This window comes from Cydia strobilella, chromosome 3 (genome assembly GCF_947568885.1).
Source record: "Cydia strobilella chromosome 3, ilCydStro3.1, whole genome shotgun sequence".
Taxonomy (NCBI): domain Eukaryota; kingdom Metazoa; phylum Arthropoda; class Insecta; order Lepidoptera; family Tortricidae; genus Cydia; species Cydia strobilella.
Window position 1 is genome coordinate 2468589 of NC_086043.1, and position 121896 is coordinate 2590484.

The 121896-nt window shown below is 38.8% G+C and overlaps 1 protein-coding gene and 1 long non-coding RNA gene across 2 annotated transcripts; both read left to right on the forward strand.

The window, feature by feature from the left end:
- The first annotated feature begins 10703 nt into the window (after positions 1-10703).
- LOC134756190 (kinesin-like protein KIF21A) lies at positions 10704-113792 on the forward strand. The gene is made up of 29 exons (XM_063693016.1): positions 10704-11034; positions 14104-14157; positions 39419-39647; positions 70822-71064; positions 73185-73497; positions 74172-74330; positions 75648-75850; positions 77140-77376; positions 78006-78167; positions 78919-79159; positions 80013-80207; positions 83384-83583; positions 84466-84537; positions 86158-86238; positions 86846-86933; positions 87715-87932; positions 88331-88495; positions 89583-89734; positions 90974-91081; positions 92489-92638; positions 93408-93512; positions 101999-102131; positions 103232-103346; positions 104133-104349; positions 105630-105767; positions 107500-107651; positions 108115-108263; positions 113302-113516; positions 113615-113792. Exons 2-29 carry the CDS (start codon positions 14120-14122, stop codon positions 113790-113792), a joined length of 4656 nt encoding a protein of 1551 aa, XP_063549086.1. The 5' UTR covers positions 10704-11034; positions 14104-14119.
- Positions 113793-113947: 155 nt separating this feature from the next.
- LOC134755705 (uncharacterized) lies at positions 113948-121372 on the forward strand. Its single transcript, XR_010129075.1, has 3 exons — positions 113948-114060; positions 115150-115205; positions 119768-121372. It is a non-coding gene; the product is annotated as an uncharacterized LOC134755705 (long non-coding RNA).
- The last annotated feature ends 524 nt before the right edge of the window (positions 121373-121896 follow it).

A 121896-nucleotide genomic window follows, 5' to 3' on the forward strand; every position in this document is an offset into this window, starting at 1 on the left:
TGTCCTACCCAGTGTGATTTTTAAAGGACATATTCCATTTTTAGTAAGAATAGCAAGTTATGAATAAAAAGCCTGGATAGGTTGACACTGAAAAATTCATTTTTTTTACTTAAAACGTGAACCAAAGGAAAATCAACTCTTTTTTCCAAATAATTTGGTTTAAATTTCAATTACCTAAACTGAGTATGGTTTGTACTCGCTGAATCAGTCAATGTTTTCTATAGAACAGCTGATTTTTTTTCGCGATTTCGGGGTTGGCCCCATAGTAAACTTTGTTCAGTACCGTATGACCTAAACAGCGTCCGAAGGGCCTTAAGGACTGGTTTACCACCCGCCTTCAGGAGTTCGGCCGTAATTCCGTCATCACCTGGGGCTTTGAAATTCTTAAGCTGTTTGAGAGCCATACTAATCTCGTACAGGCTGACGTGAAGAGAGAGTAGAGAGAGCTATGCTCGGGGTTCCTCTGCGTGATAGAATCAGAAATGATGATATCCGCAGTAGAACTAGGGTCACCGACATATCTCGCAGAATTGCAAACCTTAAGTGGCAGTGGGCAGGGCACATTGCTCGCAGAACTGATGGCCGGTGGGGCCGGAAGGTTCTGGAGTGGCGTCCGCGTACCGGAAGACGAACTGACGGTAGGCCTCCAACGAGGTGGAGCGACGACCTGGTGAAGGTCGCGGGAATTCGGTGGATGCGAGCGGCACAGGATCGGTCGGAGTGGCGAGCCTTGGGGGAGGCCTATGTCCAGCAGTGGACGTCTATCGGCTGACATGATGATGATGATGATGATGTATGACCTAATATTCACCCCTCAGAGTATAATCAGTGATAACAAAAGCATCCTGTATATTTGGTTGCATAATTGCACCTACACCCGCAAAGATCCTAAAACAATGCTTCTGCAAATTTTCTGTACAGAGCTTAATACTGTACAGCGTTCTTACCAGAATTGCCTATAAATGGGGAGTATTTTATATGTTTTATGTATTTTAATTTACTTGTACGACGCTGTGGTAGAGATTTAATAGAATTTTGTGGTGAACGACGTCTCGGACAAAAGCTCAGTTATAAACAGTATTTTAACAAATTTTTAATCCATCTTAATATTATAAATGCGAAAGTGTGTCTGTCTGTTACCTCTTTACGCTCAAACCGCTGAACCGATTCAGTTGAAATTTGCTATACAGATAGTTTGAGTCCCGGGGAAGGACATAGAATACTTTTTATCCCAGAACTCGCCCCTCAAAGGAGTGAAAAGGGGGGTGGAAATTTGCATGGGGAATCAATAACCGCTGAACCGATTTAGATGAAACTTGGTATGGGGATAGTTTAAGCTGTGGTGAAGGATATAGAATAATTTTTATCCCCGAAATCATCCCTTAAGGGTGTAAAAATGGGGTGGAAATTTATAGTGGACCAATTTGGGGGTGAAAAAGGATGGATTTAAAAGCAGATTTGTTTAAAAATTAAAGTATCCAAATTACTAATTCCACGCAGACGAAGTCGCGGGCAAAAGCTAGTTATAACCTCGTAAGGCCCACCATATAAAGTTTCCCTATTTTTAATTTGAACCTTGTTATATAGATTAGGGTGACTTTCGTTTGTTTTAGAAAACAATGAAACAAAAGAAATGCTACTTAATTCAGTTAGTGTAAGGTTCAAATTAGATTGAAACAGAGTGTACATTGTAATGTACATTGGGCCTTACGAGGATAAAATAAAACTATTCTTACAGTTAGTTTCGATTTCTATGACACTTGTTTGAACTTGAAATAGACGCCAATGAGACGTAAATATTAAATGAAACAGTTATCAACATTGAGTTATATTCCCTAATCTAAACGGGAACTTTCTAAGTGGAAACTTGCATCAGAATTTTCTCATGAAAGTTTCCAAAAATTATGATAAAGTTCTTTAAGTTCCGCCACTTGCTCATAGCTATGCCGACCACAAAGTTTATATCCTCCTCCTCGCGTCGTGTTACTCATTGCCTAAGGGTCGTGAAATCCCCGTGGAATCAGCTTCTCTTTGACGGTGTCGCCATCTGTGCCTGTTTTTGGCATCGTGAAGCGCGTTGCAGTTGGGTGTCCAGGGTAGAACGGACTTGATCTGCCCACCTTGTTAATATGCAAAGTTAATATGCTGGCTAATTTATATTGTGGCCGAGTTCGATAAAATGCCTGCGAACTATTTTATTGCCTTGACTCGCAGTTCAATAGTGCTTACTTCAGCTGCCTTTTATTAGAAGCAAGCCTGCACATGGCAGCCACACAAATGTGTCATACATTGGAAAGGTTTTATCTTTATCCAAAGCTAATTTACCTGTTTTGTGCTAAATATGGTAAATTAATTTGAAACAGCAGTTTAAGTACAACTTATCAAACAGGCAAACTCATTATAAAAACATGTGGGGATATATTTTAGTTTCCATGTCTAGCAATAAAACAGTCCATATAATAACTTTGATTTCAAATTGCTGATAGAGCCTCGGTAGAGTACCATTTTGTACCATTTGGAATTAAAACTCTAGGTAGGAATTGCCGCCAGCATGCTTGGTACAATGCTTCAAGGGAGTCAAGGGCCTATTTTAGATATAAGCTAGCTATATGCACACCTCGCTTTAAATGGATCGTTTTATTCCCTAGTCATACAATCTACTATTATACTATCGACTTGTAGGTCAATTAGAATCTGTAGATTAAAGGGTTGAAGTAAGGCCTACTGTCCACGGAAGCGTAGCTGCATAGACGCGTACTCGTCATTGTACGCTTGCTGTACGCTTGCTTGCAGCCTACATACAAAACCGCACAACTCTGTCGACGGAGCGGCAACGTCGCGTCAGCGAAGCTGCATGCAAGCTTCACGCCGCTGGGCGTACTGCATGTCATACGCCGGGCTACATCGCAAGGAATAGCATGTTGAGTTTTTGTAAATAACGTCTTCATCGTTGGACAACATTCTCACGAAAGAAAGGAAATGTAGGCTACGATACGCTTACGCTACGCTTCGTGGACAACGTCTGTACGCCGGGCTACATGGCAGCTGCACTGCGCATTCATGCAGTGTCTATGCAGCTACGCGTCGTGGACAGTAGGCCTAATTTATAATTTAAATTACATTGGTCCTGATCCCCACCCATACCGTTTTGTGGACTTCACGTAAACTACCAATTATAAATATGAATAACAATCACATTTGTATAAACTAGCGTCGTTAGGCCCGGGTCACACCGAGGGCGTTCGCCCCGACACGCGACGCCGCGCCGCGTGTGAACCGCCTTTATTTAAATGTGATGTGTTGAGTCGATTTTGAGGTTGCGGTTGGGTGACAACATTCTGATATGCGGTGATATACGTCGTGGCGATATCGCTTTTTGACGTTTGGCTTGAAATTTTCGCAAGGGTTAAAGTGATCATATATTTCTAATGGTGACTGTATTAATACAAATTATATGCACGTGCACGCATCAGACACTTAGTTAATAATTAAATACTAATAATATTTGAAAATAATTGTGGTGTATAACTAGCCTTATGAACCGATTTTGCATGTACAACCAGCCTTAAAGTTTATAGTCTATGATTGTTCATTATTTTTAGTATGTGGGTATTTTTGCACTTTGTAATTTTTCCTCAGTCACCCGTTGACCACGAACGCTGTAAAGGGTTCGAAACGTCGGGATGTATTATAAATTCAATATACGCGATATAATCCGTTTTCATAGTTTTATTTCATGAGTAACTATCGCGGTAACCGAAGACAATTAAATACTTTTCAAATTGAGTAGGTAATAAGGTACAGATGTAGTGCATAATTATTTTCCATCGTATTTTCACGGAAACGCACGAACGTGTCTCATAATTTCAGTCAGTCTCAGTACAAAAAGTACTGAGGTTGATTGAAGTAGCATGACAAATACGAACGTTTCCGAAGAAATACGAGTGAAAACAATTATGCACTACATCAGTAGGTAAATGAGTATGTATTAACTTTGAAAGTAAACATACATACACCGCCAATAAGTTGAATAAGTAGTATAATTCACAAACATAAAACTAAAGCAAAAATAATTGTATAAATCTAGAAATTACAACAAAAAGTGGGTAAAATATGTATTTTTTCGCAAGCCTTCTGTCTTCCTCAAAGCCCCTAGCTTAGATACCATTATTCTTGAGTTTAAATTAACGTTAAACCACGCTAAAGGTAATATTTTAGTACGATTTTTGAGAAAAACGTAAGTATGGAAAAAGGGGTCCCTTTGTTTCGCATAAAGTTTTAATTCATAATGTTACGATTGTCATTTGTTTTATGGCGCCGGCGGGCGGGGTCTCGGAGGTCTGCAAAGTTGTTCCAGTAACCCCGCCCAAAAGCGAGAAAAAAAAGGTTGTTTTATGGCAATCCTGAAAAGTTACGCGTATCTGAGAAAAATTAAATTATGACTAAAAAGGGGTCCACTGACTATCAGTCCGCCGAACGATATCGGCCTGTCAGTTGTTCGGAACTGTCAAATTTTTGTTTTAACTGACAGGCCGATATCGTCCGGCGAACTGATACATGGTATAGTATCTCTGAAGAGGAGTAATGTAATGCTGATAATAATGCCATCTCTGGGTTATGCTGGACATATATTCCTCAGCCGTGGTGCCCTGCTGAGCTAAAAAGCGGTATCTCAATTGAAGATTGCATGCAAATAAGTACCTTAAATTTGAATCATAACGTTCCATTTCCAGTTCATTCGTTTTTGAGATACCGCCTTTAGCATAAGGAGGGCTGAGTGTGGCTAGATATCATTCTTGTGTGTAGATAGTAGAAAACAAAATATACCAAAACAAATATTTAAGCAGGTAACTTAATCGTATTTAATTAAATCTAGAAGAATATATTTTAATAAAAAATGTTTTGATAGTGTTACTAACCTTACGTTGCAAATGAACTAGGAAACAAAATAAATTTGAAACGTAAAAGTAGTTTTTTTAATATGTAGTGCAAACACCGTACAATGACAGACTGACGTATTTAGACGAATAAAAAAACCAAATGACGTTTGGTTTGACGGGAAATTTTGAAATTATATCTAAGTTGTTTTTTAATATAAATTCCGTTTAAACATATTTTTGGTCAGATTTATGTTAAGATATTAACAAACAGCGTTTCTTTATATCACAACCAACCTTGTAAGTTGTGTTGAGTTGTGCTCTTACTCATTCAACCAAACCAACGCAGGCAAGATGAAAAGCAATGCCGGCCGGGCCGCGCCGAATCTGTGTACCTTCTTGTATGTACATCGGTATAAGGGCAAGGTAAGTAAATTTTCGAGTTTATAATATATATATACCTCCTGAACATTTATTTATTATTTCATCTTTATCAAAAGCTTTGATAGAGGCTTCGGGTAAAGCATATTTATGAAATGTTGGCGATGGAACATTGTAACATTTCAAATAACAGCCGTTGAACTAGCACCATTCTTAGTGCCCGTAAGGCCCGTCATACACGTTGCTCTGATTATCATAAGATTTTCCGTGCCTAGGTCTTAATCTGATAAATCAACTACAACCTGCCAAAATTAGAAAGACATACATCTAATGATAAAATCCAACCACAATACGTTACCTTTGTCGACATTTTACATGAATAATATCCCGATTCACTGATTTCTTGTTACCTAACATTAAATGTGACAATAGCACACCCTTAAAATGCATGCTCAACACTTGTCCTGTTTCGCTGTAAAATAACCTTTTTATACTTTTGATAACATCTTAACTGTTAATATATTTTCAGGTATTAAAAAGCTTTCAGAATAAAGTTGCGACACGGCAGGTATCGTGCTTTTCTTCGATAAGTTTTTCGATGTTGTCAATGGCAATTTCAGTGAACCTAAAAAAGGAAAATCTACCTATGCGCTGTAACACCCAGATCACCGCACCACAAATTGTGGATAAAAAGCTTGAATGTTCTCAAAACTATGAAATATGCGACAAAAATGGATCTAAATTAAATCAAAAAAAGTTGGATCAAACTATTGAAGCTTTCCAAGTTATTTTGGGATCAAGAAGAAGAAATGAATTAGGTTGCCTCTAATTATTGTTTAAAACATAGTCAGGAAATAAATTGTTACATACTTGCTGTTAAGTTATTTTCACGGAAGTGCGCTTAAAGCGTCGCTGTATTTGCATGTGTCTTAGTTACTTGGAATGGAACGTATGTAAATAAGTAGGTACTTATAAATAATATATTGTACTTGATTCAACATAAGTTTTCATTTATTTATTCTGAAAAACTGATTTATGTAGTTTTCTAAGCAAATGGAAATTGGTACGACAAAGATTACTACATAAATCAGTTTCCAATATTAAAGTTGTTACATGTAGGTAAAGAACCCATAAGTACGTGTGTGTGTGTGTGTGTGTACATGTGTGCGTGTTTACTGCATATACAGTCTCATTAGTTGAGAGCAGGACCGCTAGGGGCAGCACTAGTAGAGACGTGAACGTGAAATGTCCGAGAGTTTCTTATCTATTACAGTAATAACATATACTAATCTATGCTGATAGTCAGTGGACCCCTTAACGAAAATGTGGACAAACAATATATTATGACTTAAAACTTTATGGGAACCAATAGAGACCCATAAAAATAATATTAATGCGCATGAAAAATTCAATCTTCATAAAAATGCACTGACGATTGAGAATCGCCATATAAAAAGGCCATTGTATCACCCTGTTTTTCAAGGCGATTCCACCGCAGAAAAGAATGAATCTAAGCGTGAGTCAGAAAGGGTTTAGGCAAGCATTAAAACAAAAAACCGGCCAAGTGCGAGTCGGACTCGCGCACCAAGGGTTCCGTACCATTACGGAAAAAAACAGCAAAAAATCACGTTTGTTGTATGGGAGCCCCATTTAAATATTTATATTATTCTGTTTTTAGTATTTGTTGTTATAGCGGCAACAGAAATACATCATCTATGAAAATTGCAACTGTCTAGCTATCACGGTTCATGAGATACAGCCTGGTGACAGACAGACAGACGGACAGACGGACAGACGGACAGCGGAGTCTTAGTAATAGGGTCCCGTTTTTACCCTCTGGGTACGGAACCTTAAAAATTTACTGCCGGTTACAACAGATTCTCAGTTTTAAAAACATTCAGTGTGTAGAGAATGTATATCTACCTATTTAGTTCTAAAAATATTATAAAATGAAACGAGAAAACCTGAGAGAAATTGCGTCGTTTGTTTATTAGGACATCTGGGCTGGCGCAATGAGGGCTATCGTTTTTTTGCTCACCAGTTGGCGCCTCTGTTGATGGTGGTCCAAAAGACTACGGAATGCAAAAGACTAAAGAACAGCTGTCAGTTATTGAAGTGACAAGTGACATTTGACATTTCGAACTATGGAAAAGACCACCATCTACACTAGCGCTAGCGGCGAATTCATACGCGTTAGCCCTCATTGCTTTTCTATACCGTCGTGCTAAATTATGAAACCGATCTAAGCTGTTACTCACTTTCTAAATCGAACGTCTACATAGAGATTCTAATTCTATAGAACCCAGTATATGATATATTATAGTTGGAAAACGTTCTTTTTAGGGTTCGTGTCTTACAGGGACCTAAAGAACCTGGCCGAGGACCGAGAAAACTGGCGCATACTCCACCGACAAGAGCCATGCTCTTAAATTATGAAAAAAAAAGGGTTCCGTACCCAAAGGGTAAAACTGGACACTATTACTAGGACTCCGCTATCTGTCTGTCTGTCTGTCCCCGTATCTCATGAACCGTGATAGTTAGACAGTTGAAATTTTCACAGATGATATATGTCTGTGTCTCACGGAAGTTTTGTTATTAAAAGATGTATTCCTGTTGTCGCTATAACAACAAATACTAAAAAACGGAATAAAATAAATATTTAAGGGGGCTACCATACAACAAACGTGATTTTTTTGCCGTTTTTTATAGATAATGGTACGGAACCCTTCGTGCGCGAGTCCGACTCGTACTTGGCCGGTTTTTCTACACGCGAGGAAGGTTACCGGCTTTCCGCCCGCCACTGACACCAGCGATATAGCAGCTGACGTTCACGAGGCTTCATGATGAGGCTGAGTCATTTTGTTAGTCATGTTTTAATCGTGTATCGATAGATACCAGTGAATTTACTGTGGCTACAAAATTTACTATGACAATACCGCTCTATCCTATTATATCCTCTTTGGTTATCGTATTAGGAGGGCTTATTCATCTGTAGGCTCTGTAGCTGACTAGTATGCTGTGCGCCACTATCTCCCTGCAGTTTTGGAGACCCAGTTTTTTTATGATATAGGAGGCAAACGAGCAGACGGATCACCTGATGGTAAGCGATTACCGCCACCCATGGACACCCGCAACACCATAGGGGTTGTGAGTGCGATGACGGCCTTTAAGATGGGAGTACGCTCTTATCTTGAAGGTTTGAAGGTCGTATCGGTCCGGAAATACCGCAGGCCACAGTTTAGCTGTGCGAGGCAAGAAGTTTCTGGAGAAACTCACAGTTTTATTAATTATAAATTTATTTTTTTATTAGTAATGTTTATTTTACGATAATTTGGCTTTTGTTTACTTATTAACTTTATATTTTGAATGTCATTATTAGGTACATGTTCAATAAGACAAATTTTACCCAAAAAAATACTAGGGTACTATAATACTGAGTATGTAACCTAATGCCAAATATAAAGTATACTAGAGTTAAACCGAGAAAAGTCTGCAACAATTTTGATAGCATACGCAGAAGGTACAAGTGTTATTTATACGTCATAATTTCATAAAAGTTTGACGTTTAAAATAACACTTGCACTGCGTGTGCTATCAAAATCGGTGCAGACTTTTCTCGGTTTAACTCAACCGTTCACAACATGGTCGCCATTCATTAAACGCAAAGTCAAAGACCTCAGTTTTATCATCTTATAAATAAATTATAATTTCGGAGAATAGGAGACAGACTTTAAAAAAGTATGCAAAAAATCTTATACTTAATATTTTTTGTCGAAGTGTAAGTGGATAATAATTTAACAGACATATAGGAGCTGTACGCCGATCAACGAAGTTGTTAACCATGATAATAAATGCGCCGATTGAAAATATACAGCAAGAGAGAAATAAAGCTGTGTTGTCTAGCTGGCATGTCTGGCCTACGACTTGTGACAGCTGTAACCAGGGCCGAATCTAGGGTAGAGCGAGTGGAGCGGCCGCTCTAGGCGCCGGATGGCAAGGGGGGCGCCAAAATGGCAAATGAGAAAAAAAATATAAGTTTTAAAAGACGCGAGTGTGGCGCGGGCCCAAAATACGGTTCGTTTTGCTTTTGGGTAAAAAGCTTCAACGAAGGGCGCCAAAACCCGATTTCGCTCTACCCTGATCAAAGACTCGGGTCGGCACTGGCTGTAACTGTTTGGTCGATGGCCTAGTCTTGGGTTTAAATCCCGGTAGGTAATGAATTTGTACGATTAGCACAAATATCTGTTGGAGAGTCAAGGATGTTTTCTATGTATTACAATAGTCAGTGGCGACCTAAGAATTCTTATAAATTAATTGGTTGGCTCCACTTATCTTTTCCAGGCCTGTATCTTTTATGCTAAAAAAAAATTATATCTGCTCTGGCGGCCTAGCCAAGGTGACAATCGCTATCGCTTCGCCATCGAATCGCTTTGTGTCTCTATCGCTCTTCCATATTAGTGTGACAGTGACAGTTGCGTTTCGTTCGCTACGGAGCGTTAGCGATTGGCATGTTGTCTACGGGACCTGGTTGTTAACGTTCAACCCTTCGCTATCTCATGGTAGAATTATTTAAATCAAAATGGCTCACTTACTTGTCCTCATTTTATGTCTGTTCCGTTGTTTGAGAGATAGAAAGTCTATGAGCAGATAAAGGCAAGCTGCGGCAAAGGAAAACAATCGATATTTGGTTAGTAATTCGTGTTTCGCTAAACTAGCAATATCAAAAACAACAATAATTGTCGAGGTTCCCATGCGAAAAGCCTCTCATTGATCGGAGTATACTTCGCCTATCATCACACAGTGACTCACTTTAAGAGCCTACATAAAAAAGAACCCTCTCTGAACGCGAATTCTTACGATTTAGGGGTCAAAATAAATTGGTGGGAGAAACTAGACGTTTTAAAATCTGGTTTCGAACTGGGCCACAATTCTAAGTATTAAGAGGCTCGTAGATGCTGGAGCTTAATACAACATAACATTTTTTTTACACTGTTATAACTGAAAATTGCGCCATCTAAGAACAAAGATTTGTACGACATTCAGTCTTGATTTTAGCGCCATCTATTTGTTGCGTGCGACACTTTTGTGTCTTGTACTGCACTAATAACAATGCGTTCGTATCCAAATTTTATAATATTTAAAATACGCAATTATTATTTATTTAAACTGTTAAAAATAAATAAACGATATGAGAAATACGAGATTAAATTAAAATTTATTTGATTAGAAAAACAATTACGACATATGATGTGAAATTGTACGCCTCTCTGAGGCAGAACATGAAGACCGTTTTACATTAGAATAACATCTCTGTAACTCATGACCGACAATAAATATTTTGATTGATTGATTGAATAAATAATATTTTTTTGAACGCAGCTCAAGAATCGAATACAAAGAAACATGGCAACTCTGATTTTGACAGTTCACCGATGGCCGTCTGCTATTGCTGTCACTGTCAGTTAGTCAATTCGAGCGAGCGATGGTGGAGAGCGGCGATGTGCTTTCTAATCGCCATCTAATTTTAATGTTATTACACGCGTCTATAACAAAATAACGTACGCCTGGAATACCGCGTCCGTGGAAAATGAAAGTTTGTGTTAAAACTGGATAATTGTCTCTACACGAGGCGAAACGCTCAATTATAAAATTATTTTACAGTTTATTTCATAAAAGATGGACAAAAATCGCGATCGTTGTCTGTTATTTGTGTCTTAACGCAGTGTTCCGTGAAATGTGATGTATTGTGGCTGATTTAAGGATTATTTAGCCATTTGTAAGTATTTTCGTGTGTGCATTCGATTAAAAATAAGTATTTTGAAGCATCCGTTGTGTCCCCTCTGGTTCAAGTACCTCGGTATTGTGTTGTACGCTCGGTATTATGACATCAATTTCTCAACAATGATGGGTGTCAATAGTTTATCAATGCTTTCTTATGATATTTTCTGTTATGTTTTACGCGGTGAATAAACTTATATACCTTATTTATTACTTAAAATTATACATTACTAGCCACTGGCGTCCACAAGGTGTGTTTTGGTTCGACTTTGTTTTGATACGTAAACTGACTTTTAAATGAGATAATCCCTGATAAAAGTAAACAGATAAGGCCCTTCACCTTGAAAGCATTGTACACCAATATTTTGACATAGTATTTCTTTATGTTAACTTATGAAATGATGATTTTATTATTATTTTTACTGACACTGTTCGCATAATCGTATTAATGAAGATTGTATAGATAAATTAATGCCTTCATTACATTTAGTAATATGGTGGTTAAAAAATAGCTGCATTCCCATTGCCAGGGAGGTTTTGGGATTATATTGAGCAATTTTTACTATGAGACCAACCCCAAAATCGCGAAAAAATTTGGCTGTTTGATACATTTTGGCTGGTCCATTTTCTATGGGAAGGTAAATTTTTTTTTCGCGATTTCGTGGTTGGTCCCATGGTAAAAGTTGCTCAGTATAATCCCAAAACCTCCCTGGCAACGGGAATGCACTTAATTTTTGGCCAACCTGTATATAGTCCTATTCATAATCATAATAATTTATTTGCACATAAAAAGATGCAGTTGTATTGTAATGGAGTTTTTTAAGGTGATGTTAAAATGACAAATAAAATTTGATTCAGGCTCCCTCTGGCATCCCACCATTCTAATATTATTCAAATTTACCTCCAATGAATCATTTTTAATTGGAAAAGAGTTGGTTTGTTTTGATCCATTAAATTTAAAAAGAAATTGAATTTTACTTTATTTTCTTATACCATTGATTCAAATTTGACTGCAATTTTTACAGTGTCATTACCCCTATAACAGAAAATATTAAAAATTAAATCAATAAAAAAAAGAATTTCCTGCTCAAATTGGACCACAAGTCTCCGAACAATCAGTGTACAGCTGCAGAAAGTCAAAGTCGGCAGCAGAAGTTGCTAAGCGGGCCAAGTGTTCAAAATAATCTTGACGCAGCTTTATTGTTAAGAGAATAAGAGTGTGTCAAGGTAATTTTGAACACTTTGCCTGCTTAGCAACTTCTGCTGGTGACTGTACATGTACGTACATTTCAAAAATGTCACAGGGGCAAGCTATGATGGCGCCATCTATGAAAACCTTTGACATTTCTGTACATAGTGTTTTTTTTTATATACTACGTCGGTGGCAAACAAGCATACAGCCCGCCTGATGTTAAGCAGTCTCCGTAGCCTATGTATGCCTGCAACTCCAGAGGAGTTACATGCGCGCTGCCGACCCTAACACTCCTCTCCCTCGAGCTCTGGCAACCTTACTCACCGGCAGGAATACAACACTATTAGTAGGGTCTAGTGTTATTTGGCTGCGGTTTTCTGTAAGGTGGAGGTACCTCCCCAGTTGGGCTCTGCTCTAGATCTGGAATGACATCCGCTGTCCTGTGCCCTACCACACAAAGCGAGATGTCATTCACAGTGCCCATACCTCTTTTTTGGACGTAGTGTTTGTTTGTCTGTCATTTTTAATTGTCTACTGTCAGTTGCTCAAAGGTTAACTGGAAGAGGCCTTTGTACATTGTATACTTTCTGTTTAATTGTATATCTTAACCTGTCTTATGTACAATAAAGTGTTTACATACATACATTGCCCCATTGATGTTGATTAAAAAAAATGTTACATATCTAACAAGGACATCATTAAGTACTTAATAGTGTTAAGTTTAGAATGTGTAAAATGTACTATGTTTGTATTTAACAATAAAGTCTGTATTTCAGTATTGCAATTAACTTTTCTCAAAAATGGACGGCAAAGTCGACGTTGCCGGTTAAAAAGTAGGTCTCGAAGTGCGTAGTTTATGGTCAGTCAAAAAATTAAAAAGTTAAAAACATTGCAGTCTCGATTTCGGGACTGCAATGTTGCATACAAATTCCATTATTTGTCGAGTTCCAAACTTTTTAAAGTGGCCATATCAAATGAAGGCATAGGTCCATTAAACAGCCAAACAGATGATCAGCTCTTATTATTATAATGTTGGTACCGCGACTATTTAGGTGTCTCAAATAGGTTGGCGTATTATAAAAAAATAAAACGCCAGCAAAGCAAATCTTTTTACTTTTTTCTGTGAAAATATATACATAAGAACGTTGCTTCTGTAAAATATTTCTATTATATTTGCATTTATTGCGCCATTTTTGAGAAAAGCACTAATATATGACTCGGCTGGAAGGCTACTTGCTGGCTTCGGATTCAATTAAACGGATTCCCAAGGTCGTCCGTTTAAAACGAATCCTCAGCCAGCAAGTAGCTACTTCCGAGCCTCGACAATAATGTACTATTAACTAGACTTATATTGACCGGGATATAGACCGTGATTACCTTTTGTATTAATAATATAATAATAATAATATGTTTATTGCTTTCACATTGGTAAAATTACAGATGTTCTTAATCGATAATGTATCACAACATGACACCCTGTAAGGGTATTGCAATTTTATCTATCTACTCTAAACTAATACATATGTAAATTAAACACAGAGATAACATTACACAAAAGTTATACCTATCTAAGCTATGTATTACTTATATGTCTATTTATGGTATTTATTACAATCAAAATATTCTTGTATAGAATAAAAACAATTACTCGTTAAATAATTTTTCAAGCAGTTAACAAATTTATCATATTTTTCATATTATTAATGAGCTCTTGATATTTCGACGCAGTTACATGCATCATGTTCACGGGGGTCAATCTAAGTCTAGTGAAACTAACCGTGAATCATTCAAAACTCTAATGAACTTTTAACTGACAATTTTCAGTTCTTTCCTGTAATGTACGAGTAAATTTGTATAGTTTTCATTATCTTACAGGTAGACCGATGCAGCCATGTCCAGCGACGAGTCAAGCGTGCGTGTTGCAGTCAGGTAATTGTTAATTTGGTGATTTCGCTCCTCCACTTTTGTCTCCGGTCCTCCACTTTCGTCTTAACGAGATCGTCGTCGTCTTCTCTAGACTGTTTTTATAAGATCGTCGGACCATCTCGGAAACAGTCTAGTAAAGAGGAGATAGAGATCTTTTACACATTACTTTTACATTTTACACCTGGTGGGTGCTGTCTACATTTTACTACAGCATCCGTTTGGTGTATTTCCATTGTTTCTACATATTGTTTAAAGGGCTTCTTCAAAATCCATACTAATATTATAAATGCGAAAGTCTGTCTGTCTGTCTGTCTGTGTGTTACATCTTCGCGCTTAAACCGCTGAACGGGTTTGGTTGAAATTTGGCGTAGAGATAGTTTGAGTCCCGGGGAAGGACATGACAGTTTTTATCCCGAAAATCATCCCTTAAGAGGGTGAAAAGCGGGTTGGAATCATGGTGTAATTGAGATAATAAATGAGTTGCCTAATATTTGTGTGCGTATTATGCTCAAATTGAATGATTGCTATAAGACTTTATCCAGGCGCTATTCTTACTAAGTCCACGCAGACGAAGTCGCGGGCAAAAGCTAGTGTAATTAATAATAATAACTACTCTATAAAATCGCCATACAAATAAATAATATATAAAGTAACTCAAGAACTGCCAGGACAAAAGCCTTGACACAAAGACCTGACACTAATGACAATGGTTGACAGTCTTTCGATGACAAATAACATTTCCACCGTATTTACCACACCAATTTTCATAGTTACGGCCACAATGGAAAGAATAGTGGGGGTACAGTGGGCAATAATAGATGTGTGTTCTTTTATTGATGTCTTATTCCTTGCCCTGTCATTTTACCTATGAATTGTGGTTTAATGTAATAGTGTATTTATCATTAAGGTATAGTAGATTGTTAACCAAGGGATGAAATGATGCCTTTCACCCGAGTTAAACACTCTACCTTTCATTTAGAATACGAGGAAAGTAAAATGCATGTGTTTTTTTTAAAACATGACTAAGTATACATTTTTATAGTATTATAAAAATTTTTTTATAGTATTTCTTAAGGGTACTTTCAGTTAACAATTTAGGCAAAAGTATCGTTATTTATGGAATGGAGTCAAATATCAGAATGGAAATTGTATAACAAATCCATTTAAACTCAAATTTCAATTGCTTATCGTAAAAAAAATAAAAAAAATCGTACTTCGAACGTAAAATGCTCTAGTGCAGACACGTATCATTTTCTGCACACCTTTTAGAACAACAATGACCCTCTTTCAGAGCATGAGAAATGAAAAGTAATTATCGTACCTACTTTGTATTTGATTTTCTATAGAGTAGATTTATAAATTAAGTAGGTACCACAAATTGCCCTACGCTTACCTCGTTTTAAGAAAAGATTTGAATCGTTTGCAAAATAGACATCTTAGTATACCTACTTACCTACTTCTGACTAGTTTTTGGGGACTTGGCTTTTAAATGAAACCAACATTTTCTCATATTTCACAAGCATGTTTCGAACCTATCTGTTATATTTTGACTTTGACTTCACTATCACTACATAGTATAAAACGAAGTCGCTTCCTGCTGCCTGTCTGTCCCTATGTATGCTTAGGTCTTTAAAACTACGCAACGGATTTTGATGCGGTTTTTTAAATAGATAGTGAGTCAAGAGGAAGGTTTATATGTATAATACATCAGCATTGCACCCGTGCGAGGCCGGGGCGGGTCGCTAGTAGATTAATAATTGCCAACTTAAGTACAGTCACCTGCAATAATATGTTACACAACGAAGACCGCAAAAATGTGATATTTTCTATAAAAAGGGACCTTATTGTCGATGGCGCTTACGCCATCATAAACGATGCTCCGATATAAATACATTGCCGCGCGACGCTGTGCGTCGTACGCGCCATCGACAATAAGGTCCCTTTTCATAGAAAATGCCCCAAATATCTGACACGATCTTATTGTAAAGCCACAGAGCGTGTCACATATTTTTGCGGCCTTCGAAGAGTAACATATTATTGCAGAACTGTACAACATGAAAAATAACAAAATGTGCGTAGATTACATCAAGCCATGTTATGAATATTTTTAACACTTTGCTAACCCTATACTTGTTAACAAACACTTCACTATCAATTATTATGTAAATTACAAAATATGTATGCATGTATGTAAATGTGTCATACCTGTATACCTTTGTTTTATTTATACTGTGACATGTGACTAATATGTTCTCGTATTAACAATAGTCCGTGGACGTAATATTTCGTCTGACCATCGCATGTTAATTTCACTTTCAATATTTATGACGGCAATAATTATGACACCTCTATTAGATTATTGTGTGGGTGTAGTAATAAATTGGCGACATAAAATGGAAATAGAGTCTTTATATGTCTTAAAGATATGCTCAAGATCCTGCAACTACGGAAGCTGAATAAATATTTGCAGTGAATGCACACAGCTTGACGTTGTACGTGGATCGATAATTTATGTTTTATGTGTAATATATTTTCGTGAGGAATGAAATGTGATCGCACTTAAACTATCGTGAGACATATTTCAAAATATTTATCAGTACGGTTTTTACTCACTATTATTTTAGTCGCTTTTGGCGACATGTTTCGGATTCTTTGGGAATCCTTCCTCAGGCACGAGTGTCCGCGGCGGTTGTACGTCGTGCACTGCCCGCGCCGCCCGCCTCGACGCAGCACAGCAGCGGCAGACTAAAATAATAGTGAGTAAAAACCGTACTGATAAATATTTTGAATGAAATGTGTTCTCAAAATACATAGTGTCTTTAAAACTACTAATACTCGTGAGACAAAAATAAGAAAGCCTTAGTTTATAATTATTAATGTCGGCATCGGCAAAACATATAAGGAGGCAAGAAGCTAGAAGAGGAAAAGGAAAGCCAAGGGCTAGCTATATGTAACAACTAAAGACCTGAAGAACTTGGCCGTGGACCGCGAAAAGTGCCGTCTAACTCCATCGACAAGAGCAAGGCTCTTAAATTATGGATTATGGACGAATGATGGCTCCGGCAAGTGGATACCAATAGACCTTGAATTGAAATCCGCAAGAGGTTTTTCTCTCGTCTCTTTTAGCCTTTCATGTGTGTGGTGGTTAATGGGTTAAAACTACTAATACTCGTAAGACAAAAAATAAGAAAGCCTTAGTTTTTAATTATCAATGTTGGCATCGGCAAAACATATAAGGAGGCAAGAAGCTAGAAGATGAAAAGGAAAACCAAGGGCTAGCTATATGTAACAACTAAAGACCTGAAGAACTTGGCCGTGGACCGCGAAAAGTGCCGTCTAACTCCATCGACAAGAGCCAGGCTCTTAAATTATGGATTATGGACGAATGATGGCTCCGGCAAGTGGATACCAATAGACCTTGAATTGAAATCCGCAAGAGGTTTTTCTCTCGTCTCTTTTAGCCTTTCATGTGTGTGGTGGTTAATGGGTTAAAACTACTAATACTCGTGAGACAAAAAATAAGAAAGCCTTAGTTTTTAATTATCAATGTTGGCATCGGCAAAATTTATTAGGAGGCAATAAGCTAGAAGAGGAAAAGGAAAACCAAGGGCTAGCTATATGCAACAACTAAAGACCTGAAGAACTTGGCCGTGGACCGCAAAAAGTGCCTAACTCCATCGACAGGAGCCAGGCTCTTAAATTATGGATTATGGAGAAATGATGGCTCCGGCAAGTGGATACCAATAGACCTTGAATTGAAATCCGCAAGAGGTTTTTCTCTCGTCTCTTTTAGCCTTTCATGTGTGTGGTGGTTAATGGGTTAAAACTACTAATACTCGTGAGACAAAAAATAAGAAAGCCTTAGTTTTTAATTATCAATGTTGGCATCGGCAAAATTTATTAGGAGGCAAGAAGCTAGAAGAGGAAAAGGAAAAACCAAGAGCTATATGCAACAACTAAAAACCTGAAGAACTTGGTCGTGGCCAGCGAAAAGTGCCGTCTAACTCCACCGACAAGAGCCAGGCTCTTAAATTATGGACGAATAATGGCTTCGGCAAGTGGATACCAACGACGTGACGTGACGTGTGACGTGACGATAGTATCGTCTGTTTATTCAAAACTGAAACATGAAATAAAATACTATTACTATTTATAACTATCAGATATATCCTGAAGTTTATGTAGGTACATATTTATAACGAGAACTGTTCTACGTCTGTGTGGGGCTGTGGGCCTACACAAACCAATTGCACTTAAACTGCAATCCAATTGGAAAATTGCGTTCGAGCTGGTGTTTTATAAATAAGTACATATTAAATAGTTCAATGGCAGTTCGTTGGCCTTTTGTGTAACTATGCAACAAGTTATGTTGTAAGAGTTATACAAAAACACAAATACTCTTTATTGCATACCTTAATGTCCTCAATTGAAGAAAATTATACAGAAGGATCATATCATATATTTGAGATACAAACTAAGAAAAACGAGTTATACGAGTATTTCTACTAGAGTCGTTAGTTTTGTTGTATCGACCCAGAAAGAAAACAGCCACACAACAGGCGGTCTTAACGCTAAAAAGCGATCTCTTCCAGACAACATTTATTAGCGAAAATTAATGAATACACACAAATTCAATATCAATCTATTCTTCATGTTCAGGTAGAGTACTCGTACATGTAAGCGACTTTTAAACTTGAGGTCGTATTAAAATGTGTTCAAACCGAAGTCTCTCATTTTAGTGATTTTCACGTATGAAAGTATATACACCTGGTTTTATACGTTTCCAACAGTTCATTTACAAACATTGATTTCTATTGTTAGTCAAAAGTATAGTTGTGTCGTTCCCGGTAACATTCCCCATTTTGTATGGAGAAATTTCTCACTCGGTAACATTCCCCATACAAAATGGGGAATGTTACCTTTGCATATCAAACAGTAATCTAGTAAACACTGCATCAGTACCTATAGTTAAAATTCAATAATATCTCATTATGCTCCCATGGCGATTTACCCTTGACTGCATCTAATTTCTTAAGAGTACCTCTCTACCAGTAGGCATGGTAAACCTATAATTACTACTCAAATGATGTAGTATTAACCACCGCCGACGCCCTGTCATCTTCTGTTTGCCGTGAACTCTATGTCATACACAGTCACACACATACACAATTACATATGTATGACTAATGGCCAAAGGCCCCATATGAAAACAACACAAATTTTGTATTATACTCGTCTCTAACCAAATCTAACATAAAACTGATAGAATCAACCTTTTGGCTTCCTTTTTAGAATCCATATTTGCTTCATCATCATCATCATCATGTCAGCCGATAGACGTCCACTGCTGGACATAGGCCTCCCCCAAGGCTCGCCACTCCGACCGATCCTGTGCCGCTCGCAACCACCGAATTCCCGCGACCTTCACCAGGTCGTCGCTCCATCTTGTTGGAGGCCTACCGGCAGTTCGTCATCCGGTACGCGGACGCCACTCCAGAACCTTCCGGCCCCACCGGCCATCAGTTCTGCGAGCAATGTGCCCCGCCCACTGCCACTTAAGGTTTGCAATTCTGCGAGCTATGTCGGTGACCCTAGTTCTACTGCGGATATCATCATTTCTGACTCTATCACGCAGAGAAACCCCGAGCATAGCTCTCTCCATTGCCCTATTAATATATATTCCATATTTGCTTAAATTTAATAAATGTAAATGTGGATGGGTTGGCTACCGTACCGATTGGTATATTGAAATAGAAAGTAACGTAAATTTGTACAATCAAGTCAAACAACTTGATTTGTAAGCCAACCAAATATCTTCTCTATGCGACATTGATTTACTTATCATGTATAAACTTTGTGTAGTAGTGACTGTATTATGTTAGGTTCCGATATCGCGTCCGTAGTTATAATTTTATGTGTTATCTTTATATCAAATTGTATGTAAATGTGAACGCGCCTTATTAGTGGGAGACCTTAAAAAAAAAACTTAAGCGCGATGCGCGGGAAATGTGACAGATGTCAGAAGTGAAGAGGTCATTAAAAAAATCAGAATCAGAATCAGAATGCTTTATTTGTAAAACATAGGTATACATGGGTCTTAGGTGTAGGTATACATTGAGCACTATGTTTTGCCGGTTGGCATACAAATGTCAAAGAGAGCAAGAATCTAATTAATATTGAAATGCGCAAAATGTTATCTTATAAAATAAATAAATTACAATTAAAATTAGCATTAAATTACATTTAAAATTAAAATACAATTTTATTAATATACAGTTCGAACACAATTAAAATTAGCATTAAATTACATTTAAAATTAAAATACAATTTTATTAATATACAGTTCGAACACAATTAAAATATATCATTAGTCGTGGTTATAAATGTTATAATTAATGTTTATGTCATATGTCGTAGTCAAAATGGAGGACAACTAAGTAGACGACGCTGTGATACTTACCTAATTAAAAAGAGATTTGTGATTTATCTTATGCCGGCATTAGCTGTAAAATAGATGGATGGATATTGTGTGAAGCGGAATTGATAATGTAAAACCAATAAAACAAGGATCCTAAAGAGGGTATATAATTTGAACCCGAGTTTTCCCAATAATAAGTACGTATAGTATTATATTTAACGTGGTCTTAATAATTTAATTACCCACAGTAAAAATATATATATATATATATATATATAAGACAGCCCTAAATTAAACGCTATGAAAGAAGTTTGTATATGTTGAATCGCGTAATATAACATTATGCCTTAGACCGCCTTAGAGCATACAACAACTGCATGGAGTAGCCTTTTATGTCGTATTTGCGTACGTAAAAATGTCTTCTGAATTTTGCGGGAATGTGAAGAAGTAAACATGCAAAAGATTACTCACACATGCAAAAAAGATCTGTGTCGAGACACGAAGATGCACATTATTTTAATCAACACATTCTCATTTTAACGCACACAAACATATCACACACGGACATGTCTTTATACGATTTTTTGCATATTGTGCAAGGTTTTGGCAGAGGGGTAAGTTACTTTAGGCTACTCAATTGCTCTAAGCTTTACGCACAAAAAATACTTACAAGTGAATTTACCTACTCATTTAGGAGATGGGCTGATAAATTTAGCATATTAGTTATTAAGTCATTATAATTTATATGCCAAACTTCTGTAAGGTGTAGGTATTTTGTAAGGATAAATGTATCCATGTTTACATGTAACAAGGAAAGCGAATGACCTTTAATGAAAGTCTAGCCAAATTCCTGCAATTAAGACTGCAATTTGTACCTATTACTGTCTCAAGTTTCTCTAATTGTTATAAATGGCTTTTGTCCTGAATGTTAAGGATTGCTTTAATGTACTGAAATTACCTACAATGTTAGTCAAAATAAGGTACTAACTAGTTCTAACCGTATCAAGACAAAACTGTTTTTATTATTATTCTATATTAATGGATTTTTAACACCTGCTTTTAATTTATATTTTGACGAAATGTCGGTCTAACAAGAAATTTTTCCTACGGCTATTTGTATCCCAGATACCAAATGACAGTCTGTTTTCCCTAATATTCATGCGGGTTTATCATTGTAACACACAATTGGTCCAAAAGCAAGATCATTGGGTAACAAATTAGCCAATCAAACTCTCATAAAACCTGAACGGTAATGTATTATATAAGAAAGTTTAATTCTAAGTACCACAGTATATGAAGGGTACAAGGAAAGAACATGTCTAGGCACTTTAGTAACATTTTGAGTAATCGCTGTTTTAAAATTTGGATCTATGTCAAAATGTATGGTAATTCCGTGACCAGGTCTTTTTTAACTAAAAAAAAGTTGTGTTACATACATTATACAGTGGTAGAAAAAGATATAACTAATAGTTCATCAAGAGCTCTACATTTTGAAATGAAAATCTTATTTTCCGAAAAAAGTGACTAGACATGTTCTTTCCGTGTACCCTTCATATATGTTTGATCCTGTTGCATTTCATCACATCAGCTATATGTCGCTTACGTCGAAAATCGCCAAACGCTATTAGTACCTAAACGACTATACAGACACTTTATAAAACAAAGTCCCCCACCGCGTCTGTCTGTATGTTCGCGATAAACTCAAAAACTACTGAACGGATTTTCATGCGGTTTTCACATATCAATAGAGTGATTATTGATAAAGGCTTAGGTTTATAATTTGTTAAGGTTTTGTGTAACCCGTGCGAAGGGCGGGTCGTAAATAGATAATTGAAAGCAGCATTCTCAATGCTAGATCACGTCACTATTTAACGCCGGACGTTTATAGCCGTATAACTGCCATTAACGTAACTAACTGATGCAATAAAGACAATCTTAGAGGACAGTGTAAATTACGTTAAGCTCGTTCAGTTCGTTTGTTTCTATTTAATAATACTCATACGCTTCGGCCGACAAAACGCACTCTCCATACATATAGGTGATAAGGATGCCAGTCACTCAAAGAACTTCGGCGGCTTTGCCGTGAGGTCCCATTTAAAAGGCCCTAATTCACTAGCTTTCCTGGGTGTCATGCTTCAAAACTGGTATCACCGAATTAGGCGTGTCACCAAATAATGCGAGTTTACCCTATTGCACTAACAAGAGATTTCTTCTTAACTTCGAGCAACACCGGCTTCCGACACGTCGGAAGGGAGGAGCCCAAGCGATATCTTACCGTAAAAATCGTTCTGCCATTTTTTGCGAGGGGAAACGTGCACACAGTCGCACTTCTCACTCACTACATACAAAATCCAATCTGTAATGACGACACAAATACATAGAAAATGACACACGTTAAAGACAAATCTTGCACACCTCGATCTTTTTTTTAAATGTACGGATGAGTCATAGTCATAACACGCACCGCGCTAGTTGGGGGCATGGGGGGTTAACCGGTTAAACCGTTGACACAATGCCAAATTGTACTGGTAACCACGGTAACCCCAGGTTTAACCGGTTAACCCCGGGTTAGTGGGATTGTGCAAGTGCCGCTTAGTTATATAGATAACTGATATTAACTTCCGCATGTAATTCTCGTCTCGTTATGTATGGCTAATTATAAAATAGTGTTCATTCCTTTTGCGATTTCTTAGAGCGCGCCCGGCGGCCGTTCAAGCGAGAACAAATGCAGTAGGAACATTCCTGAAGTTTGCTAATATCACAGAATAGAGAATAGAGCCAAGTCTCAAATCTCTCGCTGAACTCTCGTGACCCAAAATGGTCCCGCCGGAAGATCAGCGCTGACCTTCGGGTCAGCATTATGCTGAGGCGAGACCATTTCGTGGTAAACTTCAACTCCTACCTATTTTATAAGTTCCTATAGCTTTAGTTATACTTTTGTATGTAATTTTAGTTTTAAGTTTATCACGTATAAAACATTTGATTGATTGATTGATTGAAATCCGGTACAGAACAGTGTTACCTACTCGAATCAACAAGGTACGGAAATTAAGTAATTTAGTTAAAATTTAACCTACTCAAATATGACTTTCCATCAGCAAAGCCCTCCTCTGATGGCAACCCACAAATTTTCTCTTGACAACTTTTTTCTATACCTACATTTAGCACCCAAAAATATCCGTTCACATTTTGGCAACTTTTTGCCTCCGGTCAGCAACCTTTTAAATTCCGAGTTTCAACTGTTCGGCACTCACATCTCCGGTTGACTGTACCCAGGAATTAGACACATCAGCTCACAGTTTAATATTAACGCAATTAATAAATCAAATGCACCAGACATATCCCAACACTGTATTATTCTCTACGCTTCGTTACTGCCTACTGAAGATTCTCACCGTACAACAAAATAGCCAGCTCAACATCAAAGCACACGTTAGGTCCGCTTTGACGGTTCGCGAATTTCCGCAATTAGTGTGTTTCAGCACATTCGTCTTTGTTCAGATCGTAAATCTTAGAGCAGAGCTTTTCAAACAGCTTTAAATTAACTTAACTACGCTTATAGTTTTCTTCTACCTAGTCGGCTCATAAGTTCTGTCACTGGCCTTTAAAATTTAAATTTGGAACTCCTAAAACAAAAACCGTTCTGCATTTGAATTTCGAATCTTTATTAAATATTTGAGTAGTATAATTTTGCAATTTTCTGTTTTCTTCAACATGGAGTGGACGCTTAAAGATAGCCGTACCGCAATAATTGCACTATATCGTTGTGGTCACTCGCCGACTAAAAATTTTTAAGCTACTTGAAAATTTAAAATTCTCTCTAAGATTTGTGTATCGTACCATAGAAAGATACAGTGAGGTCTCTAGTTTAAATGACAAGAAAAGAAGCGGTCGTCCGCGTACAGCTAGAACTCCAGCGGTTGTACAAGCAATTAGGGCACGCATTGCCAGAAATCCCGCTAGGAAACAAAAAGTTATGGCCCTCCAGATGGGTTTGAGCAAAAACACGGTGAAAAGAGTGCTTAATCAAGACCTGAGACTTCGTGCTTATAAACGAAAAACTGGCCATCTTCTCAATGGTCGGCTTAAAGCTTTAAGGCTTAAAAGATCTAAAGCTTTATTGAAGAAGTACGCTAAAAATAAGCACCGTTGTATACTGTTTTCGGACGAGAAAATTTTTGACATAGAAGAAAACTGTAATAAACAAAATGATAGAGTGTACGCTCGCAATAGTAAAGAAGCGTCTAATAGCATTCCCCGTATTCAAAGAGGTCATCACCCTTCATCTGTGATGGTTTGGCTGGGAGTTTCTTATGCCGGCGTCACTAGTATGCATTTTTGTGAGAAAGGAGTAAAAACTAGTGCCAAAGTGTACCAAGACACGGTGTTGACTAATATTGTGAAACCACTATCCCATACGATGTTTCTAAACCAGCATTGGGTTTTCCAGCAGGACTCTGCTCCAGCCCATAAGGCAAAGTCTACACAAGCCTGGCTCGCCTCCAATAAAATCGACTTTATACGGCATGAAGATTGGCCCTCCTCTAGCCCAGATCTTAATCCTTTAGACTATAAAATATGGCAGTATTTAGAGGAAAAGGTGTGCTCAAAACCTCATGCAAATCTAGACTCGCTGAAAAAATCTCTTGCTACGGCAGTGGCCAATATCGACATGAAAGTGGTGCGTGAATCCATTGACGACTGGCCACGAAGACTTCAAGCCTGTGTAGATAATTATGGCGGTCATTTTGAATAAATGTTATACATTTAGATTCTCTAGTTTATAAGCTTTCAAACGCTGTACAAATTATACGGAATAAACTTAAACTTTTGATTTTATTTGATACTATGTATATGACAGAACTTATGAGCCGACTAGGTATAAAACGTGCTGTTCAAATTTCCTACATAATTGTGTCTGTTCTTTTCTATTAGACCGCGAGCCAGGCGCAAGTTTTGTCAGTCATCGCCTCCCGGGCGAAAACTCGTATAGCGGTTAACGGCTATGTATAATGAACCCTCGTGAACGTCAGCTGCCGCTCCGTTGGTGGGTTGAGGAATGGCAGCCACCGAAACGCGTAACACGGTCTTTCCACCGCAATACAACCAGCTGACGATTTGTTTTATTAACAATAGCATCTAAACTATCATTTGACAAATGCTATTACCTTCACGGAAGACACAGCGTAATAACATACTATCATCTCTTTAATATAATTTTAGTGTAGAAAGAAACACCCCGAGTTCGGCATAGTAGAAACAGATCACTATCTCTAAAGCTCACCGTTTATACAAAATGCCTAAAGCGCTAAAATGTTTGTTTACTCAGATACTATCTGTGTATTATATTCAGATAGGTTAGTTTCAGATGTTTCGACCGCATTTCCTCTTCAGAAATCACTGCGTTCAATTGTTATGGCGATAGGATTACCTGAATGGAGCGGCTCGATGGTTATGCAAATGGAATTGGACCTTTGAAAGGAAATACGTTGTTATGAGGCGCTTGGCATTCTGATCGCGTATTGTTGGTGCCTTCTCGTCTGACTGCGAGTTTTAACAGAGATATGAGAATATAAGAGATATGTGAATTAGAAACTGTATCTTGTCTTTCCAAATGGGTACTGCTTTATTGATGTTTTCATTCCTAATGCTGTAGGGTGCATTTTTATCGAGTTTTAAAAGGTGATATAGGTTATTCAACAAATTTTAAAAAGAGAAAAATAAACAAACACAGTAAAACCTACTAAGTACAAAAACTTATAGATGAAGAAATTGACCCAGATCGCCTTCAACGGGCAAGGTGCCCAGAAGGCTGGCCGTATTTCCTCGCTGAATGGCGAGAGATAGAGATATTTATTTTCCATCACCTTGCCCGGTCAATTTAGGTCCATCGCATCTTGATGATGTATATATACCTACTGCACCAGTAATCTTGCCGCCATAACTGTCAGATCGGCACCTTACTTGGTGTGACAATGCAGCCGTTGAGCCGGTAACGGCATATGCCTGTAGGTATGTGGTGCATATGGTGCGTTTAGATTAGAGGTGGATTGACGTCTTATGGAATTAATGATATACTGTCAATCGCTCGCGCGAAAACATTAATATTCCGGCTAATAACAGTTTTTTGGACTTGAGCAACGCATGTATGCCGTTTTGAGGGCCTATAGTTAGATATAATTATTAGATAAGCATTTCATACTGATTACAATGGTCCCTTACACCATACAATTTAAATGAATATTTCAGGAGTAATCGTAAATTAAAGTTCCATTTCGAGCCATATAACTTGTATCAAAGATAGATATAACTCCGTAATAGATGGATACAGTCTAAGGAAAAAACGTGCCTCGAAAATCACGAAAATTTGATTCTCGATCAGAGGGCGCCACTAGTTTTGGCCTACACTCGTATAGAGGGCGTTGACGGTTTCGTTCGTTATTTATAATTTTAACGCATATCAGTGAAAGAACATGGGTCAAAATCATAAAAATAATTAATGCAAATAAAAAAAATCATTTATCCATATTTAAATACATTTTATCGTATTTTTATAAATATTTATTTTTAGTTTTAAAGTGTGTCGACAGATGGCAGTGAATTTACTGGTGTTACAAAATTTACTATGACAGTACCGCTCTAGTATAAGTTACTCTATGCTTGTATGAAATGTTAAAGACGCTAACATCCGTTAGTTGCCTATTTTTACCACCTTTTTACCATTTATATGCGTTTCTATTTAACACTATCATAAGCTAATGTTAGACCCGCTTGCACGTTTAACACGAAAAATTATATCTAAGTATTAGAACCTGCTCACACAATTTTACGAGAATCTGTTGAGAAATGGGACCTGCAGGGAACATCCGGACATACGAAAGTACTTTTTCCTAAGCTGAAACGGAGACTTTCGCTTTGCTAACGCTCGGTCAATAATAATGTGTAAAAATCGTGAAAGTTTAAACAAAAGCCTTCATAGAACCTACGATCGTTCGATCAAGCAACCTTGTATATCTTCCGAGAATTTGTTGTCATTAGTCAGCTATTTAGGCTGCCATGTGGACAAAAGTAGCGACAAACCTTCCTTCCCACACACGTTTTCTTTGACGCATTCCTCGATGACTTTTGCCTGTATCTAATGCTCCAAACCTTTACTTTATACCTACCGTACTGAGTAATGTCGCATACCTGGGTCGCCCAGCAGGAAGACGTCCTATCGGACGCCTCAGGTATCGCTGGTGCGACATGTTGGATTGTTGGAGGCGGATCTGCGCGAACTTCGAGTCAACAATTGGCGCGAGGTCGCACAGGACCGAGAAAAGTGGCGCTGTCTTGTGTCGGAGGCCTAGTCTCATTTTGGGACGCTGAGCGAGCTAACAGAATAGAATAGAATAGTTTATTTGTGTAAAAAAGGGTTTAAGTACGCTGCTGCTGTAACTGCCGTAATAAGTCTGCCGTCTGTCTGTTATCTTTTCACTCTTTAACCGTCAGCGATGACAATTGGTAAAGTGGAGGACATAGGATAGTTACGAAGTCATCATTCCTCGCTGACGAATTTCCTTGCAGAAGCTATAGTGACCTCATAAAAGTACAAGTTCCAATAAGCTATGTGTAGGTAAATTTTATAATTACACCTGTTTATAACTCCCACAAGCGTTATTAGACCCATAATACCTATATCAACAACACAGTTAACTGACCAAACATACCTTACTGCAACGACATAAAGTTGAATATCTACTTACCTAAGTACACGACCTTTCGGATTTGATCCAGCGTTAGACCTACCTTTTTAATATTACATTAGACACGTGGGAAGCTATCGATTCTGTCTGTCATCCTCGTCGTCCTATTTCGTCAACACCTAGAATTATTAATGGTTTTTACTAGTTTCCCAACCGCATAACCTAGATGTCTGTCCTTGGACTGGTAGATTCTCTATGTGTAGAAAATTTTGTTGGATGAGGAATTGCTTCCATTTTCTTTTGACCCTTTCGCCTATAGACTGATGCGTAGGGACTTCTATTTGAGCGTTGTACTAAATCATTTGCATGAGTCTACATTTGCCGTCAAAAAATCGTGTAAAAATCGATCGATCGAACTTAAAAATGGCTAATTGATAGAACTTTTTATACTGTAATGCAATTATTCGACATTGACAAATGCAATAACTGATTAATTATTCCCAAACTATAACTACCTATGTACTAATTACTAACATGACATGATATTTTAATCTTGACATTATTATTTCTAATGTAATTTTAATTTAATGAACATAATGATTTATTGTAACTTTAATTCTAGACATAATTTATTTTCATTATACTCAATTATGTGATGATAATAATTTATTTTCTGATGTTGACATGTAATATTTTAAGAATATTATGAATAAATGACTATGAGAATAAGTAAATAACCGATTTAAGCTGTTACTTGAGTTAAACCAAGAAAAGTCTGCAGAGATTTTGATAGCACACGCAGTGCAAGTGTAATAATTTCATAGAAGTTTGACGTTTAAAATAACACCAGCACTGCGTGTGCTGTCAAAATCTCTGCAGACTTCTCTTGGTTTAACTTTAAAATGATATTATGATACTATGCAATTGATTGGATTCATTTAAAAGTTAACATTTAAATTTACTTGTAGTATTGATACCTTTTTTGTTGTCCAATTCAACCCCTATTATCTTATGAAATAAAACTATGAAAACGGATTATATCGCGTATATTGAATTTATAACACATCCCGACGTTTCGAACTCTTTACAGCGTTCGTGGTCAACGGGTGACTGCGTGGGTGGGTGACCACGAACGCTGTAAAGAGTTCGAAACGTCGGGATGTATTATAAATTCAATATACGCGATATAATCCGTTTTCATAGTTTTATTTCATGAGTAACTATCGCGGTAACCGAAGACAATATTATCCCTATTATCTTAGTTCAGCCAGCCTTATCAAAACCACGAATTAATAAACTATCATATTACAAGAATCCAATCTGACGATGCGACTCATTGACAGTCTTACATAACAGTGACATCCGGTACAGTGTACGTGACAGGACTTGTCAAAATGTAAACCTCTCACGCATGTGTATGTATCCTTCCATAATGTCAAGTGTATACAGGGAGGGCCCGAGTAAGCCGACAAATTTTAACATTTCCACACGAATTCCTGATGCGTAGTGTTAGCGAGGTTCGGAACGTGCCCTAACTGACAGCACGGCTGTCATCGAAGCTAGCTGTCAAGATGGCTTCCCGCCTTATCCACGGAAGCGTCGGTCTGAAGCATTGTTGTGTATCCAGTTCAAAATAAATCGTTTACTCAAGACCTAGTGCGTTTTGCTGTTATTAGTAGTGTATAAACGCTCGACATGTTTCGATCCTTAAAAATTAGATCGAAAACTGTCCGAGCGTATAATCGATTTAATAATACTTGAGTAACACGTTTAAAATAATTTAAATATGTTCAAGGCTCACGGGAGTTTTATAGTTAGAATTTTTCACACTTTTTGGTAACTTACCGCGAAAGATAAAATGATTATGATTCAGCAACACTTAGTTTTTTAAGTGTTTCGGGTTATTGTGGCTCTCCCTGTATATGCCGCTCAACAATTATTCAACGCATCACCTCTTTAACAATAAACTTGACATGTTTATTGTTTAGCCGCCTGCATTGCCAAGTCAATCAACAAACTAATTAACACCTTGTGTTTCATTAAATAGGGTTCATTGTCGGTAAATAGGGTGGGCGGTAAAAGTTAAAGCTTGTCTGTCGGTAACATTGTATTTTGAATCGAATTAAATATAGGCATGCCATTGCCCACGGCTCCGCCTGTATTAGGTACATACACCACTGTCTTTAGCGGCGTGAATTTTGCGTGCCGAAAATGAGTGCCTGCCGCGAAATCCAAAGTTTACAAATTTTGCGGGCATCTTTCTCTTTTACTCCAATTCAGGTGTAATTAGAGTGACAGAGAAAGATGCCCGCAATTTGCGAACTTCGTTGTTCGCGGTAGATTCTTCTGTATTTGGAAGTGTCCAACCGAAGTAGGTCTTGGTAGGTTTCGGCATTCATGCCGGCTGTACACACTCATCGAGAGCCTCTCGCCGAGGGACTCGGCACAGAATAAGTAATAGTATTATCATACAGAACGGCCACGCACCGCCCCGCCCCGACTCGAATTACCTCGCCCCGCGAAAGCAGATTGACGGCCGTTTGCCTGCCGCGCAGTACTATTTTTAAGCAACTTACACTATGACGCATGGCGCGTGTACAGACGTGCCGTTCATACATAGAAACGCAAATGATTTTTGATGTATAGCGTGTCCGCCCTGTGGTCTCGGCACTAGTCTGAAGGAAGCAGTATGTACACACTCGTTCTCGGTCTGTCTCAGGGTCTCTCGACGATTGGTTTTAGACAGTGGAAGAGGGGTTTTGGCTAAGTTTTTTTGCTGTGCTGACCTAACGTATCATATGTTAGAATTACACTGGTGCACCTACAATGTAGCGTGAAATTGTATAGTGATTTGGCATGAGAATGTGTCCTCGGCGATTGAATTGTCTATTCGATTGTGCAACAACTAGCACAGCAAAGCTCAAGCGATAAACTGATATCTGTTTCTACCTTTAAGAAATGACCATGGGAAGGGTTATTTATGATTTTAGTATTCTATTCATGTGTTCCACTGTAAAGTTACCGTTTGGATTTTGACTACAGCAGCATTACTGCTGCAGCTATGCAGTCGGCAGTAATGACGCGCTTCGTATCGATTCGTTTTTGTCACGCGCGTGACACAAACTATACATATTTCACCGAATTTAAAAAAGGTTTTTTCCGAAAAAACGTAGAATTTCAAACGTGCTGCATGTAATCCAAATGTTGTACTTAATTATTTATTTCATTAAAGTAAAGCTTAATCCTCCAATGCCTGAAAATCATTGCAAATTTAACGGAAATAGAAACAAACCGAAAGCTTTTAAAAAGCGATTCCAAATCGAAGTTCGAATGCTAACTGAAGTCATGAAAGTTACGTAGATTTTTCAACATAATTAAGTCATTAAACGAATTGCCTTAGCTCGTAACGCCAAATTGTCCTGTGGCACGGATTGGCACAAATTGGCACAATGGCGCGTGGCCATTGTCACTTTGTGCCATCGTTGTAACCGGATATTATGCGGAATTGGCTCGATCGTTTATTAAACGGCTATTGTGGTTTAAATTGAAAGATTACGAGCTATTTTGTTAAGGAAAGGCTTTTCACCGCTGTTGTGTTTTTTTTTACATCTAGCGACCCGCCCCGGCTTCGCAACAAATTATACACCTGAACCTTCCTTAAGAATCACTTTATTGATTTGCAGGTTGCAGTCCGACTGTATCAGCCCTAAAGAAGTCAATTGAATATAGAAAGAAGCTATGATCTAGAATCAACCACCAACGCTCTAGAATCAGACCAAGATAAATCTGCAACGATCTTGTTAGCACACGCAGTGAAAGTGTAATTTTAAACGTCAAACTTCTATGAAATTATGGGGATACCGCCGTTTAGCCAAAATATTTTTCGCCAAATTTCACTTCCTAACAAACTTATGGCATCAGTTTCATTTCCCAAATGAAACTTTAGCAAGTTTTTTACTTCGCAACCATTTCATTTCCCAACCCCATACTTGCGAAATGAAAATGACGTACTAGGTTGGGTTATGTTAGGTTGGATTATGAAAATTTGCGAAATGAAATTTTGCCAAATGATAATTTGCGTAAAATAGTTTGGGAAAGTAATACTTTGGGAAACGATTTTTGGATTAGTAAACCGAAATTATGACGTATTAATAACACTTGCACTGCGTGTAGGTACTCAAAATCGTTGCAGACTTGTCTTGGTCTAACTCTAACTATTTGACTGAATTTTTTAGGTTTGGTACACTCAGCGTCAAACTATTTGGCCACTTTGACTGATACTGAGTATTTGAACGTGTACAATGTAATGTACAGTCGCCATCAGATATATCGGAGCGGCCGAGGTGCTCACAAATATCTGAACACACCTCTATTGTCAAGGCGTTAGAGTGCGTGTTCAGATATTTTTGAGCACATCGGCCGCTCCGATATATGTGATGGCGACTGTACACTGTACATTACCCCACGCTCGCGCTCGGTACAATGTTACCAAAGCATATAACCCAAATCGATCTAATAAAACGCAATAACGTGCAAAAACCTTAATCATAACACTAGTAACAAAACACTTCAAAAATCAGTATGTTTATACTAGTCTTATATTAAAATGCGCCTTTTGGTATCATAGTGTAACCGGCTTAACCAGAGATTAGTGAAAATGAAGACTGTCAAAGTTTTTGCGAAATCGGGTTGCCATAGTTATTGGAAATGGCGTCAAATAACACTTAGACTTCCGCATTCCACCATTTGTTTTTCTCTCTGTTCAAGTAGCATAATGAGATATAGAGCTTTTAGCGACGCATGGTATGTGAAACTATAACAATCAAATCAAATATCATAAATTTTCTGGCAGCTAAGGCCCATAGATTCATACATACCTTACAAACTAACTAAATTTATTTTTGCGACGTTGTTTTCTGTTGCGTCACCTGATCTGGTGTAGGATTCGGAAGATTCCCACCGAACCGCCGAAATACCACACCCTTCGGCCGGAAGTCCGCGCTCGCGATGGTTTCCAGTAGCGACCAAATGACCAACATTTTGAATGAATAAGCACTAAGCAGTCTTCTTTTTCATTTGTCTCTGTCAACACTCATAACGCAACTCAATAAGGTTATGTGGAACACGGGTGGGCGAACTCCCGCGCAGTGTGGGCTGTTCTGATACTTCTGATTCACAACCTTACACCAGCCAGCTTATGCCCTCACTTCCGTCTCTTTATAATTGTTATTATTGTGGAGATCCCGTTATACTAGTCTTCAAACTGTTTTCGAATCAGACAGGACAGAAATGCCTTTTCGCTCAAACCCTGACTTTTGTGCTGATTTGAATATTATCTCCGCTGGTTTTCCTTGTCCGTTAAGACAAGATAATTTCCATTGAGGATTTGCTATATTGCCAATTTCAACACTTTACTAAAGGTCACTTTATTATTCCTTTTGCGATTGTTTTTGCCCATCTTTCATCTTTTTTGATGTTAATAAAACCTAGAAAATTTAGTTTTCTTTATTACACGTGCCGTTATCCGCGAAAAAGACAATAATATTACATTATGATACAAGTGTGCTAAGTTGGTCATTACACACGAGGCGATATTGTGCGCGCGAGCTGTAAGCGAGCGCGCAATAAGAAAGCCGATGTGTGTAATGACCAATGCACACGCGTTTCATACGACGTTTTTCAACACACTTGCGAGAAAAAAAAAGACTCATATTAATCAAATTTTAATAGTTAAAACAGTTAGTATTGTGTGTTGCATCTGTCATACTGCCGGCCGCCCCTCGCCCCGGCCGCGGGCGGCGCGGCGGGCGGGCCGGCCGGGCCGCGCGGGCGGTCGGGCGCGCCGGTGCCCGCCAGTCCGACCAATTATAAAGAAGGCTCCCTTTCCATGCATATTATTAGCAATCAGTTACCTTCTTAACTCAGTCGAATAATATAATGAAAAAGCACGAGTGGAATAATACACTGAAAGAGCACGCGTGTTTAATACCTATCTAGGATTATGAGCCAAAAATCGGTGGAATAAAAACGTCGTTTTGAGCAAGTGTGTTGAAAAGATTCAAATATCGATTACAGGACTTCGAGGAACCGCCGCCATCTTGGAAAATGATCTTCAGTCTGGAGAAACTTTCTACTCGAAATCGCAGTTAGAATAAGAATTAAGCCATTTTAAACCTTATAGTTTGATACTTAAGATACAAATCACTATAAATTAGGGATGTACCGACTAGTCGCCGACTAGTCGGGAAAGCCGACTAATCGGCCACATTTGTAATCGGCGATTAGTCGGCGACTAGTCGGCCAAAATGGCCGATTAGTCGGCCTATTCTTAATTACAGAAAAAACAGGACATAAACGATATAAACAGAGAATATCAAATGATAAATATCTATTTGGGTTGCGTACGAAATGTTTTGTACATACACAATTATTATTATCGCAATGTCGTCGCAGACCGTATCATATTTTGCATTTGGTTGCATTTACGAAAGTAGGTAATATGAATTTTAGGTAATTTTATTTCTATTACTTGAGGTGTCTTTAATTAAGCTGCTAGGTAGGACCTACCAACCTACCTTACAAAACGCGGGTCTCATAAGGGAATTCTATATCACTCAAGCCGCAGAGGAATTATTACTGTTATGAGTAATGGCGGAGCACAATGCTTCTACAGCCTTTGGTCACTGGGGATGGTAATAAATAGTTGAATTGTTATTCCACACGACCAGTCGTTAAGTCTTTACATCGGCAGGAAACATCTTTCAATTAGTAATTTGATAAATATCGCGACACAAATGGTTTTTGCTGTGTTGGACCAGCTAGAAAATAGTGAATTTTTATCGCGGTAGACCCGTTAATATCATTAAATATGTGTACAAAACGCGAGAGTTTAGTGTTACATAATAAGACAAAGTTATTGCAGTGAAAATCCCTATGTAAACTTTATAGAGAAAGTAATGATTACGGATTCGGCCGACTAGCCGACTAGTCGGCCGACTAATCGGCCACCTGAGCGCCGATTAGTCGGCCAGTCGGCTAGTCGGCCAAATCACTAGTCGGTACATCACTACTATAAATACTATAAAACAAATACCAGCCCCATTGTTATAGTCACATGCAGTACTCACAGTTTCTCGTTCAAACTGCGTCAGAAATATGTACACGTTTTGGAACTCTATGTCAATGGGATAACGTGAATATGTTTACACATATTTATGACAATGGATTTACACGGTGTTCTGGTAATTATATAGAGTGTCTAACAAGTTGATCGCTTAATTAAGATTAGTACTTGGAGTCTGAGAAATATTAGTATCATCAAGAAATGTGGATTAGCAAGAACTGAAGTAGAGAGTTTTCATGGAAACGACGATATTTTCGCTTGGTAATAATGTAGTTTTTCTCATTCTGCTATTTTGACGGTGAAATATTGCGTTTATGTATATAATCACTTTAAAATATTTTTTTCACTAAAATGTAAGTACCGTAGTATTCTCGGCGTGAAGTTGACCGATCGCATCAAAAACACTGTACTGCGCTCCAAAACTCAAATAGCTGACGTAGCTGAAACAGCCGCCAAGCTGAAGTGGGACTGGGACACGTTTGCCGTATGCCGGATGATTTGTGGGCTAAAATAACAACCAATTGGCTCCCACATCAAACCCGGGGTCGCGGCAAACCTCGACGGGGTTGGCGAGATGACCTTGACGTCTTTGACAGAAACTGGTGGGAGACGGGTCAAGACCGGGATACGTGGAAAGGGGGGAGGGAGGCCTTTGCCCAGCAGTGGGACACTAGGCTCATATAAATTAAAAATAAAATGTTAGGACTCCAATGGTACCATTTTTTTCATTTTGAAAGTTTAAAAAACAACCTAAACTTTGTATTTTTTTAATTATTTCCAAATAAACGTTTGGTATCCAATTTATTGTGCCATTATCTCAATATTAGCTTTTCTATGACCGTATTCGCTTGACAATGTCATGAGCACGGGTTCCCCTGCAGGAACTAAGCATCAGTAGAAAGCGTCCACGATTGAATTATGTACAGCCGACGTAGCACATGATTGGCGCGAGAGTATCTCGCAGCAATATAGACTACCCGTCCCCCTTTACTTCATACAGTTAGTAAAAGACGGGTAGTCTATCTCGCGGCGAGATACTGTCGCGTCAATCATGTGCTCGGCCTACAGGAAGGACAAATAATGCATCTCGCCAGCAGGCTGTGACCCTTCGAGGGACGCGTTAGCTATTAAAAGGCATCCCATTCCACATTCTATGCAATCTTATGACTGATGCACGTGTTGTTTTGTGCATGCATAAAAAAAATGCGACTTTTTAGTCTTCCTATTCCTACAACCAACCAAACATCAACAGGCCAATTCGAACGTGACGTGAAATAAAAATACAATTTAGCGAACATTTTATTGGCGATAAACGGTATGCCACCTTGCACCATCCCACTAGCCCGAGGTTAACCGGTTAAACCGTTAATCCAGTGTCAAATTGTACTGGTAACCATGGTAACTCCAGGTTTAACCGGTTAACCCGGGTTAGTGGGATGGTGCAAGTGGCGCTAAGTGAAAACGCGGCTTTACTAACGCTACACCGTTTCCACGAAAACAAAAGAATCCGGTGGCTCTTCGCGTCAATAACCATCGTCCACTATTAATGACAATTATTAAACTTTATTACAAAGACATAAAGTCGATGGTCAGTTAAAATTGTTGCCGTTAGCATATTGCTGTTTGCTAAACAACTTACTTCAAATGACACCCTACATGCAAGCTGCAGTTTTATTCCTAGAACCGAAAAACCATACGCCTTCAATATCCACATATACATACAGCTTTTTCATTTGGCACCGTATTAAGACTAAAAGGTAGTAAGTGAAGACCAAAATATATGGTATTGCGACTTTCTGGATTGGTGTGGTAATAGCCAGTGCGAGTGTCGAACAATGAGACATGTCTCTTATTGTGTATTTGCGTCAGCGAACCAGTGTTTAGAGTAAAGGTCTGAGTCCTCATCTTTAGGACTCCACTGTGTTTCAGTTCTATTAAGTACAACTTAAATTTTGTTACAATTAGACATTAACTCATAAACCTTCTTTTCTTGAGAAGGCTTCTCGTCTAAAATTCGCAGTGTATGAAATTTTCGTCTGAAAAAAAAAACGAATTACTTCGTGGTTTGTTATCGCGTTGTATGGCTGCGTCACAGATGATTTGTTATACGAATATTAGGGCAAATATGGCTCAGCAATCCATATGGCGCTTGGTAAGATTTTAGAACAGTCACCCAGAAAGTAAAGAAAGCCAGCGAACAGGGAGTTTGTAGGCTTTTTCAAGAAATTCTCCTTGAAGAAGCTCTATTGTTCTAATCTTAACACTGGACCTTAATCTGGATGTTTAACATGGTATTGTATAATGGTTAATGTATCGGGGTTATAGCGTGTTGCATTATAATGCGAGTAATAAATTATACGATTCACATGCTATTGATCCAAACCAACACAATAGAGTTGAAAGCGAGAAGTAGCAGACGTTGAAATCTCTCCTGACAACTTCATGCTGTCAAAAGATTTTAACTTCTTATTTAGGAACAGTCACCGGAAATATCTTTCGCAAAATTTATGGCACGCCCTCATTTTCGCTGCAAATACGGTTATTGATGATATTTTTGCGTCTGTCGTTGTGAAAAATATTATCGCTGGTGATTGCACAAGTAACCAATCCGCATGTGACACCTTTGAAGTGCGCCCGCCCTGCACAGACGAGAGTGCCTAGCCAAGACGCCAAATCGTTTGCGCCGTAGCGAAAGAAACGGTAATCTCTCTCTATCACTCTTCCATACTAGTGCGGCAGAGACATTAGCGTAGTGCATTTTTCTGTAAAGTGATACACTCGATTTTTTTTTATTTCTACTCCGAATCATGAGCTGATCCAAACTCCTAGGAAAAAAAATGTCACAAAATTGTCATACATTTTACGTACTCTCCATTCCGTTAGCGCCGTACAGTGTTTGAAAAATGGTAAAGGAATTGAAAAATAAAACTTGGGACGCTTTTTTTCTCCTAGTAGGATCGAAAGAGCTCGTCATTCTCAGTAGGAAAAACATTAAATTTACCTATCTTAGAAAAAAAGGCGAGTGTATCACTACAAAAAAAAACCCAAACGATTGGCATCTTGACTGCCTAGTCTGGTAACCCAGGTCTGATAACTGAAAATACCGACCGTAGAATAGGAAATTACTTTCATTTGAAATTGTAGATTTGTATATTTAAGGCCACCTCAGATTGAGCCAAAAATACTTCCACACATCAAATACATCCATTCATGTATGCGATGTGTCTTGCATGCTTCATTAGCGGACCACACATGCAATTACCCGTACGTAGCTGGCTTGGTTGGCTACTAAACGGCGTAAGTGCATATGCATATGCATGTAGAGGCAGTAGGGTTAGCATAGGAGCGCCGCGACTGTATCTCGCGCGCAAGATATGTCCTTTTTCTAACTGTATTAAATTAAAATGGGTTAAAATGGTTAAATGCACTGTATTCAACTCCAAACTAAAGTGTTGTGTAACTTTAGTATAAAATCAGGTGAAGACTGTAGGCTACGCTGAGATATTATTCTAACAACATTAGCGAAACCACCATAAGTATTCTCAGTTTGCCATACTTGTTACGAATTTCTAGGTCCTACTTAGATTGGTTGGACTTAATGCCTCGGTAAATGGAAATCACAGGGCTGACGTCGCGTGTTGGTGTTGCACATTGTAGCCATTACCTAGGCTAACAATGGAAACTGTGTCAGATTCGAAGAGAGTTTAGTTGCGTGCCTCTATGTACTACCTAGGTGTATAAATAGACTAAAGCTTACGGTCAATGAAGCCAATTTAATACTTTCCGACATTGCGATCGACACTTTCAGAGCCACTACACCATTAACTGTATAAGTGCAGAGCCAAGTATGTCACTAAAGGTTTCTGATTGCAAAAGGATTAGTATGTTTTTAGTGATGTGAGTGACGGGGATGATTGGCTAGGCTATGTAGCATTTTTGTATATATACACTCTAAGGACATTTGAAGATCCAGTCGAATAGATTAATAAGAATATACTCCTCGTACAAAACACCAACTAACTCCACCTCTCGTTTCAGGATACGGCCGCAAACGCCAGCAGAGGTCGTGGAAGGCTGCGCCATATGCGCGCGCGCGGGCGGCGCCGCCGGCGAGGGCGGTGTAGCCCTCGGTGCCGAACGAGCCTTCACCTTCGACTTCGCTTTCGAACCTAGCGTCGACCAACAGGAGGTTTACGAAACATGCGTGCGGAAGCTGGTGGAAGCGGCCCTCGATGGCTACAACGCCACCGTTTTGGCTTATGGACAGGTTAGTACTCAAATACCAAGAGAAGTAGAGTAGAGGTCGTGGAAGGCTGCGCGATATGCGCTCGCGCGGCCGGCGCGGCGGTGTAGCCCTCGTCGTTGAACGAGCCTTTACCTTCGACTTCGCTTTCGAACCTAGCGTCGACCAGCAAGCGGCGTATGAAGCGTGTGCGGAAGCTGGTAGAGGCGGCCCTGGATGGCTACAATGCCACCGTTTTGTCTTATGGACAGGTTAGTACTCTCTTACAACAAAAGCTTCAATAGAGGACTTGCAGCTAAAAGGCATGGCCCTTGGAAAGCAAACACTCGATCTACATCCGAACCGGTTAATAGATACGAATAGATGTCTTGCAGTAAGGTGATAGAGACGTAGGATTTGTAGGAAAATATTATCAAAGCGGAGGTGCTGCATCGCGAGGGAATTTGCCGGATTAGTAACCTAGCCCATTTTAAGGTTTCAAAGCAGTAGGAACAAAAGAATCGTGCAAGCGCGCACCTTATAGACAGAAGGTTCTTAATACCTAAAGGGGCCCACTGACTATCAGTCCGCTGGACGATATCGGCCTGCCAGTTGTTCGGAACTGTCAAATTTTTGTTCTAACTGACAGGCCGATGTCGTCCGGCGGACTGATAGTCAGTGGGCCCCTTAACTGTCTCGGCAACGCCTTCTGTATTTCGAACAAATACATAAAACATTAACAAAGTTTGCAGCATGTATCGGTAGTTTAAAAGTTGAATAAGCAGATATCGTGTTTATTTTATTTCCAGTCTCTATAATTGGCTAATTAACTGTCATATTGGTACTCGCCGTGTCAGTGCACTCACTCTAATTGCGGCATCTGTCAAAACGGCTTAATAGGACGAGCGCGATAAAGCAATGAAGAATTACAACAACGTTTCCGTGATGATTTGCGGCAAAAACGCTCATTGTGAAGTAATACCGTACTATAACAGAATCCACATGCGGGCGGTGGACGGTATCTTTTATAAATTAGAACATTCCACAGGCTTTTAGACCTGAACCAAGCTAACTATGCATAGCATTTCCAATGAAAAAATGTCATCATTGTCAAATTTCTATGAAAATGTTAGCTTAGACTAACTCTACTTCTATTCATGCGACGGACATATTTTGGAGCACAATTTTGCGTTTCACGGAATGTTACAAATTTAAAAAAGTCAAAATAATAGGTAGGTACCCACTTAGGCACCTAAGGACGACCGGACATCAAATAAATTTATATGATGTAAAATAGAGTGAGTCATAAACCAATAAAAGTTAAAAATATAAACCAATCAATAACCTGTTGGTGTATTAATGTCTAAACAAGCCGTGGAAAGGATATAAGTATGTTAAATATACTGTAGTCTAACCTAGCCTCTCTAGTCAACATGGGAGCGGCGACCGCCAGTCTAGCAGGTGTTACAATTGGCTCGAAGCGAACATTTGCCCGTTTTGATATATTTTAGCTCACTTATCGAATATCCTGTCTGTTATTAGTGTTATTACACTAATTGCACTCCAGGCCAGATGCAAATTGCGTGTCATTTGCTCAGTGATTAAGGGTGATGTATCATAAAAGGTGCATCCAAGCCGCATTAGCCGCATTTACCTTTTGTGGAGCAACACGGTGACACCTATGCCACAGGTGCTCCACAAAGGTTTACTGCGGTGTGGATGCACCTAAAGTGTCGTGAACGTCAGCTGCCGCTTCGTTTGTGGTTTGAAGTAGATGGACAGTAGGCTACCCGTATCCTAAATACGCAGCTGATGTTCACTTCACAAGCCTTCGTGACATATATATCTGGCCTTACGAAAACTTTATCATACAAATCTGTTGCTGGCTCACATTCAGCTATTGATTAATTTTGTATTTATTTATTGCGTATGGTAATTCAGGTTACAATAGCAGGTACAATATTGCATATTACAACATAGTTTCACTGAACACTACCTTTACACGTGTACACGCTTGTATATACTTATTACTCTATTAATAAAAACTAATTATAAAATGTCAAAATAAATTTATATTAAGAATACCGCTAAATAATGAAAAAATATAATAATTATGTGGGTTCAATGTCCATGTATTCTCTTAAACTATAAAAACATTTGTTTATAAGCCAATCCTGAACTGAACTTTTAAATTGTTTTATGTCTAATATCTTAAATTATTATTATTACGAGCCTATTGTGTCCCACTGCTGGGCAAAGGCCTCCCCCCTCTTCTTCCACTCCTCCCGGTTTTGAGCTACATCTGGCCAGTCGCTCAAAAAGGAGTCCAAGTTATCCCGCCATCGCCGACGAGGTCTGCCGGATCCCCGGTTTGACTCATGGGGCAGCCACTCTGTGGTTATTTTGGCCCACAAGTCATTCGGCATGCGGCAGACATGACCAGCCCAGTCCCACTTTAACTTGTCCGCTTTCCGAGCTACATCTATTATTTGGGTTTTAGAGCGCAGCGTGGTGTTCCGGATGCGATCCCCGAGTTTCACACCTAATATGCTGCGCTCCATACCTCTCTGACAAACCCCGAGTTTGGACTTCTGAGCTTCCGTCAAAGACCAAGTCTGAGCACCGTAGGTGAGGACTGGAAGTATGCACATGTCCATGAGCCTACGTTTGAGTGATAGAGGTAGGTCTCCCTTCATGAGGTGTTTCATGGACCAATAGCTCTTCCAGGCGTTCTCGGTCCGTCTGTCGACCTCTTTTTCTTGTCGCGCCTGGAAAGAGACTATTTGGCCCAAATAAAGGTATTCATGGACATATGCAATGTGTTCTCCGTTTACCTCAATCCTACGTTTTGTGCTGTTAGTCATGACTTTGGTCTTTGACATATTCATCTTCAGTCCAACCTCGAGGCTTGCGTAGCTAAGGTCTTCTAGCATATGATGTAGCTCGGATGCCGTTGAGGAAAAAAGGACAATGTCATCGGCGAAGCGAAGGTTGGTTAACCTTTTCTCTCCGACAACCAACCCCTTGTCTCCCCAACGCGGCGCAAGCTTCTGGAAGACATGTTCTAATGTGCTGGTGAAAAGTTTCGGCGATAGCGGATCTCCTTGTTTTACTCCCCTTTGCACTTCGAAGGACGGGCCAGAAGATTGTAGTTTTATGGCGGCTGTACTATGTTTGTATACGGTGCTTAGAAGTTTGATGTAACTAGGGGATATTTCTTGGTGACTTAGAGCTGTGAAGATGGCATGGTGTGATATGCTGTCAAACGCTTTTGAATAGTCTACGAAGGCTAAGTAGAGGGGGAGATTATGTTCGTGGCATTTTTCGATAACTTGGTTTAACGTGTGTAGGTGGTCGGTGGTAGACAGGCCGGGGCGGAATCCCGCTTGTTCGGGTGGTTGGTGCAGATCAAGTTGACCCGAAATGCGGTTTTCTATTATTTTTATAAATATTTTATAAAGATGGGATACAAGGCTAATAGGGCGATAGTTGCCTATATCAGCCTTGTCGCCCTTCTTATGCAACAGGATTATGTTCGAATGGCACATATTTTTAGGAAAAGATTGAGTTGCTATAATTTTATTAAATAATTTACAAATGTGAGGAATTAATGATGGCTCCCCAACTCGCAACGCTTCAGTTGTGACGCCATCCTCACCCGCGCTTCTGCTGTACTTCATTTTCCGAAGCGCTAAGTATACCTCATGCTCTGTGATTGGTGGGATGGCGCTGAAACTATCGTATTCGATTGGTAAATCTTGAGTTCGGAGGGGGTCCGAGTAGAGAGCCTTATAATATTCTGTAGCTATATTCAAAATTGTATTCCTGTCTCCCTGTTTTGTTCCTCTGCTGTCCCTTAAGCTAGTTCTTAAAATTATAATTAAAATTATAATATCTTAAAATTATATTAAATTATAATTAAATTCCTATTATTAACTTACATATTTTTATTATACATATATTGTTTAAGCCGTCCACTTAGTTTTCAACATTCACGGCATGACAGTCAAAGAAAACAAACTTATCCTCACTGTGTACAAAGCGTGTACAAAGCGTGTACAAAGCGAACTTTTAGCAAACATTTTCTCAAGTCGCATGCATAGTTGTTCTAACCAACGCCTGTACTCACTTCCAAAAAGACGTAACGTCACAGAAGTTTCAACAGTTTCGGCCCTTGTGTACACTAGAAAGGGTCCTTGACCCGTTGCATAATGAAGCCAACTGCAAGTATTGTTCAGGGATAGTATTCTGTGCACCTACGGCCGTCGCTAAACCAGTATTAGAACTGCCTAGAAGCGTAAAAGTTTTGCGGGAACATAGTTCATACTTGAAATGGTTTTCCATATTTTGTTGGTTTCGTATTGAGAATAATAAATAGCAGGTGTAATTTTAGCATTCGAGTCAACCTTCCGTTCACAATTTGGAGAATTCTAAAACATTGCAAAAACACTAGATTTTCTTGTGTTGGTAATTGCACTGATAAGTGTTTGATTCGAACAATAGTCGCGATTTGAGTTGGAACAGCTATAAATTAAGCTGCGAGGTTTTTGGTTCTATTCATGGAGCAATTCCGACATTAATGGTTATTGAGTTTAGTAAATAGGGTTCAAAGTAGGTTTTTTTAGGGTTCAAAATACGAAGCTGCAGGTAATGTAAGCTGCTTTAAGCTACGCTATTTTCAAAGGAATACAATATAACTTCCTGTAATGACTCATTTTGAGAGTCGCTCTGCACAAAATGACTTCGAGCGTTTTCACATTGTCCGATCCCATATCGGATGTCGGAAGGGAGTAAAATGTAAGATATAGGTATGTGTTTCTCTATATATGTGGTACTCAAATAACGCGGACTTAATGCGAATGGCACTCTCCTGCAGCTGTTTTTGTCATAGGCGGTTTCCGACAACCGATATCGGAAAGGCGCTTCCGATAAATTCAGCCATGTCGGTGTTTTTTTTTCTTCCGATTTTGATCAAATTGTGGGTGGATAGATAGAGTTCCCTCTTTTAAGAGAGAATAAGAGCAATTTCACCATATGTCGTGAATAATCTTTCCCTGCGTTACGAAAACGAAAGGTATTTTCTCAATTATTTTGACAAATTTGGATTCAGTAGTTATTCTGCCCAGAATGAGAAGCTTTTCAAAAGTACCAAATTTTATCCAAATCTAACGTAAAAGAAAAATCGCCAGCAAATTAAAAAATCGGCCCACTTACGCCTTTTTAAAACTAAAATATCAGATGTGCCGAAAGACACAGACTCATTTGCCCAATTAAACGTAAGTTCACTGGCCAGCTAACATTAAAAATTTTAAAGATGAATGCTGAAACCTTATACTACTTTACATAATACATTGACCAATCGTAATTCTTATTGCAACTGCATAAAGTCCATTAATACACATTAAGCGTGCTTCTGTTCCATACGCTTACGACCATTCGCTTCTAAGCTATCCGATAACTGGCTTAAGGGGGCCTACCGCGCACACCCAAGTTGGCAAATTGCGGGCATCTTTCTCTGTCACGCTAATTACACCTTAATTGGAGTAAAATTGAAAGATGCCCGCAATTTGCGAACTCCAGTATGCGCGGTAGGCCCTAAGCTCTCAAAGGAAAATAGGATTAAGTGTATGAATTACGCTGATACTTGAGACTAATGTCGTTTGCGCTTATTGGAATTACTTGGATCCGAGACCGCCTGTCTACTCTGCGATCTGGTGACATCATATACATATATATTTTTTCATAAAGACCGGCCATACGAGCACTACGAATGGGGCCGATACATTGGAGTCAAAATCGCATTTAGTTACACCAGCGTGCTCAGTCGTGTGGCGAATGGCGCAGTGGAAAAGCGTCACCATTGGTGTAAACATAGTGTAAGCGTAAGCATACAATTCCGACCGAACACCGACGCCTTTCCACTGCGCAATTCGCCACAGTCGCCACACGACTGAGCGCGCTGGTGTAACTAAATGCGATTTTCACTCCAATTTATCGGCCCCATTCGTAGTGCTCGTAAGGCCGGTCTTTACGAAGTAATATATATGTCTATGGGTGACCTACATTGACATGTTACTGGTTTTTAAAGGTCGTGATACTTTAATTTTCTAGATTTTGCCTTTTACGTGAATGGAAGAACGAACTCGAGTATTTCATTCAAAACGAATAAAGTGCCAAAAATATGTTGTATGTGGTATCGATATCTTTAGACGTGACTGCCCAATTCAAGTTAAACTCTCGAAAAAAAATCATCTGATTAGCTAGAAAGTAGATTGGCTAGTGATATTATAAAATACTAGAAAACTCGAATTGAAAATACAACTCGTGACTTGGAGATAGCAACTCGCCGCTCTACCAACTGAGCTACCAAGACTTACTGAGATACCAAGAATCCTTCTTTCATATATACCAGTCTAAGGATCTTTGGTGTCGTATGTCACAGATGGCAATGTCATGCGCAGATCATATAAAGTTACGACAACAATCCTGCCACCGTGAAGGGTCAGCCGGCGCCGTGACTGCGTTAAGGTTAGCGCACACTTATGAACTCTACGGATTGGACACCGTGTCACCTCTAGTTCAGTCTTGGAAAGTAACCTAATACAGAAACGCGAATTAAGTTGATGATAACAATATCACCTCTACGCACTAACTTTCGATGAGATCCACGTTTAGCTGCCCCCCTAACATGGAAGCTTCATAACAAGCGCAAGTTTCTCTCTAACACTAATATAATAGGATAAATAGGCGCCTCTTGGCGATTGTTTGCGCATTGACTAAACCGAAGAGTTGTCTGCGCGCTGAGACCTCAGCGGAACAGGGACGATTCCATTAAGCCTAGATCTTCTGTTTATTCCGTACCCAATTGCAAGAAATGTTTGGATAACGGAAAAAATATTTTGTTATACGGTGTTTCCTGCAACAGGAGCAATAAATGAAACTAGAGGCTGTACGCCTCAAACTGACCAACATTTGTTCAGCCAGTTTTTAAAATTATGAAATTTTTAGATTATACCTTTTTCATACATACATACATACATATAATCACGCCTATTTCCCGGAGGGGTAGGCAGAGACCACGGATTTCCACTTGCTACGATCCTGACATACCTCTTTCGCTTCCTTCACTTTCATAACATTCCTTATACACGCTCGCCGGTTTAGGGTGCTCTTGACCTGGCCTTTCTTCAGGATTTCCCCGATCTGATCAGAGAAAGTCCGCCGAGGTCTGCCCCTTCCAACTCCCGTTTCTACCTCTCCCTTATACACTATCTTTGTTAGCCTTCTTTCACTCATTCTTTCCACGTGTCCAAACCATCTCAACATACCTTTCTCAATTTTTCATACTAATTAAATATTATTTTCAATGTACGCTGCCATCTGTATGTTTGACGTTGCTTGTCACCCTTTAAACAACAAATTTTGCAATATAGGTACATTGCGTCTAAGAATAAATTTTAAAGTGTAATGAAAATCAAAACACAAATTATTTTACAAGTTGCTAAACAAATGTTGGTCATAATATTGTCTTCGGTTACCGCGATAGTTACTCATGAAATAAAACTATGAAAACGGATTATATCGCGTATTAGTATACGCGATATAATCCGTTTTCATAGTTTTATTTCAAATGTTGGTCAGTTTGAGGAGTACAGTCTACAGCTTAATTTATTGCTCCTGTTACAGGAAACACCCGTATACTAATTACATTGGGACTTGCGAAAAATGTGTTAGAAATGTTACACCGACCAATAGGTCGGTTTGTAACAACATAATTGGTTTTAGGATATTACAATTATGAAATAAAACTATGAAAACGGATTATATCGCGTATATTGAATTTATAATACATCCCGACGTTTCGAACTCTTTACAGCGTTCGTGGTCAACGGGTGACGCTGTAAAGAGTTCGAAACGTCGGGATGTATTATAAATTCAATATACGCGATATAATCCGTTTTCATAGTTTTATTTCATGAGTAACTATCGCGGTAACCGAAGACAATATTATATTACAATTATTTTAGGATAATTGGTTTTATATCCAAATTTATTTCTTTATTACTTAAGACGCTTTAAATTATTAATTACAACTTATTGATTATTTTAATTTTAAATATAGTGACATTTCTAATAATATTGCATGCGCTAGGTAACCAAAATCATTGTACGTCGCAAGACATATTACAGAGAACAAATTGTTTATAACACCTGTATTCATTACCTGTAATGCACAATTGATGAATAAATGATTCTAAGTTCAATGGTATTTTAATTACTTTATGAGTTCGGCTAATTATTATTTTTAGCGCTCACACGTTCTATAAAAATGTCGCTGTCTTTCCATGTAATATGAAGCTGTAAGCCGGTGCTTTTTTTCTATACTTCGTCGGTGGCAAACAAGCATACGGCCCGCCTGATGGTAAGCAGTCTCCTTAGCCTATGGACACCTGCAACTCCAGAGATGTTAGATGCGCTTTGCCGACCCTAACACTCCGCACCGTCGTTGAGCTCTGGCAACCTTACACCTTAGCACCTTACACAACATGAACACAACACACATAAGTGTGCGTTAACCTTTAATTGTAACTGGTAATTAGTGCATCTGTTGCCTTTGAGAAAATACCTTATTTAGATATATATATATAACTCAGCCTCGTAAGGACAGCCTAGAAAGGCTGTTATATTAATAAATAACTTCCTTTTGATTCTTTAAATTTAAACGTCTAACTTAAAGAACAAGTAAGAAACCCAAAGGGAGAAAGAAACCACTTGCTGTTTTGGTAAAACTGGTAATCAGTGGGCCCCTTAAGTGTAAACGGGGAACGCAACCGTTGTAGCCCCTATGCTGTTGCAGGTGTCCATGTTCGACGGTAACTAATTGCTTAACATCAGGTCATTCGCTTGCTCGCTTTTTTCCTATATTAAAAAAACTCGTCCACCGAGGGTTCCGTACCCAAAGGGTAAAAACGGGAACCTATTACTAAGACTCCGCTGTCCGTCTGTCTGTCACCAGGCTGTATCTCATGAACCGTGATAGCTAGACAGTTGAAATTTTCACAGATGATGTATCTGTTGCCGCTATAACAACAAATACTAAAAACAGAATAAAATAAATATTTAAGTGGGGCTCTCATACAACAAACATGATTTTTTTGCCGTTTTTTGCGTAATGGTACGGAACCCTTCGTGCGCGAGTGCGACTCGCACTTGGCCGGTTTTTAGTATTTTCATCACACTCGCGGCCGTGTATGAGGTCATTGTTTTGTGCACCAAGGAGGCTTTCTTCCATTCTGCACGATATTCCGCCGTCGTAATAACAGGCGCCCGTCAATGTATTTAAAGACCTAATTTTGCAGTAAACCCTGCCAACATTAATCTACCAAACTTGGATCAACTGACGGTAATGTCGAAGTTAGAAAGTATCGCGTGTCGAACGCTATTTATTCGTACAAATTACATAATTGCACACTTATAAATTTCAATAAAAGTGTTGCGTTTGATTACAATCTAAATTATCGATTATACTAATCTTTAACGGCTAAAGAAATGACAGGCACAATGGAGTAAGAAAACGGGCAATTTATGGCTGCAGAACGCGCTTTCCTACTGCTGGCTACGTTTCTAGCAGAGATATGTGCCATGATGCGCAGCCAGGAATGATATACATAGATAAGCGCTATACAGTGTGGAAAAAATGAATGGGCCCTGGAGGGAAAGTTTTAAGGTACTTTCCCTCCAGGCCGCGTAGCCAACACGCCAATCGCTAACGCTCCGTAGCGATCGAAACGCAACTGTCACTGTCGCACTAATATGGAAGAGTGATAGAGAGACACAAAGCGTTTCGTTGTCGAAGCGATAGCGATTGTCACCTTGGCTAGGCCGGCTGGGCCCATTAATCTTTTCCACACTGTATATATTACTTGTGTCACAAGATGCATACTATTAAAACACGAAATAATAGCCTTTAGAATCTATGTTGACCGTATTGTTTAGATTTGCACGATTCAATTGAATATTGGCAAGATGAAAGTCTAAGATAAAATTCGAATGACGGTACTGTTGTGCTTATTGAACGGCGCCATTTGCGATTTAAACGAGCTTTATAGGACTTGTAAATTGATGTTTTTACAAGAGTATGAGGTAATTTATGCATAATATTTACTACTAGCTTCTGCCCACGACTTTGTCTGCGTGGAATAATGATGATGATTGATAAAAAACTACCCTATTGTCCTTCCCCGGACCTCAAATTTCATCTAAATCGGTTCACCGGTTTAAGCGTGAAGAGGTAAGACAGACAGTTAGTTTCGCGTTTTAAAATGTTTGTAGGGATTTTAAACGAGCCTAAAATTGAACATTTTCAATTTTATTCTATTATTATCACTGATATAAAATAAACGGGGTGATAAAACAGAAAAAAACAATTAATAAAAATACCAGATTTGAGTAGTTGTGCAGCTATGATATCCTTATATGTAAATAATCATGCTTGTAGTCACGACATTGGTATTTATAAAAACCTAAAGAGGACTTTGAAATGCTAATATGTCAACTGACAAGTCTTAGTATACATAAAGTAATAAAAACGCATCAATAGCCATATTATTATATCGGCTTGCGAAAATAGAAACCTAATTGATTTTAAATAATAGACGTAATCAACCATTCCATCTTTGTAGTAATAATACTTGTACAACATCCGTTAAAAAGTGACGGTTACTGGTAGACGCATTTGAATTTTGAAATCCAACTTGATTTGATATTAATTTGATACTAGCTCCTGCCCACTACTTCGTCTGCGTAGAATGATGATGACGATTGATAAAAACTACCATTTGTCCTTCCCCAGGCTTCGAACTATGGACATACTAAATTTCATCTAAATCAGTTCAGCTGTCTAAGCGTATAGGGATTTACGAGTAGATACAGTGCACCTTGCGCGCCTTTATACAGGGTGCTTTTGTTATCACTGACCAACCTCTGAGGGGTGAATATGTAGGTCATACTGAACAACTTTTAGTATAGGGCCAACCCCGAAATCGCGAAAAAAAAACAGCTGTTTTATAGAAAACATTGACTCTGATTCACCGAAATGTATGAGACGTCGGAATTTTTTTCGCGATTTTTGGGGTTGGCCGCATAGTAAAAGTTGTTCAATACGGGGCTCGAAATTATCCAGATAATTATAGTCTTTGATAATTATCGCGATAATTATTCGATAAATATCGGATAATTATCCCAGGTATGGATGGTGCTATATTTATTTTCTTTCAATTCTTTAGTAAATTTTAAAATCTCGTCTTAGAATCTTCGTAAATTTTGTTTTTATCAAATTGATAATTATCAGGCATAAAAATCACGATAATTATCAATATAACTATCATTGATAATTATCCTTTCGAACCCTGGTTCAATATGACCTACATATTCACCCCTCAGAGTTTGGTCAGTGCAGTGATAACAAAAGCAACCTGTAATCTGTATATATAACTACGAGCGAGTTGCATTGCGCGTGATGTCAACACAAGTTGAGACTTTCAGAGGTCGAATCCGGCTCTGGGATTAGGCAGCGTTTTTCAAGATCATTAGTCATCCTATCAAGTTACCAAGGCCGTTGCAAATCCAGCAAAGACTTGGCTAAATGTATTATGTTTTTTAACACTATCACTAAATAAGGATTCCGTTCGACCAACGTGTTAATGAGATGTATAATGTATTAAGCAAATAGTGATACGTCATCATTATATCGACCGAAAGACGTCGTTTGCTTGACAAGGTTCCGCAAAGGGTCTCCAAAACCGACTCATGGAACGGCTTCTGCGATCTTGAGTATCTCGCCGCGACATAGACTGCCCGTCCATCTTTAATTCATACAGTTAGTAAAGGACGGGTAGTCTATCTCGCGGCGAGATACTGTTGCGCCAAACTACGCGGCCTATTGTTAGAAGACTTTTCTCGATCATCTTGAGTCCTATTCAATTCAATTCAATTCAATCTTTATTTGCAACCAAGTACATACAGTTTACACAAATACACATGCAACTTAATGCTAGGTAGGTACATACATAACTACTAGGACCCGGTAAGGGCTTAGCAAAGTATTAGGGTTTTTAAAATTTCGTCAATACAGAACAGAAAGTTATTTGTCATAGAAAATACTAACACACTTAAACATTCTCTTGCATATAGGGTCTTTTAAACTCTTAACCATATTCTGAGAGGCAAATACTGTCCATACTGGACTTTCATGGAACCAATCGCGAAATTGCGAAAAAAATGGTCTCCCATAGAAACCATCAACATCAGGTTCGAAATTGCATGGAAAAATTATGAATGGAATTCATTCATAGTTTCTCCATGCAATTTCTAACCTCACTGTACCAATTTATGATACATTCACGAGTTGTGTAAGTATAGCGTCATCTCTTCCATTTGTTTCGCCAATTTTCGCCATTTGACTCGCATAAAGGCGTTATTACATTAGTGGTCACGGCCAATTGGCTTTCAGGCTCGTGTAAATGAGCCTTTATTGAATGGTAGAATTATAGGTTTGGTAATTTTATTTTGCATGTGGTTGGTTGATATTTTTATTGTTTTTTTTATTGAATTTATATTTCCGTTGGCTCATCAATCTAATTGCATTAAAGAAAGGATTATAAATGTACAAGACTATATTGCTCTTTCTTTTGTTCTTCGTAAATGATTACGGATTTAGTTTTCTATATGATACTGTGTGGTATTGTGAATTTCGTAAATCCACAAAATAGAAAAAAAAACCAAGATTAATTCATACAATGTCGGTACATAATTTTACATGCAAGCTCAACGCAGATGGCGATGGCGCTGCCAGGAAACAGTCCATAGTGACAGGAAACATGTAGTGACTTCATATGCCACCACCTGTCACTTGGATCCCTTTCTTCAAAGCGCCGGCTGTAAGCATTTAAGGCTAAAATGACAATCGTAATTAAAGATAAACACCAATTCAAAAAGTAAAAATCTATTGGGTGAAACATGCAAAAGAAAGTGATGTTAAACAATTTCACGGCTTAGACTTATCGTTTTTAGTCACTCGCGCGACATGTTTCGGAGAGCCTAGGTTTCCTTTCTCTAACACACAGTGCGAGCAGCCGTGCCGTGCCGCCGCACGCCGACAGACACGCACGCACGTGGTGTACGCGATACATGTTCATCGTGAACGCTGCTCGCACTGTTAGTGCTTGAGAAAGGAGACCTAGGCTCTCCGAAACATGTCGCACGAGTGACTAAAAACAAGTGAGTCTAAACCGTGAAATTATTTAATGTTAGTATGTCTCACAACAGTTTAATTTCGAGAAAATGATCTGATCATTTTCATACATTATTTAAGTTTCATCTGGAGTTTTCTATAAATGGTGGTCACTTAACTTGGTGGTGGTTTACAACGCCATTCCATATACATCGTACAAATTAAAAAACTTACACTTATCCCGGCTCAAATGTGTAACCGTAGCTTTATTTCCCTGAATAAGATTGATTATAGAGCTATTGATTGTCTTTATTCAAGCATTGCAATATAGCCCTTTGTTCCCGTATCGCCTTTTGTATGGTGCAGCCGTCGTAAATAACACTGACGTAAATATTGAACGGTCGCCGGTGTTGCTATAGAATTCCGCCATTACGAATATACATAACTACATTGACGGTGACTTGAGGGCTGGCTTGTTTCTCGCTCAGATCTTAGGTGTTGCCATTCATCAAGTAATATCATCTTGATATCAAAATGTACGTTTAAATTGGTCTCTAGGACGATCCGCAGTAATACATAGGCGTTCCAATGTGCTCCGTAGGTGTTCATGTAGAATATAAATATCGACAATGTACTAATAAAATAAACTTTCAAGCAGATATTTAACGCCTATATATGGTATCTTCGCGGTCTTCGTAAAGGTTAAAGCGTAAATATTAACTAGCTCTCACAGTATAAAGTTGTTTAATTTATTGTGTCCTTCTAAAAATACAACTGCTTAGATCTGGGGCCCGTTTATCAAAAGCTTGTAGCTTGTAATAGAAGTGGATGTCCCTTTCTAACAAAAGCTGTCAAAAAGTGAGTTCCGCTTGTATTACAATCTACAAGCTTTTGATAAACAGGGCACTGGGGTCCGTTTATCAAAAACTTGTAGCTTGCAGTACAAGTGGGAGTCCCTTTTTGACAGCTTTTGTTAGAAAGGTACTTCCACTAGTATTACAAGCTACAAGGTTTTGGATAAACGGGCCCCTGCTGGTAATCAAGTCGCCCGTTATAGGAAAAGGGTTGCCATATGCAAAGATGGAATATCCTGACAAAATTCCGGACAAATTGCTGGCATTACCTAGTAATTTCTGCAGTTCAGTCGGTCAAATAAAATTATATCCTTCCCAGCCCAACTTCAAACTTTTAGCTAGCTGCTAGTGGTTACTTGAGTCAGGCGCTCCGCGAGTTCGTCGCGTCGCTACAAGTACTTGCGGCCGCCTCAATTTTGAGGTTTTGCCATAGTAATTGCCGCACACCGCTATGGAACGGACGCCTGCACGCGCTTGCGCCGCCTTGCGCGTAGTAGTCGCATTTCGTTAGGGAGTGAATCTTCTGTACCTAGTACTATATATATTCTGTGCTTGGGTTTACTAAAAAAACCCTGATACTCGCCATGTCCCCCCACAACAATGTTCAGGGAAAATCCTGACGTATGGTTAACCTAGGGTTAAGTGTTAAGTCTCCAGTCTCCTCGATTTTTATCATAATCATCTTTTTTAATCACATAATAAGACGACAATGACAAGTAAATTCAATTAAATATTAACAAGTAGGTACAGTCAAGGGCATAAATATATACATTCCCAAAGCTTCAAAAATATGTGTACGCTGTGAGTAGCGTAGTACGTAGTCGTGTTCACATATTTTTGAGCCATTGGTCTGGATCGATATTTTTGCCTTCGACGTTACTTCTTTAAGATCTAATCGCACACTGTCAAGTCGAACCAATTAGGTTATCCTAATGAGGCACGAGGCACACCAAAAAACAATATTAATACCTCAAAAAAAATTAGTACACAAATTCCTACACCCACTCCGCATAAACTCAATGAAACCACTAATATAGCAGGCTATTACAAGGTCCTAATGACGTATGCAAATTAAAGATACTTAGAACCATTGCAAAATTATATCAATGATACCGCCGCAAACGTTCAATGACACAAGGTTCCAACTTGTATGTTAATGTGGTGAGTTAGAACCTTGTGCTAATATTTGCATAAGTCATGACAATAAAAGTAGTTGCGCGGGCGGCGGTCCTTGCGCCTACTGTTAGTAACAGGAACCAAGATGGCGTATGAGCTAAGAAAAGTTGTTGTTTAGAGCAAATTCGTGCTGAAGTTCCTGTACATCTACATACTACAACTCTGGTTTTTAATGCGACCTTTATAGGGTTCCGTACCCAAAGGGTAAAAACGGGACCCTATTACTAAGACTCCGCTGTCCGCCTGTCTGTCTCCAGGCTGTATCTCATGAACCGTGATAGCTAGACAGTTGAAATTTTAATAGATGATGTATTTCTGTTGCCATGTGAACGTGAACTGTGAACGTGTATTGAACTTATAATACAGCCTTAAAGTTTATAGTTTATTATGGTTCATTCTTTTGTATGTGGGTAATTTTGCACATTGTATAGCTTTTCCTCAGTCCCGTTGATCACGAACGCTGTAAAGGGTTCGAAACGTCGGGATGTAGTATAAATTTAATGTACACGATATAATCCGTTTTCATACTTTTATTTCGTGAGTAACTATCGCGGTAACCGAAGTCAATATTGGTATCAATAGGACACAATCCTTCGCAAACATTTAAAAAAAATTTTATTTTATTATACGTTATTTTAATTTTTTCATTTAATTTGTTTTTTATTTTATTTATAATTAAGCTGTTATAATGATGAATTGTACAATTATAAAATAAGTAATGCCGCATAAATCCCTATCCTATTAAATTAAGATTTATACAGGATTTATATAATTTATTACAATGAAATTTTGCAATGTATTCTGAAATTGTGTTACATCAAGTCTAGTATTATTTGTAAATAGTCACCATTAGTATTAAGATTATATTGCCATGCCCTAACAGGGTACCATGTACCGACTTTATAATGTTTCAATACCATCCTATGTAAAAATGAACATGGACGCAATAAAGATATATGAAATATATCACGAGTATAAAGGGGCCCACTGACTATCAGTCCGCCGGACGATATCGGCCTGTCAGTTAGAACAAAAATTTGACAGTTCCGAACAACCGACAGGCCGATATAGTCGCGCGGACTGATAGTCAGTGGGCCCCTTAAGTCCTTTCGGTTTACACGCCGCGCCTACACAGTTCCTTAGCGAATATGGATTACTATTTAATTACTGGCTACGGCAGGCTTAATGCTGTCACGGTATTTGACTTACTGGTTCCGATTTGTCTTAATGACATGTTTATTGCCTGTCCTTTGGAAGTTTATGAGTTTGATTTATGGTGGTTTTGAGATATAAATGCATGAACAAGGTCGTGATAATTTTCAAGTACCTAACTAAAACGATGTCCTTAAAAGATTGTTCTGCGATATTTTTGCTGTTATTACAGAGACATTTTCCAGCCGCATCTGAGTCTATATAGGCTACAATACAACATCAGTACCTGTATGTTTCGTTTTTTTTCTAACACGATATCAAAGATAGATGTAACTCGATCCGTAATAGATGGATACAGTCTAAGGAAAAAACGTGGCTCGAAAATCACGAAAATTTGATTCTCGATCAGATGTCGCTACTACCTTTGGCCTACTCTCGTATAGAAGGCGTTGACGGTTTCGTTTGTTATTTAACAATTTTAACGCATATCACTGAAAGAACATGGGTCAAAATAATAAAAATAATTAATACAAAAAAAAAAAAACATTTATCCATATTTAAATACATTTTATCGTATTTTTATAAATCTTCATTTTTAGTTTTAAAGTGTGTGTGTGTGTGTGTGATAGATGGCAGTGAATTTACTGTGGTTACAAAATTTACTATGACAGTACTGCTCTATAATATTATATCCTCTTTGACGATATGAACTTGACGCAACCTGCATTTCGCATCTAGACGCTAGAAATTTGTCATAATTAAAAATAAATTCAAAACGAACTAAGAAGGAAACTTAGCTATTGTCCTAAGTTTAGTACCGTGAACGTTTATCTGTCAAGTTATCACCGGAATTCCGGTACTTAGTCACTTGCCTCTTTGTGGGAAGAACTCGCTGATAATTCGTATTGTGTGTCACCGCTACGGAAAATTCGTCTTTTGTAACCAATAACAAATATAGGCTATTTCTGCTTCAGAGACACCCAAAAACTTCTCACGGGATAGTCATGTCATAATAAACAACAACAAATTAAAAAAAAGCCTTTTCTGGAAATAAAGTTACTCTGAAATGAAATGAGAGAATGACAATCTAAAACTGATAGCTTAGAATAGAATAGAAAGAATTTATTCGCGAGCACAAACACAAAATAGAAAATAATATAAAAAAGAGAAACGTAAAAAGAAGAAGTGAAGAAAGAAAGTGAGACAGTGCCACGAAATGGTCTCACATTAGCATGTTGCTGGCGACTTGCAGCGCTATTTGACAGGCAAATAAAGCTATCAGCTCGTAAAAAAAATCGCCGGCCAAACTACGTACTAGTAACTACAGACCATTTTTATCTGTAGGTTATTTAGTGTCTCAACTGTTGGGCCGTTCCTCTTTATTTTATCATTCGACTCTATCTGTAACATTTGCCCCACTTTATCAGCTCGAAAAAGCACTGAGCTCTTTTTCTGACTGTATCTTTTATTCCATAAACGTGTGGTTTTTCCGAGAGCATTAGACAGTCTGAACGGAAGTTCTTAAAAAAAGTTCTTAAGATGGTACCGATAAGAAAATCCCGGTGCGTCTATTCGCTCATACGCAAACTTTGTCCGTTGTGAGCGTGCTATTTCAAACTCTTATCAACTATATAAGATCAGAACCTTTCAAAAAACACACCATATGTGAGATAAAATGTCGTAACCACACACAAGATGAAAGAATGAAGGAAATCATGCTAATACATCCGTTTATAAACGTATATAAACATGTAAACTTGTTTTGCCGGCCTTGGCCTTGCCTTTAAGGCGTTGGCACACTGTTTGCTAACGATTGTAGCCGATTATTAGCTATGATAATTTTTATTTACTATTTTTATGTCACTCCAATCAACTAAGGAAAAATACGTATTGTGGTACCGTGTAGGTGAAAGACTAAACAAGATTTGCCAACAAGAATGCTATCTTGAATTAGATAATGAGCTAAATATTTTAACTGACCTGCCCATAATAAATAATTTAGAAAGTAGTCGTAGTTTTGTAGGCAAAAATAGTTTATGTTAACATGAAAATTCTATCTACTTTTCTTTTGCAATAAAGTGGTTATAATTTTTCACGAAGTCGCATCACGGGTCACAAAAGAAAACTGCGGGCGGGTAACATTAACATTAAATCCATAAAATTTGTAGTTTCGGTCATAATCTCTTTTTGATTGGTATACAATAATACTGGATTTGGGTCGCTTATCAACGCTCATACCTTCATACTGATTTCCTAATGTAAGTATTAGAATCTCAAAATTGTCGACATTAATTTTTATGTGAATTTGAATAATTTTAATTTATTATGATTTTTGTAATCAATTTTTATTATGTAATTGACAGTGTATGACTAATACCGAAAAAAAATCTATCTATCTGTCATATACCACAAGCCTACAAACTTTACGTAAATAAATTCCTAATGACCATCAATAATCGCTAACACAACATACCTATCTGTCCTTAATCTGTTTAACATACTGATTGATCAAATTATCAATAATCATTCATCTTAAACATGCAAACCGTTATTTTTATGGTAACATGTTTCATTAATATCTAAAGTCATAACAACACGATTATTAAAATCTGCCTTTATAAGGCATTAGCTTATGTATGATAATGTATGGAACTGCAATCCATTTATATTAGTCGAGAAACATAATTGTTTATCTATGCACGAACAGCAAGTACTTTAGATGAGGTAATACTTATAAAGTCTAGTTTAACATTTAGAGGTACAGCACAATACTAACTCTAGAATACGCTATGATTACCATTACCATACTATTTACATACGCATGAAGACGTCAGAACATAACGCTCGACTCTTCATACTAAATATTGTAATAATATAAAATCATGTATGTAATAATATAAATGTCAGTCTTTTGCTAAATTAAATGTTAACGTTTATTATAGTTTTAAGACATTGAGGGCTACAGTAGAGTTAGATCAAGAGAAGTCTGCAACAATTTTGTTATTTATAGCTACGTCATAATTTCATAGAAGTTTGACGACTAAAATAACACTTGCTCTGCGTGTGCTATCAAAATCGTTGCAGACTTATCTTGGTCTAACTCTACATATGTTCCTTTCATTGGGACATTTCTTACCGTATGTATATGTGTATATTATGTTACGATCTCTTTATACTCTTCTGATTCGCCGTGAACCACCCACTAGGGGCTTCCTTCATCGTCATCATTATCCTTAACCCTTTTCACTTATTTACCTACTTGGGGGTCAGCTTTTTCTTTCAGATTACATGCTTTAGCAATTTTTGTTACAACTTTTGCATCTTGCATGTATTTTTTGATTGTCGTCACAGACGTTAGCAAAGTTAATGCGTGGTTCCTGAACACGCTTCCTTATAATAGAGTAGCTGTAGTATAGAATGTCATTTATTCTGTTTCTTTTTTCGCACTTTTAGTTTGACAACTATATACCGACATCTAAGTAAAAAGGTATTTTAGTCAAGATATGTTAATACGTTGACAAGGATGTTACGTTCATGGCTAACCATGCACTAAAGATCACGTCATCGATTTACGTTAGACGCAGATATCTCATTACGATAACTTCAAGTTCTAACGTCCTTGCCAAGGTGACGAATTAGCAAAATAACTCAACAGATCATTTAATATTTTTTATTTAATCATACTTGAGTATAATGTTATATGTTGCGTGCTTATAAACCTTTGCATAAAATTACATAGGTACTTACTGCAATATTTGTTATCACAACAAGTAAATTTATTTTTAGTTGTACATGGTTGTACCTATAGCTACATGCATGGTAAAAAATGCCACAAACCGAGCAATCAGTAAACAATACTATTTACCTATGGTGTTGTAAACTTACATACATGTATTTCCAAAAGCCAAATGACATTCTAACAACTCAAATTTAAAAGGTACTTCATTACAATCATTACTAAGAATTTCTATATCGCGCTATCGGAGATGTTAAAGAGCTTTATTGCAATACCGGTCTTAAGAGATATACTCAATTACATTCTGTATATGCTATATATCTGTAGGTTGATACAGCTACTTTGTTAATAGACAGAAAAAGTACCTATCTAAACATCTGATCAAATGATAATGTATTTAACATTAAGATAAACACAGAACGCAGTCCCAAATACCACTGATGTGGGTGTACCAAACTGCATTCACGCATAATCGCAGAACTGTTTGAATGTTCGGTTCGGTTTATATTTCGTAATACTTGCATTCAATTAGGTTCTCATACTAATATAAATATATAGAAAAACAGATTTCAAACAGGATAGACCCTACCGCTGGTACCGCGATACCTATTTATTCACTAAAATCACCCGAATCGATCAGGCGAGTGCTTTTAATGGGTGAGTATGTCTTATTCTTGTCTTTGCCAGTTAGATGGTGGGCAGTCCTCAACTGTGCGTTTCTCCAGAAACTTCCTGACTCGCGCAGCTAAACTGTAGAATTAAATGTCGCCCGCGGTATTTCCAGACAGCGTTCTTAAATTCCGACACGTGCAACCCTTCTGGTGGTGCAAGTGTCCATGGGCGACGGTAGCTTACCATCAGGCGATTCGTCTGCTTCGTGCCTCTATCATATAAAATAGGTAATAGACTCCCATCTTTTTTTTTTATTCGGAAAAGTAACATTTATCCAATTTTATCACCTGAATCTAAGTGGCCATTCGCTAATATGCGACATCCGCGAAGTTTCAAACTCTTTTTGTTTTTTATTAGCCTATTATGGTGTCCCACTGCTGGGCAAAGGCCTCTCCCCTTGTCTTCCACGACTCCCGATATAGTGCCTCCTCCGGCCAGTTGTTGAGAAAGGTGTCTGGGTCGTCCTGCCATCTCCGTCTGGGCCTGCCGCGTCCGCGCCCCTCTATTGGCATCCACTTGGTACCTACACTAGCCCATCTGTCTGGATGCATGCAGCAGACGTGACCAGTTCAAACTCTTATTTCGATAAAACTTAGCCAGCGAAACTATCCAATCTCCATGGCCCAGAAAAGGAAAGGAACATAGAATGACATGTATCATAAGAGCTGCAGAGTGCAGACAAAACATTAGCCAACCACGAGATCCATATATCCATATTTAGAGTCTTCACGCCAAAACAACCTAGCCTCCAGAACACCGTCATTATACCTATTCGCGACCTGACATTGCAAAACGCATTCGTGTATGATGGCAATCGATCAAGTTTGTGTAACATCACAAGTTTATTTATAACCTTTTGATCGCCGTGCGCTGTGACAAATGACTTCCACCGCGTTCCATGAAAATGGATAAAGTTAAAGGTTACCGAAATAGGATCTAATGGGATGATAAAACATACGTCTTATGATTTAAAGCAATCACATGTTACTAATTTGGGAACAAATCACGTAATCTAGAGACGCCGGTTTACACCTTAAACCAACCAAACCAAACATTAATTTAAGGGGCCCACTGACTATCAGTCCGCCGGACGATATCGGCCTGTCAGTTGTTCGGAACTGTCAAATTTTTATTTTAACTGACAGGCCTATATCGTCCGGCGGACTGATAGTCAGTGGGCCCCTTAAGGAAAATTTTATAATATCGTTTATTGGTTGTTTCATACGTTAAGCGGTCTTTCTTCCGGAACACGGACGCATCAAGTCCAAAACGTCGGAGGTAATCATTAAATAAATTTACCTGTATACTCAATTAAGTCCCGTTTCAGTTGAATAATAGTAATACCTATATGAAAATCGGTAAATCACCATAGTGAATTTACCGAACTATAGTGCAATGTGTAAACACCTTCTTTTCTCCCTTTCATTTGCATACAAAAGTGCAAGACAGAGGGCGCTTTGCGGGCTTTTCTCGACAAATGGGATACATTTAACAAAGCGGTTCCAAACTTCTCCGTTTGATTTGACTTTCATAACCGTTGTTGACAGTCATATTAGTCTCTAGGAATCCGGCTGCGCGCACCGATATAGATCGCATGCACCGGCGCCCTTTTACGGACGGCGCTAGCGACCTTACCGTGTGTCATTCGCTGACATAATTGGTGCGGGACTTGACAGAGTTCATTTGCGTATAAATAGCTGAGGTTACACTTGTGAGAATTATTTAATTACTTAAATTGTAGATGCTTTTAATTTTTGACCCAGAACAATAATCTGTTTTTATTTGTTATATTTTCATACGCTAAGGTGCCATGTACAGTAGGAGTTGAAATTTAGTATGAGATTATAATATGTATATTATATAATTTTATTACATATGTATACCAAGAGGGTGGGACTTTGAGGACAAGTACATAATTGTAAGTTAGGTACTTACCAAAGTTTCCCCAAGATACAAAGCCGTAGTGGTACGACGAAATGGAATACGCAAGGTATCATTGTAGGTGCCAATGCCAACATGACTAAACAGTATAGTTTATCTTTTTCGTCCCACCACATTCCTATGGCATTGTGTTTTGGGAAAACATAGATTATAATATATACCTGTAGCCTGTAGCCTATATTTACTCACGAGTTTCATGGGAATCGTTGGCACGTGATTGAGAAAAGGAATCTCGAAGACATGTAGGTGTCGCGTTGTATGTTATTGTAGTATCGATGTGCTCATTTACTTATGCGATAGTTTGATAAGAGTTATCGATCGATATCGCGCTACTGTTCTGAGCGCAGATTATTTATATTGAGAACAACGGCGTTTAGGACCTAAACGTCATAAATGCATTATTTTATATGCGATTGTAGCGCTTATTGTTACGTTCTTATGTCTTGTAATAGCGTAGACATCGCATTGATTTACAGAACTATTGCGGAATATTAACTATGATATTTTAATGTTTTAGTTAAATTATTTTATTTGTAACAAAAGTGCTTTTATTTCTTTTGACAGCGTGCGTCCTAGCCTAGTTGACGGCTTCCTAGTTCAGTCGGTAGTGAGTTATGAATGTTTTGTATGTATTTATATACCTATATAATACATATCTTACAATATTGTCATCACTTACCCATAACACGTGCGTTATTGAGCTTATTGTGAGACTACTTAAATCGATCTGTGTAAAATAATATTTATTTTTATCTAAGAGAGCTCTGAGTGCTCTAAAGCATGTCAAAGAAATGAACTTATTGTACACGCAGTTCCTTCTTCAGTCAGCTAAAAGCCTTCAGAATCAGAAAAATACATTGGTCTATCAATATCCAAGGATCATGTGCTCTTTTCTTTTTTAACTGCACTGCGAACGGCCACTTATCTCAGTCATGCACATCTCCACAAATAAGGTGACTGGGTTCCGTTAGTCGACCAACATATCAGGCAATTACACTTGAGTTACCATGGCCTTACTGAGCACTCCTAAAGAACCTATATTCTAGATCTTCAGATCCGTAACACCTATTAAGGATTCGCTTATGTAGTTTGCCTAGTGTTTGGTTAACCCTTTACCGCATACGAAGCCATATATGGCGGATATGATATTCAACTCTATTGACAGCTATTAAAGTTAAAATTTCAACAAAAAAAATTACAGGCAATAAGGGGTTAGTCTACCTTTGAGTCCTCTGCTTTGAGACTCGACTCAATTTTTCACTCTTGTCATTAAGTCGAAACTTGAGTTTTTTATCTAGACCTGAGTTAACAGTCTCGAGTCTTTGAAAGATAACATCAAATAATTTACAAAAGTTTTCTAAAACGCATAGTGTCCACATGAAATTCATGGGTTAGGTATCTTTCAATAACGCCTATTCTCTAGTGTTCATTTAGAGAAACCTTCAACTATGTTTTTTTTACTTTTGTATTTATGTAACTTATATTATACATCCATGCTATATTCATATTGTCTAGTTGCGCTTTCCAATTTTGTGTAATTAATTTCATAGACAAATGATTCATAGCTATTTTCCTCTAGCGCCACAGCAAATTTATTCTAGATAAGCTTGATAAGCCTTAGATAACACGTCTACACACGATACAGATAAGTTGACCACGCGTGTACCTATATATAGGTACGTATGGCATTAGCTTGTTTTAAGATAACTCAAGGCTTTAAAGATAAACTTTCCTTGAGATTAACCTATAGATTTTGATGCCATATATAGTTTGGATTTCTATTAATATAATTAATCTATCTATCCATTGCAGACATTTAAATGTAAAAGAGTAGTCCGGGAATGGTTACATACATTAAACTATGAGCAAACAGAGTTATTATTACATTCTAATGCTACGTCATAAATATATATAAATTCAAATCAGCATATAAACGTATTAAGAGTAATCTGCATCTATCTACCTATCTTTATTGTACGGTCTCGCAAATGCATACAAACACACACACAATATAAATATAAGTTAACATTTACATTAAACTTAACATAACCTATTACTATCCTAATATTAAAACCTTTATGCTATACTTAAATACTTATTTCCTCTGTACCTACTCTCAGATTATTGCATTAAAGTGTTATCTTAACTATAACTTTAGTTTAGTTTAATTATAATTCAATTTGTTACTTTCTGTACCTACATAATTAACTATTATTGTATTGGTTGTACCCTTAACTTGCTGCTGGAAGAGCGGGGTCTCCTGTCACAAGTATTGCAATACTTACTAGGAGGTCCCAACCCTTTCTCAAATTGTAACACAATGATTGTGACCAATAAACGATTTTTCATTTTCATTTTCATTTCTTTTCATTAAGACTGTTGAACTCGCTTTTGTCATGGGCACCATTTTGCAACTTCTTGGGCGAATATATGTCGGACATGTCTGGCGTACTGTGACACTCGGGATGTCTCTTGAAATTGGTTTGTTGTCTGTCATTTCTTGTATATACTTTTTCTTTTATCTTTTTCATTAATTTGTATAGTGCATTAGTTTTGCTGTAACGCTGTACAAATTTTGTGTGTAACAATAAATAAATTAATTAATTAATTAATATAAACATCAAGAGTTGTCGTGCCTATAGCACCAATAACGCTTGTTTACGACTATTATGGGCATTATGGCGTAATTTATCAGAGTAACCTTCATGCTTTCCAAGAAAACTTTGATTTGCTAGCATATACAAATGATGTTGGCGTGTGCGTGATATTATTGGGTATGAAAAATATCCGTAAAAAGTAAAATACGTATTTCAATTGCTAACTCGAGTGCCATTTTTCTGCACATGATGCTATAGAATTTTAAACACGGGTCATAACTTGACACGGCGCATTTTTCTATGGTGAGCACGTTTTTATGGGTCTAGGTCTAGACAGCACTGTTTTAATGCTAAAAATGCGCGCGGCATACTAAATGAATTGTCACTTTCCATTTTAATATTGTCGCAGTTAATTCTACGTTTCACATGATAGCAAATACTTTCCGAATTATATTTATCTTAATCCTTTACCAGGCTCATTTCAAAAATGACAATCGAATGTCAGTCTTACTCATCGGAAATAGAACACATGTTTGAAGTGCCGTATGTGGGAAATATATATCCCTTAGCCTGGTAAAGGGTTAATCAACCTCTGCACGCGACAATGTTTACGTCAGATGTCATTTAACTTATCTTAACTGACAGTTCTCCCTTTTACTCCTAGATTTTTTCTCAGCTGATGTTCAGGCAATGATAATGATCGCATATCTTTATATATTATGTAAAAGTAGTTTTTTTTTTTTTATAACCTAAAGTATCCCACTGCTGGGCAAAGGCCTCTCCCTTAGATTTCCATGACTCCCGTTGTTGAGCTGTTTCCGGCCAGTTATTAGTGAAGGTGTCTAAGTCGTCCCGCCATCTCCGCCTGGGCCTGCCACGTCCGCGCTTCTTTTGCGGCATCCACTTGGTGGCTATACTAGTAAAGTTACGAATACTTAAAGACAAGCGGTCATCGCATATTTAATATAGCAGTAAAGAGATCACAGCCATATATTACTTGTTATCTTTCTTAACTTAAACAATTTTATGAAAACGGATTATATCGCGTATATTGAATTTATAATACATCCCGACGTTTCGAACTCTTTACAGCGTTTAGTTTTTATCGCGTATATATATATATCTTTAGTTAAAATAATTGTAGTGTATAACTAGCCTTATGAACCGATTTTGCATGTACAACCAGCCTTAAAGTTTGTAGTCTATGATTGTTCATTATTTTAGTATGTGGGTATTTTTGCACTTTGTAATTTTTCCTCAGTCACCCGTTGACCACGAACGCTGTAAAGAGTTCGAAACGTCGGGATGTATTATAAATTCAATATACGCGATATAATCCGTTTTCATAGTTTTATTTCATGGGTAACTATCGCGGTAACCGAAGACAATATTAAACAATTTTATTTATTCTGTCCGTGATCTGACTGATCTAAGCCTAACACAAATATATCATATTCGTCATATTATATCTCTTTTTTTTGTATTAGTTTGTGTAAACTGTGTGTTATTTATTTTTCGCCATATTTTATGTTTCTTTCCTTTATGTTGCTTTCTTTTTGTCTGTTACCTTCCGTGATTCTCACTTGATGGTCTCATCGGAAGATCAGCGCTGGAAGTCGCCAGCAGCATGCTGAGATGGGGCCATTTCGTGACACTTTATTTTCACTTTTCTTTTAATGTATGTCTATTGTCTGTGTGTTTACGAATAAAAACTATTCTATTCTATTCTAAATATTTATCCCATTATTACCATAAGATAGGATTGTCTTGAAGTAATTAGCAGCAACCGCCTTCCTTTAAAACAAGTTCTTAATGTTACAATTTTCTTTATATTTGGTTAATAGCCTGTAGTGTCCCACTGCTGGACAAAGGCCCCTTTGATTTCCATGACTCCCGTTGTTGAGCTGTTTCCGGCCAGTTATTAGTGAAGGTGTCTAAGTCGTCCCGCCATCTCCGCCTGGGCCTGCCACGTCCGCGCTTCTTTTGCGGCATCTACTTGGTGGCTATACTAGCCCACCTATCCGGATGCATGCGGCACTTCAGGCTAGCGGTCTTCTCCCCTACGTCAGCTATGCCTATACAATATATTACAAAAATCTTCACACTTGTTATGTCTATTACCTCACAGTATACATTCGTATTTGCAACAGTTTACATAACACAGTTTACCTCGGACCGTTAAGATTCGCAGATGACATCAGAACAAACAGAACGGCATGCGCACGAGTTGATTCCTTGTCCACCTGTCCGGTGCAAGTGATAAGCGGAAAGATACAATAAACATTTTCACATCACCTATTCGAAAAAGGGCTTTTGCTTCCCCGCTAGGAGGGATCAAAGTGGCACTTTTCTTCCCTGCTTTTTCGCGTACTATAAATTTAGGTTACCTCATATTTTGGAACATAACAATTTCCTCATGGGTGATGTGAAAAGCAGTATGTGTCACATGGTAGCAAAATTATTTCCACCTTATGCGTTATCACTTGAATCCCTCACTACGCTAGGAGTCTATTATAGAATCCTTCGCTTCGTTCAGGATTCAATGTACGCCCTCGCCGTAAATGTGTCATTTTGCTCCCTTGTGACACAATCTACTATTGTATATAGACACAAAGCTCTAGAAAAGTTTGTGAAATTCCTGGCCATAAACCTTATTGCGTATTCCCACGTCTTTCCCACTTATTCGCTTGTTTATCTGAGAATGTGCAGAATATGGAATGACTTAGGTTAGGTATATATTTGTTTTGCGCTACGACATAGGGTTCTTCAAGAAACGGGTATTCAGGGTTCTCAAGGGTCGGCAACGCATAAGTGGCTCTTCCGGTGTTGCTTATGTCCATGGGCAACGGTGACCGCTTCCCATTAAGTGGCTCGTCTGCTCGTTTGCTGACTATAATACCTATTAAAAATAAAAAAAATACTTAAACATAAAACTTATTTGCTTTATATTGCCATGCTAAATGCTAATCGGTATTGAATTTACGTAATCGCTTTGACTCCTGTCTTAGACCAACTCTAAGATGATATAACAACGCCATACTGTACAGAGGCATCTAAGTTGCTCTTGCTAGTAAACATATTAAATATGGATTGATTTATTTCGTGGCCTTGTCACTTAATAATTTAAAACAGAACAACCGCTTGTAAATAGGTATTTAATTGGGTGATTGGTTCTTCGTTTTCATATTAGTTGTCACAAATCAATATCAGAGACTCAATCCCACATTGATTTATAGCTCCGTAGAGTGAAGGAAAGAGTATAAGTATTACATACAAAACTTCTACTCGCCCTATTTTCTTTGTATAACATTTTTTAGCAAGAAAACTTGTATTAGTTCACGTTGTGGGGAAAAGAGTTTCAGAAATATCCAAAAAAACCGGCCAAGAGCGAGTCGGACTCGCGCACGAAGGGTTCCGTACCATTACGGAAAAAAAACAGCAAAAAAATCACGTTTGTTGTATGGGAGCCCCATTTAAATATTTATATTATTCTGTTTTTAGTATTTGTTGTTATAGCGGCAACAAAAATACATCATCTGTGAAAATTTCAACTGTCTAGCTATCACGGTTCATGAGATACAGCCTGGTGACAGACAGACGGACAGCGGAGTCTTAGTAATAGAGTCCCGTTTACCCTTTGGGTACGGCACCCTAAAAATACTTGCGCGTTGGGACTTCGCTTAACATTATCAAAATAATTTATTGCAAATACTTGATAGTGATTATCAGACCTTGTTTCATTTCAATAATGCATAGAAATGTCTTCGTTGTTCACTCTTAACCTTAACTGACATTATAATCCTTATGTTGTAGCGATAAGGTTTACAAATAACGAACTATTATGATAGATTGTCTATTAACTCGTGTCGACGATACTTCATCAAAGATTCGCCACACTCGACGGACTCTTAAAATTTCGCTCGGCCTCGTGCCGTTTACATGGACATGTTTATATGAAGACGATAATTTGATCGGCAAACTACAACCTTCCGCAATAATTATGTTGATAGACATACTTAGTAGAGGCCAGTCATACACGAGCACTCATTAAACAAATGACAAATATTTGTCATTTGTTTTTTGTTAACTTTATTTTTAGTAGCCAAAATACGCCCCAAAGACAAATATATTTATTCTTCAAATCAAGAAAAGCTAGAACATATGCTCTAGCCGCCCAGACATGAAAACTTGCCAAGACAAATGCAATTTTGATTTGTCAAAATAAAGTTTCAAAATATAGTGGAGTGGACCTTTTTGTAGGCCTTTTTGTATGTGTAATAAATATTATGTATTATTAAGTTACTAATTATTAAGGACTGCCTGAAGATGTTGGTACCGTGGCCATATACTTCGTAACTCGCTTAAAGTCAATAATGCATAAAACCAGACATTTCCTAGTGTAATCTCGAAAGAGAAAGTAAATGGACACGGCTAAGTGCTAAAATCTTACCAAACCATCGCCTCTTTAAATTTAAGTAGCCAATCGATGTAAAGAGGTAAATATAAACAAAGCTCCATTGACATTTAGCCGTGTCGCAACGCTGACTTTCCCTGCACGACTATCTGAGAGTCACGAGGTGTCGTCACATACGGTATATTACAGATTTCAGCGCTTTGTCGGTACGAAACTGGGAGAGGCTCTTAGATACGTACAGCGAATTTCGAAAATCGAAAGGTTGGTCTTCATCTCAGACCTTATCTCAAGAGAGATAGTGATGGCGGCTTGTATAAATTGTCTATGTTAACTGGAGGAATGTTAGTAAATACATTGGAAACCGATGATAGAATAATCATGTGCAATATGTTCCTGCCCGACAGCATCACCAGCGCCCAGAGCTTGGTCAGTTTTAAATGTCGCCTCAAACGCTGGCTTGTTGAGCACCCATTTTATGATTATGCCGAGTACCTAAATTTTCACAAAGATTATGTCAAGTAGTCAATTCTTATTTCTATATTATTACGAATAATGTGATGTTATATTTATTTAAAATAATTTTGTTTACTTCTTAACAGCTTATGGAAATATGTTCCGTTTTAATAACGTGTAAATTAGCTTTATGAATAAATGACTTATGACTTTTTTCTGTACGAACTTCAGTAGCGCATTCAATATTATGATCTTTCAATCACTTGATAAACGATACATAAATTAATCGACAGTATATGATGATTGTAACTCGTGGTATGTGTGATGTCTGGGCAACCTTATATCATAGATTTTAGTTAGTTCAGATATATTATGAGCCGAGTTGCAGTGGTGGATCACTTGAGATTAACTTTTAGCCCTTTGCTATCCTAACGGAAAATAGACATGATAAGAGATTGAATAACCACAAATGGCTGAAGATTCGTAGAAAATGTTATTGACATTTTTCATTTACATACATTCTTCTCCACTTTCTGTGAAACATATTTTATTTAAAGTTTTGAAATTCATGTATCTTAGAACAAAGAGGATTATTTTAAACATGGAATCCTTATCAAAATCTTACATTGCTCGGGTTAGTCACTATAGAAAGTGAGTGCGGTTGCGCTCCGTGACCGTGGAACCCGTCTGACGTCATTTTGACGGTCTAATTGTTATATACCTTATGGCGGTCACTCACCCTACCTGTGGAGTGATTCAAAATATGTATGATTTAAAAGTAAGAGACTTGGAAGATTTTGTTAGATGTTGTAATTCCGATTTGAAATATAAGAAAAGATTCTATTAGTTTATGCTCTCAATTATTGCAACATTTTGTCGACAATCATTACACACTCACTAAACCACTACCTATAACCCTAATACTATTTAGCTGTCACTAAAGTCCAGCTCGAATTACCAATTTAATCCAAATCTTTCTTTTTTCATTCACAGACTGGATCCGGCAAGACCTACACAATGGGCAGCGGTTGGGAGGGCGAGGACAGCGACGAAGACCGAAAAGGCATCATCCCACGCGCCATCAGAGAACTGTTTGCTGGTGCGGAAGCTCGCGCGGAGTCCGCGCGCGAACAAGGCCAGCTGCCACCGGAGTTTTCTGTGCAAGCGCAGTTCATAGAGTTGTATAATGAAGATATTGTGGATCTGCTCGATCCAGCTAAGGATCCCTATGCTAAGGTAACTAGATACAATCTTTACCTACTTATACTATTAACTGGGTAACGCGTTTTAGAAAAAGGTCACTTATGTTCAAAATACATTAATAGTTAACGGCTCAAGCCCGGTTCACATTTGTCTGCCGTGTCGTGTTGTGTTGTGTCGTGACGCATATCGGTTTCATACATTTAATATGATTGCGTTCACATTTGTGAACCGGGCTTCAGGTACATATATAACGTTTTTCTCATTTTAGTCTCTAATGCTGTGTATCCCGCCAATTAGGGTGCAGCGTAAAATTTATCATTGGATTCTCCTAACATTGCAATGTCTACAGGAAAGATGCGAAGGAGTTAAGCATACAAATAAATGCGTATGACCTAACTGAGATAAGAAGTGTTATGTGCAGGTTGTAAAAGTTCAACATCGCGAATTGAGAATCGCGACAGTGTGATACCTTTTACTTGAGAACGACACAATTAGCCTCATGCATGAAGTTTATATTTGAACGAAATATGTTTTATTCGGATGTTTGTTACCGTTATATCATGTTACAAATGCATTTTCGTTTTTAAATTACCATTTAATTACTTAAAATTATAAATAAAAAGTTTAAGAATTTGCCCGCGAAAAGCTAGTGAGCGAAACGCTCGAAACGCCACGTGACGTCACGCGTTCGACAGATTAGTGTCATTAGTAGCAAACGTCAGTTGGGCCGCCCAACGTATGACGTCATCACGCTCTGTCGAATTCGCGCCAAAAATTATGAGCGTTTCAACCGCTCAAAAATTTTCAACATTTTAAATATTTTTTAATAAAATAATGTTAAGGTTTACAAAAGTATTTTTATCATTTCCGGTGTTCCAACGATATAAATTATGAATCCAAAAATAAAAATAAATTCATGCATGGAGTTAATTACGTATATGTTACAACTGTTACAAGAGTGCGACTTTGAACACCGAACTACAAATGTGTTACGAACGACAGGTTACTTTGACAGGTTGTCAGATATTGCGATATTTTAAATTTACATTTACGTTTAAATATGTGGTGTGGAAACATCCTTTAATCAATTAATTGGTTAATCAGATCGCCAATCACGTCTCAATTGTAATTAAATCAGATAAGATCCCAACAAGTCTGATTGACCAACAATCTCCTTTTACGTTTGCGTTAAAATTTACATACGATTGCTGAATGAATACGCTCAATGAACGAGGTGATTTTATCTGAGGATTATTGAGCCGTGACCTTTTTTATAGTACGTATTAAGTTTTATTAAGATTAAGACAGGTTGTTTTGACACTTTGAACATTTATTGCCATTCATGTTTGTTAAACAAGAGTATTTATTACATTAGACTTATATTGACCGTGATTCTCTAATTTATTACATTGTTGGACTGTTGATGTTAACGAAATGACGGAAAGAAATCATATAAATTCTAATAGACATCCAAGCAAAAAATTGAATTTATTGCTTGCAGAAAAAAGAAACAGATTTTCCATCTACGTATCGACATAATCGTGGTTGAGAGAAATGTATGAAACAGCTAATTTTTAGGGTTCCGTACCCAAAGGGTAAAAACGGGACCATATTACTAAGACGGACAGACGGACAGCGGCGTCTGTCCGTCTGTCTGTCACCAGGCTGTATCTCATGAACCGTGATAGCTAGACAGTTGAAATTTTCACAGATGGTGTATTTCTGTTGCCGCTATAACAACAAATACTAAAAAGTACGGAACCCTCGGTGCGCGAGTCCGGCTCGCACTTGGCCGGTTTTTTTATACGCGATATCGGCGGGCTTCGCCCCATAGATAAGTTATTTCGTATAACTCATACACTATTTATATTCACCTCTTAGAGTGTGACTAGACATAACCAGATACCGGAATTTCCGTGGTACTTTTGAATTGTCATAGTGACTTCTCATTTATCGACTTCCGATATACATATTATATCGATACAATATAGAACACAACATAGGTATCAAAGATTAAAAAGTAAAGGTAAACAACAGGCGGTCTACGAGTTAATAGCGATCTCAACCCACATAACTTTTGAGTAGTTGAAAATGTGATTTATTAATGAAAAAAACTATGAAAATTAGTTAACGTCAGTCTTTTGTTTTTCCAGGGCGGCCTCAGAATAACAGAAGACGGTTGCGGCGGCGTTAAAGTCGTAGGCGCATCCATGCGCGCCGTCCGCTGCGTCAAAGAGGCTCTCTCCGCCCTCCGCGCAGGCGCTCTCGCTCGCACCACCGCCGCGACCAATATGAACTCATCGTCGTCTCGCTCGCACGCGGTGTTCACGCTACTCATGAGACAGAGACGGCTAGCGGCCGACCAGGAGCGGGACGCGGAGGCGGAGGCGCCCGAGCAGTATGAGACGTTGACGGCTAAGTTCCATTTCGTGGATCTGGCGGGCTCAGAACGGTTGAAAAGGACAGGTACCAAAATCAAGTGCCATTTATTATCCTAATGGTTCTCAATGAATGCGGTTGGCCGGTCGAAATAATTAGCAGATGGTGCCAGCATAGCTTGCCCTGTCAATCCCTAGAATTGTGTCAATTTTTTGTTTTTTTAATGCCCTGGATGCCAGCCCTTTAAGTCAAATCTCATAGAAAAAGGGGCAAGCTATGATGGCGCCATCTCTGCAAACCTTTGACAGTTGCCAACCCCATTATGTAAAATGCATTTTACCCTTGTGGTATTAGTCTCAGAAATGGCAACATTACTACAAAAACTGGGAAATAGGGAATTGCCACCAACATAATTATTACGGACGAATGAAGCGATGCCACTTTAGCAACACAATGGTGTAAATTTTTGTTCTGATCGAAATACATGATACGAAATAAATACGTAGTATATACTGTGCTTTTATTTTTCAATAAATGCGCGGTATATGTATACTAAATATACTAATACACCGAACGCAGTTTCAGTTTCGGCATAAAGATCATGTTAGCCGTTTTTTTGCCGAACCCTTCGCCGAAACTTTATTTCCGCGCCGCGAAGTTTCGGTTTCTGTATTAGCAGGTTTCGGCATAAAAAAATCATTACCTACAATTAGATAGTAAGTAAATGCTAAACAACTTTTAACATGATTTTTTCTTTTCAGGAGCAACAGGCGAACGCGCAAAAGAAGGCATCTCCATCAACTGCGGCCTGCTTGCACTTGGAAATGTCATCTCCGCTCTCGGAGACAGAACACGAAAAGTCATGCACGTGCCGTATCGAGACTCTAAACTTACTAGGCTACTGCAGGACTCGTTGGGAGGTAAATACGACCTTGTTGTATATGTAATAAAGTTCATTTTAAAGCGAAATAGAAAATGTCATCTCTGGATGCTCTCGGTGATAGAACACGAAAAGTCATACATGTGCCGTATCAAGACTTAACTTACTAGGCTACTGCAGGACTCGTTGGGAGGTAAATACGACCTTATTGTTTATGTTATAGAGTTCATTTCTTGGTAAATTGTTATCCCTTCGATAATTTCGAAGCGTAGTAGGCTACTTCCAGACTCATTAAGAGGTAAATGCGACCTTATTGTTACTTATGTAACATGGTGCAATTTTGATTCAAAGCTTTTAATGACAATGTCATCTCCGCTCTCGGAGACAGAACACGAAAAGTCATGCTGTACCGTATCGAGACGAGACTCTAAACTTGGTGTTTTGCAGAAAATTGTTGCATAGAATGTAATGTTTCGCAGAATTTTCACTTCATAGAAAACATATTTTTTCATAAAAGCGAAAGTCATCTCAGAATTTAGACGGGAGCGAATCCCATTCCTTAGCAGTTCCCACTCATCATCATCATAACTCTTAAGAGCCTGGCTCTTGTCGGTGGAGTAACCGCCACTCCGTTCTTCCTTCTGCCGCTGTTTTGAGCTCCTGATACGTCACTACGTTGATTTTCTCTTTGGCTTGGTCCAAAAACGCACGTCTCGGTCTTCCTCTGCCTCTGCTTTTTTCTATTCTTCCTTCTATTATAGACTTTATGTAAGTATCGTGACGTATCAGGTGCCCCAACATGTTTCCCCTTCTGTTTTCAATCATTCTCAGCAGAGATCGCTTCTCACCTACCAAGTCCAACACTTCTGCATTCGTTTTCCTCTCCTTCCAGCTTATACCTTCCATTCTTCTCCATGTCCACATTTCAAAAGCGCTTAGTCTGTCTCTATCACGCTGGGTTAATGTCCACGTCTCGCTACCATATAACGCTATACTCCAGACGTAGGTCTTGATAAATCGCTTTCTAATGTTTCGAGATATCTTTGCTTTAAATAGGTGTTTTTTGGTGTTGAAAGCTTTCTTAGCCATGGCTATGCGTGTGACGATATCCGAAGTGCATCTGGAGTTGCATGTTATAATGCTTCCTAAGTACTTAAAACTTTTTAATTGCTCAATGACTGTATTTCTGATTTTTATAGGATCTATTTTGTTATTGTGCTTGGATGTTATTAATGTTTTTGTTTTATTGATGTTGATTTTAAGTCCAAATTCTGTAAATATGTGGTCCATTTCCGTTACAAGCTGTTCAAGCAGTTCCCACTATGAAGGGTTATTAATTGGTTTTTTCAACTTCCAGGTAACAGCAACACCGTAATGATAGCCTGCGTGTCGCCAAGCGATCGCGACTTCATGGAGACCCTCAACACTCTCAAATACGCAAACAGAGCACGCAATATCAAGAACAGATGCGTCGTCAACCAAGATCTTACTTCTAGGACCATCAACCAACTACGACACGAGGTGGCCAGGTTACAACTGGAGTTAGCGGAATATAAACAGGTAAGAAACAAAACCATAAAACAGGAAAGTTAACCCAATCGCTCGTTAGATGGCGCTGTACGAGACGACGCGTTTGCTGCATCGCGCTAACGATGTGTCGACGTAGAATCCTTAAATAGTGACGCGGGCGGACCAGTTCCAACTTTTAGGGTAAAGAGAAATAGGGCCGGAAAATTGTCCGGCCGACTCTAATGCCTATGTTAAAAAAAAAAAAAAAAAAAACCAGTTCCAACTTCAGTATTCTAGGGTAAGAGAAATAGGGCTGGGGCTGGGTTTAGTCCGGCCGAAGTCTAATCCGTTATAAAATAAAAATAAAAACCAACCTCAGTCTTAGCGTTTAAACTGTTTAAAGGACTTTAAGGCAAGGGCCTGACACTGACACTCTTTGATTTGATAGAGAAAGATAGTCTTATTGCGGTTCCTATAAGAGGAAAGAGAATATAGTGCCAACTGTGCCATGCTTTGTCCTTATCACCGACCGGGTGGCATCATAGGTAGGAGGCGATGGCGAAATACCGAAATTTATAAGAGTGAAAGAGAAAAAATCCTATGCTGCCCAAATTTTATATGAATATTCTTTCTCTTACCCCCGGTCGCTCGGTGGCGCGTCTATAACTACTTGAACTTATGTCTATAACTTTAAGGTGACTAGTCTTGTGACTTGTGACAAATACGCGAAGAGAGCGCGCAATATCAGCATCAGAAATACGTCGTCAATCAAGATCTTATATTACCTCTAGGACGATAAATCAACTACACGGCTTGTTGGAGCTGGCTGAATATACAGCCATACAGGCAAGTTGACCCAAACGTCCGCTAGATGCCGCTGTGCTGTTCGACGCGTTTGCTGCATCGCGCTAACGACAATTCGACGTAGAATTCTTAAGTAGTGAAGAGTCCTCGGTTGAATTGATTTTGATGGGGAACCTACGCCACAGAATAAATTATAGTACTACCATACAGAAAGGAAACTTCCTACAAACCCGACGTTTGACAGCGGTTCAGGGTCGAATCATGCGGTCCCTTTCTAATTTATGACACTATCCCTTTCGGCTATTTAGGGTTGTCAAAATTCAAGTCATTATCTTATCCGTGGTCGTGCACGCAAAGGGACGTCAAGTGGCAACCCTAATAATTGTTCGGAGCAATGCTGAGCCGAACGGAGCCGAGTTTGGCCCAAGCGAGGAGTTTCGCACCCCTGGCTACGCTCAGTTGTTCCTTGTGCCCCTATATTTAGGGGCCCGCTCCAATACACCTGCACAGTAATTTAACTTAATCATATTCTACAGGGCAAACGCGTCATATCAGAAAACGGCGAAGAGGGATGGAGCGACGTCGCGCAAGAGAACGCCATACTGACAGGCGAAGTTGAATCCCTCCGGCGGCGAGTCAAGGCCATGCAGGGAACTATAGACCAGTTGTCGGCGAAGAACAGCGAACTGATTGCTGACAAGGCTCTTGGGAACTGGGGACCGAAGGATGGAAGTCCCGAGGCTGCTGATTGTTCGCTTACTGCTTTAGTTCAGGTATGTACTGTATTCCATGCTTCTTTTACAAAATGATACTTAATATCAACATTTCTACGTTAAACAGCGAATATCAAAGTTTTTAAACACCTACATAATCACACAATGGCCTATTATAATGAACGCGGGAACGCTAGAATAAACGCGGCTGTTATTTCACTCGTACAGTTGCCATCGGATATATCTGAGCGACCGAGTTGCTCAAAAATATCTGAACACGCACTTTAACGCCTTAACAATGAGGCGTGTTCCGATATTTGTGAGCACCTTGGCCGCTCCGATATATCTGATTGCGACTGTACAAATAAGACATCTGTAGGAAATAAAAGTTAATCCCCTAACATTGAGATGTACAGTAAGCTGCAGAGATAACTGACCCCCCCCCCACCCCCCCCCACACACACACACACACACAAACAAGTTTCCATGCAGGGGGGCCAGTTGTCTGCAGCTTATCACTGTACTTACAGAATTTGTAGAGTAAGTTTTTGTGGCAAAATGTAATTAATTGTTCGCGCAACGGCGTCTGCAATTCTAGATTGTGTTACTTGTTGTAACTGGTAGTCAACTGATTTTTCTAACTTCTAAGATATAGGTTACGTTTCTAACCTTTAAATTTAATTTGACAGGGCTACGTAGGCGAGATAGAAGAACTCCGCGCTCAACTCATGGAAGCCAACGCACTATACGAAGGCAGTCGACGACGAGAAGCGATCGCGGCACGGACACGACACGAGTCCGTGCACGACACGTCCTCGATCATCGACGAGGCTAAACGGGAACTGTACAAGGTATGTGGAGTTTATTAACGCCCTATACGGAGCCAGTTAGAAGGACGGCACGGACACGACACGAGTCCGTGCACGACACGTCCTCGATCATCGACGAGGCTAAACGGGAACTGTACAAGGTATGTGGAGTTTGTAAAATTATAAGGAGCCCGTTAGAATAACGGTACGGACACGACACGAGTCCGTGCACGACACGTCCACGATTCACTAGACTTATATTGACCGGGATATAGACCGTGATTACCTTTTGTATTATGTGTAACGTCCACGATTATCCACGAAGCTAAGCGAGAACGTTCTCTAATCTAATTGACTGTCCCTTGGAAATCAGCGGCATCGCATCAGCCGGAATGTATGAAAAGGCCAAATTTAGTTCGCTATTTCGGCATTGGTCCCATAACAAAAGTTGTTTAGTATGACCTATAAAGTCACGAGTGTCACTATCACTACGCAGAGTTGGCTGGTGATTAAAATTTCACCCTGTATAGGTACCTAATACCTTGACTGTACCAGGGATCGGAACCGGTTTTTTAGAAAAACTTCGGAATAGCCATATTTTTCGAACTATTTTATACTCGAAATGTAGGACTCAGTTGTGTTTTTATTTAATGACTTCCTATTATTAGATTGTCCAATTAGAAATGGAGTAATTAACAAAGAACGAAAAAATACCGTTTTAGTTCCCATACAAAAAAATACCAGTATCCGATCCCTGGACTGTACCAACGACTTAATTTTATTTTCTTCGCAGGAAAAAGAGCTCCTAGCCCGCAGCATGGGCGAGCTCGAATTCCAACGCAAGCTGAATATGAGCGACAGCATGACCAGCGCCGGCGACGCCGCCGCCGACGCCGACGCCGACGCGGCGCTCGGCGTCGGCGTCGGCGTCGGCGAGCGCGAGCGCGCCGAGGGCGAGAGCGCCGACGACGAGTCGCCCTCCGACCAGGAGTCCGACTCGGAGGCGGAGGCACGGGAGGAGGAGGAGGTCAAAGGTTAGCTTTCTTTACGTTAGTGGCTAATTAACTTATGGCCAGTTGAATTCAAAGCGGTCCCCGCAGCGAATGGACGTCTGCAACCACAAGTACCACATGTTTAGACTTAGTTGACGGCATTTAGGTATTTCTTACTTCTGTCGAGAACTCTATATTCAGGTAAAATAAATTATTATTTACTAGCGACCCGCCCCGGCTTCGCACGGGTGCAATGCTGATGTATTATGCATATAAACCTTCCTCTTGAATCACTCTATCCATTAAAAAAAAACGCATAAAAATCCGTTGCGAAGTTTTAAAGATCTAAGCATAAATAGGGACAGACAGACAGCAGGAAGCGACTTTGTTTTATACTATGTAGTGATACGTTAAATGTAGATAAGTAAGGCGCCCGATCATACGTGTTTATCTGTTAAATAATCGTCTACTCTATAATAGCCTTTTTTTATTAAACTGTCTTTTTTTATAAATAAAAAATAAAAAAAATAAAAATAAATAGTTTATTTACCAAAAAATTATACATTGATTTATTAACCTATGATCACCACACTAGGCTAGGCCTGTCTTGTGGAGTCAGTTGAGACAATTCCAATTTTTAATTAACATTTTCCTACGCTGAAGTTTTGACATTGTGCTAATACTAGGTGATACATATTAGGTGATTATAGTTTTGAACTTATCTTCTGTTATATCTACAATTGTCCTGAAAGGCGATAGAACTTCTTAAACGGCTTCCTGCCTAGTACTTTATTTTATAGTGACCCTGCCTAAATATATGATATTCGGTCGATACGTGTAACATTGTCGCATAATATTTATAAATTGCCAATACTAAATATATATTTTTCCACAGCCCAACGCGCGCTCTCCGCCCAACTAACCGCTCTAAGCGACGACATCGACACCAAAGCGCGTCTCATCGAACAACTAGAGTTGTCGCAACGACGCCTCGCCGCGCTGAGGCAGCACTACGAACAACGGCTCGACACACTTCACACGCAAATTAAGGCCACACATGCGGAGAGGGACAAAGTTCTATCAACTCTCAGTAAGTGTCTTCATTTGACCAAATATTAGTAGTTTAAGACGATCAAAGCGCGTCCCATAGAACAACTAGAGTTGTCGCAGCGACGGCTCGCCGCGCTGAGGCAGCACTACGAACAACGGCTCGACACACTTCACACGCAAATTAAGGCCACACATGCGGAGAGGGACAAAGTTCTATCCACTCTCAGTAAGTGTCTTCATTTGACCAAATATTAGTAGTTTAAGACGATCAAAGCGCGTCCCATAGAACAACTAGAGTTGTCGCAGCGACGGCTCGCCGCGCTGAGGCAGCACTACGAACAACGGCTCGACACACTTCACACGCAAATTAAGGCCACACATGCGGAGAAGGACAAAGTTTTATCCACTCTCAGTAAGTGTCTTCATTTGACCAAATATTAGTAGTTTAAGACGATCAAAGCGCGTCCCATAGAACAACTAGAGTTGTCGCAACGACGCCTCGCCGCGCTGAGGCAGCACTACGAACAACGGCTCGACACACTTCACACGCAAATTAAGGCCACACATGCGGAGAGGGACAAAGTTCTATCCACTCTCAGTAAGTGTCTTCATTTGACCAAATATTAGTAGTTTAAGACGATCAAAGCGCGTCCCATAGAACAACTAGAGTTGTCGCAACGACGGCTCGCCGCGCTGAGGCAGCACTACGAACAACGGCTCGACACACTTCACACGCAAATTAAGGCCACACATGCGGAGAAGGACAAAGTTCTATCCACTCTCAGTAAGTGTCTTCATTTGACCAAATATTAGTAGTTTAAGACGATCAAAGCGCGTCCCATAGAACAACTAGAGTTGTCGCAACGACGGCTCGCCGCGCTGAGGCAGCACTACGAACAACGGCTCGACACACTTCACACGCAAATTAAGGCCACACATGCGGAGAAGGACAAAGTTTTATCCACTCTCAGTAAGTGTCTTCATTTGACCAAATATTAGTAGTTTAAGACGATCAAAGCGCGTCCCATAGAACAACTAGAGTTGTCGCAACGACGCCTCGCCGCGCTGAGGCAGCACTACGAACAACGGCTCGACACACTTCACACGCAAATTAAGGCCACACATGCGGAGAGGGACAAAGTTCTATCCACTCTCAGTAAGTGTCTTCATTTGACCAAATATTAGTAGTTTAAGACGATCAAAGCGCGTCCCATAGAACAACTAGAGTTGTCGCAACGACGGCTCGCCGCGCTGAGGCAGCACTACGAACAACGGCTCGACACACTTCACACGCAAATTAAGGCCACACATGCGGAGAAGGACAAAGTTTTATCCACTCTCAGTAAGTGTCTTCATTTGACCAAATATTAGTAGTTTAAGACGATCAAAGCGCGTCCCATAGAACAACTAGAGTTATCGCAACGACGCCTCGCCGCGCTGAGGCAGCACTACGAACAACGGCTCGACACACTTCACACGCAAATTAAGGCCACACATGCGGAGAGGGACAAAGTTCTATCCACTCTCAGTAACAGGCGCGGCTTCCTCTAAGGAGCGCTTGTGCAGTGCACTCCCATAAGATTATAGTGCCTAATTAATATATTACTCTTTAAGATCTATCGTACAAAAGTCAATACCAATTAAATAATTACCTTTATTCATTATAAGTTTATAGACGGCCTATACTACTCGGCCTACTCCTATAATTTCATAGGAATCATAGGTAACGCGCGAAGCGGAGCGCTTTGGATTGCGCTCCTATGAAAAAGATTTAGTACATAAAATCAATAGGAAATTCAATGAGAGCGAAAGAGAAGTTTCGCTACAGTTCCGCACGTGAAACAGAAGATTTTCTATGAAGAAAGAGGTAAAATTGGAGCGGCGCTCCGTAGCCCGTTTGACCTTGCGCCCTCTCGTCGAATGCGCGCGCATTGTGTGCGCCATATTGTCACTTGTTTGTAAACAGACCTTAGTTAGTAGTCAATTTTAAAGTACGCGCGTGAATGGAATTTTGGCATTTTTTTATTATAAATAATTAACCAAGAGTTTAAGCAGTAAGTGCACATAATTTGTTTGTTGTGAGGTGTTTAAAATGAATGAATTTAACGGGAGAATGTGAAAAAAGTTTACAAAATCGACTCGAGTTCAATATAAAAGGAAAACCTTGAACTTTCGTAACAATGTTCGTCAAAAACAAAAACTTATATGTCATTAAATAAGATCAATATGAAAAAACACCGTGGTTGTGTTATGTCGCTGTGATAAAAGTAACTAGGTGTTTTAGTTTATCGTGTTACCTACCTAAGTACATGTATGTACCTAAGAATATGTCTTGTTTGGAGCGGGCGCGGGCGGGCCGGGCGACGGCTGTGCGGTGAGTTTGCTTGGACCGAAACCGATGTGTTAACAATTTAGCACATATTTCCATAAAATTTGAAAACAACATTCACAACCTAGAATCCATTTGTAAAATGAACTGCAGTTAGCGTCTATCGGTCGTCAAGATATTCGTAATAGCGAAATTCTATAAGAGAGTTCAATGACCGTATTTTGTGTCGGTTAATTCAATGTGTAGTTTTTTACTGTGATAGTGAACACCCATAATATAGAATCACCAGCCGCCGCTGCTCAGTAAGTGTCTTCATTTGACCAAATATTAGTAAACAAGTTTGAGAACAAATAAAATTATTTTATTAAATATTTTGATTTGTGTTTTTTAAAGTAGTCACACTAATATATATAAATTAAAAACTGTAATAGATGTCATATATTAAAGAAAAAGTGACGAAGCCCTCCAGTGGTGAAGGCCGGATTCGAACCGGCGTCTTTAGCTATCGCGGCTAACGCCATGAACCCCTAGGCCACCCCGCCACGGCGGTGCCCGTCCGAATTTCTCGACTATATGCCATCTTAGTAAGACTAGGCGTCTTTGGCTCTAAGGGCAAGCAGTGCGCGCTTGCACCTCCTAAACGAACTCCTTACGGATTCATAAATAAATGAATAAATTCCAAATATTAGTAGTTTAATACGATCAAAGCGCGTCTCATCTAACGTTAATATGATAAGCTACAAAAAACATAAGAAAACTAAGGGATTCAGATCGAAGGTCATTGGGGCATGGGATCCCTTAATATGGGATAATTTTTTAAACCCCACTCCATTTTATACTCACCCGTAAGCTTTAAATCATTTTAATCAAATTTCTACCTTCTACAGCATCACAAGCATCACCACCCAGTGAAAAACTCAAACGTGTAAAGGACGAATACGAGCGACGCCTCAGTGGCATGTCCCGTGAACTGAAACGTCTTCAAACTGCGGCCAGAGAACATACAAGGTTGCAACGATCACAAAGACAGACTGCACAGCAGATATTAACGTTGAAAAACGAGCTGCATTCCATGAAACGCGATAAGGTACAAGATCAATATATTCAATCCATACTAATATTATAAATGCGAAAGTCTGTCTGTCTGTGTGTTCCCTCTTCACGCTTAAACCGCTGAACCGATTTAGATGAAATATTGCATAGAGATAGGTTAAGTCCTTGAGAAGGACACAGGATAGTTTTTATCCCGAAAATCATCCCTTAAGAAAGTAAAAAGCGGGATGGAATTGAGATAATTAATGAAGTGCCTGCTAAATTGTGTGCATAATGTGCTCAAATTGAATGATTGCTACGAGAATTTTTCCAGGCGCTATACACACTTTAGCTGCTGTTACTAAGTCCACGCAGACAAAGTCGCGGGCAAAAACTAGTAGGGAATATTACGCAAAACTCACGGGCGTCACGGAATTTTCGTTTGGCATATCGCAATAACAAACTGCTACGCAGCATCACGTGCGTGCAAACCTTCGAACAATAGGCCGAAATGTTCTGCCACCAGAGTGCAGCACTAGCCCGTTAAGTAAACCATAGAGTAACTTATACATACTGTAACTTTAACAGGTTCTTGACAAGTTTTCAGAGATTAAAAAATATGACATTGATGCATCAAGGCGGTTTTTTTACAGAGGATCTACCGGCAAACGCGAATCCGAAATTTCGCTACCTGCCTCTTTATCGCTCGAATATGCAAGAGTGACAGAGATATTACATAATGAAATTTCGATTTTCTTATTTCGCGATAGACCCTCAGATTGTGTTAGTGGCGCCCCCTGCGCAGAGTTTCGCGTAATATTCCCTATTTACGAATGTTCGCAAATGTAATGTAAAAATTAATATGAATATCAAAATGAATGTAAGAATAAGACAATGCTTTACTTAGATTATTTTTTAACTGTGATTATTTTTAAAGGTGAAATTGATCCAACGCATGCGCGAGGAGGCCAAACGACATCAACAGGCCGAAGCGGCAAGAGCCAAAGAGGTAGAAATAAAACTAATATTACTTAAGAGCCCATCAACGTGCTCACTAGCGCCACTGTTAAATAATTGTGATTATATTAATTTAACGAAAAATATTTAAAAAAGGGGACCGCTACGTACTGTATTTTGTATTTAAGTACCTTTTTAATACATCAAACTAGATTTTACGTTGCTGGATTCGTCGATCTATGAACTCAAAACAAAAACGGACGGATAACGCGAGGAAGAAGGAAGAAGGATATTCAAAAGGTACCTAAATACAAAATACAGTACGTAGCGGCCCCCTTTTTAGGGTTCCGTACCCAAAGGGTAAAAACGGGACCCTATTACTAAGACTCCGCTGTCCGTCTGTCTGTCACCAGGCTGTATCTCATGAACCGTGATAGCTAGACAGTTGAAATTTTCACAGATGGTGTATTTCTGTTGCCGCTATAACAACAAATACTAAAAAGTACGGAACCCTCGATACGCGAGTCCGACTCGCACTTGGCCGGTTTTTTAAATATCTATCGTTAAATTTGAATACAATTATTTAGCAGTGGCGCTAGTGAGTGAGCACGTTGGTGGGCTCTTAATACAAATCAAAGATCTTTATTTCGTCAGGTGACATGGTGACAACCAAAACTGACTATCACAAGTTAACCCTGACCATCCATAGTGAACCCTATTTGTACCAAAATAAGGTTAATTTTTGCTGAATTATTCAGAATCAGAATCAGAATGCTTTATTTGTAAAACATAGGTATACATGGGTCTTAGGTGTACATTGAACACTATGTTTTGCCGGTTGGCATACAAATGTCAAAGAGAACGAGAATCTAAATAATATTGAAATGCACATAATGTTATCTTATAAAATAAATAAATTACAATTAAAATTAGCATTAAATTACATTTAAAATTAAAATACAATTTTATTAATATACAGTTCAAACACAATTAAAATATATCATCAGTCATGACAGAGTCAAGGACGCGCAAGTATATCACACCGCGAATAATGAACAATTTATCAATAGAAGACGAGTGTGCTAGTAAAAACATCTTTAAATCAAAAATTAAGAAGTTGCTATTGGGTACAACGCATGACTAAATATATAAGATAGGTAAATATTGTATATAAATAAATATCCATTATTGCACCAAAATAATACATTTTACATACATGTAAAACTACCAATAAATTCTTAAACCTACAACTTACACTTTGTTAATGTTATATAAAAGTATTAACCTTAGTAATATAAGTTAATCATTAAATTTAGATTAAGGTACTAACATTGAAAATGAGTGCACCATTTCGCCGTTAAACGCAAGTTTGGCGAAACTTGTATAAGTTTAAAATGTGTTATACTTTTTTGAAAATAAATTAAAAAAAAAAAAAAAAAATGGTTATAAATATTATAATTAATGTTTATGTCATATGTCGTAGTCATCTAGGTATTCTTTTATGGAGTAATGCTTAATTTACTAGGAATTTGAAAAGTTCTTTTTTAAATATATGTACGTCCTGTAGTTATTATTTTTTTGTCATTCGCTTTGGCTGTCATCTGACGATTTATGAAATGATGGTTTTTAGTTTACCATCATGCATTTTAACTAAATTGGTGTCTGTTACCAGGTGGCGCAACTACGGAAAGAATCTCGCAAGAATGCCAATATCATTAGGTCTCTAGAAGCTGAAACAAAATTAAAGGAACAGGTGAATGAAATTATTATTTGTAGATAAAACTCTGGATTATGTTTTGTGTATAAAATAACAATATAAGCACTACAATGTGTTCTAATAAGCCAGTTTCCGAAACAGTCAGTCCAGATCTTAAAAACGTCAAAAAGATTTGTTACACCCAACATGTGACGTTACAGTAAATACACCTACTTAATACATAATGTAAAAATATTTTGACCTGGGTTCATCAGTGGATTTTAGGGTTCCGTACCCAAAGGGTAAAAACGGGACCCTATTACTAAGACTCCGCTGTCCGTCTGTCTGTCTATCTGTTCGTCTGTCACCAGTATCTCATCAACCGTGATAGCTAGACAGTTTGAAATTTTCACAGATGATGTATTTCGGTTGCCGCTATAACAATAAATTCTAAAAACATAATAAAATTAATATTTAAGTGGGGCTCTCGTACAACAAACGTGATTTTTTGCGTAATGGTACGGAACCTTTCGTGCGCGAGTCCGACTCGCACTTGGCCGGGTTTTTTTATGAGAGACGGGTTTTTTACAGATGAATGCATATTTAATAAGTATCAGGTGTACCAGAGAACTGATCGAGTTTTAATATATTTTTGATTTTGTAGGTATTAAAACGGAAGCAAGAAGAGGTATCAATACTCCGACGGGGCCATCGCGACAAGCTTAGCAGCCGAGCAGCGGGAAGACTTCGCGGTACGCTTTTACATTTATTAATGTATCTTATTTCTTGTAGAAAATACTAAGGGCCAGTTACACCAACTACAGTTAACAGACTGATTAACGTCACGCAATAGAGATCTATGAAACTTCTCATGCCATAAAATTTAGCGAACGCGAAGGTGATAGACGGTTTGGTGCAACGGAACTAAGAGGGACTCTTATCTTTTATTCTTTTTTTTCTTACCTTAGTCTTCATTATATTGCTGAGTTAATTTGTATTTTAGTTACTCCCAAATTATCCTTATCAGGTATCATTTGTATTTTTTTTATTTTATTATTATAATCTGATCGGCGATTGGCCCTAGTCACACCTGATGGAAAGTGAAGACAGGGCCTAAGATGGAGCTCACCGGTTCAGTAACAGCCTATTCACTCTTGTTTTAAAGAGACCGAGGTCATATTGATTCCTTAGCCATCCATTCGCTCTGTTCACATATGTGGCTGCGTTAGTGCGTAACCTTAGTATAGTATAGTAGACAGTTGAAATTTTCACAGATGATGTATTGTTTCTGTTGCCGCTATAACAACAAATACTAATAAATAACAGAATAAAATGAATATTTAAGTGGGGCTCCCATACAACAAACGTGATTTTTTTGCCTTTTTTTTGCGCAATGGTACAAAACCCTTCGTGCGTGAGCCCGACTCGCACTTGGCCGGTTTTTTACCCTTTGGGTACGGAACCCTAACTAGGAGGCTGTAATAAATGAACACGGCGACGGCGGCCACCAATAATGAAGTCTATTTCCTCCAGGCAACCGCTCGCGCACCTCCTACCGCGAGGCCTGGGCCCGGCTCGAGGCCTGGCTCTCCCGCGCCTGCGCCGCGCGCTCCACCCTCGGCGACCTTGAGAGCGCGCTGGAGAGGCACCTTAAGCAACGGGAACGGGCCAATCAGGAGGGAGACGGACCCTTGTTGGAGTATTTGAAGGGAGCCATAGCTGATACGCATCATCAGATCATGCAGATAGAGGTATGTGTTAAAGATTTTGAACTTTGTTACTATAGGGATAAGTCACATCACATTTGACCTTGAGAGCGCGTTGGAAATGCACCTTAAACAAAGAGAACGGACCGATCAGGAGATGGACCTTTACTGGAGTATCTGAAGGGCGCCATAGCTGATACGTCATGGGATCATGCAGATACAAGTAAGTGTAAAGGATTTTAAACCTTTTATCTGTAGGTTTAAGTCACAACACGCACAGCCCTCGGCGACCTTGAGAGCGCACTGGAAAGGCACCTTTAACAACGGGAGCGGGCCAATCAGGAAGGAGATGGACCTTCACTTGAGTATTTGAAGCGTGCTATTGCTGATACGCTAAATTAAGTTACTGTTGGCAAATTTACTACTGAAATTATTTTTCACAGGAAGAAAACGACGAGAACGAGCTCCCCCGCCTACTAGAACAGATCGATTGCGCGGAAGCGGGCCGCTACGCGCTCTCGCGGTTGGCGGGCCTGGCGCTCCAGTACGCGCACGACACCACCCGCCACCAGCAGGCGCTAGCCGATGCAAGAGCACAAGTCGCACAGGCAAGTTGAAACCCTACTGTTTAGGCAATAAAGTCGAATTCCTGAGAAGGCGTTCGTGAAGTAAAGCTCACTCGTTTGTCCGCTAGATGTCGCTGTACCGGTCTAGGCAGTGCGGCGACACTAGGGAATGCAAACCGGTTTTTATTTGTAAGAAATTTCGGTTAATAACCGGTTTTCCATGCAATTAAAACCGGTTTTCATTCCCTAGGCGACACTCCTCCTTTCGGGCATTCTCGGTTCCGTTCGGCTCAGCGTTGCTCCGAGCAATTATTAGGGTTGGCAAAACTTGACGTCCGTTTGCGTGCCACAAATAAGATAATGACTCTAATTTTGACAATCCTAAATAGCCGAAAGGGATAGTGCCATACATTAGAAAGGGACAGCCGTATTGTGATCTAAAAAATGCGTTTTTTTTTTAAACTGCTGGCTGAACTCAATGCACCTTAATAAAAACTTGTCATTTAGCCTATTCAATCGATCCATCAAATACCGCAATATACCAAAACACGCATACAAAGTTTCGCACCAATTGAGTCCTTATGAAATTAGGACTTTTAGAGCTTTAGTTGCCTATGTTTTGGTCGCCGAGAGACCAAATCGACAGAGCGTAACGGCTCTTATGAGTGAACTTTCAATTTGTTTTTGTGATAATAATGTTTCGTAAAACTTGAGTTTCAAGGTTTGCCAGCGAGCTATGGAGCGTAGTATATTAGGTGTTCGTAGAACTGATCGAATCAGAAACACGGAACTACGCTCCTGAACTAGAGTTGCAGATGCGTAGGCGTCAAGACCGCTAAGCTTAAGTGGGACTGGGCAGGACATGTCTGTCGCATGCACCCGGAAAGGTGGGCCAAAATGGTTATTGAGTGGGACCCACGGAGCACCATAGACGGTGCAGGCCGGGGTTCAGGCAGACCAAAAAGGAGATGGCGGGACGACTTGGACGCATTCTACCCCAAATGGTGAGAAAATGCCGATGACAGGGTCGAGTGGAGAAAACGAGGGGAGGCCTTTGCCCAGCAGTGGGACACCAAAGTAGACTAAAAAAAAAAATGTTTCGTAAAGAACTTTGATGTTCTTTTTGCAGATGGAAGAAAGCGCAGAGCGAGCGGCAGCAGCGATGCGGGCGGTCGGCGACCAGAACCTGAACCCGTGGGGCATGGGGGCCGGCGCGCTTGCTGCCATGCTGGCCCGCGTGTCCTCCGGCACTAGCACAAGATCCGTGTCGCCAGTGGACGGGTGAGTGTATGAGTTAGAGCGTTTTCACAATGTCCGATCCGATATCGGATGTCGGAAGGAAGTAAAATGTAAGATATATGTGTTTCTCTGTAATTATTTATGCATTTACTAAATAATTATTACTAAAAAAAAAACCGGCCAAGTGCGAGTCGGACTCGCACACGAAGGGTTCTGTACCATTACGCAAAAAGCAGCGAAAAAATCACGTTTATTGTATGGAAGCCCCACTTAAATATTTATTTTATTCTGTTTTTAGTATTTGCTGTTATAGCGGCAACAGAAATACATCATCTGTGAAAATTTCAACTGTCTAGCTATCACGGTTCGTGAGATACAGCCTGGTGACAGACAGACGGACAGCGGAGTCTTAGTAATAGGGTCCCGTTTTTACCCTTTGGGTACGGAACCCTAAAACGATAAATGACGCAAAAAAGCCGGACTTAATGCCAGTGGCACTTTCCTGCAGCTGTTTTCGTCATAGGCGCCTTCCGACATCCGATATCGGAAAGGCGCTTCCCATAAATTCAGCCATATCGGAGCCCCCCGTCAGCTGTTATATAGCTTGTTGTAGTGTGCGTGACCGCTAAAGACGGCGTCCGAGCGCGCCCCCGCGGCCTGACTACGCGGATGTAGAATCCTACATCCGATATCGGATCGGACAATGTGAAAACGCTCTAAAGGCCATAATATTAAGGCTCGTCTCTGTACGTTTAGGCTGGTTATATTCGAGTCAACGTATGTGTCCGCTGTCCAAAGCGATGCGGATGATTATAACACAGGTATAATGGACGTAGTGAATCGAAAAGAAAGGCATTTTTGCGGGTACAAAAAAAAATTTCAATATAATTTTAATAGGGGATATTACTGCAATGTTCTGCCACCAGAGTGCAGTACTAGACTTTTTAATAAACCATAGAGTAACTTATACATACTGTGCCTTTAACAGGTTTTTGACAAGTTTTCGGGGATAATAAAATATGACATTGATGCATCAAGGCGGTTTGTTTACAGAGGACCTACCGGGAAACGCGAACCCGAAATTTCGCCATCTGCCTCTTTATCGCTCGAATTTCGATTTTCTTGTTTCGCGATTGTGGTAGTGGCGCCACCTACGCAGAGTTTCGCGTAATATTCCCTATTGAGTATTGTTCAAGGGCCTGATAATGTACGTGTTCCTGTTTATTATTAAACAATTTTCTTTGTATTAGTTTGTAGTCAACTTTTAACATACTCTTGCAGTTCGTTCCTCGAGCGGCCGGTGGTGACCACGAACGGTGCGCGGGAGTCTCACACGGCGCCCGCGTCGCCGCCAGATGATAATAGGAATTCGCCTTTCCAGCGTAACACGTAAGTATCTGTAGTGTATAAACATGTTGGTACTTATACAAAAAGGTGTGTCCAGAACGAACAACGCTCGTTCGCCATTCGCGAACCGCTCGCGCACTATAATAATACGAGCTTATACAGTATGTCTCTGACCATGGGGCTTTTAATTCAGGGCTCGATACTACTCGCTAAACTGAGCTACTTTTATTATGGGACCTTATATAATAACATATAAGATAAGGTTCGCAATGAACATGTACGCGGCTCGTTCAAGGTAGCGCCTATTACCGAAAAACTCAAAGAGAGTAGATTGAGGTGGTATGGGCACGTTATGCGAAGGGACGAAAACTACACAGTAAGGAAGGCTATGAACATCCCAAGCAACCCCAGGGGAAGAGGCAGAAGACCAGCAACCTGGTGGTCCAATGTCGAAAAAGAGATGAGGACACAAAACCTGACAACACAGACAACCCAGGATAGATTGTCCTGGCGCCGACGTACGAGGAGGCCCGACCCCTAACCTAACCTGGGAAATGGGCTGGACAAAGAAGAAGATATAATAACATTCCACAAATTTTTATTAATGGTATTAGTCGATCCAGTTTGTTTTGAGGATCAAATGTCTGTATGGGACCCATTGTCTTAAAGCAATAACAAAATGACAAATGATGGTCAAAGTCTGGCACCCGCACTTTACTGACGAAACGCTTCTAACAAATTGGCATTACATCGTGACGTCAACATATAACGTCGCTATTGCTTAGAAGCCGTGGAAAATAAGGAAATTGTGATTTTGTCGGTGAAATATTGCGTTTATGTATATTGTTGCCATATAATATATTTTTTAATTAAATGTAAGAAATCGAATCGTACCATTATTTTTTTCCTATTTGGAAGTTTTTTTTTAAAACAAGTATTTATTTAATATTGTCTTCGGTTACCGCGATAGTTACTCATGAAATAAAACTATGAAAACTACTTTTGGTATGTGGGTATTTTTGCACTTTGTAATTTTTCCTCAGTCACCCGTTGACCACGAACGCTGTAAAGGGTTCGAAACGTCGGGATGTATTATAAATTCAATATACGCGATATAATTCGTTTTTATAGTTTTATTTCATAAGTATTTATTTATTATTCCCATATATTTTTTATGTTTCCAATTTATTGTGATAAATTGCTCATTTTCTATCTATTTAGTTAGATTTAGTTATAAGATTCAACATGTGGAAACAACCCTACCGTATTTGCAATTGTACAAAACTGTAATTTGTTTAAAATGTCCACAGATAATAGTAGTTGGGTTTGCCCCATAGCCGCCAGGCGTTACAATCATATACGCAGACAATAATATTTGTAAACCTTTTTTTTTATTATTTATGCAATGTGGAATCTAAAACAAATTTAAACTATTCCTTTTTCTAACAGAGTCCGCCGAGGATCAGTGCGTCTTCGAGACCTAGGCGTATATGGCAGTGAAAACACTGAATTAGACGTCATGACACAATCGTTATACGAGCCTGTGTCCCCAAAGCCCGTACCGCTAAGTCGCGTCCCTAGTGCGCCGGGCAGCTTGAGGTAAATTGCACTTTATGTCTAACTATTTAGAGTCGATTTTACAACGTTACCATACAGGTACATTTATCGATCGAGCCCTAAGGCTCTATAACGGAACCCAGTGCGTCATCTTGACTTAAATTACATCTTATGGAGTTACACGACAGGAAAATCTACTATTCTTTATATCATATACATACATTGATCGAAAGTATTATAAAATCCCATCATGACTTAACCTCGTAAGACTCATCATTTAGTTTTGTTTTAATTTGAACCTTGTTCTATAAGTAAATTGGAACGAATTTCGTTTGTTTTACAACGCAGTGAAACAAAAGAAATGCTACTCTATTTGTTTCATCAAAAGGGTCAAATTAGATTGCAATGGATATGTACATTTAAATGTATAATTAGACTCACGAGGTTAAAAATAATAATAATAATACAGTATAAAATATTTTACGCAGCGATACAATTGCAAATGAATCGCGTCCGAAGCGTGCCACTTTAAGGTAAACTGTATCTTTACGCCATGAATTTAAAGCTTAAATTTCAATGTCAAGCACTATTTGTATTTTCAATTATGGCATTTTTAGACCACCTAGTTTGTGTCAATTAATTGTATCTACTGTCTTAATTGTTTAGTGTACACAGACATAATCGTCTTTTAAAATATTTGTTAGTAGGTTAGTACATAAGTTTAAAATTGAACCACATTTATATGTGTATACGTTCCACTTTCGCATAAACGTTCTCTGTCCACACACTGTGACGTCACGCACATTTCCAGAGGGCTGCAGCCAATCGCGTCGCCGCTCACGTCACGGCGGGCCCCGCCCCCCGAGAGCCCTCGTCCAATCAGGAGGCAGCACAGCTTAGCCAAGCCGGCGTCATTGTACGTATCGTATTTTTTATTGTAACTCTCGTAGCGCAATTTTGTTATGGAACTGCAGTGGCTGTTATATTTGGCTGTGTATTTTTTATTTGGTATTTTAATTCGTTCTTATCATAGACATCGGAATGCTAAGACGCGTAAAGTAAGACGACGAAATAATCCGCTATTTTCGCAGCTAAAGTTGATAATGAGATTGTCGAGCGCTAATATTGTATGTACACACTCGTCGAGAGACCCCGAGACAGGCCGGGAACGAGTGTGTACATGCTGCTCTCTTCTTGTCTCGCTCGTCCTTGTCTCGTCTCGCACTTTTCCGATTGGATCGGAGCGGTGCCGAGACTGCGAAAGGCTCTCGACGAATGTATACAGCCGACATTACAGTTCATTAATTACAAAACGTATGGTGCACTACAACGCCATCTTATTCACTGTTACATAATTTTAATACGCGTGTTAGTATTATTTTGTCTACTTGAACAATGGATGGATATAGAAATAGATCAAATTACGCGATGGTAAATATTAATATCATTTTTTTATATTGGCTATTCCAGTTCTATAGAAGAATTAAGCTACGGAATGAAACGATTCATAAAATTAATTTGGTCCACTTTGCCAACTGTAACGCCAAGCATTTCAGTACTATTGTCTACAGCTTAACATTGGTGAACTTTATTGCAAATTAATATTATAATACAATCGAATTTTAACTATCGTGAGACATACTAACATTAAACTAAATTTACGGTTTAAATTACGGTGTTTTTAGTCACTCGCGCGACATGTTTCCGAGAGCCTAGGTCTCCTTTCTCAAGCACTAACCGTGCGAGCAGCGTTCACGACGGCCGTGCTTCGCGTACTGCTGCGCGCCGCGTCGCACACTGCGCGCGCGCTGAGAGAGCCGGTTGGGGGAAACATGTCGCGCGAGTGACTAAAAACACGTTAGTTTAAATTAAACCTAAATTTAGTTTAATGATGTTTTGCTGTTACAATTTGCAATGTTGGGCAAAGTGCGAAAAGGGCTTAAAATATAGCAGGAACATGTCGCTTGGTAACTGTTGCGTACTTCTTTAAAATACTACTAGGTATACTTTTGTTCTATGTACTATATTTAGCAATTTTATAGAAATAATAACGAGACAAAAGAATATGACGTGTTTTTAATAGCCAACTTTTTGTAGTATAACTAAAGTTATGATCAAAATAAATTGTCAAACCTTAATATTAACAATTAGCCTCATGCATGAAGTTTATATTTGAACGAAATATGTTTTATTCGGATGTTTGTTACCGTTATATCATGTTACAAATGCATTTCCGTTTTTAAATTACCATTTAATTACTTAAAATTATAAATAAAAAGCACAAAAAATTTGCCCGCGAAAAGCTAGTGAGCGAAACGCTCGAAACGCCACGTGACGTCACGCGTTCGACAGATTAGTGTCATTGACGTGTGACGTCATCACGCTCGGTCGAATTCGCGCCAAAAATTATGAGCGTTTCAACCGCTCAAAAATTTTCAACATTTTAAATATTTTTTAATAAAATAATGTTAAGGTTTACAAAAGTATTTTTATCATTTCCAACTATATAAATTATGAATCCAAAAATAAAAATAAATTCATGCATGGAGCTAATTTAGCTACCGAATAATACCTACACATTTTAATGTTCTTGACAAAAACGTCACTTTCTAACACTAAATGGCTATATTGGAATGATAGTTCACAAACACGACAATTTACTGCGATAGTTACCAAGTTTGTATTATATGTGTACAGTAAGCATCAAATTGATAGTGACGGCCAAAGTCGCCAAATATATCGGAACACATCATTATTACCAAAGATAGATATAACTCCGTAATAGATGGATACAGTCTAAGGAAAAAATGTGCCTCGAAAATCAAGAAAATTTGATTCTCGATCAGATGACGCCACTAGTTTTGGCCTACTCTTGTATAGAGGGCGTTGAAGGTTTCGTTTGTTATTTATAATTTTAACGCATATCAGTGAAAGAACATGGGTCAAAATCATATAAAAATAATTAATGCAAATAAAAAAAAATATTTATCCATATTTAAATACATTTTAACGTATTTTTATAAATTTTCATTTTTAGTTTTAAAGTGTGTCGATAGATGAGTTTACAGTGATTACAAAATTTACTATGACAGTACCGCTCTATCTTATTATATCCTCTTTGTTATTACATAACAACACATACTAACATAGTTTTTAGGTTTTAGTTTGTAGAATACTAACAAAATGGATCTTGTTATCTAAATAAATAAACGTTTATTATTATTTCTATGATGGTAACGTAACAGAGGTGTGTTACGATCTATTTGGCCACGTTGGCCGTCACTATATATATCCCCTCGAGCGGCAAAGAAATATTTTGAATTTTCGCGCCGTGCGGCGCGCAGTCGCCAGGGCACGTGTTTTCCATATTATCAAAGATAACTCCGTAATAGATGGATACAGTCTAAGGAAAAAACGTGCCTCGAAAATCAAGAAAATTTGATTCTCGTTCAGAGGGCGCTACTAGTTTTGGCCTACAGTCGTATAGATGGCGTTGACGGTTTCGTTTGTTATTTAACAATTTTAACGCATATCAGTGAAAGAACATGGGTCAAAATCATAAAAATTATTAATGCAAATAAAAAAAAATCATTTATCTATATTTAAATACATTCTATCGTATTTTTATAAATCTTCATTTTTAGTTTTAAAGTGTGTTGACAGATGGCAGTGAATTTACTGGGGTTACAAAATTTACTATGACAGTACCGCTCTAGTATAAGTTACTCTATGATATTATTAATGGCGGCCCGCCGCACGCGCGGTTGTCAGAGAGCGTCCCATTCGAGGTAGCTTGCCGCCCGAGGGGATATGATACTGATTGTACCTTATTGCTGGTCATGTAGTATGCATGTTAGTCTGTCTCTCGGACACCTGTGTGCATGATACACTGCTTGGGTATATGAGCTATGTAATGTAATATGGGTGCCGATTTCTACATGCGCCTCGTATGTTTTTATGTCAAGACTTTTTAAAACATTAACATTTCTTTTATCATATACATTGTAGAATAATACATATCTTGCTTATGAGCATGAATTATCGAAAATATTGTTTAGTAAAAGTACTAACAATACATACGTATATCTACCTATATAAAGCATTATTATTGGAATTTACTTATGCTATTAGAGTCGGCAATGAGAAAGATTTGAGTCATTATACTAGTATTTAAAGTTGTACTATTATTAAAAACTGTAAAAGATGTCATATATTAAAGAAAACCCTATTACTAAGACTCCGCTGTCCGTCTGTCTGTCACCAGGCTGTATCTCATGAACCGTGATAGCTAGACAGTTGAAATTTTCACAGATGATGTATTTCTGTTGCCGCTATAACAACAAATACTAAAAACAGAATAATATAAATATTTAAATGGGGCTCCCATACAACAAACGTGATTTTTTTGCTGTTTTTTTTTCGTAATGGTACGGAACCCTTCGTGCGCGAGTCCGACTCGCACTTGGCCGGTTTTTTAATGTTATTTTTACTCAGTATCACGAGCTCTTTTGATCCTAATAGGAAAAAAGTGTCCCTAAATATCCATGTCTACATGTTTTGTTCTTTCCATCCCGTTAACGTTAAGCAGTTTACAAAAAGTGGTAGCGGAATGGAATAGTTATTTACGATACAAGTGCGGAAAAGAGGAAATTCGAAACGAGTGGCGATAAATTAAAACACGACCGCAGGGAGTGTTTTAAATCGACACGAGTTGCGAATTACCTTTTCGCACGTGTATCTTACAACGTTTTACAGTACATATGGCTCTTTAAACTTTCGACATATGCACGAAAAGTGCTCATTCCCGCACTAGTGCGAAAAAGTAGCACCATATGTACTGTAAAATAAATTAACGCACTTTTTTCTCCTATTAGGCTCGAAAGAGCTTGTGATTCTTAGTAGAAATAACATAACATAAAAATATCCAAATTAAATTAAATGCTGTTAAAATAAATTGGCCCACTTATGAGGTTATGTTTATAATATTGCAAAAAGAAATGACATGAAGACATAACTGGCGAATAGTGTTTAAAGTATTTATATTCACACAAGGATGACACTTTTCCGATGCTGAAGCTAGAGCTAGTAAAAAAAAATGCTAGAAGTCAAAGTATAAATTCACTCTAAAATTAGAAGTGCTGAGATGTACTCTAGGAACAACGAAAACTACCGACTTATACACAGATCAACATTTTAAAATTGAAAGGAAGATCTTTTTATTTTCTGGTACTTATAAAATAATTAAATAAATAAGTATATAAATATTTGGGGATCTTTGATTTTTCAGTCGTCGTTAAAGACTTTTGTCTCTTACGGTCTCCCCAAATATTTCGACGCGGAATCGGCTAAGCCGATAGAAAAAAAACCTTTATTACTACACAATAAGAGCGAAAAAGGCGTCGGCGCGTCGGCAGGCGCCGGCCGACGCGAGCCGAGCCGAATGACGACTTTTTCGCCCTTATTGCGCAGACATAAAGGTTTTTTCTATCGGCTTTTGCCGAATCCGCGTAAGATATATGTAGGGAGACCCTTACTCTTTGTAATAAGGCGAAAAATGTAAACACATCTTTGACATCAACTGTAAATAGGTACCTACTTTTAAGATCCATAAGGAATAAACTTTAGAAGATTTTTTAGTTTCTAGTAGATTCTAAGTCATTTAATTGAATTATGTAAACATTTTTCGAGAATAATTATTGGTCTGTTTTCGTATTTCAAATAGGTACCTCAGCACTTTCGCTTGAACCGAGGTTTGGGTTACAATACAATATATCACGATCGTGCGTTCAATAATTTAAGTAACAAACAGTATGTTTCTAAGTCTTCTTATAAAATTAATTTGTGTATATATGTAGGTATACTCAATTTTAACCACCATACTTTGAACGCACGATCGTATGTTACCGTGGTGGTCGGGTAAACTGGGTGAAGTTGGCACGGGGCTCAAGCGTGTGCTTGCTTGCAGCCTGCTGACCGACCTGAACATAGTCGAGGACTGAGGACCGGCACAGAAGACGCACGTAGCAAAATGTACATATGTGTTAACCGCGCTGCATGACGTTGCTTACACACACTTATTTCTGTTTGGTGTAAAATAATTCACTTACAGATGTAGTGAACAAGTTTTTGTCATCGTTTTTTCTCGGAAACGTTCGTATTTGTCATGCTACTTCAGTCAACCTCAGTATCAGTACTGAGACTGACTGAAAAAGCATAACACGTCCGTGCGTTTCCGTGAAAATACGATGGTAAAAGATTTTACAGTACATATGGTGCTACTTTCTCGCACTAGTGCGTCAAATAGCACTTTTCGTGCATATGTCGAAAGTTTAAAGGGCCATATGTACTGTAAAACGTTGTACGATACACGTGCGAATAGGTAATTCGCAACTCGTGTCGATTTAAAACACTCCCTGCGGTCGTGTTTTAATTTATCGCCACTCGTTTCGAATTTCCTCTTTTCCGCACTTGTATCGTAAATAACTATTTCAGTACATCTGTAACCTCACAACTGGTCCGTGATTCAAGTTTATTTGTCTAATACGTAGGGTAATACATGGTGGGTGTACATATTAGAATAATAAAAAATTAGAGCGATAGATATTATGACTAAAGTCTCTTTTCAAGGTAGACAGTTAAATTAATTTGTTTTTGGAGAGAGGGGTTTATATAATATAAAATAAATTGTAATCGTTTATACTAGTCTAAAAGAGAGAATAAAGGTAATTTATGTTTTTAAAACAATGACTAATGTCTGGGACGTAAAGCACCGTAAGAAGAGGCCACGCATACAACGGTATGTTGTACCTTAAACTGTCAGTGCCATTATATTATAAATAAATAATTCTTAACTCCATCCCTTTTTACCCGTATGTGAGGGTGATTTTCGTACCTCCTACCATCTCTCCTACATGAAGTACCTTGGCTATATTATTCATTCATGTTTTTACCAAAATAAGATGGGAACCAGTGTAATGTGCAGGCAACGTATTTTGCAGATATGTTAATATTAGTCTTACTAATCAACCCAAAGGAGAATTGTATAGCTTGAAGCGTAAATATTGCATTTTCTTTGTTGTAATATAGTTTAGTAGCCAATTTCCATCTACGCCTGCTAGAATTAAGGATACTAAAAGCTTTAACTTTTCATTAATTTTCGCTGTAAAACTTTGTACAGGTGACAATTAGCCAGTGTAAATGATAATAAGATAATTTTTCCATTTTAAATTTACAAATTTTGATCATTAATCGTTCAATTTATGGCTATTTACTAAAAGTTCTAATAGATTTAATTGATGATGACAAGATTGTACAAAAAATCACTCGAATCATAATTATTTAAAATAAGAATTAGCTACTCGTAACTAAGCTAACATTATTAATTGATGTTTTTGAGAAACCTTTAAATCTTAGCTTTATTCATTTAGTAGCAACACAATTGCTATATTTTTTCGAAATAGTTATTTTTGATCCAATACTCACGCAGCGTCCAGTATCGTATCGTGAAAGTTATTTTCACTAATGTGGAACTATCGTTTTCTCTTCTTATAATTACATGTTAGATAAAGTCAATGGCGTAGATTGTACATTGGAAACAAGCCGGCGACACACCACAAGGATTAATCGCACAGAATCATACGGGTTTAACTGTGCAGTCCTTTTGCATAGTCTTGTGAAGGTGTGTAAGGCAAATCGTTGCTGTGAAGTGTGGGACGTATAATGACAACACTAGAGTTGAGTATAGAATGAATCTTTATTGGAAAATGTTGGCCTTATATACTAGTGAAACGTATACATGTTTCTTTGTTCGTGTTAATTGAGGCGTAATAATCGAATTAAAATAGTTTTCCTTTGTCTGTGTTCATCGGAGCGTGAATGCTAAATATGGGAGTGTGACGTATCCTCTCAGATGGAAGATAGGTATTGTACAAGGTGTGGCCTACGATGTGAGATAGGTATTGTACAAGGTGTGGCCTACACCACAACTGATTATTTCGTAAAAGTTGCGACTAATCGGTGCGATTATCCACAACTACGCAAAACTGCGCAAAGGACTGCATAGTTAAATCGTTGTGGTGTATAGCTGACTTTATAGAAGTATATAATGTCACAATGTAACCCTAGCTTTAACGAGGTAGCTATGTGTACTATAACTGTAGTAGGTATGTATATATAAACAATAAACAGTTAAAGTAAGCTTGTTTTTGTTTGCATCTTGCATGACGCATCCTTGCATGCTTGATTTTGTACCTTAATATTATACACTGAGAGACTTACATTATTCACAGTTTGTGTTTAAATAGCACTATTTTTGTATTGTTATTGAAAAATCCAGTCTTTAGATTGTTTTCATGCACGTAGCGTAGTGTGTATATTACTTACATAGGTATGTGTATTAATTAGGTATAGTCACTTTATTAGGTTGCACATTTTGTTTAATATAAATAAGACGTTTCTAATGGGATTGGCTGGTCGAAATAATTAGCAGATGGCGCCAGCATAGCTTGCCCTGTCAATCCCGATAATTGTGTCAAATTTTTGTTTTTTTAATGCACTGGATGCCAGCCCTTAAGCCAAATCTCATAGAAAAAGGGGCAAGCTATGATGGCGCCATCTCTGCAAACCTTTGACAGTTGCCAATCCCATTCTATGAGTAGGTATATCAAAAGTAAAAGCCTCTACATAACATTTTAGTAGTTTTCCTTAAGTAATGAAACGCCTATATTATAATTACGTAAAATTAGTCCGGGGGTAAGTCATTTATGTGTTTTTTTGTTAAATCATACCATGTGTGTCGCTTTTGTTACCAAGATAGCTACATAACATGTCATACCCTTAATGTCATGGCTACTTTTGGTGTTCATTCCCATGTTTTCATTAATTTGTCCGATTTAGGGCTAAGATCCACAAAACAATCAATTCAGTACAAATTCGATCATATTTGGCATATAAATTATTAATTTAAATTTCATTCAATATGTATAATAATTCGGTATTAGGTACTTCATCAAAACAGGACTCATATACACACATCTCATACATTAGATTTGGTTAATATATAAATTATTAACATATTTCGCCAAAATCGTTATTACTCAAGTTCTTCCTCGACTTTTGTCCTTTAAGAATACTCATTTCTGTAAAAGTTACCTTTACCTTAAAGTTTTGCTTACTTGTCTAAAATGTCATTCTATAAAACTTAGTAATACAAATACTGCATTCCTAAGTATAAAGGGATCTACAGACCAAACCAAATACTTGAATACTTTAGAATCAGATGAGACGAGCGAGACCATAAAACGGTGAACAGATCATACGGTTACTTCTGTAGATCCCTTTAAACCCGTGTTCATGTTTACATACCCCATTTTGCTTGCTTCCCTAACGCTTCGACTAACACAGAGAGGCGAGCGGCGACACGCCGCCCGCGTCGCCCGGCGCCACGAGACGAGCACGAGACGACGACGTGTTCCTACGGCTCGCTCCGGCGTCAAATGAAGCACCCATGGGAACAGTCAAGGAAATCGCACCTAAGGTGAGCGTCGAACATCACACTCGTTTACTTTTGTACTAATTTGATGGTGGTGGTGAGATATAAGGTGCTCGCGTCGCTTGCTGCTGTGAGACTTGCACGAGACGACAACGTGGCAGCTCGCTCCGGTGTCAAATGAAGCACCCATGGGAACAGTCAAGGAAATCGCACCTAAGGTGAGCGTCGAACATCACCCTCGTTTACTTTTGTACTAACTTGATGGTGGTGGTGAGATATAAGGTGCTCGCGTCGCTTGCTGCTGTGAGACTTGCACGAGACGACAACGTGGCAGATCGCTCCGGTGTCAAATGAAGCACCCATGGGAACAGTCAAGGAAATCGCACCTAAGGTGAGCGTCGAACATCACCCTCGTTTACTTTTGTACTAACTTGATGGTGGTGGTGAGATATAAGGTGCTCGCGTCGCTTGCTGCTGTGAGACTTGCACGAGACGACAACGTGGCAGCTCGCTCCGGTGTCAAATGAAGCACCCATGGGAACAGTCAAGGAGATCGCACCTAAGGTAAGCATTGAAAACCACCCTGATTTACTTTTGTACTAACTTAGTAGAGATAGAGTTGGTGGTGAGATGTAAGGTGCTCGAGTCGTCCGGCGCTGCGAGACGGGCACGAGACGACGACGTGTTTCTACGACTAGTTTCGGCGTCAAATGGGATGGGAGCAGTCAAGGAAATCGCACCTAAGGTGAGCATCGAACACCACTCTGATCTACTTTTGTACTAAGTTCGTAAAGATATAGGCTGTGGTGAGATATAAGGTAAGACGACGCACTGGACGACGACGTTGTTTGTGCGGCTGTCGACCGATGATAACAATCAAAGATGGGACAGGACAGCCAAGAAAGAGAGTTAAACGCAGTCTGCGTCGCCTTGTCCTGCAAGACTAGCTCGGGTAAGCTGTGAGGCACCTTCACTAGAACTATTTTATATTTATCGCCTCTTAATTGTGCCTCATCAAATTGAATATTCAACTTTTCTAATTTCTCTAGCATTCTTTCTTGTGTTGCTTTCCGGCTAAAATTAAGTTGACAACCATCTTAAATACATGACACATTAATTAACATTAATATATGATTTTTCTACAGCGAGTCAGTGGCGGTACCGGTGCGTGGTTACAATGCACTCACATAGCGGAAGGCCACGCGGGCGCCGCGCTCTCATTGGCCGTAGCACCCGATATCCTCTATAGTGGAGGCGTCGGTAAGCATTCTCGATATTATATCATAGGTATATGGTTTTTAATCAAACTTATTCGGAATCAATCAATAAGAAAACATTGTCATAAATAATTCATTAAAAATCGATCTTCTTGACGTTTGACGACGGGACTTTTGGCTGGAATGGAACCGACTCTCACAAATAATTTAATTAGCTCCATGCACGATTTTTTTTTGTAAAAATAATTTATATCGTTTGAACACCGGAAAAAATAAAAATACTTTTGTAAACCTTCACATTATTTTATTAAGAATTATTTAAAATGTTGAAAAATTTAAAGCGGTTGAAACGCTCATAATTTTTGGCGCGAATTCGACAGAGCGTGATGACGTCACACGTTGGACGGTCCAACTGACGTTTGCTACTAATGACACTTATGTGAACTAATCTGTCGAACGCGTGATGTCACGTCACGTTTCGCTCACTAGCTTTTCGCGGGCAAACTTGTTATTTATTATTTTAAGCAATTAAATGAGAATTTAATAACGTTAATGTATTTGTAACATGATATGACGGTAGTACTATTAGTTATTCTGTGATAACGGTAACAAACCTGGAGCCTTCCGGAGAAGACAGGCTCTGGACAGGGACTCGTGGAGGAATATGGGAGAGGCCTATGCCAAGGGCAACCAGACAAGACGTCTGCGGAGAAAGGCTAGCAGTAAGTAACGGTAACAAACATCCGAATAAAAAATATTTCGTTCATAAATAAACTTCATGCATTAGGCTAATTGTGGTATGAGTTTGACATGAATGCAATGTTGCCAGATCGCACGATCCGCGGCTGGGACCTTCGCTGCGGCGTGGAGTCGTGGCGCGGCTGGTGCGGCGGCGGCGTGAGCGCGCTGGCGGCGGGCGCGGGCGCGGGCGCCGGGGCCGGGGCCGAGGCCGGGGCCGGCGCGGACTCGCGGCTCGTGCTCGGCGCGGCCGGCGCCGCCGTCAGGCTGTTCGACACCAGGACCCGGACGCCTGTGCATACGCTGTGGTGAGTTTTTTCTTCTTCTTGATGGACTTGAGGGCGGTATTGCCCGTAGCCAATGTCATGTATGGGTAGAAACAAATGCTCTTAGAGCACGACGTTGTTCGGTGGTTGTTGTAGTTGTCTCGTAAAACCGATAGATGGATTTTACGAGAAGCACGTGGACTACCGTTGACTCCGAAATTGTGGTTAAACACGCTTTGAGATTAATTCTCCATTCACTGCGCACTACCACATTAGATTACTGTATAATAAAACTATCGATATTACACTTTAAACAATATTAATGAGCAAAAAACAAAGGAATTAATCACGAGGCTACTAATTAAGATAGCGTTCGAACCGGAGGTCCCTGTGGTGAGTTACAGTACGATCCGCATATAATGACATCGGAAAGTGAACGCGTCATACCAGGGATCGAATACCGGTATATTTTTCATACAAATTAACCGGTATTCGATTTCGGTATCTCGGTTGTTGTATGTATATTTTTCCATTTCATTTAGGTAATCTGATAACTCGTTGTCCTTACCTAAATACCATTCTACAATATCAAAGAAATATTTCAAATGCTACGTGATATTTTGATTTGAAGTTATACCGGTAACGATCCCTGCGTCATACTAAGCGGATGTCTTATAAAGCATAGTGGATTAACTTCTTATTTTTGTTATTTTACCAAATTAATCTCAAATTCCTTTGTGAGAGATGAGTTTTATTAACCTTGTACCGATTATCAACTTGCCACTGAGAATTAAAAGTAAAACAACTTACACGCCACGCTCACCAAACGTTCTCACTGGGATAGATATAGGGACATTGGGGCCACAAAAACCAGCGAATGTGTCAGTATAACCGGACATAATTTCATGAAAATAGGATTTATAGGTAGGTTATCCGACTTTGTCACAAAGAATTTTATATGAAAACCAAACTTCGCACAGTTATTACGTCATAGTAAGCGGTTTCATAATAAACCGATTCCACTATATGTGATATGTAGCCCCTGAGTCAATTTAAAGCGAAGCAGCTGGGTACCAAGTGGTCTAATCAGGGATGAACAACTGAAGTGATAGAATTAAGTAAGGCTGTCTGTGTGTGGCTGAAGATGCTGTGAAGTAAGAGTTTGGACACACACAGATTTTCGGCAAATTTATAAGTAAAGTTACCTATTTCAAGGGGTATTATAATGACTATTATTTGATTGTTTGGTTGATGCAATGAATTTATTTAATTAATCATGTTTCCTTAATAACTAGTGTCGATTTAAAAATCTTTATTTGTAGGTCATCTGGAGCAGTAGGTGCAGTGCCAGCAGCTAGAGGAGTAGCGGGCGAGGTGGCCATCACCGCTCTCGCTCTAGCATCACCTCGGCGTCTCTACACCGCAGCCGGGGACAAACTTCGATTGTGGGATTTGCGCATGTGAGTTGAAAACTTTTCCTTATAAAAATATTGCTGACCTTTAGGCATTTTGACCGATTAATTGGGTAGTTGACAAATTTTGGTAATTTATGGTATCAGTCGATCAGGTTTGTTTTGAGGATCAAATGTTTGTATGGGTCTTAAAGCAATACAAAAGTCACAAATGATGGTCAAAGTCTATCACCCGCGCTTTACTGAGCAAACGCTCTAACAAAATGGCAACACATCGTGACGTCACTGTGTCACTTCTATTAGCTTAGCTTAGCTTAGCTTAGAAGCCGTTTCGATGTATGGAAAACAAGGAAATTGCGATTTTGTCGGTGAAATGTTGCGTTTATGTATATATTATATTGTTGCTATACAATATTTTTCTAAATAAAATGTAAGGAATCGAATGGTATCGTTATTTTCTTCCTATTAGAAAGTTGAAAAAAAGTATTTTTTTCGAAACTAAGAGGTCTTGTATTTTTTATTATTCCCATATATTTTGTAAGTTTGCAATTTATTGTGATAAATTGCTCATTTTCTATTTATTCAACTAAATTTATTTAATTCAGCATGTGTCAACTACCCTATTTTTAACCGACTTCAAGATTTCAAAGGAGGAGGTTCTCAATTCGGTTGTATATGTATATACCTAATATATATATATATATATATATATATATATATTTTAATGTTTGTTACTCCATAACTCCGTCATTTCTGGACCGATTTTGAAAATTCTTTTTTTGATTATAAGTACATACAGATTGGTCCCGTTTTTGTCAAAAAGCAGTTCTGATGATGGGATCCATGAGGAATCGAGGGAACTCCTCAGATGTTAGGCATACATATAGTGATTTTAGTATTTTCATCAACAAATCAAGCACTTACATTTAAAAAAGTGACATTTGATGAAGTGGAACTGCTGATGATGATCAGAACGGAACTTTTCAATGACGCATAGTTCACGTTTGGCGATTTGTCCTCTTCGTTATGTTTGTTAAGCAAGTTAGGTTTTCAAGAAACATTTTTGTCAAGCTCGAGTTCTGATGATGGGATCCATGAGGCATCGAGGGAACTCCTCAAATGTGAAAGGCATACATATAGCGATTTTTGTATTTTTATCAACAAATCCAGCATTTCCATTTTAAAAAGTGACATTTGATGAAGTGGAACTGCTGATGATGATCAGAATGGAACTCTTCAATGACACATAGTTCACGTTTGGCGATTTGTTCTCTTCCTTATGGACCCAAACCCAAACTTGGACCCGGACTCGGACCCGGACCCGGGTCTGAACATAGACCCCAATTCGGACCCGGACCGAACTCTGACCCAAACCTGGACCTGGACAGCCGGACACGGACCCGGACTCGGATCCGGACCCAGACCCGGACCCGGAAATGCTACTAGAAAAGTAGGTTAGGTGGGTGGGTAGCTTTTGAACTGCGATTCTCACAGAACAGAACTGCTATCAGAAAAGTAGGTTAGGTTAGGTTAGAGCTGTGACCCTTACAGAAACGAAATGCTACCAGAAAAATAGGTTAGGTTAGGTTAAAACTGCGACCCTTACAAAAACGAATTGCTACTAGAAAAGTGGGTCGGTTTACCTCCTTTTCTACATAATTAGGCAAAAGATGCTGTCTTTTTCATTTCATTGTCTGGAATCTAAGAATGCTTCCAGCGGCATCCCCCATTGAAGTCGGTTTGTTTTTTCTTAAAAATTATCGTGTGTTTTCGTTTGTAGGATGGAGTGCGTGTGCAAGCTGTGGAGCGGGCACGCGGCGGCCGTGATGTGCCTGGCGCTGGGCCGCGCGCGCGCCGGGGCCGCGGACCTCGTGGCCACGGGCTCCAAGGACCACTACGTGCGCACGCTGGACATGTGCCCACAAGACACGGGTATGCCTACATTCTTTATCTTATTCTAGAGTGATGATGAGAGGTACAACATTCTGTGTCAATACAATTATGGAATAGGGGATATTACTGCAATGTTCTGCCACCAGAGTGCAGCAGTAGCCAGTTTAGTAAATCATAGAGTAACGTATACATACTGTGCCTTTAACAGTTTTTTGACAAGTTTTCAGAGATAATAAAATATAACATTGATGCACCAAGGCGGTTTGTTTCGCTATCTGCCTCTTTATCGCTCGAATAAGCAAGAGTGACAGAGATGTTAGATAACGAAATTGCGATTTTCTTGTTTTGTGATAGACCCTCAGATTGTGGTTGGCGCCCCCTGCGCAGAGTTTCGTGTAAAATTCCCTATTGGTCAATTTGAGACACGTTTTTATGTTTACTTTATCTTTAAAAAAAATTTATAACGTATGCGGTTCGACGGACAATAATATTATTTTTTCAGGAGGCTGGGAGGCATGCAACCGGCGCCTGCTAGAGCCGCCGCACTACGACGGCGTGCAAGCCCTGGCGCTCTCGGGCTCCGCCCTGTTCAGCGCGTCCCGGGACTCCAGCCTCAAGCGGTGGAGTCTCACTGACAACACGCTCACACATGTAAGCCATCCTCCATCATAAAACATTGCCACAGAATAAATAATAGTACTACCGTACAGAAAGGAAACTGCCTACAAAACCGAAGTTTGACAGCGGTTCAGGGACGAATCGTGCTGTCCCTTTCTAATATATGGCACTATCCCTTTCGGCTATTTAGGGTTGTCAAAATTCTAGTCGTTTTCTTATCTGTGGTCGTGCACGCAAAAGGACGTCAAGTTGTGCCAACCTTAATAATTGCTCGGAGCAATGCTGAGCCGAACGGAGCCGAGAATACCCGAAAGGAGGAGTTTCTCACCCCTGACATTGCTCAGTACGGTTAACATAGTGCAGTACTGTACCGCCAGATGGCGCTTCGGGTTGCGTTCGGGTGCCGTCTGCTATCGCAGTTGTCAAACTGCTGAGTTAAAGATTAAATAGATATGATTGTCAACCATTTGAAACCATTGATGCAAATTTCTAAGCCAAAAATTCTTCTTGGCCGGCACTTACCTTGAATCTTCTTTGTATGAATTGCAATTATTAGAATTTTTGAGTGCTTATTATGTTTCCTAGATATTAAATTTTCTTATTGTTGTGGATAAGATCTCTAGAAATTGATCGCTAGACGTGTACTATGGAAGTTCCAGAAGACGGCGAGAGATCAAAACTTGCTATTTATTTTATTTATTAGTTTTTTTTTTTCTAAAATTGTAATTAAAAAGTTTTTGGCAAAAATTTAATTTTTGGTACAAGCTTTTATCGCTGATTGTACTTTTGTTTCCACATGCAACTAATACTCATTGAGACAATTCCAAAAACCCCAAACACAATTAGGTTGCGTTGTTTTATCACAGAGTTCCTATGACCACCTCCTGTCTTCATCATCAGATCAGCTCGATGGTACCATAATATTCCATTGTCACCCGACTTACACATGTGTGCAAATTTTCAGTTTCATTGGAAACTGGAAAGTGCGTCAAATTTAACTTGCAAATTTTGACCCGTACAAACATAGTTACATAACTACATACATATTTACTTACATAGGTACATTGCAAGTCAAATAAAAGCTTGTAAAAACAGAGCTTTGCTTATTACATAATTTTTTTTAAAAAAAAAACGACTTCAATGGGGGATGCCGCTGAAAGTTTACTTATTGTTGATGGTGCACTCTTAGATTCCAGACAATAAAATGAAAAAGACAGCATATTTTGCCTAATTATCCTAATCCATCTTTTGCCTAATTTTGCCTAATTGCCTAAATTATTATAATATTGCCTAATAATGTAGAAAAGGCCTCCTATTTCATAAAAAAAAAGCATTTCGTTTTTGTAAGGTTCGCAGTTCTAACCTAACCTACTTTTCTGATAAAAAAAAATAAAAATAAAATAAAAAAGCCTTTTATTTCCAAATTACAATTATTTTACATTAGAAGTTTTAGCGTATTGGTTAGTAAGTTTCTTATAGTTATTAGTTAGTGTTAGGTTTATGTATTCTATTTACTATCTATTTATTTAATTTGGACCCCTCTTTGGGTGTAGGCCTCCTCCAAATTTCTCCATTTCTGCCTGTCTTCCGCTTTGTTTAGCCAGTCTTTCCCTGCAGTTTCTTTTATGTCGTCCAGCCATCGTTTATATGGCTTTCCTACTTTCCTTTTGCCAATAGGGCCTTTCCATTTCGTTGCCAATATTGTCCATCTATGGTCTTTGTACCGTGCGATGTGTCCTGCCCACCGCCATTTTAATTTGAGTTAGCGCGTCTTGTAACTTTGTTTTTTCTCTTATAGATGTACTCTTTATTTTTTGTATCTTTTTTATGTTGAGCATACTCCTCTCCATGGCTCTTTGGGTGGTTCTTATCTCTCTCTTTATTTTATCTGTAAAAGTCCATGTTTGGCACCCATAGAGCAGGCTCGATAGAAGGCATGTATCTGCCACTATCTTTTTTAGGTTTAAGCTGTATTTGCCTTTTAGGATTTCTTGCAGTGACCAGAATTTCCTCCAGGTTATGTTGGCTCTCCTTTCTACCTCTTCTTCGTTGTGTGTTGTTGGGAACTTTCCTAGATATATATATTGGTCTACATAGTCTATATTGTTGCCGTTGATATTTATTTGTATTTGTTTGCTGTTTGTCATTATTTTGGTTTTATTTGTGTTCATTTGTAAGCCTGCTTTGGTGCTTTCTTCGTCTAGTTGTTTTATAAGCTCTCTTAGTTCTGTTGCAGTTTCAGCTACTATGACCTAATAATGTAGAAAAGGAGGTAAAACCACCCACTTTTCTAGTAGCATCAGGCATCGCTTACCATCAGGTGATCCGTCTGCTCGTTTGCCTCCTATTTCATAAAAAAAAAAGCATTTCGTTTTTGTAAGGTTCGCAGTTCTAACCTAACCTACTTTTCTGATAGCATTTCGTTTCTGTAAGGGTCACAGTTCTAACCTAACCTAACCCACTTTTCTAGTAGCATTTCCGGGTCCGGGTCTGGATCCAAGTTGGGGTCCATGTCCAGACCCGGGTCCGAGTCCGGCCCCAAGTTTGGGTCTGGGTCCATAAGGAAGATAACAAATCGCCAAACGTGAACTATGTGTCATTGAAGAGTTCCATTCTGGTCATCATCAGCAGTTCCAGCATCAAAAGATATTCCCGGCAACTATAGGCCCATATCTTTGCTCAGCACCTTTTCAAAATTTTTAGAAAAGCTTGTTAACAGGCGATTAGTGAAATACTTAGATAACTTTGACCTCTTATCTGACCGACAATTCGGGTTTAGGAGGAACCGTTCCACGGAAGATGCCACTTTAGTTCTTACAAACCTCATATCGTCGTGTTTGGATAAAAAATTAAAATGTATTGGGGTCTTTTTAGACCTAGCTAAAGCCTTAGATACGGTGTCCTCTACGATTCTGTTCCGGAAACTACATAATATAGGCATACGAGGAGTGCCACTGGCCTGGTTCACAAGTTACCTATCTGGGAGAAGGCAGTTCGTTAAAGTGGGTTCTTTTAACAGTGACTATGAGCACATCGGGTTCAGGGTTCCTCAGGGTAGCATTCTCGGCCCGACACTTTTTACAATCTATATTAACGATATTCTTAATCTTAAAATCCCAAATTCTGAGATTATATGTTACGCTGATGACACCGTCATACTGTTTAACGATACTAATTGGGAGAATTTAGTTGCTGTCACTGAAAGAGGTATGCAAATGGCATCGCACTGGTTTCGTGCAAACCTTCTGACCATTAACAGTGACAAAACTAAATTTTTATGTTTTCATAAAACTGCCTTGACAAAACCATCTTTCGAGCCCACCATAAAGATTCACTCATGTACTGAGTTTCCGGATAATCTCTGTAACTGTAACTGTGATAGTATCCAGCGCGCTGACATTATAAAATACCTTGGCCTGTTTGTAGATGAAAACTTAAACTTTAAACATCACATTCACAAACTCTCTGGTAGAATTAGAAAATCTATTTATATATTTAAGAAACTTCGTCATTCTGCAGATGAATCTTTGCTAAAACTGGTCTACGTCGCACTGTGCCAGTCTATAATCTGTTACTGCATTGCAGTGTGGGGCAGTGCAGCAAAGACTACCATGTTAGAAATTGAAAGAGCGCAGCGTTCAGTCTTGAAAGTAATGTTCAAAAAACCTTTTCGTTTTCCAACTGCTGATCTCTTTGCTCAGGCTAAAGTTCTATCTGTTCGTCAACTGTTTATACACAAAATTTGCTTACAAACACATAAATCGTCTAACGTATCAAAGGAGTATAATATATTATCACAAAAACGCGTCTTCAATTTACCCGTTCCAAGAGTAAATTCAGCTTTTGGCAAACGTTTTGGGGAACGCATCAGGGCGTCTACATACAATGCTATAAATAAACTATGTAACCTCAGGGATTGCACACAAATGGAAGCGAAAAAACTGCTTTTCAAACTGCTGCACTCACAAAATTATGCCGAGACAGAAGCCATATTTAAAAAATTTAGTTTCAATATTGTGTCTAGATTAAGCCTTAGTTTGTAGTTAGTAGTTTCTTACTAAATGATAGTTTTTAATTGTAAGTCTGATATTTAAATTATAATTGCTTCCCCGCGATACAGGCACTGCCTAGTGCGGAGACCCCTGGAATGTCTGTAACCTTTAGTTGAAAATAAATGATCTTTATTCTTCTTATTCTTAAGTTCCACTTCATCAAATGTCACTTTTTTAATTGTAAATGCTGGATTTGTTAATGAAAATACAAAAATCACAATATGCCTTTCACATTTGAGGAGTTCCCTCGGTTCCTCGTGGGTCTCATCATCAGAACTCGAGCTTGAGAAAAATATCTCTTAAAAACTTAAGTTGCTTAACAAACATAAAGAAGAGGACAAATCGCCAAACGTAAACTATGCGTCATTAAGGAGTTCCATTCTGATCATCATCAGCAGTTCCACATCATCAAATGTCACTTTTTAAAAATGGAAATGCTGGATTTGTTGATAAAAATACAAAAATCACTATAAGTATGCCTTTCACATTTGAGGAGTTCCCTCGATTCCTCATGGATCCCATCATCAGAACTCGAGCTTGACAAAAATGTTTCTTGAAAACCTAACTTGCTTAACAAACATAACGAAGAGGACAAATCGCCAAACGTGAACTATGCGTCATTGAAGAGTTCCGTTCTGATCATCATCAGCAGTTCCACTTCATCAAATGTCACTTTTTTAAATGTAAGTGCTTGATTTGTTGATGAAAATACTAAAATCACTATATGTATGCCTTTAACATTTGAGGAGTTCCCTCGATTCCTCATGGATTCCATCATCAGAACTGCGTTTTGGCAGAAACGGGACCAATATGTATGTATATACTTACAATCAAAAAAAGAATTTTCAAAATCGGTCCAGAAATGACGGAGTTATGGAGTAACAAACATTTTAAAAAAAACAACCGAATTGATAACCTCCTTTTGAAATCTTGAAGTCGGTTAAAAAAGTAGATCTAAAACTTGTCCCAATTTGAAAAAGGTATACCTATCTGAAATGATGAATCCTTTTTATTCTCAGACGGTGATGAACGCCCACAAAGGCTGGGTGACCGGCGTGGCCGTGGTGGGGTCGTCGTGCTCGGGCGACGCGCTGGTGGCGTCGTGCGGCCGCGACGCCACGCTGCGGCTCTGGAGCGGAGCCCTGCGGCCCGCCGCGCCGCCCGCCTCCTTACAAGACGCGCCACACGCGTTGAAGGCTGGCCATCACGGGGATACGCTGTACACTGCCGGGAAGTGAGTATTGTTCACACGCCACGCTGCGGCTCTGGAGCGGAGCCCTGCGGCCCGCCGCGCCGCCCGCCTCCTTACAAGACGCGCCACACGCGTTGAAGGCTGGCCATCACGGGGATACGCTGTACACTGCCGGGAAGTGAGTATTGTTCACACGCCACGCTGCGGCTCTGGAGCGGAGCCCTGCGGCCCGCCGCGCCGCCCGCCTCCTTACAAGACGCGCCACACGCGTTGAAGGCTGGCCATCACGGGGATACGCTGTACACTGCCGGGAAGTGAGTATTGTTCACATGCCACGCTGCGGCTCTGGAGCGGAGCCCTGCGGCCCGCCGCGCCGCCCGCCTCCTTACAAGACGCGCCACACGCGTTGAAGGCTGGCCATCACGGGGATACGCTGTACACTGCCGGGAAGTGAGTATTGTTCACATGCCACGCTGCGGCTCTGGAGCGGAGCCCTGCGGCCCGCCGCGCCGCCCGCCTCCTTACAAGACGCGCCACACGCGTTGAAGGCTGGCCATCACGGGGATACGCTGTACACTGCCGGGAAGTGAGTATTGTTCACCTAATTCGCCACTAGATGTCGCTGTACTGGGTGGCGCGAGGGCTACATCGCGCTAATGAATTGTTGACGTAGAATCCTTAAGTACTGAGTGAGGGGTTCGTTTGAAACTAGTAAGTAATTGAGTAGTCTTTAACCACCTTGCTACTATAAAGCGGAGCCCTATGTAATATGTATGACCCATGAACCGCCTGAGTCTCTACAAGACGGGTCACACGCGTTGTAGGCCGGGCATCATGTGGATACTCTGTATACGGCCGGGAAGTGAGTAGTGTTGACTGTTGATCAAATTGCCCGTCAGATGGCGCTATGCCATATGGGGCGATGTCTACATCGCGCTAACAATGATAATGCCAATGGACGGAGGCTATTGAGTAAAGCTCTGTTGTTATAGGTATTGTATCGTAGGAACATGCCACACACAACATCATCAGTCATGTACAGAGCCCGAAATTTTCGCGGCAAAACATAAGACTGTCGCAATCTTGCTAGAGTTAGAAACATTTTTTTATCGATATCGATTGTTGTGTAATAGAAGAAAAAGACAAGTCAACCAAATAAAAACAACATTTAAAAAAAAACTAAAAGATAAAATTAGTATACATAATGTAATAGTATACATAAAAATGGCTTTATAGTGATAAACGAAACTGTTTACTCCCAGAGAAGGTTGAGAAATTAATAATTATCTACTAATATCACCAACCAAATATAATGTTGTGCTGCTATGTGTACTGACGTAGATTTCGAAGAAGAAATTGCATCTGTTTCTATACAATGTAATTTTATTAAAACCTGACGTAAATTTTCTTATAAAAATTTTTTATTTTATTTGGTGGACCGTTTTTTTCTTCCATTACCCACTGTCGATATCGATAAAAAATGTTTCTAACTCTAGCAAGATTGCGACAGTCTTGTTTTGCCGCGAAAATTCCGTTCTCTGCTAATATCTTAGTCCAATGTACATTACCTCTCTCTGTCACTAAGCAAAATGTGAGATGCAAATACACATTTGACAGAATACCACCCTAATGTAATCGCAATCCGAATGTCAGTTTAACTGTGAGTGTGTTGCAGCGGCGGCGACGTGCGCGTGTGGCGCGTGCTGCAGGACTCCTGAGACCCGCCACAAGGTTGGACAGAGTACTGACAGTTCCTATGATAGCTGCCATCACGCTAACGCACCGCGTATCTTACACAGATAGACACAGGCCATGTTGCACACATTATAGACAATGTTTAAGAATCAGCTTAAATTATTTAAAAAAAATAATAGAATCAGGCGTTTCTTTGCGGTAATCGATATTAATTAATACCAAAATATTACTTTGGTTAGCGAAAAGGTAACGTGGTATACTGATTTAAATTAACACGATTTTCACTCATAATTTTAAAACTAGCACGGGACTTAATCGCGTACAAACTTACGTTTATTTATGGCCTGACGTTTCGAACGTGACGTTACGTTCGTGGTCACAGGCAGACTGGCGAGGAATTGTATCAACATCCTCTTGCCGCGCGTGTTTTGCGAACTACCCGCACTTGATCTTGATTATTAACTTGTACGCTAGGGTTGTCACTGCCTACACGCAACACTCACGACATCCGATGGTATGTGGCGGGATGTTTTTTCCCCCTTACATTTGCTAATTACTGGATTCCACGAAGACGAAATCCTCTGTCACTCATTTTGTAAGTTTGTACGCGATTAAGTCACGTGTTAGTTTTAAAATTATGAGGTAACGTGATAGTCAATCAGTGCTAACCCGTTATACTTAATTGCGTATTTTTTACATGCAATTAATGTTCCCACCCTCCCGCCGCAAAAATAGTAGTAGTAGTAGTAGTAAATCACTTTATTGTACAAAACAAAAATTGATAACATGAAATTCATATAAATTTAGGTACAAAGGCGAGCTTATCCCTATAAGGGATTTCTTCCAGCTAACCTTAGAGTAAATGAGTGGAAAATTCGAATTAGATAGATAGACAAACTTACAGAACGTACAATAATATTTAAAAAGGAAAACTACAATATTAACGTCTACGAATAACTAAAATACATCAATTGCATTATGCAATAAAATAAATATGTACTAGCATACATATAGGTAAATATATAGTACTAAATAAATATTAAATAAATATATATATATATATAAATAAAATATATACATTAGCACTCAACCAAATCACAGTTCGTGGGAAAGCCAAAGCTTTTTCAGATTAACTTTGAGTGATGCTACAGACCGGGACCGTTTGAGCGACAGGGGCAACTCGTTCCACAACTTCACCGCGCGCACTGTGAATGAATTTGCGTACGTTCGAGACTTATTCGAAGGGATAGCAAGCGTAAAATAAATACGCAAATAAATATAACATACCATATATAGAACAATACTCGACACGTGTTTCGCCTCTCTACGAGGCATCCGCAGATGTTGACGGTCTGACGCCCGGAAAAGAAAACCCGAGGAGGGTTTTTTTTCGTTGTTCTTTTGGTGGTATGTTATATTTTTTTGCGTATTTATTTTTGCGGTGGGAGGATGGGAACATTAATTGCATGTAAAAAATACGCAAGTAAGTATAACAAGTTAGCACTGATTGACTACCACGTTATCTTTTCGCGGATTAGCAAAGTAATTTTGGTATTAATGAAATTATTTTGTACAGCAACGCAGTGGCGTAACTAGGGGGGGGGGGGCTGGGGAGGGGAGGGGGGGGGGGCACGTGCCCCGGGCGCCGTCCAAGGGGGGGCGCCAAAACGGGCGAAAAATATAAAATTGGTTAGTTCGGGGGTCTACGGGCTACGTTTGGGGGGGGGGGGGGGGGGCGCAAATTTGGTGCCTGCCCCGGGCGCCATTTCCTCTAGCTACGCCCCTGCAGCAACGCTTGTATAAAGACGAACTGCGTCCCGGAATCGTGAGTTTTCCAAGCCTTCTACTTTATTTTTGAAGCTTAAAATATGATAATGAAATGTATATGTGCAACCGGGTTCGATGTTTTATCAGTGCCATCTGTCGATTCATAATTTAGTTTAGACTGCAATTGAAAACAAAGTCGCGTTACTAACGTTACTGTACACGGTGGCTAAAAAATAAGTGCATTCCCGTTGCCAGGGAGGTTTTGGGATTATACTGAGCAACTTTTACTATGGGACGAACCACGAAATTGCTAAAAAAATCGGCCAAGTGCGAGTCGGACTCGCGCACGAAGGGTTCCGTACCATTACGGAAAAAACAGCAAAATATCACGTTTATTGTATGGGAGCCCCATTTAAATATTTATATTATTCTGTTTTTAGTATTTGTTGTTATAGCGGCAAAAGAAATACATCATCTGTGAAAATTTCAACTGTCTAGCTATCACGGTTCATGAAATACAGCCTGGTGACAGACAGACGGACAGCGGAGTCTTAGTAATAGGGTCCCGTTTTTACCCTTTGAGTACGGAACCCTAAAAATTAGCTGCCTCATACATTTTGGCTGGTCCATTTTCTATGGGTTGATTTTTTTTTGCGATTTCGAGGTTAGTTCCATAGTAAAAGTTGCTCAGTGTAATCCCAAAACCTTTCTGGCAACGGGCATGCACTTATTTTTTAGCCACCCTGTATACAATCACGCTTGTTTTTCTCAAAATAAATACGGTGACAATATCACATTTAAGTATTCCGTGATACTTATCATTGTAGCTCATTTTGATTTTTTAACTACCTATAGTTAATTTTGCAAAAAGGAACAATTTAATATATATATTTTTTCGTGTCGCTTAGTATCACACATCGCCGCCGCTTCATCGCATATCACTGCAGGCAAAACTGCGCTTCCTACATTTCCGTACAATTTATTCTTCTATAACTGTCGTAGTCACTAACATGAGTAACATGAGCTTTCGATGTATGTACTCTCTTACTCACACCTTTAATCAAACCTACCATGTTTTTTTACCAAAATTTGAGTCCTACCAAGTTTTAACAACAAAACCTCCACGAGTCTTATTGTAATAGGGAGTATTGCTGCAAAATTCTGCCGCCAGAGTGCAGCACTAGCACCTATCGAAAACCATAGAGAAACTTATACAGTGCCATAAACAGTTTTTTGACAAGTTTTCACTATGACATTGATGCATCAAGGCGATTTGGCCTGCCGCGAACGCGAAAATGGAAATTTCGTTATCTGCCTCTCTATCGATCGAATATGCAAGAGTGATAGAGAGGCACAAACCGAAATTTCATTTTTCGTGTTTCGCGGTAGGCCCTGTGATTGTGCTAGTGACGCCCTCCACGCAGAGTTTCCCGTAATATTACCTATTGATAACCATTCATGTAAACATACCTATCGAACAAAATTAGATCTAATTCACTTGTAAGATCCCCTATTCAGTTATATTAATATGTCCTACAGATGTGTATAATTATATAAAACACGATGGAAAACAATTATGCACTACATTTGTACACAGTTATGTACTAATATAATTTCATAACCACAACTCGATACACATTTCAATAAAAAAAAACATATGCATGTATTTTCTGTATATTCTATTGGCCTTTCCTTTTTAATCTTACATGCATTACCAATGAATGAGGGCTAACGCGTATGAATTCGCCGCTAGGGGCGCTAGTGTAGATGGTGGTCTTTTCCATAGTTCGAAATGTCAAATGTCACTTGTCACTTCAATGACTGACAGCTGTTATTTAGTCTTTTGGACCACCATCAACAGAGGCGCCAACTGGTGAGCAAAAAAACGATAGCCCTCATTATCTTGGTAGAATTCTGATTATTAAACTACAGTAGATATTCTTGTAGTTTTTTTTATCTGAATTTTGGTGTTCTAAATTTCTAATGTTCACTTTTTTTTCTACATTTTTAGGAAAGTATAATTTTCACATTTAACATTGATGTTGTTCGTATACAATACCTTACTGTAACGCGGCCCAACGGCCTTGTAATTTAGTCAGGAACTATAAAATGGTGCCGAGAATATAATGATACTTATGATATTTGTATAAATTTTAGTCTGGCCAACCATTTTCGTCCCGAAAAACAAGGTTAGAGCTAACTTTCCGCACCTGTTTATTTTAATTCGCACTTTTTTCTATTGACGGGAATAATTGGCCAGACTAGGTACCAGTCTACTTTGCCGGTTAAAAAATAGGTCGCGAAGTGGTAAGTCAAAAATTTAAAGTTAAAAACATTGCAGTCTCTATTTCGAGATTGCAATGTTGCATGTAATTTCCATTATTAGTCGAAGTTGAAATGGCCATATCAAATGAAGGCATAGGTCCATTAAACAGCCAAACAGAATTTGGCGTATTTTCGGCAGAAAAATAGACTTCTATTCTAATTTAAAAAAAAAATATAGGCGGCAAAGCAAAAGTCAATTGTTTTTACCTTTTCTGTGGAAATATATACGTAAGGACGTTGCTTCTGTAAAATATTCCTATTAAATGTACCTATGTATTTATATTCCTTGCACCATTTTTATGAAAAGTACTATACATATATGACTGCTGGAAGGCTGCTTCGGATTCAATTAAACGGACTCCCAAGGTCGTCCGTTTAAACCGAATCCTCCAGTAAGTAGCTGTTTCCAAGCCTCGACAATAATGTACTAATCTAATTTGTACATTCAAATTTCAAGCTTTATCAAGTTATCATAAGCTCATAACAATATAAATATTCTCCCACAGTGACGGCCGAGTGCGGTGCTGGCGCATTCGAATGAGATGACCGTCCCCCGCCTCCCCCCGCGCATCCCCGCGGCCCCCCGCCCCGCGCCGCCCGCGCGTGTGGAGGTGACGCCGCACCGCACGACACGGCGGGCGTTGTGGATACTTCTATTAGCGGTAGTATGGTTGTACTTTCGTCGACAGATAACTGATTCGTAGACCTTATTGCGATGAGATAAGGTCGAAACGATTGGCAAAGTATCACTAGTAGTTAACCATAGACAACTTAGTACATAAAAAGAATTTGAATGACAAACCATGCTAAATAAAAAGACAAATTAGTAAGACAAATCCAAAATCGGATATTTCAGTAGATAAACATAACATTACCACTTAACTTACCAGTGTAGAATTGGACGATTGCCTTTTACTGGACTGGACTTGTTTAAAAGGCGATGTATCTGTTACTAAAAGACAACTATTATTATTTTAATTAATTATTTTAGAGATATTGTTTAACTGATTTCTCCATACTGGAATTACATTATTGGAACATTATTAAATACTTAGAGGTATTGATAGCTACCCAAATATTAGTTCCTGTTTATGTCTTGCGTAAAACTCTCTCTATATAGCTGGTAAGTTTTTTTAAATTTTTTAACATACAAATGTCATGAAATTTGAATAAGTCATCAGTAAAATAATAGTAGGGACTTGATATGATTAGATGGATTCAAAATATACTATGATATACAATACAATTTCACGACCTAAGTAGCAATACATTCAATTACGTTTTTAACAATTTTAATACATTTTAGCACTGATAACTATGAAGACGCGAAATCAAATAAATCGAATCTAAAGGTGTAACAACGCGTTCAATATCGTGTTGTATCTAATTTTATCTGAAACCTTTTAATAATATGTACCGTATTTAGAATAAATTAATTAATTTCCATCCTTTAAACGGTGTAAAAAAAAGTCTACGTAGTAACAACAAATATTTAGATGTTTTTACAGCGTCAACTGAGTTGTAGTCCTTTTTACATCAAATAGGTACATAGCTAGGTACAATATCATTCTCAGTTTTACAAGAACAACATTTTAAATAACGACTTTATAAGCAAAAGTGTATTAATGGATTAAATGTAAATCATATGGTCACAACTTAATTATTATGTAACATGTATTCAATGTAATAAATGTGGCCAATATGTAGTGACTTTATACGATTAGCTAGATACATTTTAACTATAGTTCGTTCGCGTTAAGAATGCAGTAAAATCATCAGTGTCCGCCGGCCTAGCGATGCTAGTAATCAATCAAATCGTTACTAATTAAGTATGCCTTCAACTGGTCATTGTGAACTTGACTTTCTAATTAGGAACGATTTGATTGGTTACGAGCGTGACTAGTGGCATAGTGACAATGATTGAATGATTTTACTGCATTTATAACGCGAACGAATGATATTTAGAACAAAATTCAAACTAGTTCCGAATGTTCACGATTCATTTTAAACTATTATTTATACGAATAGTAATGCAAATGTCTATTATAAGTAGTTATATAAGTTTAGTGAATAAAGTTAGACCAAGAAAAGTCAGCAACGATTTTGATAGCATACGCAGTGCAAGTGTTATTTATACGTCATAATTTCATAGAAGCTTGACGTTTAAAATAACACGCACTGCGTGTGCTATCAAATTCGTTGCAGACTTGTCTTGGTCTAACTCTATAATCATACACAATTATCAGCTATAGCAACAATGGCCTTTATAAAGATAATAAGTATTAATGAATCGCAATCCTTTTAACGGCCTTAACTTAGAAATTAGGAAATCTTAATTTTTAACAAATATATTTTACGATTACCATGTTTTTATCAGTATTGGAATCTTTTACTATTTTAGTCCTATTACCAGTTATTATTTTATAATATTGTTTTTATGTATCCACATCATAATATAGTCAATGCCAACGCCTTTTTGCCAAAATTGACGCACAATAAATCATGTAACGGTAGAATAAGTCATCACATGTAAGCTTTACAGTAGATGTAAGTAGGGCAACATGCTTCAAGTACAGTCGGATTTTGGAATACAATCAGTGGCGTAACTAGGGGGGGGGGCAGAGGGGGCAAGTGC

Excerpts from the sequence above, each read along its gene's own strand:
- LOC134756190 (XM_063693016.1), top strand. The coding sequence starts at position 14,120 with ATGTCCAGCGACGAGTCAAGCGTGCGTGTTGCAGTCAG. Across the intron at positions 87,933-88,330 it reads ATCAGATCATGCAGATAGAG|GAAGAAAACGACGAGAACGA; the intron begins GTATGTGTTAAA and ends TATTTTTCACAG. Across the intron at positions 92,639-93,407 it reads AGTGCGCCGGGCAGCTTGAG|AGGGCTGCAGCCAATCGCGT; the intron begins GTAAATTGCACT and ends GCACATTTCCAG.